A 109,653-nucleotide genomic window follows, 5' to 3' on the forward strand; every position below is an offset into this window, starting at 1 on the left:
GAGCAGCTACTCAGCTTTTTTTTATTTGCCTGCCAGTAACGTTGTGTGAATGATTCTTTTTGTGAGTCACACACATTCAAACTTTATCTGCCTGCCTAAAATTGTTTGAAAAAAAAAATTTTTTAGCAGACAAAAACATTCCCAATCGTTTCAACTGTGCTCAAAGTGGCACAGACAAGACAAAACATGTGTGGGCGCCACACTAACAAGACGTAATAACACAACGGTGTCTGTCAAACACTCATTTGCTGCGGAGAATTAGCGAAGGAAAGCATCACAAGTTGCATTGCGCTAATAGCACAAAAAAAAAAAAAGTTAATTAACTAGGTGAGCCTAGGGGGGCTCTTACAAAAACGCCTCCCCAAGCAACGGCAGAGAGCCAGAATGACCCCCAGGCTACATCAGACCTGCTTACTGATACAGAAAATGTGATTGCTTTTCATATTTCCCTGCAAATTTTCACCTCAGGACACAGTCACTCACAGCACATTAGAATAGGTGGCGCTACAAAAAAAAGGGTAAGTGCATCGGGGGGAAGTTAGCCTGCTAAATGTTAATGAATAGCAGGAGAACATAATGAAACTTGTCAATTAAGGCCGCGTTCACACTCGTAGTTTGCCAAAATGTGCGTGTGTGTACTATGTTGTGTTTTTTTATTCTTCAAATGTTTCTAAAATACGCTTTTGGAAACTTTTTACATGACACACCTCAAATATTCCAAACCGAAAGACTGGGCACATATTTACCAGCTAAAATTTGATAATAATAATAGATTTTATTTGTAAAAAAAAAAAAGCATTTTATATTGAGCAAAGTGCTACAGTGTATTAAAGAAATAAAATAAAATAAATTAAAAGATAATAAAAATGAATAAAAATAAAAACTAGAACAGCCTAATAGATAGAAGTAGTATGTATATATCTAAAAAAAAAAAAGGCTTTTTTAAAAAAGAAGGGGTTTTAAGCCTTTTTTTAAAAGCATCCACAGTCTGTGGTGCCCTCAGGTGGTCAGGGAGGGTGTTCCACTTCTAAGATATACATTTAAAGGGCAGATGTTTTTTCACTTTTTTTGTGGTATGACGCCAGTGGCGGGCCGTGCGTTTCCCACCTAGGCCTTCGGCATACTTGCCAACCTTGAGACCTCCGATTTCGGGAGGTGGGGGGCGTGGCCGGGGGGTGGGGCGGGGCGTGGTTAAGAGGGGAGGAATATATTGACAGCTAGAATTCACCAAGTCAAGTATTTCATACATATATATATATATATATATATATATATATATATATATATATATATATATATATATATATATATATATATCCTGAAAATGTGCAAACAAAACTGTGTTTGGATGATTGATACTTCAAACTTGCATAAATAAATCTTAAGGAATATAACATAACTTGGCTTCTGAGAGCTTCAAAATTTAATGAATAAAATGCTAAAGTTGTTGAAAACAAGCAATTATTCTAATAATTAAATAGGTCATTTTAAATGAATTATTATGATAATTTAAAATGTATTATTTCAAATATGTTTATTTTAATGTATGATTCTATGGCTGGATGTAATAAGGAGTCAGAAAAAATACAAATAAAAATACAATTAATTTTGATGTTTTTAGCAAAATATAGTAAACATTTTTATTTTTTATTTTTTTTTAATTAATAAATATATTTATTTTTAGGTAAGATAAACATAATAATACAATTTATCCCTAGTCTGGATGATTTAGTTCTTGTCACCCTGTTGTTCTCCCGTCGTGAAAAAAGGCTGTCCTCACTCAGGTCCGCAAGGACCTGGAGGGGGCGTGGCCTCCAGCTCCGGCTGAAAATCAGGAGATTTTCGGGAGAATGTTTGTCCCGGGAGGTTTTCGGGTGAGGCGCTGAATTTCGGGAGTCTCCCGGAAAATTCGGGAGGGTTAGCAAGAATGGCCTTCGGTGATGTCCGACTTCAATGATTACCTCTCAAAATACCATAATTGATGTCCCCACATGACCATTGCTGGAGAAATACTGTACAGGAACACATTTACTGGCCCTTGAATCACCTCAACAGTGTACAAAACCGGTTATTTTCTGGCGCATTTAAAAATCTATAAACCCGCATCAGGCCCTGCGATGAGGTGGCGACTTATCCAGGGTGTACCCCGCCTTCCGCCCGATTTTAGCTGAGATAGGTTCCAGCGCCCCCCGTGACCCCAACTGAGAATAAGCGGTAGAAAATGGATGGATGGATGGATAAACCCGCATCAGCAATTAAAACACATCTTATGTGGTACTGTCAAAATTAAAATTGCAAGAAACATTTTAAGCGGGCACAAATAGACTAAAAAACCGTTTTTACCCAAGAGGTAGGGTTGAGGTGGGTGGGGTTAGGGGGCCTGGGGGTTTGGTGGTAGCAGGGGGGTGTATATTGTAGCGTCCCGGAAGAGTTAGTGCTGCAAGGGATTCTGGGTATTTGTTCTGTTGTGTTTATGTTGTGTTACGGTGCGGATGTTCTCCCGAAATGTGTTTGTCATTCTTGTTTGGTGTGGGTTTCACAGTGTGGCGCATATTTGTAACAGTGTTAAAGTTGTTTATACGGCCACCCTCAGTGTGACCTGTATGGCTGTTGATCAAGTATGCCTTGCAGTCACTCATGTGTGTGTAAAAAACGCATATATTATGTGACTGGGTCGGCACGCTGTTTGAATGGAGGAAAAGCGAACGTGACGACAGTTTGTAGAGGACGTTAAAGGCAGTGCCTTTAAGGCACGCCCTCAATATTGTTGTCCGGGTGGAAATCGGGAGAATTGTTGCCCCGGGAGATTTTCGGGAGAGGCACTGAAATTCGGGAGTCTCCCGGGAAAATCGGGAGGATTGGCAAGTATGCCTTCCACACCCCGCTCCGCGGCAGGCCCGCAGACCACGCCCCCCTCCACAAGTAGTATTCACTGTTAAAAGCGGCACTCTGGGGCCAAACATAACTGCGATGTGGCCCTCAGTGAAAACGACTTTGACACCTCTGCTCCAACATACAGTATGTGTCGTGTCTGCGTACTTTTTGCTATTTCCTGTGCCTTTGGTCCAGCTGGCGTTAACATCTTAGCTCAAATGAACCGCACCAGAGTTCACTTGCAAGTAGACTGAGTAGACCCCGTCTCCGAAGAGCTCTTTGTCCGCTTATTTGCTGCACATGTGCGCTGATGATGCTGCCACAACCAAAGGAAGTAGCGGAGCAAACCGGCCAAAGTTCATATTAACGGAACCAAAGATGACAAGTGAACGCACCCTGATTGCCAGTCGGAGTATGGAAGAGACACAATGGTGGGTAATAACACCATCTATATGGAAATACTCCGCACGCCCTTCAGAGGATAGAACGAGCATCTCTGCCCTGAAGCACGCTTGCATTTTGGGGGCAAATCTCCTGAGCTTCCCGTCATTAGAGGACGCACTAATGAGCATATTTGTTTGCCGTAGACGCCATGGAACAGGAAGCCGGTTGGCCCCTCCTCACCTACGTTTGTGTGAGACATGTCTCCTTTTTGTCAGAGATGTATGCCTGTCACCTCCTTGTTAGGGCCACCGCAGAGGATAACTCGGAGAAGACGGATGATGCGCGCCCTCGCTGCCCTGCTGTGTGACCTTTGACCCGCGACTACTCCACTGTCTACACACGCAACTACGTAGCTGACAAAACACACATTTGTGTTGCTTACCGGCCTCATAACACATACAATGCAGTTACTCGATTTGATGTATTTTACATGAAATATATCAGGAATAATGGTAAGCACAGGGATATATATACATATATATATATATATATATATATATATATATATATATATATATATATATATATATATAAGGTGTCGGCACAGACTTCAAAGGCGGACGCGTGCAAATTTTCAAGACTTATGCAGATCCCAAATACAGATCAGCAGGTACCAGAAGGTAAAAAAAGTTGCTTTTGCATAATATTGCAAAACAAAACGCCAGATAATATGTCTTACTTTATACACACACCATAATAATACTCCTATAATTAATGCGCCAACAATCCATCAAGCGGTGTGGCTTTATAGCTTACCAAAAGTCGTACTAAAACATTTTGATAGATTTTTGAGCGCCGTGTGTAATGTTCTATATTTTCAATGGAACATATAAAATGTTAGTGTTGTTTACTTGAGTCATATCGCAGTCTACACGTATCTCTTATGTGTGACTGCCATCTTATCTCATTCTACACGTATCTCTTATGTGTGACTACCATCATATCGCAGTCTACACATATCTCTTATGTATGACTGCCATCTTATCGCAGTCTACACGCATCTCTTATATGTGACTGCCATTATATCGCAGTCTACACTTATCTCTTATGTGTGACTGCCATCATATTGCAGTCTACACGTATCTCTTATGTGTGACTGCCATCATATTGCAGTCTACACGTATCTCTTATGTGTGACTGCCATCATATTGCAGTCTACACGTATCTCTTATGTGTGACTGCCATCATATCGCAGTCTGCACGTATCTCTTATGTGTGACTGCCATCATATCGCAGTCTACACGTATCTCTTATGTGTGACTGCCATCTACTGGCCACACTTGTCATTTCACCATGTGCCAAATAAAATAGCTTCGAGGTCGGTAAACACAACCAAAATTATTCCGTACATTAGGCGCACCGGGTTATGAGGCGCACTGTCGAGTTTTGAGAAAAAGAAAGTGTAGAGGTCGCTTCGTAGCGGTACCACTAACATACACTTCACAGGAGCCAGGCGTGCCAAGATGAACAAAGTTTTAATGTGCATATATTTTATCAAAGACTTTTCAGTCACGTCCGTTTCCACTCCCCTCTCCTGCTCCCAGCCGCTTACTGTTAAAGACAACAGATGATTAGACTAACACATACCACCTGTGAAATCTAATCACCTGCCAGCTGTGTCTCGCCATCAGCACTGCCACGCCCCCGTCTGATGGTGCTCTGTCCTCAGCACCATGGACAGAGGCGGTGACCTTTGCTCCTGCAGGCAGCGCTGGCCACACCTCCCCCCACAGAAAGGTTTTTAAGTGTGCCTTAAAAATATGGTACTGCAGTTGCTCTATGTTGGTCATGACTTGTTGTCTTTTTATGGAACACATATGTTTACCAAAGATGAGCACTTAAATTTTTTTTTACAAATTTGAGTTGGCTATGTTGTTGAGTTTATCCCGGGACTACTTTAATGATGATGCAATAGTCATGACAGTGCATGTATGCTGCAATGCACCCAAAGGCCCCATTTATCCATCCATTTTCTACTGCTTGTCCCTTTTGGGGTTGCGGGGGGTGCTGGAGCCTATCTCAGCTGCATTCGGGTGGAAGGCACCCTGGACAAGTCGCCAACTCATCACAGACTATTGTTATTATCGTTACCATTATTGTTTTCCTACAGGAAAAGGCCCTTACTATATTGCTGGGGAAAAAAACTTTAAAAAAGCAAGAAAAAAGAGCAAAAAGATATCATGCAATGTGAAAACGATGCAATGTTGACACTAATTATTAATGATAATATTTTTAAAAAAAATTTTGGACACCCAAAAAAATCGTTTTGTCAGGGGAGATTTTTGTAAATATATTTTTAATTTAATTCTATTTGGATTATATCATCATATTGAATGTATTTTTATTTATTTCTATACAGATTTTTTTTTTCCGCCATTTTTTTTGGCACTAGCTTGAAGAATTGTTACTTTTTGGGTGAAAAATTCATGACAGGTGTCTCTTTTGGAACACAGATCTTAACTGAAAATGAACCCATATTAAACTACAAATTTGATTGGCTATGTTGTTCAACTTTATTGATGACATGCATGATGCTGCAATGCATCCAAAAGCCCCCCCCCCCCCCAAAAAAAAAAGGTTCTGGCTAGAGATGTCCAATAATGGCTTTTTTGCCGATATCCGATATTCCGATATTGTCCAACTCTTAATTACCGATTCCGATATCAACCGATACCGATATATACAGTCATGGAATTAACACGCCCGAATGCAGCTGAGATAGGCTCCAGCACCCCCTGCGACCCCAAAAAGGGACAAGCTGTAGAAAATGGATTGATGGATATGCCTAATTTTGTTGTGATGCCCTGCTGGATGCATTAAACAATGTAAGATTTTCCAAAATAAATCAACTCAAGATATGGAAAAAAATGGCAACATGGCACTGCCATATTTATTATTGAAGTCACAAAGTGCATTATTTTTTTAACATGCCTCAAAACAGCAGCTTGGAATTTTGGACATGCTCTCCCTGAGAGAGCATGAGGAGGTTGAGGTGGGCGGGGTTGGGGGGGGGGCGGTAGGGGTAGCGGGGTGTGTATATTGTAGTGTCCCGGAAAAGTTAGTGCTGCAAGGGGTTCTGGGTATTTGTTCTGTTGTGTTTATGTTGTGTTACGGTGCGGATGTTCTCCCGAAATGTGTTTGTCATTCTTGTTTAGTGTGGGTTCACAGTGTGGCGCATATTTGTAACAGTGTTAAAGTTTTTTATACGGCCACCCTCAGTGTGACCTGTATGGCTGTTGACCAAGTATGCATTGCATTCACTTGTGTGTGTGAAAAGTATGTGATTGGGCCGGCACGCAAAGGCAGTGCCTTTAAGGTTTATTGGCGCTCTGTACTTCTCCCTACGTCCGTGTACACAGCGGCGTTTTAAAAAGTCATACATTTAACTTTTTGAAACCGATACCGATAATCTCCGATATCACATTTTAAAGCATTTATCTCTAATTAGGACCTAATGATGCTGTTACTTAGTGCACATATCTATATTTACAGCATTTGCATAACACTTTTCTTTGAAAGACAACAATAACTAACAATGAGTGAGGACTGACCTCGTTATGAAAGTCCTGAGAGTGGTCATTAGCAGGTGGTGTGTCATCCACCATGTCGTGGGCTTCCTGACACATGATGGGTGTCCTCTAGGTAGTGTCCTCGCAGAAAAAACATAGAGGGGTGCTAAAAAAAGAAGTGCTCAGTTTGGGGTGGAAGGTGGGGGGTGGGGGGGGGGTAGTGTTTGGCTCTTAATGACCATCTGCTGAAAAGGGCAACATGTTTTAATGAAGACGGATGTAGGCAGGGTCTGACCGGGGGTCTTCAGGCGGGGGTCCAAAGACACACCCATGTCCGTCTATGTGGTTGTGAACCTTCACTACCACACTGCAAAAACTGAAATGTAAGTAAGATGAAATATCTCAAATAAGGGTGATATTTGCTTATTTTCTGTCTGGTAAGATAATTCTTCTCACTAAGCAGATTTGATGTTAGAGTGTTTTACTTGTTTTAAGTGCTTTGGTCCTAAATGATCTCAGTAAGATATTACAGCTTGTTGCTGAGATTTGATGACCTATATTGAGTAAAACATGCTTGAAACTAGAATATCAACTGATGCAAAGCTGTGTCATCAACACTCACAAGTATAAAACTGCTTATTTAAAGTTTCTTACTTCAAGCATGAAAAAAAAAAATCATGATGCCGAGCGCATATCATTATGTCAAGATAATGGCACTAGCATTTACTTCATTTAAGAATATTTTTCAACATATTGAGCAAAAAGGTCTCATTTTTATTTTTCTACCAAGAAAAGTGCGCTTGTTATTAGTGTGAATATACTTATTTTAAGGTATTTTATGGTTCATTGAGGTTAGCTAATTAGTGACCGCAATGTCCCTTTGGGACAGAGGACCCTATTGTATTTCGTGTGTTTTATTATTATTATTCCGCCGCCTCTTTGAGCTGTAATTTGACCCCCTTAACATGCTTCAACACTCACCATATTTGACACACACACATCAGGACTGGCGAAAATTGCCATCTAATAATAAAAATAAAAAAAATAGAAAAAACTCAAAATTGCGCTCTAGCGCCCCCTAGGAAAAAACACAGACAAAACTGCTTGTAACTTCCGGTATGAATGTCGTAGAGACATGAAACAAAAACCTCTATGTAGGTCTGACTTAGACCTAGATTTCATACATTGACATCCTTCAGCAAAAATCAACAAGAAGTTGGCAATTCCCCCTTCAAAATAAAATTTTAATAAAAACAGTCGCTTTTGCCTCTTTGAGCTGTAATTTAACCCTTTAACATGCTTCAAAACTCACCATATTTGACACACACATCAGGACTGGCGAATATTGCCATCTAATAATACAAAAAAAACAAACCCAAAACTCAAAATTGCGCTCTAGCGCCCCCTAGGAAAAAACACAGACAAAGCTGCTTGTAACTTCCGGTATAAATGTCGTAGAGACATGAAACAAAAACCTCTATGTAGGTCTGACTTAGACCTAGACTTCATACATTGACATCCTTCAGCAAAAATCAACAAGAAGTTGGCAATTCCCCCTTCAAAATAAAATTTTAGTAAAAACAGTCACTTTTGCCTCTTTGAGCTGTAATTTGACCCCCTTAACATGCTTCAAAACTCACCATATTTGACACACACATCAGGACTGGCAAAAATTGCCATCTAATAATAAAAAAATAAAAAAAATAAAAACTCAAAATTGCGCTCTAGCGCCCCCTAGGACAAAACACAGACAAAACTGCTTGTAACTTCCGGTATGAATGTCGTAAAGACATGAAACAAAAACCTCTATGTAGGTCTGACTTAGACCTAGACTTCATACATTGACATCCTTCAGCAAAAATCAACAAGAAGTTGGCAATTCCCCCTTCAAAATAAAATTTTAGTAAAAACAGTCACTTTTGCCTCTTTGAGCTGTAATTTGACCCCCTTAACATGCTTCAAAACTCACCATATTTGACACACACATCAGGACTGGCGAAAATTGCCATCTAATAATTAAAAAAAACAACCCCAAAACTCAAAATTGCGCCCTAGCGCCCCCTAGGAAAAAACACAGACAAAACTGCTTGTAACTTCCGGTATGAATGTCGTAGAGACATGAAACAAAAACTTCTATGTAGGTCTGACTTAGACCTAGACTTCATACATTGACATCCTTCAGCAAGAATCAACAAGAAGTTGGCAATTCCCCCTTCAAAATAAAATTTTAGTAAAAACAGTCACCTTTGCCTCTTTGAGCTGTAATTTGACCCTCTTAACATGCTTCAAAACTCACCATATTTGACACACACATCAGGACTGGCGAATATTGCCATCTAATAATACAAAAAAAACAAACCCAAAACTCAAAATTGCGCTCTAGCGCCCCCTAGGAAAAAACACAGACAAAACTGCTTGTAACTTCCGGTATGAATGTCGTAGAGACATGAAACAAAAACCTCTATGTAGGTCTGACTTAGACCTAGACTTCATACATTGACATCCTTCAGCAAAAATCAACAAGAAGTTGGCAATTCCCCCTTCAAAATAAAATTTTAGTAAAAACAGTCACTTTTGCCTATTTGAGCTGTAATTTGACCCCCTTAACATGCTTCAAAACTCACCATATTTGACACACACATCAGGACTGGCGAAAATTGCCATCTAATAATAAATTTAAAAAAAAAAAAAAACTCAAAATTGCGCTCTAGCGCCCCCTAGGAAAAAACACAGACAAAGCTGCTTGTAAATTCCGGTATGAATGTCGTAGAGACATGAAACAAAAACCTCTATGTAGGTCTGACTTATACCTAGACTTCATACATTGACATCCTTCAGCAAAAATCAACAAGAAGTTGGCAATTCCCCCTTCAAAATAAAATTTTAGTAAAAACAGTCACTTTTGCCTCTTTGAGCTGTAATTTGACCCCCTTAACATGCTTCAAAACTCACCATATTTGACACACACATCAGGACTGGCGAAAATTACCATCTAATAATAACAACAACAACAAAAAAAACTCAAAATTGCACTCTTGCGCCCCCTAGCAAAAAACACAGACAAAACTGCTTGTAACTTCCGGTATGAATGTCGTAGAGACATGAAACAAAAACCTCTATGTAGGTCTGACTTAGACCTAGACTTCATACATTGACATCCTTCAGCAAAAAACAACAAGAAGTTGGCAATTCCCCCTTCAAAATAACATTTTAGTAAAAACAGTCACTTTTGCCTCTTTGAGCTGTAATTTGACCCCCTTAACATGCTTCAAAACTCACCATATTTGACACACACATCAGGACTGGCAAAAATTGCCATCTAATAATAAAAAAACAACAACCCAAAACTCACAATTGCGCTCTAGTGCCCCCTAGGAAAAAACACAGACAAAACTGCTTGTAACTTTCGGTATGAATGTCGTAGAGACATGAAACAAAAACCTCTATGTAGGTCTGACTTAGACCTAGACTTCATACATTGACATCCTTCAGCAAAAATCAACAAGAAGTTGGCAATTCCCCCTTCAAAATAAAATTTTAGTAAAAACAGTCACTTTTGCCTCTTTGAGCTGTAATTTGACCCCCTTAACATGATTCAAAACTCACCAAACTGGACACACACATCAGGACTGACAAAAATTGCCATCTAATAATAAAAAAATTACTAAAAAAAACTCAAAATTGCGCTCTAGCGCCCCCTAGGAAAAAACACAGACAAAACTGCTTGTAACTTCCGGTATGAATGTCGTAGAGACATGAAACAAAAACCTCTATGTAGGTCTGACTTAGACCTAGACTTCATACATTGACATCCTTCAGCAAAAATCAACAAGAAGTTGGCAATTCCCCCTTCAAAATAAGATTTTAGTAAAAACAGTCACTTTTGCCTCTTTGAGCTGTAATTTGACCCCCTTAACATGCTTCAAAACTCACCATATTTGACACACACATCAGGACTGGCGAAAATTGCCATCTAATAATAAAAAAATAAAAAATAAAAACTCAAAATTGCGCTCTAGCGCCCCCTAGGAAAAAACACAGACAAACCTGCTTGTAACTTCCGGTATGAATGTCGTAGAGACATGAAACAAAAACCTCTATGTAGGTCTGACTTAGACCTAGACTTCATATATTGACATCCTTCAGCAAAAATCAACAAGAAGTTGGCAATTCCCTCTTCAAAATAACATTTTAGTAAAAACAGTCACTTTTGCCTCTTTGAGCTGTAATTTGACCCCCTTAACATGCTTCAAAACTCACCAAACTGGACACACACATCAGGACTGACAAAAATTGCGATCTAATAAAAAACCCAACACCAAAACTCAAAATTGCGCTCTAGCGCCCCCTAGGAAGAAAACACAGACACAACTGCTCCTAGGAAGAAAACTCAGACAAAACTGCCTGTAACTTCCAGTAGGAACGTCTTACAGTCATGAAACAAAAACCTCTATGTAGGTCTCACTTAGACCTACATTCATAAATTGACAACCCCCAGCAAAAATCAACAGGAAGTTTGCAATTCCCCCTTCAAAACAAATGTTTTGTAAAAACCGGTCACCTTTTTTCAAACATTATCTCCTCTGAGCGCGTTTGTTGTGTCAGCTTCAAACTAGCACAGGAGAGAGATTGAACCCTTCTGATTAAAAGTTGACCAAAGAGTTTTAATTACTGCTCCGGTTTGGATTTTATGTGTCGTCAAAGTCGGTCCCGTCCATCGCTGCTTGCAGCTTTAATTAGGGACCGCAATGTCCCTTTGGGACAGAGGACCCTATTGTATTTCGTGTGTTTTATTATTATTATTCTGGTGCCTCTTTGAGCTGTAATTTGACCCCCTTAACATGCTTCAAAACTCACCATATTTGACACACACATCAGGACTGGCAAAAATTGCCATCTAATAATAAAAAATAAAAATAAAAAACTCAAAATTGCACTCTAGCGCCCCCTAGGAAAAAACACAGACAAAACTGCTTGTAACTTCAGGTATGAATGTCGTAGAGACATGAAACAAAAACCTCTATGTAGGTCTCACTTAGACCTACATTCATAAATTGACAACCCCCAGCAAAAATCAACAGGAAGTTTGCAATTCCCCCTTCAAAACAAAAGTTTTGTAAAAACCGGTCACCTTTTTTCAAACATTATCTCCTCTGAGCGCGTTTGTCGTGTCGGCTTCAAACTAGCACAGGAGAGAGATTGAACCCTTCTGATTAAAAGTTGACCAAAGAGTTTTAATTACTGCTCCGGTTTGGATTTTATGTGCCGTCAAAGTCGGTCCCGTCCATCGCTGCTTGCAGCTTTAATTTTACTTGTTTTGGAAAGTCTTGACAAGCCGAATGTTCTTGTTCTATTGGCAGATAATTTTGCTTAGTTCAAATAAAATACCCTTAATTAAAAAAAAAAAAAAAGTTCTTGTTTTTGAACACTGACTTTTTGCAGTGCACACGAGAGAGAGACAAGCCATTCCAGAAGAATGGTGTTTCCACAACAATTTAGTAGGAATTTGCACAAATTATGATGTTAATCCTTGATTTTCAAAGCATTTCCTTGAAGATTTAACCATCATAAAAAAACAGGAAAAAAAAAGTTTTTGTGTGATTTTCTAATCCTTGTGAGAATGTTTTGGCTTTGAAGTGTTTAGTTCAATAATGTGATGTTTTTGTTACTGTGAATGAATGAAATAAGTTTATTTCGGTCATATAATCCAGTGTTTTTCAACCTTTTTTCGAGCCAAGGCACATTTTTTTGCGTTGAACAAATCCGGAAATAATTGACAGTCGACAGTAAAAAGTTGTTGTCGCAATTGTTGGATATGACTTTAAAGCATAACCACGCATGCATCACTATAGCTCTTGTCTCAAAGTAGGTGTACTGTCACCACCTGTCACATCACGCCGTGACTTATTTGGAGTTTATTTTGCTGTTTTCCTGTGTGTAGTGTTTTAGTTTTTGTCTTGCGCGCCTATTTTGGTGGCATTTTCTCTTTTTTTGGTATTTTCCTGTAGCAGTTTCACGTCTTCCTTTGAGCGATATTTCCTGCAACTATTTTGTTTTAGCAATCAAGAATATTTCAGTTGTTTTTATCCTTCTTTGTGGGGACATTGTTGATTGCCATGTCATGTTCGGATGTACATTGTCTTTGCTCCACAGTAAGTCTTTGCTGTCGTCCAGCATTCTGTTATTGTTTACTTTGTAGCCAGTTCAGTCTTACTTTCGTTCTGCATAGCCTTCCCTAAGCTTCAATGTCTTTTCTTAAGGGCACTTACCTTTTGTTTATTTTTGGTTTAAGCATAAGACACCTTTTTACCTGCATCGACAAAGCAATTACGGTAGCTACCGGCCGCCACCTACTGATATGGAAGAGTATTACACGGTTACTCAGCCGACCTTTAGACACTCAACAACAACACACCATTTGCAGACTATAATTACTGGTTTGCAAAAAATGTTTTCAACCCAAATATGTGAAATTAGATAATCTCCCACGGCACACCAGATAATATCTCACAGCACACTAGTGTGCCACGGCACAGTGGTTGAAAAACACCGGTCTGGCCAATTAAACACAAGTGCCACAGTTTAACCGTCATGTTTTTGCATTAAAGTGGAAGAAACTGTTCCTCACCTATCTATCGCCTCACCACAGCATTTCACAACACCCGAGAAGAAACGCGGGATCTTGCAGCACTCGCACCCCGAGGCTTCACCGCAGTGCTAAAATTAAAAAAAGCAGGCCCTTTGGCCACGGGCTGTTGTGTCAGCAGTACTTCTACAACACATCCTGTGTAAAAACACACAGCCGCTTGGGTTCATTAAAGCAGATTCTGTGCCAAGGTTGTTGGAGAAGTCCGCTGTTGATGGATGGACGGGTGGATGGATGGAAGGGAGACGCTCAGAAGAACATCTCCCTCACACCCGTCATCATCTTAATGCTTGCCAGTGACAGAAGGGCAGCAGAGGAGATGAATGGGAGGTGCAATGCACTATTTATGGCTTCCTACGCTCGAAGAAACATGGAATTAGCTTCAAAACAACAGCAAAATGTTTATCACATACATGATTTATTTTATTATTTATTTTACAATAATCTACTGTAATAAGCAAAGTGTGTCCAAAGTATACACACGTATCTCTTATGTGTGACTGCCATCATATTGCAGTCTACACGTATCTCTTATGTGTGACTGCCATCATGTTGCAGTCTACACGTAGCTCTTATGTGTGACTGCCATCATATTGCAGTCTACACGTATCTCTTATGTGTGACTGCCATCATATTGCAGTCTACACGTATCTCTTATGCGGGACTGCCATCATATTGCAGTCTACACGGATCTCTTAGGTGTGACTGCCGTCATATCACAGTCTATACGTATCTCTTATGTGTGACTGCCATCATATTGCAGTCTACACGTATCCCTTATGTGTGACTGCCATCATATTGCAGTCTGCACGTATTTCTTATGTGTGACTGCCATCATATCGCAGTCTACACGTATCTCTTATGTGTGACTGCCATCATATTGCAGTCTACATGTATCTCTTGTATATGACTGCCATCATATTGCAGTCTACACGTAGCTCTTATGTGTGACTGCCATCATATTGCAGTCTACACATATCTCTTATGCGTGACTGCCATCATATTGCAGTCTACACCTATCTCTTATGTGTGACTGCCATCATATTGCAGTCTACACGTAGCTCTTATGCGTGACTGCCATCATATTGCAGTCTACACGTATCTCTTATGTGTGACTGCCATCATATTGCAGTCTACACATATCTTTTATGTGTGACTGCCATCATATTGCAGTCTACACGTAGCTCTTTTGTGTGACTGCCATCATATTGCGGTCTACACGTATCCCTTATGCGTGACTGCCATCATATTGCAGTCTACACGTATCTCTTGTGTTTGACTGCCATTATATTGCAGTCTACATGTATCTCTTATGTGTGACTGCCATTGTGTTGCAGTCTACACATATCTCTTATGTGTGACTGCCATCATATTGCAGTCTACACGTATCTCTTATGTGTGACTGCCATCATATTGCAGTCTACACGTATCTCTTATGTGTGACTGCCATCATATTGCAGTCTACACGTATCTCTTGTGTTTGACTGCCATTATATTGCAGTCTACACGTATCTCGTATGTGTGACTGCCATCATATTGCAGCGTACACGTAACTCGTATGTGTTACTGCCATCATATCGCAGTCTACACCTATCTCTTATGAGTGACTGCCATCATATCGCAGTCTACACGTATCTCTTATGTGTGACTGCCATCATATTGCAGTCTACACGTAGCTCTTATGTGTGACTGCCATCATATTGCAGTCTACACCTATCCCTTATGTGTGACTGCCATCATATTGCAGTCTACACGTATCTCTTATGTGTGACTGCCATCATATTGCAGTCTACACCTATCTCTTATGTGTGACTGCCATCATATTGCAATGTACACGTATTTCTTATGTGTGACTGCCATCATATTGCAGTCTACACGTAGCTCTTATGTGTGACTGCCATCATATTGCAATCTACACGTAGCTCGTATGTGTGACTGCCATTATATTGCAGTCTGCACGTATCTCTTATGTGTGACTGCCATCATATTGCAGTCTACACATAGCTCTTATGTGTGACTGCCATCATATTGCAGTCTACTCAAAGCTCGTATGTGTGACTGCCATCATATTGCAGTCCACTTATCTCTTATGTGTGACTGCCATCATATTGCAGTCTACACATATCTCTTATGCGGGACTGCCATCATATTGCAGTCTACACGTATCTCTTGTGTGTGACTGCCATCATATTGCAGTCTACACGCATCTCTTATGCGTGACTGCCATCATATTGCAGTCTACACGTATCTCTTATGTGTGACTGCCTTCATATTGCAGTCTACACATATCTCTTATGCGTGACTGCCATCATATTGCAGTGTACACGTAGCTCTTATGTGTGACTGCCATCATATTGCAGTCTACACGTAGCTCTTATGTGTGACTGCCATCATATTGCAGTCTACACGTAGCTCTTATGTGTGACTGCCATCATATTGCAGTCTACACGTAGCTTGTATGTATGACTGCCATCATATTGCAGTCTACACGTATCTCTTATGTGTGACTGCCATCATATTGCAGTCTACACGTATCCCTTATGTGTGACTGCCATCATATTGCAGTCTACACGTATCTCTTAAGTGTGACTGCCATCATATTGCAGTCTACACGTATCTCTTGTGTTTGACTGCCATCATATTGAAGTCTACACGTATCTCTTATGTGTGACTGCCATCATATTGCAGTCTACACGTATCTCTTATGTGTGACTGCCATCATATTGCAGTCTACACGTATCTCTTATGTGTGACTGCCATCATATTGCAGTCTACACGTATCCCTTATGTGTGACTGCCATCATATTGCAGTCTACACGTATCTCTTATGTGGGACTGCCATCATATTGCAGTCTACACGTAGCTTTTATGCGTGACTGCCATCATATTGCAGCCTACACGTATTTCTTATGTGTGACTGCCATCATGTTGCAGTCTACACAGATCTCTTATGTGTGACTGCCATCATATTGCAGTCTACACGTATTTCTTATGTGTGACTGCCATCATATTGCAGTCTACACGTATCTCTTATGTGTGACTGCCATCATATTGCAGTCTACACGTATCTCTTATGTGTGACTGCCATCATATTGCAGTCTACACGTATCCCTTATGTGTGACTCCCATCATATTGCAGTCTACACGTATTTCTTATGTGTGACTGCCATCATATCGCAGTCTACACGTATCTCTTAGGTGTGACTGCCATCATATTGCAGTCTCCACGGATCTCTTATGTGTGACTGCCATCATATTGCAGACTACACCTATCTCTTATGTGTGACTGCCATCATATTGCAGTCTACACGTATCTCTTATGTGTGACTGCCATCATATTGCAGTCTACACCTATTTCTTATGTGTGACTGCCATCATATTGCAAATCTACACGTATCTCCTCTGTGTGACTGCCATCATATTGCAGTCTACACGCATCTCTTGTGTGTGACTGCCATCATATTGCAGTCTACACGTATATCTTATGTGTGACTGCCATCATTTTGCAGTCTACACATTTCTCTTATGTGTGACTGCCATCATATTGCAGTCTACACGTATCTCTTATGTGTGACTGCCATCATATTGCAGCCTACACGTATTTCTTATGTGTGACTGCCATCATATTGCAGTCTACACGTATCTCTTATGTGTGCCCTCCATCATATTGCAGTCTACACGTATCTCTTATGTGTGACTGCCATCTACTGGTCACACTATAAGTGTGCCTTATAGTCCCAAAAATATGGTATATGATTTTTTAACTGTATGGTATTGGTTTTCATATTTTTGAATGTACAGAATGTGTGGAAGTGGCCCCCGGGAGCCGCGCTGATACGAGCTATGGTATTAGTGGAATCTCACGGGGGTTAAGAGGGATGCCGCCGATAAATTGACATCTCCCACACTTAGTAGCCCTCTCTTTAAAAGGATTGACTCAGCTTCCACTAACCTTGGAAGCGTTATTAGCAAATCAAAAGCAGATTAATTAATCACACGGACTCCGCATTACCTTAAGTGACTGCTGCAATATAACTTCCAGAGGGATGGCCTCCCGCTTCCTGACACTGAGGGAGGGAATGGACGCGGCGCCGCCTCCGGGAGTGCCGATACTGTCACCTCAACGGGTCCTGTGAGTGGTGGAGAGTCTATTAGTGCATTCATTCTCCTGCCAGGCTTCCTTACAAACGCTGCGTGCTTATAAATCATCTGCAGATCCCAGACTACATCTTGGCCTTTTTTTTTTTTTTTTTCCCCTTTCAAAATACTGCACTGGAAAAAAAAAAAAGAATAAGTCAAGAAACGGAGTGCATAGCTGCAGGCGTTTGAATGTTGACTAGAAGGAGGGAACATGTGTGCAGCTTCCAAACTATTCCCTCCTGTTACACTCGGATTTACTTGCTTTCCGACTATTCCACAGCAGACAACCGTCTTCACTGTAAAAACCCACAGTGGGCACACTATTAGGGACACCAGCTCACTCCTCCACTATGCTTCAGCACTGACTAAATAGCTAGTAAACATCTTGCTTGATTATGCAGGTGTACTTTCTTCAGGAGGTCATTTTTTTGGTGTTTTGATGTACTAATACTGCCCCCTGCCGGTTGTTCGAATGTACGTCATGCTGGGTCGAGTACATTGGTACACATGATGTACTAATGCTGCCCTCTGCTGGCCATAAATGGGAACATTTCTCATCTCTACAAGTTCTCTTCATGCTTCCCCCTTTTTTTTTTTTTTTTTTGCTGTTACACTGCAAAAAGTCCATCCATCCATCCATTTTCTACCGCTTATTCCCTTTGGGGTCGCGGGGGGCGCTGGAGCCTATCTCAGCTACAATCGGGCGGTGTTCAAAAACAAGGGAAAAAAATACAAAAACTAGGAGTATTTTATTTGAACTAAGCAAAATTGTCTGTCAATAGAACAAGAAAATTTGGCGTGTCAAGACTTTCCAAAACAAGTAAAATGAGCTAACCTCAATGAACCCAAAAATACTTTAAAATAAGTATATTCTCACTGATAAGTGAAAAAGTCAGTGTTCAAAAACAAGAACTTTTTTTTTTTTTTTTTTTTTTTTTTTTTTTTTTTTTAATGTCCTGTCCAGCTTCTCAGGCAAATCATATAGTTGATGTAGATGCCCATGTCGGCTGTTCAGATTTACTTTACAAAAGAGAAGTGTAGGATACTTCTCTTGTTGCCTTATTTGTATTTGACTTTATTAAATGTATTTATATTATCATTTAGTGCAGCCGGGCCGGAGCAGGAGGGGATAGAAAGAGAAAAAAAAGAAGACAGAGGGGGAAATTGTGGGGACAAGAGGGGGATTAGACAGAGAGACAAAAACAACAACAGCAAACAACAACAACAACAACAACAATAGAGCAACATCAGCAAATATGACATGTACAAATATGATGGTAAAAGTAATAGCAAATAAGCAGTTAGCGAAAAATAAAAAATAATACAGAAATGACAATGAGCATTATTACACTACAAATGGATCAATACAAATACCAATAGAAATAGCGCTATTGATAATGAACAATACCAATAATTTACCTTTATTATCAACAATACAGTTGTTTAAATGCAACAATACATATACGTAATGATAACTTGAGATACGAAAGAATGCAGAAAAATGGAGGGGGAGAAAGAGAAGCAACCTACATTAACCTTGTAGATTGTTATAGTCACAATAGGTTAAGCTTTGTCAGTGTGCCATGTGTTACACCCAGTTTACCCTAGGGCAACAACGTTAATATATGTTTGATGAAACGTGATTATGTGCATGAGTGTAAGTATGCATATGTACTTGTATATGTACAGAATGTGTATATGTGTTTGTACAATGAATGTATATGTACAGAATGTGTATATGTGTTTGTACAGTGAATGTATATGTACAGTATGTGTATGTGTATGTTTGTATATTGAATGTGCGTGTGGATGTACGAACATTAGGTAGGTAAATATGTACTGTATTTGTGTATGTATGTGGGAGCGTAGGTACCTATGTACGTATGTGAGCATATGTGAATTTGCATGTACAATACATTCGACTCCCAGAGTGCGTGGGAGCCAGAGCACGGCCCCATCACCCCCGAGAGCCCAACCCACAAACAGGAGGCGTGGTGCCCAGGGAACCAGGGACCACCGCCCCCACGCAGCCAAGCCGGCCAGCGACAGGAACCCCAGAGCCCGACCCACCGTACCGCCCACAAGGGCCAGCAGCAGGCCGCAGACAGACGCACCCGGCGGAGGACAGGGCACGAGAAAAGCAGGGGACAGCCAGACCCCAAGCCAGCGAGAGACCACACCCCACACGGGCAGAAAGGCGAGACGCCCCGCCCGAAGGACCCAGAGACTCCCCGCAACCGGACGGGAAGACCGCCCCCGCCCCACCGGCAACCGGGCCCCCACGAGCCCACCCCCCACCCCCGGAGAGCGCGGCGAGGCCAGCCCCCGGCCACCCCACCCAAACCGGCCGCCGCAGGACCACCCAGGCACAGGGCCACGGGAACCACCCACCCCACCCGCAGGGACCCCAACGATGGAGATGGAACAACCAGCAACCGCCCCGCCGAGCCCCCCCCCTGAGGGAGGGGAAAAATTAAAAAATAATATTAATAAAATATATTTTAAAAATAAATAAATAAATAAATTAATTAATTAATTAATAAAAAATAAAAAAAGAATTAAAAGAAGATCACAGACATGCTGACAAACAAGGTCACTACCCCAGCAACTGGCCGACTCGCAGCACCTCGGAATACCTTGCAGCACCAAGCTACCACAATAGACGCAGGGACTAGGCCCAACAGGCCCCAACCAAGACGGGCACCCGGAAGGGATGGACAGCGGGACCCAGGAGCTCCAGACACGCAGTTCGGATGCAGTAGCCTGAGGCGTCGACCCCCGTCTGACAGGCAGGCCCAGAGCGTACCCCCAGAAATATACATACATACATACATACACACATACACATACACATACACATACACACATACACGTATACATACCCACACATACACATATATACATATACATACACATATGTACACATACACATATATAAACATACATACATACACACACATATACATACATATACACAGTTCGTCAGCCCCGACAGCCATCACGCGCGCGCGCTGCCACCAGTCACAACATCAGCCACACCCCTGCACCAGACCCAGCAGCCACGGGCGCCCACACCACAAACAAACGGCAGCAGAAACAGCAGCCGCAATAACCCCAGACAGCCAGCACCAGCCAATCAAATTAAAGCGATCAAAGAAAAACTGCGACCAGCAACCACACGCCACCAGGGCCACGGAGACCAGCCGGCGCCAGCCCGCCGGTCAGCCCGAACGCCAACACGCAAACAAGAGACACCAACAACCCCCCCAACCAAAAGGCCCCCCACCCCAACCCAAACCCGCACAAACACACCACCGCCCAAACAACCGGGACACAGCATCCAGACCAGACACGGGGGCTGCGCCGCCACCACACCAAGTCACCAACAGAGACCCCACAGCGCAAGGTCGGGCCACACGGGCACGGACCCCATCCAACAGGAAGTGAGACCCGCGCGACGCCACACACAAATAAATAATAAGATTAAAAAAAAATGAAATAAAATAAAAAATAAAAAAATTAAATAAAAAATAAAATTTAAAAAATAAAATAAAATAAAAATGAGTAATAATAAAAATAAAAATAATAAATACATAAAAAATAAAAAATATATATATAACAATAATAAATGAATAAAAGCCTTTTTTTTTTTTTTAATTAAGGGTATTTTATTTGAACTAAGCAAAATTATCTGCCAATAGAAAAAGAACATTAGTGAAACGACGTGGTCGCATCGTGATGCGGATGTGGTTCTCCCAAGGATGCAGACGGCTTCGGACACAGCTTGCAGGTAGAAAAATGATTTATTTTAAATATAAATCATACGATGAATAAACAAAAGACATGCACGTAGCACAAAAGGCAAAACAAAAGGACTAGCGTGGGAGCTAGCAGGAAAAAATAGCATAGCATGAAATCTAAGTAGTCGTTAACAGTTGTATGGGAACAAACTAGGAAGCCAGACCGAGTGAGGCCAGGGCAAAGACTAAATAGCCCTCTGATTAGTGCCCGGGCAACAGGTGCGCGTCCCGAACACTAACCAGAGGCAGGTGAATGTAATCAGTTGACATGGCAACTGAACACAAACAAAATCAAGGTGCTGAAAACATGTGACTCAAACATAAACAAACTATGATCCGGGCAGCGGATCGTAACAATTAGGCTTGTCAAGACTTTCCAAAACAAGTCAAATTAAAGCTGCAAGCAGCGATGGACGGGACCGACTTTGACGGCACATAAAATCCAAACCGGAGCAGTAATTAAAACTCTTTGGTCATCTTTTAATCAGAAGGGTTCAATCTCTCTTCTGTGCTAGTTTGAAGCCGACACGACAAACGCGCTCAGAGGAGATAATGTTTGAAAAAAGGTGACCGGTTTTTACAAAACTTTTGTTTTGAAGGGGGAATTGCAAACTTCCTGTTGCTTTTTGCTGGGGGTTGTCAATTTATGAATGTAGGTCTAAGTGAGACCTACATAGAGGTTTTCGTTTCATGACTGTAAGACATTCCTACTGGAAGTTACAGGCAGTTTTGTCTGAGTTTTCTTCCTAGGAGCAGTTGTGTCTGTGTTTTCTTCCTAGGGGGCGCTAGAGCGCAATTTTGAGTTTTGGGGTTGGGTTTTTTAGTAGATCGCAATTTTTGTCAGTCCTGATGTGTGTGTCCAGCTTGGTGAGTTTTGAAGCATGTTAAAGGGGTGAAATTACAGCTCAAAGAGGCAAAAGTGACTGTTTTTACTAAAATTTTATTTTGAAGGGGGAATTGCCAACTTCTTGTTGATTTTTGCTGAAGGATGTCAATGTATGAAGTCTAGGTCTAAGTCAGACCAACATAGAGGTTTTTGTTTCATGTCTCTACAACATTCATACCGGAAGTTACAAGCAGTTTTGTCTGTGTTTTTTCCTAGGGGGCGCTAGAGCGCAATTTTGAGTTTTTTTTATTTTTTTATTATTATTAGATGGCAATTTTCGCCAGTCTTGATGTGTGTGTCAAATATGGTGAGTTTTGAAGCATGTTAAGGGGGTCAAATTACAGCTCAAAGAGGCGGCGGAATAATAATAATAAAACACGCGAAATACAATAGGGTCCTCTGTCCCAAAGGGACATTGCGGTCCCTAATTAAAGCTGCAAGCAGCGATGGACGGGACCGACTTTGACGGCACATAAAATCCAAACCGGAGCAGTAATTAAAACTCTTTGGTCAACTTTTAATCAGAAGGGTTCAATCTCTCTCCTGTGCTAGTTTGAAGCTGACACGACAAACGCGCTCAGAGGAGATAATGTTTGAAAAAAGGTGACCGGTTTTTACAAAACTTTTGTTTTGAAGGGGGAATTGCAAACTTCCTGTTGATTTTTGCTGGGGGTTGTCAATTTATGAATGTAGGTCTAAGTGAGACCTACATAGAGGTTTTTGTTTCATGACTGTAAGACATTCCTACTGGAAGTTACAGGCAGTTTTGTCTGAGTTTTCTTCCTAGGAGCAGTTGTGTCTGTGTTTTCTTCCTAGGGGGCGCTAGAGCGCAATTTTGAGTTTTGGGGTTGGGTTTTTTTATCAGATCGCAATTTTTGTCAGTCCTGATGTGTGTGTCCAGTTTGGTGAGTTTTGAAGCATGTTAAGGGGGTCAAATTACAGCTCAAAGAGGCGAAAGTGACTGTTTTTACTAAAATTTAATTTTGAAGGGGGAATTGCCAACTTCTTGTTGATTTTTGCTGAAGGATGTCAATGTATGAAGTCTAGGTCTAAGTCAGACCTACATGGAGGTTTTTGTTTCATGTCTCTACGACATTCATACCGGAAGTTACAAGCAGTTTTGTCTGTGTTTCTTCCTAGGGGGCGCTAGAGCGCAATTTTGAGTTGTTGTTTTTTTGTTTGTTTTTTATCATTAGATGGCAATTTTCGCCAGTCCTGATGTGTGTGTCAAATATGGTGAGTTTTAAAGCATGTTAAGGGGGTCAAATTACAGCTCAAAGAGGCGGCGGAATAATAATAATAAAACACACGAAATACAATAGGGTCCTCTGTCCGAAAGGAACATTGCGGTCACTAATTAGCTAACCTCAATGAACCATAAAATAGTTTAAAATAAGTATATTCTCACTAATAACAACTGCACTTTTCTTGGTAGAAAAATAAAAATGAGACCTTTTTGCTCAATATGTTGAAAAATATTCTTAAATGAAGTAAATGCTAGTGCCATTATCTTGACATAATGATGTGCGCTCGGCATTACATTTATTAAAACCAGCAAACTTATACTAAAAACTAGTTTATTGTTCTTAATGGAAAGGCAACCGCTTGTTACTCTCGGGGTCTCATAGCCGCTCAGGCAAATCATATTGTCTAAAAATGCATTTTTCCATGGATAACATGACATCATCGCACCAAGTGCGTGCTCTTTCAGTCAATTAGTGCGCATATATACAGCCTGGCCCCCGGCCAAATTTTTTTTATTGTAATTTTGAAGAATTTATCTGAATGGTGCATGAACTATTTCTGTTCAAAATAGTTAGAAATGTCACATGTTAAATGTTTAAAAAGTCAGTTTACTGTACTGTGCCAACTGTACTACTATATGAGTACGTATGTTCTATTGTTTCATTGAAAATAAAACAGCAAAGTCCATTTGGCTGTCATCTGTTTTAATTATGAGACACAATTGTGTCAAAGTCATGATTTTTTTTTTGCTTATTTTCTGTCTGATAAGATAATTCTTCTCACTAAGCAGATTTGATGTTAGAGTGTTTTACTTGTTTTAAGTGTTTTGGTCCTAAATGATCTCAGTAAGATATTACAGCTTGTTGCTGAGATTTGATGACCTATATTGAGTAAAACATGCTTGAAACTAGAATATCAAGTGTTGCAAAGCTGTGTCATCAACACTCACAAGTATAAAACTACTTTTTTAAAGTAATCATTTCTTATTTCAAGCATGAAGAAAAAAAAATCATGACTTTGACACAATTGTGTCTCATAATTAAAACGGATGACAGCCAAATGGACTTTGCTGTTTTATTTTCAATGAAACAATAGAAAATACGTACTCATATAGTAGTACAGTTGTTATTAGTGAGAATATACTTGTTTTAAGGTATTTTTGGGTTCATTGAGGTTAGCTAATTTTACTTGTTTTGGAAAGTCTTGACAAGCCAAAATGTCTTGTTCTATTGGCAGATAATTTTGCTTAGTTCAAATAAAATACCCCTAATTTTTGTATTTTTGTTTCTTGTTTTTGAACACTGACTTTTCGCAGTGCATATACTGTAATATTGTACATGGAAATTGGGATTTGTAATATACATTTTAAATATATTATATACTGTATATATAATATGTAAATATTACATATATGTTATATTTATATTGCTACTATTGTACATTTTTACTCTACTTTATACCTTTTTGTTTTCACTCTCTTTTTGTGCCCTTGTGTGCATTATCCTTTCCATCCTTTAGCCTCGTAGAGAACTCTTTTTGATTATTATATTTTCTACACTGCAAAAAGTCAGTGTTCAAAAACAAGGGGGAAAAAATACAAAAAATGAGGGGCATTTTATTTGAGCTAAACAAAATTATCTGCCAATAGAACAAGAAAATTCGGCTTGTCAAGACATTCCAAAACAAGTAAAATGAGCGAACCTCAATGAACCCAAAAATACCTTTTAAAATAAGTATATTCTCACTAATAACAAGTGCACTTTTCTTGGTAGAAAAAAAAAATACCTTTTTGCTCAATATGTTGAAAAATATTCTTAAATTAAGTAAATTAGTGCCATTATCTTGACATAATGATATGCGCTCAGCATTAAGATTTTTTTTTTTCATGCTTGATGTAAGAAATGATTACTTTAAAAAAGTAGTTTTATACTTGTGAGTGTTGATGACACAGCTTTGCAACACTTGATATTCTAGTTTCAAGCATGTTTTACTCAATATAGGTCATCAAATCTCAGCAACAAGCTGTAATATCTTACTGAGATCATTTAGGACCAAAACACTTCAAATAAGTAAAACACTCTAACATAAAATCTGCTTAGTGAGAAGAATTATCTTATCAGACAGAAAATAAGCAAATATCACCCTTATTTGAGGTATTTAATCTTACTTACATTTCAGTTTTTGCAGTGTACTACCAGATTGATGAATAACTTATTTTTAAATGGTAGGTCAAGTTGACGAACAGATTTTAATTTATTTTGATAACATCAAAACAATTATGTTGCATGATCAGGTAATAAATATTAAAGTGTATAATATTTTCCATTATGTGCTGTACATTTTTCTGCCTAAATGAAAAGAACACATCGATTTAGCCAGAGAGTGCTTTATTATTTCCAGGCCACTTACAGTACAGGCCAGAAGTTTGGACACACCTTCTCATTTCAATGCGTTTTCTTTATTTTATTTACATTGTAGATTGTCACTGAAGGCATCAAAACTATGACACCTTGAAGCTCATCGAGAGAATGCCAAGAGTGTGCAAAGCAGTAATCAGAGCAAAGGATGGCTATTTTGAAGAAAGAATATAAAACATGTTTTTAGTTATTTCACCTTTTTTTGTTAAGTACATAACTCCACATGTGTTCATTCATAGTTTTGATGCCTTCAGTGACAATCTACAATGTAAATAGTCATATAGAGTAAATATCACTACTGCTAAATTAGACCAAATAATGCTTTTCTGTTTTGCTCAGTGCTTTTTATTAAATTTAATGAACAACTGCACACACCTAATGTGAGTAGGGATGTCCGATATTATCGGCCGATAAATGCTTTAAAATGTAATATCGGAAATTATCGGTATCGGTTTCAGAATTATCGGTATCGGTTTCAAAAAGTAAAATGTATGACTTTTTAAAACGCCGCTGTGTACACAGACGTAGGGAGAAGTACAGAGCGCCAATAAACCTTAAAGGCACTGCCTTTGCGTGCTGGCCCAATCACATAATATCTACAGCTTTTCACACACACAAGTGAATGCATGCATACTTGGTCAATAGCCATACAGGTCACACTGAGGGTGGCCGTATAAACAACTTTAACACTGTTAAAAATATGCGCCACACTGTGAACCCACACCAAACAAGAATGACAAACACATTTCGGGAGAACATCCGCACCGTAACACAACATAAACACAACAGAACAAATACCCAGAACCCCTAGCAGCACTAACTCTTCCGGGACGCTACAATATACACCCCCCGCTACCTCCCAAAACCCCGCCCTCCCCAACCCCGCCCACCTCAACCTCAGGGAGAGCTTGTTCCAAATTCCAAGCTGCTGTTTTGAGGCATGTTAAAATAAATAATGCACTTTGTGACTTCAATAATAAATATGGCAGTGCCATGTTGGCATTTTTTTTCCATAACTTGAGTTGATTTATTTTGGAAAACCTTGTTACATTGTTTAATGCATCCAGCGAGGCATCACAACAAAATTAGGCATAATAATGTGTTAATTTAGTATATATCGGTATCGGTTGATATCGGAATCGGTAATTAATAGTTGGACAATATCGGATATCGGCAAAAAAGCCGATATCGGACATCTCTAAATGTGAGCCAATACAAAAATCCCCAGATACAAAAGTTGCATCAAAAATGTCTGCCTTTTGAACATTTAATCATGCTCAGTTTTGATTCACAGTATCTATTAATACATCAAACTTTTGTGGATATTTTGGTCCAATTACTGAGCAAATTGAGTAATCAAAGTATTAGAAACACCTGCTCTTAGGATGTTCTTTAACCACAATAATAAACACATAACACAAACTTAAAGGGGAACATTATCACCAGACCTATGTAAGCGTCAATATATACCTTGATGTTGCAGAAAAAAGACCATATATTTTTTTAACCGATTTCCGAACTCTAAATGGGTGAATTTTGGCGAATTAAACGCCTTTCTAATAATACGCCATTTTCTCAAACACCGAGTCAAATCAGCTGTTATTTTCCGTTTTTTCGACTGTTTTCCGTACCTTGGAGACATCATGCCTCGTCAGTGTGTTGTCGGAGGGTGTAACAACACCAACAGGGACGGATTCAAGTTGCACCAGTGGCCCAAAGATGCGAAAGTGGCAAGAAATTGGACGTTTGTTCCGCACACTTTACCGACGAAAGCTATGCTACGACAGAGATGGCAAGAATGTGTGGATATCCTGCGACACTCAAAGCAGATGCATTTCCAACGATCAAGTCAAAGAAATCTGCCGCCAGACCCCCATTGAATCTGCCGGAGTGTGTGAGCAATTCAGGGACAAAGGACCCTCGGTAGCACGGCAAGCAATGGTGGCAGTTTGTTCCCGCAGACGAGCAAGCTAAACCCCCTGGATGTCTTGGCTCACACCGACCCTAGCTTCCCTGGCCTGCTGACATCAACTCCAAAACTGGACGGATCAGCTTTCAGGAAAAGAGCGCGGATGAGGGTATGTCTACAGAATATATTAATTGATGAAAATTGGGCTGTCTGCACTCTCAAAGTGCATGTTGTTGCCAAATGTATTTCATATGCTGTAAACCTAGTTCATAGTTGTTAGTTTCCTTTAATGCCAAACAAACACATACCAATCGTTGGTTAGAAGGCGATCGCCGAATTCGTCCTCGCTTTCTCCTGTGTCGTTTTCGTCGGTTTCGCTTGCATACGGTTCAAACCGATATGGCTCAATAGTTTTTTCTTCAATTTCGTTTTCGCTACCTGCCTCCACACTACAACCATCCGTTTCAATACATGCGTAATCTGTTGAATCGCTTAAGCCGCTGAAATCCGAGTCTGAATCCGAGCTAATGTCGCTATAGCTTGCTGTTCTATCCACCATGTTTGTTTGTGTTGGCTTCACTATGTGACGTCACAGGAAAATGGACGGGTGTATATAACGATGGTTAAAATCAGGCACTTTGAAGCTTTTTTTAGGGATATTGCGTGATGGGTAAAATTTTGAAAAAAACTTCGAAAAATATAATAAGCCACTGGGAACTGATTTTTAATGGTTTTAACCCTTCTGAAATTGTGATAATGTTCCCCTTTAAGAAAAACATTGATATAGCTGTCATGTAATTAGCATTCCATATGTGTATCTATCAAACTTGATGTTCCTAGTTATTATATTTCCACACTGTGGAGTAGTTTCAGCGTTTTTTTCCTCCTCCATCCGAGAAACATAGTTGGTTTCCATGGGGACCAAGAGTGCACTCTGCAGTGCAAACACTCAGCAAGGCCCAGGAAAAAAGGAACGACTTAAATGGAGGTTCGAGCAAAAGAGGGAGGAGAGGTTTGAAACGAGAGCAAACAAACTGTGACAGGTGGATAAGATATGGCCAATTAAAAAGTGGCAAGAAGGAGGGTGAAAATTAAAGTTAAAGTACCAATGATAGTCACACACACACTAGGTGTGGTGAAATCTGTCCTCTGCATTTGACCCATCCCCTTGTTTACCCCGGGAGAGGTGAGGGGAGCAGTGAGCAGCAGCAGTGGCCACGCCCGGGAATCATTTTTGGTGATTTAACCCCCAATTCCAACCCTTGATGCTGAGTGCCAAGCAGGGAGGTAATGGCTCCCATTTTTATAGTCTTTGGTATGACTCGGCCAGGGGTTTGAACTCACGACCTACTGATCTCAGGGCGGACACTCTAACCCAGGAGTGTCAAACTCAAATACAGAGTTGGCCAAAATTTAAAACTGAACAAAGCCGCGGGCCAAGGTTGAACAAATTAACCTTTAACGTACTCTACGAGCTATCGTCACGTCCACTTTTCATCCATTCTAACATCGTTCAGACCCAGTCACAAGAAATGTGCGGCTTCTGTACGCACACACGAGCGAATGCAACGCATACTTCATCAACAGCGATACAGGTTACACTGAGGGTGCCAGTATTAAAAACGTTAACACTGTTAGAAATATACGCCACACTGTGAACCCACACCAAACAAGAATGACAACCACATTTCGGGAGAACATCCGCACCGTAACACAACATAAACACAACAGAACAAATACCGAGAATCCTTTGCAGCACTAACTCTTCCGGGACGCTACAAAATACACCCCCGCTACCACCAAACCTCCCCCCCACACACACACACACCTTGTAGCGTCCCGGAAGAGTTATTGCTGCAAAGGGTTCTGGTTTGGTGTGGGTTCACAGTGTGGCGTATATTTCTAACAGTGTTAAAGTTTTTTATTCGGCTACCCTCAGTGTAACCTGTAAAAAAGATTTTCACTTTATTGTCATGAAAACATGATATTTGTGATGGCCAATCAATAAAAATATAAAATATTAATACATGTGTTTTGTAATAATGTGTTACTTTTGACTATGGGGTTTGTTTATTTGTGTAAGCTAACTTTTGTACTGCTTAGCAGTTTCCAAAAACAATTTGAAATGTGGACTCGTCAGACCACAGAACACTTTTCCACTTTGCGTCAGACCATCTTAGGTGAGCTCGGGCCCAGCGAAGCCGGCGGAGTTTCTGGGTGTTGTTGATAAATGGCTTTGGCTTTGCATTTGAGAGTTTTAACTTGCACTTACAGATGTAGCGACGGACTGTAGTTTTCTGTGGTTTTCGGAAGTGTTCCTGAGCCCATGTGGTGATATCCTTTACACACTGATGTCGCTTGTTGATGCAGTACCGCCTGAGGGATCGAAGGTCAGTAAAATAATCGCTTACGTGCAGTGATTTCTCCAGATTCTCTGAACCTTTTGATGATATTGCGGAAAATTGCATCAGACCATCTTAGGTGAGCACGGGCCCCAGCAAGGCCAGCGACGTTTCTGGGTGTTGTTGATAAATGGCTTTGGCTTTGCATAGTCAAGTTTTAACTTGCACTTACAGATGTAGCGACAAACTGCAGTTACTGACAGAAAAGAAGAACAAAATTTGTGTGTCCAAAGTTAAAGGAAACGGCAGGCTGTCTTCTTCTAAATATATTTATTACAATCTTTGGCCAGCTAGGTAATGTTTGCTGTGGTCTGGAACAACATGGCACACAAACTACTATCTGAAATGCAGCCAATATTATATACAGATAATGTGTCATGAGACATGCAAAACTAAATTATATACAAAGAGGATAAAAGTAAAGGAAATTACGAGGCATAACAATGCAATATGTACATACAGCTAGCCTAAATAGCATGTTAGCATTGATTAGTTTGCAGTCCAAATATGCACTGACCAAATATGCCTGATTAGCACTCCAACAAGTCAATAACATCAACAAAGCGCACCTTCGTGCATTCACGCACAGCATAAAACTTTTGGTGGACAAAATGAGACAAAGAAGGAGTGGAAGATTTGACATGCAAACAAACTGTTGCATCACAGTCCACACTATGGTGAGTTCAAGAACCGCCGAATTAGTAGGACAAAACGATGTTCACCAAATACTCTCATCAGTGAAGCGTACCCACAAACATATTAAACAGTGGGCTTTCTAACAATTGGGAAGGTTTGTGTCATGGGAGACAGTTCTAGACTTCAGGCAGGCCAGTCTAGTACCCGCACTCTTTTACTATGAAGCCACGTTGATGTAACACGTGGCTTGGCATTGTCTTGCTGAAATAAGCAGGGGCGTCCATGGTAACGTTGCTTGGATGGCAACATATGTTGCTCCAAAACCTGTATGTACCGTTACTCATGCCTCGGGCACTAATGCACCCCCATACCATCACAGATGCTGGCTTTTCAACTTTGCGCCTATAACAATCCGGATGGTTCTTTTCCTCTTTGTTCCGGAGGACACGACGTCCACAGTTTCCAAAAACAATTTGAAATGTGGACTCGTCAGACCACAGAACACTTTTACACTTTGCATCAGTCCATCTTAGATGAGCTCGGGCCCAGCAAGGCCAGCGAAGTGTCTGGGTGTTGTTGATAAATGGCTTTGGCTTTTGCATAGTAGAGTTTTAACTTGCACATACAGATGTAGCGACAAACTGTAGTTACTGACAGTGGTTTTCTGAAGTGTTCCTGAGCCTATGTGGTGATATCCTTTACACACCGATGTCGCTTTTTGATGCAGTTCCGCCTGAGGGATCGAAAGTCTGTAATATCATCGCTTACGTGCAGTGATTTCTCCAGATTTTCTGAACCTTTTGATGATATTACGGACCGTAGATGGTGAAATCCCTAAATTCCTTGCAATAGCTCGTTGAGAAATGTTGTTCTTAAACTGTTGGACAATTTGCTCAGGCATTTGTTGACAAAGTGGTGACCTTCGCCCCCATCCTTGTTTGTGAACGACTGAGCATTTCATGGAAGCTGCTTTTATACCCAATCATGGCACCCACCTGTTCCCAATTAGCCCTATTCACCTGTGGGATGTTCCAAATAAGTGTTTGATGAGTATTCCTCAACTTTCTCAGTCTTTTTTGCCACTTGTTCCAGCTTTTTTGAAACATGTTGCAGGCATCAAATTCCAAATGAGCTAATATTTGCAAAAAATAACAATGTTTTCCAGTTCGAACATTAAATATCTTGTCTTTGCAGTCTATTCAATTGAATATAAGTTGAAAAGGATTTGCAAATCATTGTATTCTGTTTTTATTTATGATTTACACAACGTGCCAACTTTACTGGTTTTGGGTTTTGTATAATCAAGGTTGTTTCTTGGACAAATATTTTATTTGTTATTTTTTTCCCAAAAAATAAAGTGCCTTGTTATGTTTTGGAAGATTTAGCTCCCTAAAAATGCAAAGGACTCGTCTAGTTACTGTAAAGTTGTATCAAAGGTTAAAAAAAAAAAAAAAAAAAAAAAAAAAACTTCCTGGAGACACAAACGAGTGACGCTGAGATTGCTCAGTTGCTTTTTCACGCCCGTCCCAACCAAGTGAAACGCTAACCTGCCCGCATGAGTGTGCAGAGTGGAGGAGGCTATGGTGACACGTGTCACCGTAGGAAACAACCACAACAACATTAAGTAAGTAGAGCGTATTTCTTCTTTTTGAATCCAGAACTGCTTTGTGAACATCATTTAACCTCATTTCCATGCACGTAAAGTACAGTCGTGGTCAAAAGTTTACATACACGTGTAAAGAACATAATGTCATGGCTGTCTTGAGTTTCCAATACTTTCTACAACTCTTATTTTTTTGTGATAGAGCGATTGGAGCACATACTTGTTGGTCACAAAAAAACATTCATGAAGTTTGGTTCTTTTATGAATTTATTATGGGTCTACTGAAAATGTGCTGGGTCAAAAGTATACATACAGCAATGTTAATATTTGCTTACATGTCCCTTGGTAAGTTTCACTGCAATAAGGCACTTTTGGTAGCCATCCACAAGCTTCTGGTTGAATTTTTGACCACTCAAGAGAAGAAGCAAGGAATCAAACAGAGACAGAATTAAATTTGGCTCAATGAGGAGAGCGCGTACACCTGTACCCTTGTACAGTGTCACCACGCTCTGATGAAAGATAGTACGCCTCTTTTATTTTGACTTTCCCTGATTACATGGCAACAGCTGTTTCTAAGGGAGGGGGGTCGTAAACAGCCATCGCCTTTGATTAAAAACAGTTAAAAGAAAAGGTGCCTGGAGGGGAGTCAGGTTCTGCTTTGTAGATCTCGGGTCAAGACAAAATCTTCCTGTAGATTACAATAGAAGAAAGAAACCGACGCCTTCATGTCGCTTCCCATCGTACACAGTGGAGTTTTACAAGACTTTTGCTTGGCAGGATCAAAGACAGCTTTTTGTCCTCTCGCTCAATGTAACACAAAGTTTTGTGATAACTCAGATACAATTATTCTGACACAGGCCCAGATCATAATACTACCACCACCATGCTTGACGGTAGGTGTGGTGTTTCTGGGATTAAATCCTGGTATTGTGGCCAAACAGCTCAATTGTTGTTTCATCTGACCACAGAACTTTCCTCCAGAAGGTCTTATCTTTGTCCATGTGATGTCGGATAAAACAAAAATTGAGCTGTTTGGCCACAATACCCAGCAATATGTTTGGAGGCGAAAAGGTTAGGCCTTTAATCACAGGAACACCATGCCTACATGTCCCTTGGCAAGTTTCACTGCAGTAAGGCGCTTTTGGTAGCCATCCACAAGCTTCTGGCAAGCTTCTGGTTGAATTTTTGACCACTCAAGACAAGAAGCAAGGAATCAAACAGAGACAGAATTAAATTTGGCTCAATGATGAGAGCGCGTACACCTGTACTCTTGTACAGTGTCTCACCATGCTCTGATGAAAGACTGTACGCCTCCTCTTTTATTTTGTCTTTCCCTGATTACATGGAAACAGCTGTTTCTAAGGGAGGGAGGTCGTAAACAGCCATCGCCTTTGATTAAAAACAGTTAAAAGAAAAGGTGCCTGGAGGGGAGTCAGGTTCTGCTTTGTAGATCTCGGGTCAAGACAAAATCTTCCTGTAGATTACAATAGAAGAAAGAAACCGACGCCTTCATGTCGCTTCCCATCGTACACAGTGGAGTTTTACAAGCCTTTTGCTTGGCAGGATCAAAGACAGCTTTTTGTCCTCTCGCTCAATGTAACACAAAGTTTTGTGATAACTCAGATACAATTATTCTGACACAGGCCCAGATCATAATACTACCACCACCATGCTTGACCTTGACGGTAGGTATGGTGTTTCTGGGATTATATCCTGGTATTGTGGCCAAACAGCTAAATTTTTGTTTCATCTGACCACAGAACTTTCCTCCAGAAGGTCTTATCTTTGTCCATGTGATGTCGGATGAAACAAAAATTGAGCTGTTTGGCCATAATACCCAGCAATATGCTTGGAGGAGAAAAAGTGAGGCCTTTAATGCCAGGAACACCATACCTACCGTCAAGCGCTGTGGTGATTGTCATGATATGTGGTCTAGATCATGTTTTTTGTTATTTTCTGTAAGTTTAAGACTCCATAGTTCCTGTTTTTGTGTACCCTTGTTTGTTTTAGTTTCCATGGCGACCTATGATTTTCACCTGCCTCTTGCGTTCGGGACACACCTGTGTCTAATCAAAAGACCACTATTAAAGTCTGCCTTTGTGGATCACTCGTTCTGGCTTCATTGTTTGCCAAGTAAGGTTTTGTTCCTATGCTAAGTCTAAACTTTACGTTTGTTAGGCACGCTTGCCTTTTTGTTGTTTGCTGTGGACTGCCTGTTTCTTCAATGCTGTGAGCTATTCCCTTGATCCTGACTCCTGTCCCTGTTTGCTGTTTTCTGGTTCGTGTTTTCCTTGCTTTTTTTTTTTAACATTAAAACCATGTTTTCTTGTACACCGCCTGTCATCTCTGCATCTTGGGGTTCGTCACCACCACTTCATGCCAGTGGTAGTATTATGCTCTGGGCCTGTTTTGCTGCCAATGCAACTGGTGCTTTAAATGGGACAATGAAAAAGGAGGATTACCTCCAAATTCTTCAGGACAACCTAAAATCATCAGCCCGGAGGTTGGGTCTTGGGCACAGTTGGGTGTTCCAACAGGACAATGACCCCAAACACACGTCAAAAGTGGTAAAGGAATGGCTAAATCAGGCTAGAATGAAGGTTTTAGAATGGCCTTCCCAAAGTCCTGACTTAAACGTGTGGACCAGTGACGTGCGATGAGGTTGATGGCTGGTGAGGCACTGACTTCATCACAGTCAGATTTACAAACATATGAACCCTAAAGAGTATCTTATTCACCATTTGATTGGCAGCAGTTAACGGGTTATGTTTAAAAGCTCATACCAGCATTCTTCCCTGCTCAGCATCAAGGGTTGGAATTGGGGGTTAAATCACCAAAAATGATTCCCGGGCGCGGCGCCGCTGCTGCCCACTGCTCCCCTCACCTCCTAGGGGGTGATCAAGGGGATGGGTCAAATGCAGAGGACAAATTTCACCACACCCAGTGTGTGTGTGACAATCATTGGTACTTTAACTTAACTTTAACTTTACACATACAAACTGTAGCACACAAAAAAACACATTTAATTTAAAAAAAACCTTATTATGGTCTTACCTTTACTTATAAGTGCGGGAACAGTGGTGTTCGTGTCGGAGGAGTTGAAAATCGTGAAATCCGTGCTGCAGTCTGCAGGTGTACCTAATGTTGTGTCCCTGCAGTCGTTCACGGCTCCTCCGGCGCGAGCATTGTTGTTTTTGCACTTTTTGGCTTCTTGTTAAGTGACTTTTTTTGGGTGGATTCGGTCTTGCACGTAGGGGGGTTTGGGTGTGGGCTTTGGTTAGTGTGGCGCTCCTGTCGGGGGGTGCATTCTGCGGCGGGGGTGCATTAACCGGCACCAGGAGGCGGGATTACTGCGAGCCTCACACAGTGCGTCTTCGCAGCAGTTTTATGATCGCTCAGCACAAGAAATACGTTACACACATACAGTTGTTGACAAAATACACTGTACATTATATACCTCAGCTAACTAAACTATGGAAATGTATAATATAATTCATATAGCAATACGGTCTCACTGCACAGCAGGCCAGCAGTTAGCCGAGTCCGTCCATGTTGAGGCACTGAGGGACGTGCCTCAACTGGCTGCTGATCACCGCACCGTCTCTTCTCAGTATTTGAACGGCAAATGTGAAAATTCAGCGATTTTGAATAAAAATAATCTAAAACTGGTGAAGTTAAATGGAAAATAACTTTATAGTATAATCACTGAATACATGTAACAATTTAATTAATTTGTTTTCTTTTTACATTTTTTTTCTTTCCATGACGGCAGGTGAGGCGGGGCCTCACCTGCCTCCAGTGACCGCACGTCACTGGTGTGGACAATGCTGAAGAAACAAGTCCATGTCAGAGAACCAACACATTTAGCTGAACTGCACCAATTTTGTCAAGAGGAGTGGTCAAAAATTCAACCAGAAGCTTGTGGATGGCTACCAAAAGCGCCTTATTGCAGTGAAACTTGCCAAGGGACATGTAAGCAAATATTAACATTGCTGTTTGTATACTTTTGACCCAGCACATTTGCTCACATTTTCAGTAGACCCATAATAAATTCATAAAAGAACCAAACTTCATGAATGTTTTTTTTGTGACCAACAAGTATGTGCTCCAATCACTCTATCACAAAATAATAAGAGTTGTAGAAATGATTGGAAACTCAAGACAGCCATGACATTATGTTCTTTTACAAGTGGATGTCAACTTTTGACCACGACTGTATATTGTCTTCCTTCTCTGATTAGATGCTTTGCAGGTCCAAGCCAAAAACCTTGCAGTCTGACCCAAAAGGTGGACTTTTTGGCTGCATCATGAGCTTCCTCTGAGCAGTCAGCCTCAGCCATGAGCGAAAAGGGCTGCCAGCTCCTGGTGTCGCCATGCACCGTGTCCCCGTCGGTAGGGAAGATCAGAGGGCACAGGTGCCAATCCATCAAGGCACCCGCAGCTTCCCCCCACTGGGGCGGTACCCGCTTCCCCGGCGCGGACAAATCTACGACGGAGATGCCGAGCGGCGGCCACGTGACCCTGCCGAGCCTGAGCCTCCGCAGGAAGGTGTTGACAAACGGTCAGCATGACGCTAAGCTCTCATCCCTGCACCGGCCTGTGGACACTGGCATGCAGACAGGTAAATGGAGTGAAGACCTCCACCAAGGCCTAACTATCCTATCAGAACAATCTAACAAAAGTGGGGGAAATTGTGTCTTTATTGGTCGTACAAATCCCAAAAATGACGAGAAGTCATTATCATGAAGTCGACCTTAAAAACGTTTTTTATTAGGGATGTGCCGATCGATCGACCACTGATTGGTATCGGATAGTGATGTCCGATAAATGCTTTAAAATGTAATATCGGAAATTATCGGTATCAGTTTCAAAAAGTAAAATTTATGACTTTTTAAAACGCCGCTGTGTACACGGACGTAGGGAGAAGTACAGAGCGCCAATAAACCTTGAAGGCACTGCCTTTGCGTGCCGGCCCAATCACATAGTATCTACGGCTTTTCACACACACACACAAGTGAATTCAAAGCATACTTGGTCAACAGACATACAGGTCACACTGATGGTGGCCGTATAAACAACTTTAACACTGTTACAAATATGCGCCACACTGTGAACCCACACCAAACAAGAATGACAAAGTAACACAACATAAACACAACAGAACAAATACCCAGAGCCCCTTGCAGCACTAACTCTTCCGGGACGCTAAAATATACACCCCCGCTACCCCTGCCACCCCCATCCCCGCCCACCTCAACCTCCTCATGCTCTCTCAGGGAGAGCATGTCCCAAATTCCAAGCTGCTGTTTTGAGGCATGTTAAAAAAAAATAATGCACTTTGTGACTTCAATAATAAATATGGCAGTGCCATGTTGGAATTTTTTTTAGAGATGTCCGATAATATCGGCCTGCCGATAAATGCGTTAAAATGTAATATCGGAAATTATTGGTATCGTTTTTTTATTATCGGTATCGGTATTTTTTTTATTTTTTTATTAAATCAACATAAAAAACACAAGATACACTTACAATTAGTGCACCAACCCAAAAAAACCTTCCTCCCCCATTTACACTCATTCACACTAAAGGGTTGTTTCTTTCTGTTATTAATATTTTGGTTCCTACATTATATATCAATATATATCACTACAGTCTGCAAGGGATACAGTCCGTAAGCACACATGATTGTGCGTGCTGCTGGTCCACTAATAGTACCAACCTTTAACAGTTCATTTTACTCATTTTCATTAATTACTAGTTTTTATGTAACTGTTTTTATATTGTTTTACTTTCTTTTTTATTCAAGAAAATGTTTTTAATTTATTTATCTTATTTTATTTTATTAATTTTTTTGAAAAGTACCTTCACCATACCTGGTTGTCCAAATTAGGCATAATAATGTGTTAATTCCACGACTGTATATATCGGTTGATAACGGTATTGGTAATTAAAGAGTTAGACAATATCGGAATATCAGATATCGGCAAAAAGCCATTATCGGACATCCCTAATTTTTTTTTCCATAACTTGAGTTGATTTATTTTGGAAAATGCATCCAGCGGGGCATCACAACAAAATTAGGCATAATAATGTGTTAATTCCACGACTGTATATATCAGTATCGGTTGATATCGGCATCGGTAATTAAGAGTTGAACAATATCGGAATATCGTCAAAAAAGCCATTATAAGACATCTGTAGTATCGGACGATTTTCGTGAAAAAGCATATGACCAATTAATGCTGATCAAAAACTCCGATCCCCTATGGCTGACACTGTATTTATTTTTAGTACCCCAGCTGACAACCTCACGGCTAATTGTGTGTCTCCATACACAGTGTGGAGCTGCTCCCCTCAGGTAATTATAATCGCCTCCGTTACGGCAAATAAACAGCATTTGTTTGTATCTTAGGTAGAGCGGGGCTGAACACGCTACACACCGAGAGTTAGCCAGGCGCAGGCATGCTAACCGCTAAACTAGCTTTAAACAATACCAAGAAGTAAGAGCTTAGTAAAGTTTAAGAAGATTACAGCAGAAAGTAAGCCGATATTAACAAGGAATTAACAAGACTTTACTTAAATCAATAACGGAGCAGCATCTTCTCATCCGTGGCTCAATAACGCAACATCAACGGCGTGAAAAAACGTCCGACCGGAACCCTCTAATAACTAAAGTTCCTTGGGTGAATAATGTAAACTCACTATACCGGTATGTTTTAGTGTTTTCATGGCGAGTTTACTGACAGATATAAGTAAGAACTTTACGCTACTTTATATAAGAAATGGCAACAGCGGAAGATGAATGCCACATAAGAAGATAGAGAAAAAGAAGAAGCTTATGACTCCGTTGTCGGACAAGCGCACATTTTCAGGACGTATGCAGATCCCAAATACACATCAGCAGGTACCAGAAGGTAAGAAAAGTTGCATTTGCATAATATTGTGAAACAAAACGCCAGATAATATGTGTGCTAATGGATGCCATTTTGCGGTCCTTATACACACACCATAATAACACTCCTATGTTTAATGCGCCGACAATCCATTAAGCGGTGCGGCTTCATAGCTCACCGAAGTCGTACTAAAAACATTTTGACAGATTTTTGAGCGCCGTGTGTAAGGTTCTATATTCTCAATGGGACATTTAAAATTTTGGTGTCGTTTACTGGCGTCATCTTGCAGTTTACACGTATCTCTTATGTGTGACTGCCATCTACTGGTCACACTTACATTACTTCGAAGTCGGCAAGCACAACCAGAATTATGCCGGGTTATAAAGCGCACTGTCCATTTTGGAGAAAATGAAAGGATTTTAAGAGCGCTTTATAGTCCGAAAAATACGGTAGATTAATAAGACCGTAGAGAGAGGACAATATGACAATTGTTGGTGTATCGGTATAATATCCATCCATCCATCCATCCATCTTCTTCCGCTTATCCGATGTCGGGTCGCGGGGGAAGCAGCCTAAGCAGGGAAGCCCAGACTTCCCTCTCCCCAGCCACTTCGTCCAGCTCTTCCCGGGGGATCCCGAGGCCAGCCGGGAGACAATAGTCTTCCCAACGTGTCCTGGGTCTTCCCCGTGGCCTCCTACCGGTCGGACGTGCCCTAAACACCTCCCGAGGGAGGCGATCGGGTGGCATCCTGACCAGATGCCCGAACCGCCTCATCTGGCTCCTCTCAATGTGGAGGAGCAGCGGCTTTACTTTGAGCTCCCCCCGGATGACAGAGCTTCTCACCCTATCTCTAAGGGAGAGCCCTGCCACCCGGCGGAGGAAACTCATTTCGGCCGCTTGTACCCGTGATCTTGTCCTTTCGGTCATAACCCAAAGCTCATGACCGTAGGTGAGGATGGGAACGTAGATCGACCGGTAAATTGAGAGCTTTGCCTTCCGGCTCAGCTCCTTGTTCACCACAACGGATCGATACAGCGTCCGCATTACTGAAGATGCCGCACCGATCCGCCTGTCGATCTCACGATCCACTCTTCCCTCACTCGTGAACAAGACTCCGAGGTACTTGAACTCCTCCACTTGGGGCAGGGTCTCCTCCCCAACCCGAAGATGGCATTCCACCCTATTCCGGGCGAGAACCATGGACTCGGACTTGGAGGTGCTGATTCTCATCCCAGTCGCTTCACACTCGGCTGCGAACCGATCCAGCGAGAGCTGAAGATCCTGGCCAGATGAAGCCATCAGGACCACATCATCTGCAAAAAGCAGAGACCCAATCCTGCAGCCACCAAACCGGATCCCCTCAACGCCTTGACTGCGCCTAGAAATTCTGTCCATAAAAGTTATGAACAGAATCGGTGACAAAGGGCAGCCTTGGCGGAGTCCAACCCTCACTGGAAACGTGTCCGACTTACTGCCGGCAATGCGGACCAAGCTCTGACACTGATCATACAGGGAGCGGACCGCCAAAATCAGACAGTCCGATACCCCATACTCTCTGAGCACTCCCCACAGGACTTCCCGAGGGACACGGTCGAATGCCTTCTCCAAGTCCACAAAGCACATGTAGACTGGTTGGGCAAACTCCCATGCACCCTCAAGGACCCTGCCGAGAGTATAGAGCTGGTCCACAGTTCCACGACCAGGACGAAAACCACACTGTTCCTCCTGAATCCGAGGTTCGACTATCCGGCGTAGCCTCCTCTCCAGTACACCTGAATAGACCTTACCGAGAAGGCTGAGGAGTGTGATCCCACGATAGTTAGAACACACCCTCCGGTTCCCCTTCTTAAAGAGAGGAACCACCACCCCGGTCTGCCAATCCAGAGGTACCGCCCCCGATGTCCACGCGATGCTGCAGAGTAATAATAAATAATAATAATACATTTTATTTGGTATAGCGCTTTTCAGAGTACTCAAAGACGCTTTACAGGATAAAAAATGTAAATATAAAACAGTTCAAAGTAATAATATAAAATACAGGAAATATAAAAGTAGTACATTGTAAAATACATAATAATACAGGACAATATACAGGTATCGTCACAGTCAGTACACAATATGTAAAAGGAGGGCGGATCAATCCATAAATTGGTGGTGTCAATACAAAGGGGAGTATCAGTATATGATCGATACTACAGTAATTAGGTCGATAAATGTATTTTGTCAGAATCTATTTTTTTGTTGTTTTTGTTCATTTTTACAAACTCAGGGAATAATCCCCTGGATGCAGGAGGACTTTGAGGGCAAAAGGATTTAAATGAGTAATAAGTATTTATTGTATTCTATTGACCTTGTATTGTTGAAACCATTGTAAGTAATACAATAGAATACAGTTCAAACATTGTAGATAGATAGATAGATAGATAGATAGATAGATAGATAGATGGATAGGTCTTTATCGTCATTGCACAAGTACAACGAAACGTTGTTTTCAGCACAAACCCGTTCAAGATTAGACAAACAAACAACGTACATCTCGAGATATCTAGCAACAGAGGGAAGGGAGTGCGGGGTCATGGTGGTAGGCCGCAGCTCTCAGGCGCTGACCATCCTTTCATCACCCCTATGGGATTGTGTTGATATTGTTAAACTGTTAATAGCACTCAGCACAAATACATTGAACATTTTACAGTTATTACATGTGATCGGTGTTGGTATCGACTGATCTCATTCATGGATGATTGGTATCGGAATTAGCAGTAAAAACTAGCATATTCCTAGTTTTTAATCTTTATTTGTCTCACAATTCTGCACCTGCACTGAAGTCCTCTGATCCCCAGGATCCCTGTCGTCTAACCATCAAACCTAAACACAATGTGTCCTTATGTGAAGCTGAAGTTAGCAGGTTGAAAAATGTTAAAACAGTTCAGTGAGGTACAGTAGCTCTTTTCTAAGCATGACGTTGGCATTAGCTTAGCATCCATACCGACCATATACGGTCTTCAATGTATAGTTGAAGTTATCTACCAGGTTTTAAAATATGATTATTTTTTCCCCCAAGTTGCTGCGCCTCCACTGAGGTCCTCCGGGCACCACGATCCTTAACTCTCGATTCAACAAACCCAAACACAATTTGTCTTCAATGGAACTGAGGTTTAATTAGCAAGTCTGAAACATTTATTTGGGGGAGTTTTCGGTTACTGCACTTCCCCTGAAGTCATATGCTCTGCCCTTCATCCTTAACCTTCCTCAAACAACCCCAAACACGATGTGCCTTTAGCGCGAAAACAGCGTTATCTTAACAGGTTTAAAATTGTCTGAAGCTGCTGCGCCTCCCAGCATACCGAGCTCATATCCAACAACCTCAGACACAATTTGTCGGCAGTGAAGCCGAAGTTATAGAGGTTTAAAAATGTTTAAATTTTCAAGCTGTCGTGTCTTCACTGAAGATGTCCTAACAAGATGTTTACAAGCAAGTATTTGCTCTTTATTGTTTCAACCGGCTGAAGTCCTCTGGCACAAAAAAACACTACAGAAGAGATTTAGATATGAGCAAAACTCAATCACCTACTTTTCTCACCCATACGGTCATCCAGGCTGACCTCTCTGCTCTCTCATTTATTGATAATTAACCGAGCATAAAACTGCTGCCTGAAGTCAGTTTGTTCAGAGTGGAAGCTGGACTGAACTCATTAGTGATTAACAGAGCAGAAGGTGTCTTTCCCTGCTTGGGTTCGCAAGGGAAATTCCATAGCTTGAAACAGACTTGAATTGTGTTTGGTAGGGGTGGGGTGAAACACGGTCTGTAAACCACCTTTTCTAACTTCCTACTCCTGACACTGTTTATTCATGTTGAGACCTTGTGTCCATCAGGTCGTGCCGTGTCAAGGCCTGTCATTGAAGTTCTTGGACATCCGGCTAGTACAAACCTAACGGTGACCAGTATTCCGTTGTCAATCCATTCATACGATGTCACATCAAGACCGCCCCATCAGCTTCCCCTTGACGCCAGGTGGGAAACATCGACATCTGCGAGCTCGCATATGTACGAGTGCTAAAATATACGATGTATGTGTTTCAGGTCCTTGCTATCCAGAGAATCCCTGGCGTCCACCACCCTCAGTCTCTTCGAAACTCAGTCTGTGTTTAGCGGCAGGCACGACTGGCCGTCTGGTTGCCGCGTGCTTCCCCCGCTGGGAGAGACGCCATGCTCCACCCAAGCCAACGAGGGCGGTGAGCAGCTCGGCCTCCCACCTGGCACGGCCATGTCCGGCACGACGGCGTCGACCGCATCAGCCTCCTTGCCCTCGTACCTTTTCACTGGGGATTCCGGTAGCCCCAGACAGCAAAAGAAGAGAGCTCTTTCCACGTCACCTCTGTCCGATGTCATGGGGATTGATTTCAACTCCATCATACGCACCTCTCCTACTTCACTTGTGGCTTACATTAATGGCTCCCGAAGCTCGCCGGCCTCCCACCCAGCGCTCTCTCCTGTCCACTCCGAAGGCTATGGCCACTTCCTGGGTGTGAAGGGGTCCTGCATCTCCCAGCTGCATCCCTACTCTGTCCCAAACGTTTCACATATTCTGGCCCCACTGGACGAGTCCGCTCACGTGAAGGTTCTCAAAGAGCGTCTGGAAGAACAGGCTAATATAGTATTGGAGAACCAGTGCTTTTCAGTTCCACAGGAAGTGGACAGGACTTCAGAGACTACTAGACAAGAACATAGCAACATTCTGCCACCTCTGCTGCTACAACCAACACAATTGACTTCTCAAGAAGCGACCATTCCTCAGGGACCACCGCCACCCTACCACTCCCACCAGCACATCCACAACTTTCCCAGAATTCGCCACAAGCTAAAGACTCAAGATCGTCTCAACCAGGGTCTTCCCCGGCATGGGCTCAGCTTTTTACCCCAGGTCCCAATGCTGGAGGAAGAAGAAGGCGAACTGGAAGACTACGGGGCCCGCTGCTGCATGTGGATGGACTGCAGCGCCGTCTACGACCAAAAGGACGAGCTCGTGAGGCATATAGAAAAGATACACGTGGACCAGAGGAAGGCTGAGGACTTCACGTGCTACTGGGCAGGCTGTTCTCGCGACCTTAAACCCTTCAATGCCCGTTACAAGCTTCTGATCCACATGAGGATCCATTCGGGAGAGAAGCCCAACAAGTGCACGGTATGCCTTTGCTACCCTTTATTTCCTGTAGTCCCATTTGGATTAAGAAACAGTTTTTTGCCACACACCTTCATACACCAGTGTGAGTGGCACTGGGTCAAGTGGTGGGTTAGGTGTCCTGCCCAAGGACACAACAGTAGTGACTAGGATGGGAGAAGCTGTATGCGTACCAGGAACCCTCAAGTTTCTGGACGACCGCTCTACCATCTGAGCCACACTGCTCAAATTTGGACGGCCGAGTGGTTTAGTTTGGCCCACAAAAGAGTGGCTTCTAAAATTCATACGGATCCCTTCCGTGCTCACATAATCATCGATTGTGTGATGAGTGTTGAAATTCTTGAAATTAGTTTTGTGGCAATTCCAAGTTTCGCCATATTGCTATGTAGAGTTGCGCTTTCCATCATTTCCAGTAGACAGGATTGGGGCCTAATACATTCCTACAATACTGTGACTAGTTGCCATCTGTCGATTGTGACAGTTAAGAATTATCTTTATATATAGCGGTATGGCTCGAAACTCCTCACTCATCAATCAATCAATCAATGTTTATTTATATAGCCCTAAATCACAAGTGTCTCAAAGGGCTGCACAAGCCACAACGACATCCTCGGTACAGAGCCCACATAAGGGCAAGGAAAAACTCACAACCCAGTGGGATGTCAATGTGAATGACTATGAGGAACCTTAGAGAGGACCGCAGATGTGGGTGACCCACCCCCTCTAGGGGAGACCGGATGCAATGGACGTCGAGTGGGTCTAGTATAATATGTCTAGTATAATCCCAATTGTGAAAGTCCAGTCCATAGTGGATCTAACATAATAGTGAGAGTCCAGTTCATAGTGGATCTAACATAATAGTGAGAGTCCAGTCCATAGTGTATCTAACATAATAGTGAGAGTCCAGTTCATAGTGGATCTAACATAATAGTGAGAGTCCAGTCCATAGTAGATCTAACATAATATTGTGAAAGTCCAGTCCATAGTGGATCTAACATAATAGTGAGAGTCCAGTCCATAGTGGATCTGACATAATATTGTGAGAGTCCAGTCCATAGTGGATCTAACATAATAGTGAGAGTCCAGTCCATAGTGGATCTAACATAATATTGTGAGAGTCCAGTCCATAGTGGATCTAACATAATATTGTGAGAGTCCAGTCCATAGTGGATCTAACATAATAGTGAGAGTCCAGTCCATAGTGGATCTAACATAATAGTGTGAGAGTCCAGTCCATTGTGGATCTAACATAATAGTGAGAGTCCAGTCCATAGTGGATCTAACATAATAGTGAGAGTCCAGTCCATTGTGGATCTAACATAATAGTGAGAGTCCAGTCCATAGTGGATCTAACATAATATTGTGAGAGTCCAGTCCATAGTGGATCTAACATAATAGTGAGAGTACAGTCCATAGTGGATCTAACATAATATTGTGAGAGTCCAGTCCATAGTGGATCTAACATAATAGTGAGAGTCCAGTTCATAGTGGATCTAACATAATAGTGAGAGTTCAGTCCATAGTGGATCTAACATAATAGTGAGAGTCCAGTCCATAGTGGATCTAACGTAATAGTGAGAGTCCAGTCCATAGTGGATCTAACATAATAGTGAGAGTCCAGTCCATAGTGGATCTAACATAATAGTGAGAGTCCAGTCCATAGTGGATCTAACAAAATATTGTGAGAGTCCAGTCCATAGTGGATCTAACATAATAATGAGAGTCCAGTCCATAGTGGATCTAACATAATATTGAGAGTCCAGTCCATAGTGGGGCCAGCAGGAGACCATCACTCATGGTGCTGCTGTACGCTTAAAATTGCTGTGTTTGGCCCTTGGGGCACATTGGCACATTTTTACTTTGGCCCTTGGAGCCAGAAGGTTTGGGGACCCCAGATTTAGACCCTAGGCACACAATGATTCTTCAAAGAAGTCAGAGCAGGAACATAATACTTTTTCAGGCCAAGTACCTACTTTTCAGCACGATTTGGTTGTGGTACAGTCTCCGAGGTCCAAAATGTATCTTTAATGCCGGAATTTAGACAGTTCAAAAATGTTCTTAGTAAGTTTTTCTGGAAGATGACATTTTGTTTAGCTGTAGTTTTAATATGTCCACATATGTTTCCAGCAGTGCATGTCTCTAAGAAATGCTACTGTGCACTTTATCCACTCTTTGCACATCCACTCTATGTATGCATTTGTCTAATTTTTTAGCATGTTTCACATACAACAATGTCACATTTAGCAACACTAGCATAGCCATGTTAGCTACAGTGCTAACATTACGCTCGCATTTTAACCCATACTTGCCAACCCTCCCGGATTTTCCGGGAGACTCCCGAAATTCAGCGCCTCTCCCGAAAACCTCCCGGGACAAATTTTCTCCCGAAAATCTCCCGAAATTCAGGCGGAGCTGGAGGCCACGCCCCCTCCAGGTTTATTGTTAGGCAGTTTCATTAACGTCCTCCCAGCACGGCAACAACACACAACAACAGCAGTCAAGTTTTCGTCTACCGTAAAGCAGTTTGTCTGCCGTAAACAGCAATGTTGTGACACTCTTAAACAGGACCATACTGCCATCTAGTGTACATGCATATGTGACATTAACATCTAGGGCTTTTAGAGAGTGCAGTGCACAACTGCGCACACAACAAGGAGACGAAGCAGAATGTATCATCAGAGAAGGTGTTCAGCATGGTTAGAAAAATAGTGACAGAGAATAGAACAAGGATGGACAATTCAACCCTTAACTCAACAATGAGTAGATGAGTGTTATGTGTGTGTATATGTGTAAATGAATGAACACTGAAATTCAAGTATTTCTTTTATATATATATATATAATAAAATAAATATATATATATAGATGTATATATATCTATATGTATATATATCGCTAGAATTCACTGAAAGTCAAGTAGTCAATTATTTCTTATATATATATATATATATATATATATATATATATATATATATATATATATATATATATATATATATATATATATATATATATGAAATACTTGATTTGGGGAATTCTAGCTGTAAATATACTCCTCCCCTCTTAACCATGCCCCCCGCCCCACCCCCACCCCCCACCTCCCGAAATCGGAGGTCTCAAGGTTGGCAAGTATGTTCTAACCGCAACATCATGCTGTGTTAGTGAAGTGAAGTGAATTATATTTATATAGCGCTTTTCTCTAGTGACTCAAAGCACTTTACATGGTGAAACCCATTATCTAAGTTACATTTAAACCAGTGTGGGTGGCACAGGGAGCAGGTGGGTAAAGTGTCTTGCCCAAAGACACAACGGCAATGAGTAAGATGGCGGAAGCGGGGAATCGAACATGGAACCCTCAAGTTGTTGGCACGGCCACTCTACCAACCGACCTGTACCGGTTAGCTTAATCCTTGAAATGATCAAACTTATAACTCTGAAGAAGTAGGGTTGTACTGTATACCGGTACTAGTATAGTACCGCGATACTAATGAATCATATTCGGTACTATACCGCCTCTAAAAAGTACCGGTACCCCCATTTCCCACATTTTGTTATGTTACAGCCTTATTCGAAAATGTGATTAATTCATTTTTGTTCTCAAAATTCTACACACATTACCTCATAATGACAATGTGAACAGTTTTGTTTTTGTTTTTTACACATTTATTAAAACTAAAAAGTGTACATAAGTATTCACAGACGTTGCTCAATACTTTGTTGATGCATTGGCAACAATTACAGCTTTAAGTCTTTTTGAATACGATGCCACCATCTTGGCACACCTATCTTTGGGTAGTTTTGCCCATTCCTCTTTGCAGCAAACTCCATCAGGTTGGGTGGGAAGTTTTGTTTTTTTATCCAGGATGTCTCTGTACATTGTTGCATTCATCTTAGTCTAGTCAGGGAGGTGACCAAGAACCTGATGGTCACTCTGATGGTCAGAACTACAGCATTCCTCTGTGGAGAGAGGAGAACCTTTCAGAAGGACATCCATCTCTGCAGCAAACCACCAATATGGCCTGTGTGGTAGAGTTGCCAGACGGAAGCCATTTTTTGTAGTAAAAAGTTTGCCTAAATGCACCTGAAAGACTCTCAGACCATGAGAAACAAAATTCTCTGGTCTGATGAGACAAAGATTGAACTCTTTGGCGTGAATGCTGTCAGAATAATTTTATATAATAATAACTTTGTGCTGCCATGAGTTCCCGGCGAGCAGACAAAAGATGTCTTTGATCCTACCAAGCAAAATACTTGTAAAACTCCACTGTGTAGGATAGGAAGCGACATGAAGGTGTGGGTTTCTTTGATGTATTGTAATCCACAGGAAGATTTTGTCTTGACCCGAGATCTACAGAGCGGAGAGGAAGCAGAGCCTGACTCCCCTCCAGGCACCTTTTCTTTGAACTGTTTTGTGACCAAAGGCAGCGACTGTTTACGACCCCCTTCCTTTAGAAACAGCTTGCCATGTAATCAGGGAAAGTCCAAATAAAAGAGGAGGCGTACAATCTTTGGTCAGAACGTGGTGACACTGTGCAAGGGTACAGGTGTACGCGTTTCTCCTCCATCCATCCATCCATCTTCTTCCGCTTATCCGAGGTCGGGTCGCGGGGGCAGCAGCCTAAGCAGGGAAGCCCAGACTGCCCTCTTTCCAGCCACTTTGTCCAGCTCTTCCCGGGGGATCCCGAGGCGTTCCCAGGCCAGCCAGGAGACATAGTCTTCCCAACATGTCCTGGGTCTTCCCCGTGGCCTCCTACCGGTCGGACGTGCCCTAAACACCTCCCTAGGGAGACGTTCGGGTGGCATCCTGACCAGGTGCCCAGGTGCGTTTCTCCTCACTGAGCCAAATTTAATTCTGTCTCTGTTTGATTCCTTGCTTCTTGTCTTGTTTAATAGATGTCATCAGTGTTTGAACCTGACAGATAGAGATGTAAATACTGTTGTTATATTGTGATAAAGCATGTTGATGACACATTCTAGCTGTGTCCCCCAAATTTGACAGCGGCAAGCGAACAAAGGCGTCCTCAACGCCTTGTAGGGTTCTAGTTAGTGGCTAACGTCCCTCCACAGTACAAAGCCACTCCTGAGTCAGCAAATGGGAATTAGTGAAGTTAAGTGAATTATATTTATATAGCGCTTTTTGTCAGGTTCAAACACTGACGACATCTATTAAACAAGACAAGAAGCAAGGAATTAAACAGATACATAATTAAATGTGGCTCAATTGAGGATAAACGCGTACACCTGTACCCTTGTACAGTGTCGCCACGCTCTGACGAAAGATTGTACGCCTCCTCTTTTATTTGGACTTTCCCTGATGACATGGCAACAGCTGTTTCTAAGGGAGTGGGGTTGTAAACAGCCATCGCCTTTGATTACAAAACAGTTCAAAGAAAAGGTCGGTTCAAAGAAAAAGGTCGTAAACAGCCGTTGCCCTCGGTCACAGAACAGTTCAAAGAAAAGGTGCAATCTTTCGTCAGAGCCTGGTGGGACACTGTGCAAGGGTTACAGGTCGACGCGTTTCTCCTCATTGAGCCAAATTTAATTCTGTCTCTGTTTGATTCCTTGCTTCTTTGTCTGTTTAATAGATGTAATCAGTGTTTAAACCTGACAAATGCCAGGCATCATGTTTGGAGGTAACCAAGCACCGCTCATCCCCAGACTTATACCATCCCAACAGTGAAGCATGGTGGTGGCAGCATCATGCTGTCGGGTTGGTTTTCAACGGCAGGAACCAGGAGACTATTTAGGATAGAGGGAAAGATGAATGTTGAGTGTGAATGTTGTCTTGTCTATCTGTGTTGGCCCTGCGATGAGGTGGCGACTTGTCCAGGGTGTACCCCGCCTACCGCCCGAATGCAGCTGAGATAGGCTCCAGCAACCCCACCGCGACACCGAAAGGGAGAAGCGGTACAAAATGGATGGATGGAAAGATAAATAAATGATGGATAAAAACCAACGCTTCCCATCCAACCTGATGGAGCTTGAGAGGTGTTGCAAAGAGGAATGGGCGAAACTGCCCAAAGATACTGTAGGTGTGCCAAGCTTGTGGCATCGTATTCAAAAAGACTTAGGTAGGTAGGTAGGTAGGTAGGTCTTTATTGTCATTGCACAAGTACAACACAACTTTGTTTTCAGCACAAACCCGTTCAAGATTAGACAAACAAACAAACAGTGTACAGGGTTACAGAACAGAAACGCTGATGGGTCCTAAGGGAGCCCAGTCTGGAGTGTGAAAAAACCTCCACTATACATATTACAACATACATCTCGAGACTTACAACAGAAGGGGAAGGAGTGGGGGCTACGGTGGCAGGCTGCAGCTCTTCAGGCGCTGCCCAGCCGTCTATCACCCCTAAGGGATTCGCGTAAAGGGCGTTGGATGGGGGGTGGGGTATGTGTGTGTGGCGTATATTCTTTGTGGATGCATGTGTGTGTGTAAGCCTGCCGCGTGTCTCTGTTCCGCGGCCTTGATGTTCTTGCCAGTCAGTCCAAAGTCAACAACAACAGGTGTGTGTCCGTGAGAGACAAGAAGGAAGTTTGTTGTGCCTTCACAGCCCTGTCCATCGGGAGAATCTCAAAGCCAGGGAAACAATCCAAGTTAGAATGTTTTGTATGCGAGTGAAAATAAAATTGTCTGTGACTGGTCCTCAAATTCATCCTGCGGGGCAGACAGTCCGATGTTATCCAAATCACAAGTAGGTCCATAGTTCTTCCCGCATCCTCTAATCATCATTACTTGAGGCTGTAATTGCTGCCAAGGGTGCATCAACAAAGTATTGAGCAAAGGCTGTGAATACTAGAGATGCGCGGATAGGCAATTATTTCATTCGCAACCGCATCACAAAAGTCATCAACCATCCGCATCCACCCGAACTAACATTTAATCAAAACCGCACCAGCCCGTTGTTATACAGTATACTGTATCTAATATAGACGATGCAAGGCATTAGTGAGGTTATAAAGCTTTTGCCTGTTAAAGAAAGGAGACTGATCCAATGGAGCAGAGACATTCAATGCGTGCCACGCTGTCACGGCCCAGACGCACACCAGTGCGCAATCATCTGGGAGCCGCGCTGAGCGCACCTCCAAGCGCGTGGAGGTGCGATGTCCCTCGCACCCGCGGCGGCTTCAGCGCGCACCGCGGCGGCCATCCTACTCGTCGCGGCCTAGCCCTCGCGGCTCTCGCTGCCGGCAACGGCCGGGTATGGGCCCGACGCTCCAGCGCCATCCATTTTCAGGGCTAGTTGATTCGGCAGGTGGGTTGTTGCACACTCCTTAGCGGGTTCCGACTTCCATGGCCACCGTCCTGCTGTCTATATCAACCAACACCTTTTCTGGGGTCTGATGAGCGTCGGCATCGGGCGCCTTAACCCGGCGTTCGGTTCATCCCGCAGCGCCAGTTCTGCTTACCAAAAGTGGCCCACTCGGCTCACCAGGGTGAGCCCCACCCCTTTTGTGAGCGCACTGCGCGCGGAGTGACCCCTGTTACACGCCCCCGGCAACGGGGGTGGCGGGCAGGTAAGCTGCGCGGGCGGAGCGCGCGGAGTGACCCCTGTTACGAGCCCCCGGCAACGGGGGTGGCGGGCAGGTAAGCTGCTTACCTGCTGCGCGTGACGCCGGCCGCGGCGAAGGCGGACGAGGCGGGGTGTCGGTGCGGTGGGCGCGGTGGTGACCCTGGATGTGCGTCGGGCCCTTCTCGCGGATCACCTCAGCTACGGCTCCTGGTGGGGCCCTCTCGGGGGAAGGGGGCCTCGGTCCCGGACCCCGGCGAGGCGTCCCTTCTCCGCTCCGTAAAAGTGTCCATCTCTTTTTTTCTTCTTCTTCTGTTGTGGCATATGCTGCAGGTGCCTGCTCGTTTTTCGTATGTGGGTAACAACATTTAACTATGTATATATATTTCCGAATTGGTTTAACTGCCACCCGCCTGAATCTATTTAAAATCAATTTTTTTTTTATTTCAACCGCCCGACCCGACCCGCGGATAAAATCAAAAAATTTTTTATTTCAACCGCCCGACCCGTGGATAATCCGCGGACTCCGCGGTTGTGTCCGCAAACCGCGCATCTCTAGTGAATACTCATGTACATGTGGATTTATTATTTTTATTTTTTATTTTTTTTATAAATTTGCCAAAGAAAAACAAACAACTTTTCACACTGTCATTATGGGTTATTGTCTGTAGAATTTTGAGGAAAAAAATGAATTAATTCTATTTAGGAGGCAACATAACAAAATGTGGAAAAAGTGAAGCGCTGTGAATACTTTCCGGATGCACTTGCATTTTTTTTTTTTTTTTTTTTTTTACACGTGTCATGAAAAATTCCACATTGTCGTGACTCCCACTTTTCTTTGCATTCCATTTCTTTTTTACTTTTCGCTGGGAAATTACTTGCAGAGATGGATGAGTAATGCACCAAAATCTGGCCAGACACGCTTCATGTGTCCGCCATCAACCAGTCAATTATTAACAGCGTGGCATAGCGGCGGGCCGACCTTTCGTGAGAAAAATCTTCACTTATTAGCCGGAGCCTTTGTTGCCATGGGGCCGCCAGCACTGGGGTCGTCAATCACGAGGCAGTTCCATATCTATCACTATTATTGTCTTGGCCGTGACGCGTTTTTAGTGGTCATATCGCAAGCGAATTTTCTCGACATCCAATTATATATATATATATATATATATATATATATATATATATATATATATATATATATATATATATATATATATATATATATGTTACATATAGTCTTTTTTTTCATGACTGCGTGCACACCTGCTGAGATGGGAAATTGGCACTTTACAGCAGCAAGCATTTGCATTAAAACCCAGCACTTTGTTTGATTGGCAGGTAATGAAAATCAGTGCATGGTAAAGAAAGTACAAGCGGAGGGAACAATGAGGCGGCTCTTGTTACACGGCGAACATAAAGAACAAGCCCGGGCTTGTACCTGCCATGGCGGCATTGAGTGTTTGATGCCGTAAACAGACTGTTTGGTCTATGTGTCACTGTGCAATGTCATTTGTTTTTCGTCTGTTTCTTCTGTCGGAATAAAACAATAAGGATGACAGAAATAGCCCCGTCGTGCAAAATGCAAATGTTCACCGCGGGGGACGCTTGTTCCCAAGAGGACATATGAGGTTTGAACCACTGATCGCAAGTGTTAATTAGGGGTATTTTGTTGCCATAATCTAATTGCTCTATTCGTCAAAATATTGGTGATTGTAAATAATGTTAATGAGATTAATCCACGATAAAATTCCCTTCAAGAAAAAAGTAACGTTTTAATAAAAAAAAAGCCTTTTACACAAAAATGCATTTATTGTTGAAAAACAACCAAAACAATGGTGCATAATTTCGAAAACCCAGATATTGAGTTAAAATAATACTCATACAACCCAAAAAATGGATTGCTATTCATAAAAATAACTCCAAAATTTCCAACCCAACTTTTGCATTGAATTATTTAACCAAAAAGTTGAGTTATGATAACTTAAATGTTGGGTTATTCCCAGAGGTGGGTAGTAACGCGCTACATTTACTCCGTTACATCTACTTGAGTAACTTTTGGGATAAATTGTACTTCTAAGAGTAGTTTTAATGCAACATACTTTTACTTTTACTTGAGTATATTTATAGAGAAGAAACGCTACTTTTACTCCGTTACTTTTATCTACATTCAGCTCGCTACTCGCTACTATTTTTTATCGATCTGTTAATGCACGCTTTGTTTGTTTTGGTCTGTCAGACAGACCTTCATAGTGCCTGCGTTTCAACAAATGCAGTCACTGGTGACTTTCACTCCGTTCCACCAATCAGATGCAGTCACTGGTGACGTTGGACCAATCAAACAGAGCCAGGCGGTCACATGACCTGACTTAAACAAGTTGAAAAACTTATTGGGGTGTTACCATTTAGTGGTCAATTGTACGGAATATATACTGTACTGTGCAATCTACTAATAAAAGTTTCAATCAATCAATCAAAAGTGTGTAGGAAAAAATACCCTTTTATTTCAACCGTACATCCCGTCAAAAGCCTAAAGACTGACTGCACAGTTCCTGTCTTCACAATAGTTCCTGCGCTTTCAAAACAAGAGTCTCCGAAAGCCAGCGCAAACAAGCTAGCAAGCTACGGAGTTTGCCGCCAATGTATTTCTTGTAAAGTGTATAAAAACGAATATGGAAGCTGGACAAATAAGATGCCAAAAATCAACCACTTTCATGTGGTATTAGACAAAAAGGAGGAACTTTTTAACGTGGACGCTATCAGCACTACTGTCTGATTCCAATCAATGCAAGTCATCAGAATCAGGTAATACACCAACTTATAATATATATATATATATATATATATATATATATATATATATATATATATATATGTCTTAATAAGGTTATCCAAAAAATAGTGCTCGATACCGTAGTAGAGCGCAATATATGTATGTGTGGGGAAAAAAATCACAAGACTATTTCATCTCTGAGATGAAATAGTCTTGTGATTTTTTTTCCCACACATACATATATATATATATATATATATATATATATATATATATATATATATATATACATATATATATATATATATATATATATGATATGTGTGTGTATGTTACTCATCAGTTACTCAGTACTTAAGTAGTTTTTTCACAACATACTTTTTACTTTTACTCAAGTAAATATTTGGGTGACTACTCCTTACTTTTACTTGAGTAATAAATCTCTAAAGTAACAGTACTCTTACTTGAGTACAATTTCTGGCTACTCTACCCACCTCTGGTTATTCCCAACCAAACTATCGGGTTGAATTATTTAACCCAAAAAGTTGAGTTATGACATACTTGCCAACCTTGAGACCTCCGATTTCGGGAGGTGGGGGGTGGGGGGCGTGGTCGGGGATGGGACGGGGGCGTGGTTGAGGGCGGGGGCGTGGTTAAGAGGGGAGGAGTATATTGACAGCTAGAATTCACCAAGTCAAGTATTTCATACATATATATATACATACATATACATACATATACATACATACATACATACATACATACATATATATATATATATATATATATATATATATATATATATATATATATATATACATCCAGAAAGTATGCAAACAAAACTGTGTTTAGATAATTGATACTTCAAACTTGCATAAATAAATCTTAAGGAATATAACATTACTTGGCTTCTGAGAGCTTCAAAATGTAATGAATAAAATGCTAAAGTTGTTGATAAACAAGTAATTATTTTAATAAGTAAATATGGTCTTTTTAAATGAATTATTATAATCATTTAAAACTAATGATTTCAAATATGTTTATTTTAATGTATAATTCTATGGCTGGATGTAATAAGGAGTCAGACAAAATAAATAAAAACACAATTAATTTTGATGTTTTTAGCAAAATATAGTAAAAATGTATTTTTTTTTTTTTTTTAATTAATAAATATATTTTTTTTTAGGTAAGATAAACATAATAATACAATGTATCTCTAGTCTGGATGATTTAGTTCTTGTCACCCCTGTTGTCATAAAGAAAAGGCTGTCCTCACTCAGGTCCGCATGGAGCTGGAGGGGGCGTGGCCTCCAGCTCCGGCTGAAAATCGGGAGATTTTCGGGAGAATATTTGTCCCGGGAGGTTTTCGGGAGAGGCGCTGAATTTCGGGAGTCTCCCGGAAAATTCGGGAGGGTTGGCAAGTATGAGTTATGATAACTTAATGTTGGGTTATTCCCAACCAAACTATTGGGTTGAATTATTTAACCCAAAAAGTTGAGTTATGCTAACTCAATGTTGGGTGATTGTAAATAATGTTAATGAGATTAATCCATGATAAAATTCCCTTCAAGATAAAAGTAACTTTTTAATAAATAAAACAAAACCTTTTACCCAAAAATACATTTATCGTTGAAAAACAACCCAAAAATGATGCATACATTCCAGATATTTAGTTAAAATAATACCCTTATAACCCAAAAAATTGATTGCTATTCATAAAAATAACTCCAAAATTTAACCCAACACTGGCAACTCATAAATTGGGTTGTCAAAATAACCCAGATTTAGGGGTATTTTGTTGCCATAATCTAATTGCTCTATGCCTCAAAATACATTTGCAGTGAAAATAAAACTTCGAGTTGAAAAGTTTAAGTTTGAAAGGGTTGTATCAATCCAAGCCACACTTACAAGTGTGCACACTAAAAAATGTTGAGTTAAAAAATAAGCCAATTTTAACCCAACTGCTGGGTCAGAAAAGGACGAACCCTTATTTGAGTTATTTTAACTCAACATTTTGGGTTAATTTTTTCCAACCAAACTATTGGGTTGAATTATTTAACCCAAAAAGTTGAGTTATGCTAACTCAATGTTGGGCGATTATAAATAATGTTAATGATAAAATTCCCTTCAAGATAAAAGTAACTTTTTAGTTAAAAAAAAAAGCCTTTTACCCAAAAATGCATTTATCGTTGAAAAACAACCCAAAAATGGTTCATCATTTCGAAAACCCAGAAATTGAGTTCAAATACTACCTTTATAACCCAAAATATGGATTGCTATTCATAAAAATAACTCCAAAATTTAAACCAACACTAGCAACTCATAAATTGGGTTATCAAAATAACCCAGATTTATGAAAATAAAACATCAAGTTTGAAAAGTTTAAGTTTGAAAGGGTTTTATCAAACCAAGCCAAACGTACAAGGGTAATAACCCAATTTTAACCCAACTGCTGGTTCATAAAAGGACAAACGCCTCATTTGAGTTATTTTAATTCAACATTTTGGGTACATTTTTTCCAACCCAACTTTTGCGTTGAATTATTTAACCAAAAAGTTGAGTTATGATAACTTAATGTTGGGTTATTCCCAACCAAACTATCGGGTTGAATTATTTAACCCAAAAATTGAGTTATGCTAACTCAATGTTGGGTGATTGTAAATAATGTTAATGAGATTAATCCACGATAAAATTCCCTTCAAGATAAAAGTAACTTTTTAATAAATAAATAAAAAACTTTTACCCAAAAATACATTTATCGTTGAAAAACAACCCAAAAATGGTGCATAATTTCGAAAACTCAGATATTTAGTTAAAATAATACCCTTATAACCCAAAAAATTGATTGCTATTCATAAAAATAACTCCAAAATTTAACCCAACACTGGCAACTCATAAATTGGGTTATCAAAATAACCCAGATTTAGGGGTATTTTGTTGCCATAATCTAATTGCTCTATGCCTCAAAATACATTTGCAGTGAAAATAAAACTTCGAGTTTGAAAAGTTTAAGTTTGAAAGGGTTGTATCAATCCAAGCCACACTTACAAGTGTGCACACTAAAAAATGCTGGGTTAAAAAATAACCCAATTTTAACCCAACTGCTGGGTCAGAAAAGGACGAACCCCTTATTTGAGTTATTTTAACTCAACATTTTGGGTTAATTTTTTCCAATAAAAAACTATTGGGTTGAATTATTTAACCCAAAAAGTTGAGTTATGCTAACTGGGCGATTATAAATAATGTTAATGATAAAATTCCCTTCAAGATAAAAGTAACTTTTTAGTTTAAAAAAAAAAAGCCTTTTACCCAAAAATGCATTTATCGTTGAAAAACAACCCAAAAATGGTTCATCATTTCGAAAACCTTGAAATTGAGTTCAAATACTACCTTTATAATTCAAAATATGGATTTCTATTCATAAAAATAACTCCAAAATTTAAACCAACACTAGCAACTCATAAATTGGGTTATCAAAATAACCCAGATTTATGAAAATAAAACTTCAAGTTTGAAAAGTTTAAGTTTGAAAGAGTTTTATCAAACCAAGACAAACATACAAGGGTAATAACCCAATTTTAACCCAACTGCTGGTTCATAAAAGGACAAACCCCTCATTTGAGTTATTTTAATTCAACATTTTGGGTAAATTTTTTCCAACCCAAGTTTTGCGTTGAATTATTTAACCAAAAAGTTGAGTTATGATAACTTAATGTTGGGTTATTCCCAACCAAACTATTTGGTTGAATTATTTAACCCCAAAATTTGAGTTATGCTAACTCAATGTTGGGTGATTGTAAATAATGTTAATGAGATTAATCCACGATAAAATTCCCTTCAAGAAAAAAGTAACTTTTTAATAAAAAAAAGCCTTTTACCCAAAAATGCATTTATCGTTGAAAAACAACCCAAAAATGGTTCATAATTTCGAGAACCCAGAAATTTAGTTAAAATTATACAATTATAACCCAAAAAATGGATTGCTATTCATAAAAATAACTCCAAAATTTAACCCAACACTGGCAACTCATAAATTGGGTTATCAAAATAACCCAGATTTAGGGGTATTTTGTTGCCATAATCTAATTGCTCTATGCCTCAAAATACATTTGCAGTGAAAATAAAACTTCGAGTTTGAAAAGTTTAAGTTTGAAAGGGTTGTATCAATCCAAGCCACACTTACAAGTGTGCACACTAAAAAATGTTGGGTTAAAAAATAACCCAATTCTAACCCAACTGCTGGGTCAGAAAAGGACGAACCCCTTATTTGAGTTATTTTAACTCAACATTTTGGGTTCATTTTTTCCAATAAAAAACTATTGGGTTGAATTATTTAACCCAAAAAGTTGAGTTATGCTAACTGGGTGATTATAAATAATGTTAATAATAAAATTCCCTTCAAGATAAAAGTAACTTTTTAGTTAAAAAAAAAAGCCTTTTACCCAAAAATGCATTTATCGTTGAAAAACAACCCAAAAATGGTTCATCATTTCGAAAACCCAGAAATTGAGTTCAAATACTACCTTTATAATTCAAAATATGGATTGCTATTCATAAAAATAACTCCAAAATTTAAACCAACACTAGCAACTCATAAATTGGGTTATCAAAATAACCCAGATTTATGAAAATAAAACTTCAAGTTTGAAAAATTTAAGTTTGAAAGGGTTTTATCAAACCAAGCCAAACGTACAAGGGTAATAACCCAATTTTAACCCAACTGCTGGTTCATAAAAGGACAAACCCCTTATTTGAGTTATTTCAATTCAACATTTTGGGTACATTTTTTCCAACCCAACTTTTGCGTTGAATTATTTAACCAAAAAGTTGAGTTATGATAACTTAATGTTGGGTTATTCCCAACCAAACTATCAGGTTGAATTATTTAACCCAAAAGTTGAGTTATGCTAACTCAATGTTGGGTGATTGTAAATAATGTTAATGAGATTAATCCACGATAAAATTCCCTTCAAGATAAAAGTAACTTTTTAATAAATAAATAAAAAACTTTTACCCAAAAATACATTTATCGTTGAAAAACAACCCAAAAATGGTGCATAATTTCGAAAACACAGATATTTAGTTAAAATAATACCCTTATAACCCAAAAAATTGATTGCTATTCATAAAAATAACTCCAAAATATAACCCAACACTGGCAACTCATAAATTGGGTTATCAAAATAACCCAGATTTAGGGGTATTTTGTTGCCATAATCTAATTGCTCTATGCCTCAAAATACATTTGCAGTGAAAATAAAACTTTGAGTTTGAAAAGTTTAAGTTTGAAAGGGTTGTATCAATCCAAGCCACACTTACAAGTGTGCACACTAAAAAATGTTGGGTTAAAAAATAACCCAATTTTGACCCAACTGCTGGGTCAGAAAAGGACGAACCCCTTATTTGAATTATTTTAACTCAACATTTTGGGTTAATTTTTTCCAACCAAACTATTGGGTTGAATTATTTAACCCCAAAAGTTGAGTTATGCTAACTCAATGTTGGGTGATTGTAAATAATGTTTATGAGATTAATCCCCGATAAAATTCCCTTCAAGATTAAAGTAACTTTTTAATAAATAAAAAAAGCCTTTTACCCAAAAATGCGTTTATCGTTGAAAAACAACCCAAAAATGGTTCATAATATTGAAAACCCAGAAATTGAGTTCAAATAATACCCGTATAACCCAAAAAATTGATTGCTATTCATAAAAAAAACTCAAAAATGTAACCCAACCCTAGCAACTCATAAATTGGGTTATCAAAATAACCCAGATTCATGAAAATAAAACTTCAAGTTCGAAAAGTTTAAGTTTGAAAGGGTTGTATCAATCCAAGCCGCACTTGCAGGGGTGCACACTAAAAAAAGTTGGGTTAAAAAATAACCCAATTTCAACCCAACTGCTGGGTCAGAAAAGGACAAACCCCTTGTTTGAGTTATTTTAACTCAACATTTTAGGTTATTTTTTTCCAACCAAACTATTGGGTTGAATTATTTAACCCAATAAATTGAGTTATGCTAACTCAATGTTGGGTGATTATAAATAATGTTAATGAGATTAATCCACGATAAAATTCCCTTTAAAAAAAAAAGTAACTTTTTAATTAAAAAAAGCCTTTTACCCAAAAATGCGTTTATCGTTGAAAAACAACCCAAAAATGGTTCATAATTTTGAAAACCAGAAATTGAGTTCAAATAATACCCGTATAACCCAAAAAATGGATTGCTATTCATGAAAATAACTGCAAAATGTAACCCAACACTAGCAACTCATAAATTGGGTTATCAAAACAACCCAGCATTTTTTTGGTGCAAGTTCTTTTTTTATTCTGGCAACTAAGCTGCCAGTTTTTCTACCGCAAAAACAAATGTACCGTCTTTCCATTTACAGTAATACACCGTTAAAACAACAACCGTAGATTTTAAAATCAAAAACTGGCAGCTCAGTCAACAGGATTTTAACAGGGGGGAAATTGCGGGGACAAGAGGGGGATGAAACAAAGAGACAACAACAACAACAACAACATCAGCGAAAAGGATATGTACAAATATGATAATAAAAGTGATAGCAAAGAAGCAGTTTGTGAAATAAATAATAATACAGAAATGACAATGAACATTATTACACTACAAATGAAGCAATACAAATACCAATAGCACTATTGATAATGATTAATAACAATAATTTACCTCTATTATCAACAATACAATTGTTCAAATGCAACAATACATATACAGTATGTACAAACCCCGTTTCCATATGAGTTGGGAAATTGTGTTAGATGTAAATATAAACGGAATACAATGATTTGCAAATCATTTTCAACCCATATTCAGTTGCTACAAAGACAACATATTTGATGTTCAAACTGATAAACATTTTTTTTTGTGCAAATAATCATTAACTTTAGAATTTGATGCCAGCAACACGTGACAAAGAAGTTGGGAAAGGTGGCAATAAATACTGATAAAGTTGAGGAATGCTCATCAAACACTTATTTGGAACATCCCACAGGTGAACAGGCAAATTGGGAACAGGTGGGTGCCATGATTGGGTATAAAAGTAGATTCCATGAAATGCTCAGTCATTCACAAACAAGGACGGGGCAAGGGTCACCACTTTGTCAACAAATGTGTGAGCAAATTGTTGAACAGTTTAAGAAAAACCTTTCTCAACCAGCTATTGCAAGGAATTTAGGGATTTCACCATTTACGCTCCGTAATATCATCAAAGGGTTCAGAGAATCTGGAGAAATCACTCCACGTAAGCAGCTAAGCCCGTGACCTTCAATCCCTCAGGCTGTACTGCATCAACAAGCGACACCAGTGTGTAAAGGATATCACCACATGGGCTCAGGAACACTTCAAAAACCCACTGTCAGTAACTACAGTTGGTCGCTATATCTGTAAGTGCAAGTTAAAACTCTCCTATGCAAGGCGAGAACCGTTTATCAACAACACCCAGAAACGCCGTCAGCTTTGCTGGGCCTGAGCTCATCTAAGATGGACTGATACAAAGTGGAAAAGTGTTCTGTGGTCTGACGAAGTCCACATTTCAAATTGTTTTTGGAAACTGTGGACGTCGTGATCTCCGGACCAAAGAGGAAAAGAACCATCCGGATTGTTATAGGCGCAAAGTTGAAAAGCCAGCATCTGTGATGGTATGGGGGTGTGTTAGTGCCCAAGACATGGGTAACTTACACATCTGTGAAGGCACCATTAATGCTGAAAGGTACATACAGGTTTTGGAGCAACATATGTTGCCTTCCAAGCAACGTTACCATGGACGCCCCTGCTTATTTCAGTAAGACAATGCCAAGCCACGTGTTACATCAACGTGGCTTCATAGTAAAAGAGTGCGGGTACTAGACTGGCCTGCCTGTAGTCCAGACCTGTCTCCCATTGAAAATGTGTGGCGCATTATGAAGCCTAAAATAGCACAACGGAGACCCCCGGACTGTTGAACAACTTAAGCTGTACATCAAGCAAGAATGGGAAAGAATTCCACCTGAGAAGCTTCAAAAATGTGTCTCCTCATTTCCCAAACGTTTACTGAGTGTTGTTAAAAGAAAAGGTGATGTAACACAGTGGTGAACATGCCCTTTCCCAACTACTTTGGCACGTGTTGCAGCCATGAAATTCTAAGTTAATTATTATTTGCAAAAAAAAATAAAGTTCATGAGTTTGAACATCCAATATGTTGTCTTTGTAGTGCATTCCATTGAATATGGGTTGAAAAGGATTTGCAAATCATTGTATTCCGTTTATATTTACATCTAACACAATTTCCCAACTCATATGGAAACGGGGTTTGTAATGAGGCTAAAAGGAGTTTAACACCCCTTATTAGATTATTTTCAGCCCAATAGTTGCTTGGCACTATGATATGATACAGTAGCAAACGTCAAACGTTTCGCAACATATTCTGATTAAAAAGCATTGGGAATGCGTGTCCAAAATGTAGAAAAAAAAGAACGTCCATCCATCCATCCATTTTCTACCGCATGTCCCGTTCAGAAATGATGCCATTATGTCATACTTGCCAACCCTCCCGGATTTTCCGGGAGACTCCCGAAATTCAGCGCCTCTCCCGAAAACCTCCCGGGACAAATTTTCTCCCGAAAATCTCCCGAAATTCAGGCGGAGCTGGAGGCCACGCCCCCTCCAGCTCCATGCGGACCTGAGTGACGTGTTGACAGCCTGTTCTCACGTCCGCTTTCTCACAATATAAACAGCTAATGATGGAGGGCGAGTTCTTGGTTTCTTATGTGTGTTTATTGCTAGGCAGTTTCATTAACGTCCTCCCAGCGCGGTAACAACACACAACAACAGCAGTCAAGTTTTCGTCTACCTAAAGCAGTTCGCTGCCGTAAACAGCAATGTTGTGACACTTTTAAACAGGACAATACTGCCATCTACTGTACATGCATATGTGACCCACCCATAATGTGTCACATTTTTGTGTTGATTTATTTATTTTATTTTGTGGTTTGAATTCGTTTTTGGAGCTGTCATTACACATTTATCAGTATTCACATTGGTCAGTAGGGGGCAGTAGGGCGTTTCTTCCCAATTGAATGCTATCACCTGCAGACCGGAAGTGTCTTGTCATTCTGATGAGCGCGACCAGTCTGTGAACAATTGAAACGTCCTGTGTGCTTTTTCCTCCTGTATAACAGGTTAGTTTTGGTGAATCAACTCACTGAATAATATCCATGTGATCTTTATAAGTTTAAGTACACATTCTGATGGTGGAGCCTAACTCTAAAGTGTTCGTGAGTTGTAGTTTGTATTTGTGAATGAATCCAGTGCACAGCTGCAGTAATCAATACAAAAAGGCGACGTGAGTGCGCAATGTTTATATAGGAACTTCTGATCCTAATTCAGACTCCCAAATCAGAGCTCCCGTTTTCTTATTGATTTTATAATGTATATTTGTATAATGTGTGTGTTCTGAAATAGTGACAGAGAATAGAACAAGGATGGACAATTCAACCCTTAACTCAACAATGAGTAGATGAGTGTTATGTGTGTGTATATGTGTAAATAAATGATCACTGAAATTCAAGTATTTCTTTTATTTATTTATATATATATATATATATATGTAATAAAATAAATATATATAGCTAGAATTCACTGAAAGTCAAGTATTTCTTATATATATATATATATATATATATATATATATATATATATATATATATATATATATATCTTAACCACGCCCCCAACCACGCCCCCACCCCCCACCTCAAGGTTGGCAAGTATGCATTATGTACAACAATGTGTCATTGATGTTTATTATGGTGTTTTTTGGGGTAACCTTTATTGCGGTGCTTTAAGCATGAGGCATCTTCCCCAATATAAAAAACATATTGGTGAATAAAAACCTTGACAGCCTCTTCATCTCTTGTTAAGCGTGTAAAAAAATATTACTTTTCTTATTCGGTGCAACCATTTCAATTTATTTCACACGCCGTCTGTAAACACATCTGTTAACTTCATTATATCGGGGGCGGGGGGGTGGGGGGGGGGGGGGGGGTAAGATTGCTGGACTAAAATTAATTATCCCGGAAAAACATGCGGTGAGCTAAGGAGTACCTTGACTGAACAATAAATGACCAAAAGGTATGAGAATGTTAGGAATGCCAGTCTCGGAGCAAGAACAACAAAATAGGACACGCGCTGTGTATTTTCTTCATAAGGGGAGGACATTCCAGCTGCCCCCTGCAAACAGGAAGTAAACTCTTGCATATTTTAGCCATGGAGTCATCGGTTTTGCATGATGTTGCAAAAATGTGACATTTATTGCTTTGAAGGGCATCAATCCATGTCCTATTTGATGGTGCAGGTGTACCCAATGTTGGAGCCAGTTGGCGAGTAAACGTTGACTCTATTCAAGGTTGATGCGATTCGCAGAGGTGTGGACTGCGACACACAACATATATTTCAAAGACAATGTCGATATATGTTTGAATATCTTGCCCACGTTACAAGTTTGCATCGCAGTACAGTAACCAGGTCAAGTCCGAGCATCCGCCAAGTAATATGAAAAGTATGCGAGTACTTGTTGTCGTCATTGTGCATTCTCTCTTGTCCAGAGGTTTTTAGCAGGTGGTCTGTCACCCCCGTGGGAATTTTTTTAATTGATTTAACTTTATATACATATCCATGCATATATTCACATTAGGGTTGTACGCAGTGACGTGCGGTGAGGTTGATGGCTGGTGAGGCACTGACTTCATCACAGTCAGATTTACAAACATATGAACCCTAAAGAGTATCTTATTCACCATTTGATTGGCAGCAGTTAAAGGGTTATGTTTAAAAGCTCATACCAGCATTCTTCCCTGCTTGGCACTCAGCATCAAGGGTTGGAATTGGGGGTTAAATCACCAACAATTATTCCCGGGCGCGGCGCCGCTGCTGCCCACTGCTCCCCTCACCTCCCAGGGAGTGATCAAGGAATGGGTCAAACGCAGAGGATAAATTTCACCACACCTAGTGTGTGTGTGACAATCATTGGTACTTTAACTTAACTTTAACTTTACACATACAAACTGTAGCACACAAAAAAGCACATTTAATAAAAAAAAACGTTATTATGGTCTTACCTTTACTTATAAGTGTGGGAACAGTGGTGTTCATGTTGGAGGAGTTGTGAATGAATGAAATATGAAATCCGTGCTGCAGTCTGCAGGTGTACCTAATGTTGTGTCCCTGCAGTCGTTCACGGCTCCTCCGGCGCGAGCAATGCTGTTTTTGCACTTTTTGGCTTCTTGTTAAGTGACTTTTTTTGGGTGGATTCGGTCTTGCACGTGGAGGGTTTGGGTGTGGGCTTTGGTTGGTGTGGCGCTCCCATCGGGGGGTGCATTCTGCGGCAGGGATGCATTAACCGGCACCAGGAGGCGGGATTACTGCGAGCCTCACACAGTGCGTCTTCGCAGCAGTTTTATGATTGCTCAGCACAAGAAATACTTTACACACATACAGTTGTTGACAAAATACACTGTACATTATATACCTCAGCTAACTAAACTATGGAAATGTATAATATAATTCATATAGCAATACGGTCTCACTGCACAGCAGGCCAGCAGTTAGCCGAGTCCGCAATCCATGTTGAGGCACAACTGAGTGACGTGCCTCAACTGGCTGCTGATCACCGCACCGTCTCTTCTCGGTATTTGAACGGCAAATGTGAAAATTCAGCGATTTTGAATAAAAATAATCTAAAACTGGTGAAGTTAAATGGAAAATAACTTTATAGTATAATCACTAAATACATATAACAATTTAATTAATTCTTTTTCTTTTTACACTTTTTTTCTTTCCATGATGGCAGGTGAGGCCCCGCCTCACCTGCCTCCAGTGACCGCACGTCACTGGTTGTACGGTATACCGGTACTAGTATAGTATTGTGTAGAGATGTCCGATAATGGCTTTTTTGCCGATATCCGATATTGTCCAACTCTTAATTACCGATTCCGATATCAACCAATACCAATATATACAGTCGTGGAATTAACACATTATTATGCCTAATTTTGTTGTGATGCCCCGCTGGATGCATTAAACAATGTAACAAGGTTTTCCAAAATAAATCAACTCAAGTTATGGAAAAAAATGCCAACATGGCACTGCCATATTTATTATTGAAGTCACAAAGTGCATTATTTTTTTTAACATGCCTCAAAACAGCAGCTTGGAATTTGGGACATGCTCTCCCTTGAGAGAGCATGAGGAGGTTGAGGTGGGGGGTCAGCGGGGGGTGTATATTGTAGCGTCCCGGAAGAGTTAGCGCTGCAAGGGGTTCTGGGTATTTGTTCTGTTGTGTTTATGTTGTGTTACGGTGCGGATGTTCTCCCGAAATGTGTTTGTCAATCTTGTTTGGTGTGGGTTCACAGTGTGGCGCATATTTGTAACAGTGTTAAAGTTGTTTATACGGCCACCCTCAGTGTGACCTGTATGGCTGTTGACCAAGTATGCATTGCATTCACTTGTGTTTGTGAAAAACGTAGATATTAGTTTTTTTTTAAGGTTTATGGCGCTCTGTACTTCTCCCTACGTCCGTGTACACAGCGGTGTTTTATAAAGTCATAAATTTTACTTTTCGAAACCAATACCGATAATTTCCGATATTACATTTTAAAGCATTTATCGGCCGTTAATATCGGCAGTCCGATATATCGGACATCTCTACTATTGTGGTACTAATGAATCAAAAACGGTGATATACTCTGTTTGAAAAGTACAGGTTCGCCATTTTTCGCCATCGTCGCATCATGACATTGCTGGTTTTACAAGCAGAGGAGCATATTCGGGAGCGCACAATCACGGAGTACTTACAAGCAGACACGGTGTGTAGACAGAAAAGGGAGAACGGACGCATTTTGGCTTAAAAACCTAAAGATAAAGGTGAAGCTATTAACTCCCTCAGGAAGAGGTGCTTCAAGACATGCACACTTTTTGCACACTCTTGGCATTCTCTCGATGAGCTTCAAGAGGTGGTCACCTAAATAATGGTTTTCACTTCACAGGTGTGCTTGAAGCTCATCGAGAGAGTGCCAAGAGTGTGCAAAGCAGTATTCAGAGCAAAAAGTGGCTATTTTGAAGAAACTAGAATATAAAACATGTTTTCAGTTATTTCACCTTTTTTTGTTAAGTACATAACTCCACATGTGTTCATTCATAGTTTTGATGCCTTCAGTCACAATCCACCCATCCAACCATTGTTTACCGCTTGTCCCTTTTTGGGGTCGCGGGGGCCACTATGCCTTCAGTGACAATCTACAATGTAAATAGTCATGAAAATAAAGAAAACACATTGAATGAGAAGGTGTGTCCAAACGTTTGGCCTGTACTGTACATAAGTACTGTTTTTTTTTGTTTTTTTTTAAATGACAGTACTCTACTTAAGTTCTTTTTTGCAATAAAATGATTTTTACCTTTTTTTTGTTATGTACTTATGTACTGAAATAACTAAAAAAACATGTTTTATATTCTGCGATGAGTTGGCGACTTGTCCAGGGTGTACCCCGCCTTCCGCCCGAATGTAGCTGAGATAGGCCAGCACCCCCCCGACCCCAAAAAAGGGACAAGCGGTAGAAAACGGATGGATGGATGTTTTATATTCTAGTTTCTTCAAAATAGCCACCCTTTGCTCTGATTACTGCTTTGCACACTCTTGGCATCCTCTCAATGAGCTAACTCCTTCAAGACTGTTGGAAAACCATTTCAGGTGACTACCTCTTGAAGCTCATCGAGAGAATGCCAAGAGTGTGCAAAGCAGTAATCAGACCAAAGAGTGGCAATCTACAATAGTAAATAGTCAGGAAAATAAAGAAAATGCTTTGAATGAGGAGAAGGTGTGTCCAAACGTTTGGCCTGTACTGTACATAACTTAAGTTCTTTTTTGCAGTAAAATGCTTTTTACCTTTTTTTGTTATGTACTTATGTACTGAAATAACTAAAAAACACGTTTTATATTCTAGTTTCTTCAAAAATGCCACCTTTTGCCCTGATTACTGCTTTGCACACTCTTGGCATCCTCTCAATGAGCTAACTCCTTCAAGACTGTTGGAAAACCATTTCAGGTGACTACCTCTTGAAGCTCATCGAGAGAATGCCAAGAGTGTGCAAAGCAGTAATCAGAGCAAAAGGTGACAATCTACAATGTAAATAGTCATGAAAATAAAGAAAACGCATTGAATGAGGAGAAGGTGTGTCCAGACTTTTGGCCTGTACTGTACATAACTACTGCTTTTTTTTTAGATGACAGTACACTACTTAAGTTCTTTTTTGCAGTAAAATACGTTTTACCTTTTTTTGTTATGTACTTATGTACTGAAATAACTAAAAAACATTTTTTATATTCTGCGATGAGGGGGCGACTTGTCCAGGGTGTACCCCGCCTTCCGCCCAAATGCAGCTGAGATAGGCCAGCACCCCCCGCGACCCCAAAAAAGGGACAAGCGGATGGATGGATGTTTTATATTCTACTTTCTTCAAAATAGCCACCCTTTGCTCTGATTACTGCTTTGCACACTCTTGGCATTCTCTCAATGAGCTAACTCCTTCAAGACTGTTGGAAAACCATGTCACCTCTTGCAGCTCATCGAGAGAATGCCAAGAGTGGCAATTTACAATGTAAATAGTCATGAAAATAAAGAAAACACATTGAATGAGGAGAAGGTGTGTCCAAACTTTTGGCCTGTACTGTACATAACTACTGTTTTTTTTTTTAATGACAGTACTCTACTTAAGTTCTTTTCGCAGTAAAATGCTTTTTACCTCTTTTTGTTATGTACTGAAATAACTAAAAAACATGTTTTATATTCTAGTTTCTTCAAAATAGCCACCCTTTGCTCTCATTACTGCTTTGCACACTCTTGGCATCCTTTCAATGAGCTAACTCCTTCAAGACTGTTGGAAAACAATTTCAGGTGATCTACCTCTTGAAGCTCATCAAGAGAATGCCAAGAGTGTGCAAAGCAGTAATCAGAGCAAAGAGTGACAATCTACAATGTAAATAGTCATGAAAATATAGAAAATGCTTTGAATAAGGGGAAGGTGTGTCCAAACTTTTGGCCTGTACTGTACATAACTACTGTTTTTTTTTTTTAAATGACAGTACACTACTTAAGTTCTTTTTTTGCAGTAAAATGGTTTTTACTTTTTTTTGTTATGTACTGAAATAACTAAAACACATGTTTTATATTCTAGTTCCTTCAAAATAGCCACCCTTTTCACTGATTACTGCTTTGCACACTCTTGGCATCCTCTCAATGAGCTAACTCCTTCAAGACTGTTGGAAAACCATTTCAGGTGACTACCTCTTGAAGCTCATCGAGAGAATGCCAAGAGTGTGCAAAGCAGTAATCAAAGCAAAGAGTGACAATCTACAATGTAAATAGTCATGAAAATAAAGAAAACGCATTGAATGAGGAGAAGGTGTGTCCAAACGTTTGGCCTGTACTGTACATAACTACTGTTTTTTTTTTAGATGACAGTACACTACTTAAGTTATTTTCGCAGTAAAATGCTTTTTACCTTTTTTTATTATGTACTGAAATAACTAAAAACCGTGTTTTATATTCTAGTTTCTTCAAAATAGTCACCCTTTGCTCTGATTACGGCTTTGCACACTCTTGGCATCCTCTCAATGAGCTAATTCCTTCAAGACTGTTGGAAAACCATTTCAGGTGACTACCTCTTGAAGCTCATTGAGAGAATGCCAAGAGTGTGCAGAGCAGTAATCAGAGCAAAGAGTGACAATCTACAATGTAAATAGTCATAAAAATAAAGAAAACGCATTGAATGAGGAGAAGGTGTGTCCAAACGTTTGGCCTGTACTGTACATAACTACTGTTTTTTTGTTTTTTTAAATGACAGTACTTACTTACAATACTTTTTACCTTTTTTTGTTATGTACTTATGTACTGGAATCACTAAAAACATGTTTTATATTTTAGTTTCTTCAAAATAGCCACCCTTTGCTCTGATTACTGCTTTGCACACTCTTGGCATCCTCTCAATTAGCTAACTCCTTCAAGACTGTTAAAAAACAATTTCAGGTCACTACCTCTTGAAGTTCATCGAGAGAATGCCAAGAGTAATCAGAGCAAAGGGTGACAATCTACATTGTAAATAGTCATGAAAATAAAGAAAACGCATTGAATGAGGAGAAAGTGTGTCCAAACTTTTGGTCTGTACTATATATATATATATATATATATATATATATATATATATATATGTGTATGTGTGGGGAAAAAAATCACAAGACTACTTCATCTCTACAGGCCTGTTTCATGAGGGGGTTCCCTCAATCATCAGGAAATCTCCTGATGATTGAGGGAACCCCCTCATGAAACAGGCCTGTAGAGATGAAGTAGTCTTGTGATTTTTTTTCCCACACATACATATATTGCGCTCTACTACGGTATCGAGCACTATTTTTTGGATAACCTTATTAAGACATATATATATATATATATATATATATGTTTAAAACAGTAGATTGGATCATGGTTAAGATAAGTGTCATAATATTGTAGCTCCAGTAATGACTTCACAGTGTCAATGACTTGGAAGGACTCAAAAATAACTCCAGACTTGACTTAACCGGTCTTGTCTCGAGAATTGACTCGGATTTGGGATCCAAGACCTGAGACCTGCGATACATTGACTTACTCCTACTTTTGTCAGCCTGTCTGACAACAGAAAAATGACAAGGCACTGATACAGGATTTGTATGAACGCTGACCCCTGCTGGCTGCTAGATGTATTAGTCTTAATAATAGTTCAGCATATTTAAGATGGCAACTGAATTTTCTTGACATTAGCAACATCTGACCGCCTCGTGCAATGAAACATTAAGTTTGTCGGTATTAAATGATGTTAAATAGCGTCATTATGCACAGGTCGCCGCATCCCTGCAGCAATATGGTGGTTCTGCGTCGTTATCCAAACATTGACCAGGAAAAAAGGGCATATTAAAAATAAGCTTTCTATACATGGAAGAAAAAGCAATGAGGACTGGTTATTAGGCGTCCGTGCTGGTAGGAGACTAAATGAATGTTTGTGGGGTTCTTTTGCATTTGCATTTCCACCCACACAACAAGGCCGAGCAGCCTGCGTGAGTAAAATCCAGAAAGCTCTCAGAGGAAGACAAAAAAAGAGGCTAAGGTCTTATCAAATCTATGCAAATGAAAAAACCGCACCATGTGATGTGGACCTACCGCGTTTCTTTTTCCGCAGTTCAAGGGCTGCAAGAAGGCCTTCTCCCGCCTGGAAAATCTCAAGATCCACCTGCGCAGCCACACGGGGGAGAAGCCGTACCAGTGCCAGCACCCGGGATGCTTCAAGGCTTTCAGCAACTCCAGCGACCGAGCCAAGCACCAGCGCACCCACCTGGACGGGGTGAGCGGCATAAACCCTAGTCAACAAAACACACATAAAGGGTTACTTCCAGGGGTCGTGACACGTTTTTCCCAATGCTCTCTTGTCTGGGGTGTGCAGAAGCCGTACGCGTGCCAAGTGGCGGGTTGTGCCAAGCGCTACACCGATCCCAGCTCCCTGAGGAAGCACGTCAAGTCCCATTCCAATGCGGAGAGACAGTTACGGAAGAAGGTACAGTAGGAAGCTCAATCAATCAGTGTTTACTTATATGGACATTCCCAAATCATTTTTTTAGATCTTTAAAGGGGAACATTATCACAATTTCAGAATGGTTAAAACCATTAAAAATCAGTTCCCAGTGGCTTATTATATTTTTCGAAAGTTTAAAAAATGTTTTTACCCATCACGCAATAACCCTAAAAAAAGCTTCAAAGTGCCTGATTTTAACCATCGTTATAAACACCCGTCCATTTTCCTGTGACGTCACATAGTGAAGCCAACACAAACAAACATGGCGGAAAGAACAGCAAGCTATAGCGACATTAGCTCGGATTCAGACTCGGATTTCAGCGGCTTAAGCGATTCAACAGATTACGAATGTATTGAAACGGATGGTTGTAGTGTGGAGGCAGGTAGCGAAAACGAAATTGAAGAAGAAACTGAAGCTATTGAGCCATATCGGTTTGAACCGTATGCAAGCGAAACTGACGAAAACGACACGACAGCCAGCGACACGGGAGAAAGCGAGGACGAATTCGGCGATCGCCTTCTAACCAACGATTGGTATGTGTTTGTTTGGCATTAAAGGAAACTAACAACTATGAACTAGGTTTACAGCATATGAAATACATTTGGCAACAACATGCACTTTGAGAGTGCAGACAGCCCAATTTTCGTCAATTAATATATTCTGTAGACATACCCTCATCCGCTCTCTTTTCCTGAAAGCTGATCTGTCCAGTTTTGGAGTTGATGTCAGCAGGCCAGGGAAGCTAGGGTCGATAGGGGGTTTAGCTCGCTCGTCTGCGGGAACCAACTGCCGCCATTGCTTGCCGTGCTACCGAGGTCCTTTGTCCCTGAATTGCTCACACACTCCGGCAGATTCAATGGGGGTCTGGCGGCAGATTTCTTTGACTTTATCGTTGGAAATGCATCTGCTTTGAGTGTCGCAGGATATCCACACATTCTTGCCATCTCTGTCGTAGCATAGCTTTCGTCGGTAAAGTGTGCGGAACAAACGTCCAATTTCTTGCCACTTTCGCATCTTTGGGCCACTGGTCCAACTTGAATCCGTCCCTGTTCGTGTTGTTACACCCTCCGACAACACACCGACGAGGCATGATGTCTCCAAAGTATGGAAAACAGTCGAAAAAAACGGAGAATAACAGAGCTGATTTGACTCGGTGTTTGAGAAAATGGCGGATTGCTTCCCGATGTGACGCCAAGTTGTGACGTCATCGCTCCGAGAGCGAATATTAGAAAGGCGTTTAATTCGCCAAAATTCACCCATTTAGAGTTCGGAAATCGGTTAAAAAAATATATGGTCTTTTTTCTGCAACATCAAGGTATATATTGATGCTTACATAGGTCTGGTGATAATGTTCCCCTTTAAGATGGACATTGTAGCTGCCATTATGATGTGCAGTGATGTTTTCTAACGACCGTAAGTCTTGAACTATACAAAGTATTTCAATGGTTGGAATCTGCGCTTTTGCATGATATACTGGTTACTATAGTAATGTAATTAGTTACTATGGTAATCTAGTTAGTTACTATGGTAATCTAAGTCACAGCAGCTCAGACGAGGCACCAAGCAGTGTGGGCGGGGAGCGTTTCCACAGAGTGTTTCCAGAGCGGCCAGCCTGAAATGCGGGTGTCAGGGACAGACGCGGAAGGAGATTTTTACAACAAAGTTCTAAAGCTTAGTGATATATCAGATGTATCAGATTGTAGGTGGGTTTTTTTTTAACCTTTCGTGTTGATAATTTGCTGTTTGTTGCATTTTTTATGCGTTTTGCGTGACTGTAAAATATGTGGATGGAGAGGGGGTGTGACGTTCATATGTTGTCAATATTCAGTGTTTTATTGTTCATAGTTAATATTGTAAATCCCACATTCTTTATTTTCATGTACATTCTGGGTGTCTCATTCAGTAGAAATTTTTTTAAATTCCATTCCATTTTTTAAGGCGGTCTGTCATAACGTTTTTAGCATTCAATCAGACATTATTGTGAGGTTTTGTATTAGAGTTCTTAAAAATAGGACCCAAGCACACATACTGTACAGCAGATTTTTACAGCTTACACACATATATATACACATATACATATATGTATATATATATATATATATATATATATATATATATATATATATATATATATATATATATATATATATATATATATATAAACACACATATATGTATATATATATATATATATATAAACACACATATATGTATATGTATGTGTATATATATATATATATACATATATGTATGTATATATATATATATATATATATATATATATATATATATATATATATACATATATATATATATGCATATATACATATATATACATATATACATACATATATATATATATATATATACATATACACATATATATATATGTATATATATATATATATATATATATATATATACATGTACATATACATATACATATACATACATACATACATACATACATCCTTTGATTGGGAGTTTTATATATATACATACATACATACATACATATATATATACATACATACATACATACATACATACATACATACATATATATATATACATATACAAATACATATACATATACATATACATATACATATACATATACATATACATAGGGGCAGCACGATGGGGTTAGTCATGTGCCTCACAAACTCCGGCTTCCTCCCACCTCCAAAGACATGCACCTGGGGATAGGTTGATTGGCAACACTAAATTGGCCCTAGTGTGTGAATGTTGTCTGTCTATCTGTGTTGGCCCTGCAATGAGGTGGTGACTTGTCCAGGGTGTACCCCCCCGCGCGACCCCGAAAGGGACAAGCGGTAGAAAATGGATGGATGGATGGATGGATGGATGTATACAGAGACAGACAGATATACCAGCACTCAGACACATTTTTTCCTCTAAATTTGGCCCCCCAAGTCAAAATAATTGCCCAGGCCTGAACTCGGGGGTATTCCAGGTAGGAGGTTCAACAAACTCTGACATCTGAGTTGGTTTAACAGGAAAGTCAGAATTTAAGTTTCAGAACAATTATCTGAATTAGCTCAATCAATCCTGAGTACTCAGTGTGTTGACTCTGAGCAAAGACCAAGAATAAAAAAGCTATGTTTAACATAGCAGTTTAACATCTACCTACTGAATATTAGCAATAAGAGGGGTGATAAATTGGTGCATATCTTTTTCTATCACCATAGATACCGACTCGACATTTCATAAAGCTCCCCACAAACAAAAAGTCTTTACTTTGTAACTTTTATAAGTGATGCGATAATTAGATCCACTTAACAAACACTTAATTCTGATTATTTGAACTAAAAAAAGATGAAGGTGCCAGAGTCATTCAAACTCTGGTAAATAATTGAATCTAAATACAATATTCATGTTCTAAAACAGGCTCTTCAACTAGAGGGGCCAAATCCGGCCCAGCAAAGACACTATAGAGTTCAGTTGAAAACTTTGGATTTTTTGCAGCAAATTTCTAAAAACAAACACCAGCCTGCTCTTGTAATAGAATAGAATAGAATAGAATATATCTTTATTGTCATTGTACATTGTACAACGAAATTGCAAGCAAACTAATTTGGCAATGGCAGATCCTTGCATTGACAGTTCAACCTTGCTGGCAAACAAAGAACACTGGGGGCCAAACTTGTGATGTACATAACTGAGGTGTTCCTCAAGGCACCCCTTTAAGTCCTCTCTCTTTTGGCAGCCAGGCTTTTTTCATAATGTGATTTATGTAACTAAGGTGTTTACTTCCGATGCAGTTGGTAGTCATTTGTTTAACTTCTTTAGTTACAGTAAACTAGTGGCGTTCCTCAAGGTTCCATTTTAGGTCCTCTCTTTTTTCATCATTAAAACAACAACAACTTGTGAGAGCCTCACGTTTTGCAGAAGGTCCTTAAAAACAACAGAACGCACCTGCAACTCTTGACAAAATAAGTAGACCAATCAGATGTCCACTGTAGAGGACGCTGGTTCTTTGGATTCTAAAAAAATAAGACGAATAGTGAACAGGGAACTCTCAAAACAATTGAGTTGAATATCCCTGTGCTAGAACCAAACCAGTCATCTTTTCTGCTCATCAATAAACATATTTTTCTTCACATAAGTTTCACTCTCTGACCTGCACATGCACATTATTCAAATGAGGTCCAATACATAAGCTGTGTCAAACCTAATGCCTTTGTGATTATATTGAAGCACAGTCTGAGAGCAGATAATTTGGCATTAGAACCGTTTAGCTCCATGACAGAGGCAAAATATTAGTGACACAAATGCAAACAACAGTCATTCCTATTTTTCGGACTGTAAGGCGCACTTAAAATCCTTTCATTTTCTAAAAACTCGACAGTGCGCCTTATAACCCGGTGCGCCTAATGTACGGAATAATTTTGGTTGTGCTTACCGACCTTGAAGCTATTTTATTTGGTACATGGTGAAATGATAAGTGTGACCAGTAGATGGCAGTCACACATAAGAGATACGTGTAGACTGCAATATGACTCAAGTAAACAACACCAATATGTTATATGTTCCATTAAAAATATAGAACATTACACACGGCGCTCAAAACTCTATCAAAATGTTTTAATACAACTTTGGTAAGCTATGAAGCCACACCGCTTGGTGGATTGTACTGTGCTTCACTGGCTCCCTGTGCGTTATCGAATCAATTTTAAACTCCTTTTATTTGTTTTTAAATGTCTAAACAACCTCGCGCCAACCTATCTCTCCGACCTCCTTCAGCCTTACTGCCCCACCCGATCCCTAAGATCAGCCGATCAGCTGCTGTTGACGGTCCCTGACACAAGGCTGAAGCTTAGAGGTGACAGAGCTTTCGCCGCTGCTGCTCCCAAGCTCTGGAACGACCTACCTCTGAGTATTAGACAAGCCTCCTCTCTTCCTGTTTTTAAATCTCTCTTAAAAACATACTTTTATTCCATGGCTTTTAACACTGAGTGATATCCATCCTGCAATGGCGCCCCATTATACACCTGCTGTGAACCTGTTTTTATGTTTTTATGTTTTTATTTATTCTATTTTATTTATTTATTTTTTATCGTGTTCTGTTTGTGTTGTGTTGTGTTTGCTCGGTACTCGTATTATCTTTTAACCTGCCCATTGTACAGCACTTTGGCTACCCCTGTGGTAAATCTTAAATGTGCTTTATAAATAAAGTTGATTTGATTTGATTTGATACGAAATACGTACCATATTTTTCGGAGTATAAGTCGCACCAGTCGAAAATGCATAATAAAGAAGGAAAAAAACATATAAGTCGCACTCGAGTATAAGTCGCATTTTTGGGGGAAATTTTTCGCCAGTCCCTTACAAGTTTCTCGCTTACTCCAAACTTTCTTTCTGCTGCATATTTCACTACTTCCAGCTTGTAACCTGCAGTATATGATTTCCTTTTCAGTGCCATTTTTGTTCAGCCCTTCTCAGTTTTTAGAAGTTACCGCCAATGTTGAAATGATCAATTTTCATAGGTACGGAAGTAGTAGCAGTTAGCAGCTTTTTTTTCACAATGCACTTCTGCCATGACCCGCCCCCACCAAATTTCTATTGGTTGACGTGTGTGTGTGACGATTGCTGATATACGCCTAGTCTCTTACGTGTATGAGCTAAATAATATTATTTGATATTTTACGGTAACGTGTTAATAATTTCACACATAAGCCGCTCCAGAGTATAAATCGCACAAACTATGAAAAAAACTGCGACTTATAATCCGAAAAATACGGTACTCATATAGTAGTACAGTTGGCACAGTATAGTAAACGGACAGTTAATATTTAAACATTTAACATTTAACCTATTTCTGTTCAAACTAGTTTGAACAGAAATAGTTCATGCACATTCAGATGAATTCTTCAAAATTACAATAAAGAAAAATTTGGCTGGGGCCCGGGCTGTATATATATATATATATATATATATATATATATATATATATATATATATATATATATATATATATATATATATATATATATATGTATGTATGTATGTATGTATGTATGTATGTATGTATGTATATATATATATATGTATGTATGTATGTATGTATATATATATATAAATATATATATATATATATATATATATATATATATATATATATATATATATATATATACATATATATATATATACATACATACATACATACATATATATATATATATATATACATACATACATACATACATACATACATACATACATACATACATACATACATACATACATACATACATACATATATATATATATATATATATATATATATATATATATATATATATATATATATATATATATATATATTCCTCGCGCACTAATTGACTGAAAGAGCACGCACTTGGCATGATGATGTCATGTTGTCGATGGAAAAATGCATTTTTAGACAATATGAGCTGCTAGGAGACCCCGAGAGTAACAAGCGGTTGCCTTGTTGCCTTCCATTAAGAAAAATAAACTAGTTTTTAGTGTAAGTTTGCTGGTTTCAAGAAATGTAATGCCGGGCGCATATCATTACGTCAAGATAATGGCACTAGCATTTACTTCATTTAAGAATATTTTTCAACATATTGAGAAAAAAGGTCTCTTTTTTTTTTTCTACCAAGAAAAGTGCACTTGTTATTAGTGAGAATATACTTATTTTAAGGTATTTTTGGGTTCTTTGAGGCTAGCTAATTTTACTTGTTTTGGAAAGTCTTTTCTTGTTCTATTGGCAGATCATTTTCCTTAGTTCAAGTAAAATACCCCTCATTTTTGTATTTTATTTTTCTTGTTTTTGAACACTGACTTTTTGCAGTGTATGGTCCGAAAAATACGGTAATAATAAAAATAATGTTAAATGAATAGTTCATCTATGCAAAGCGGAAATTGTCAGGGCTTGTATTGTACACATTGGTGTTAATGTGCAGCGTTAATGCCTCTGGTCCATGTGTTATTTCCTTTAGATGAAATCCACACTCGATGTGACCCAGGACCCACTGACAGACTGTTTAACCGTCCACCATCTGCACCCGAGCCTCTCTCCGCCAAACAACTTGATAGCATCCTCCAGAGCCTCTCGTGAGCCATACCCATGTATGAAGAAGCTACATTCTTAAATAGATGTGTCACATATTATATTAAGCATGCATTTACACCTAATAGCATGTGTGCATTAGACTTACAACGCGCTGGTCTGTCAACCCTTTTCTCCTCAGCCCCTACGCAGCGACACGAGCCATCCCACCATCCCAGCTTGGCTCTGATGCGCACCCTGCAAGACAATCACAGGTAATGGACCTCAGGAGCCATTAGGATTTTTATAGCATTTCATCATGGTTTTTTTTCATGAAATGCACATAATAGAATCCAATACAGCACACGAGCATATACTGTACTTACTAGCCCAGGGGCGCCAAACTCTTCTCATTAAGGGCCACCTTTGTGCACCACTAGTAACAGCAAATATGACATAATCGTCTCATGATTATTATTATATTGCCCATGTATTTTATTCATGTAATTTTTTTAGGGCTGTCAAAATCAGCACATTAATCATGCACACACAATTTATTTTGACGGTACAAGCTTTTTCACCTTAACCGCAATACCATCATTGATCGGATCAATGCGTACGTGAGTACAAAAATGAGTGAGGAGACTCAAACTGGTGTGTTCACTGGCAAATTTCACTCCAAAATACAGCCTGAAAGAACTTGAGAAAAAAACTGCTACAAAGTTTTGTGCAAATACATAACAAGCATTGAAGTAAAATGTTTGAATACGTTCCTGCACGGATGATATTCTAGTACAAATAGTTTTTTTTAGGTTAAATTTAAATTATTCAAGCGAGTAATCAACTCTGATTAATCATAATTAATACACATTTCAAATGTGATTCATTTGATTATAACAATAATAATAATTTTACAGCCCTAAATTTTTTACATACAACAATAGAGGAATAATTTGCTTTGAAATCATACGTCAGGGTGACAAGCACATATTTAAGTATTTATTTTCATTTTAACCAAAACATTTTTGGAATAAATTTTAACATAAAGTTTGTTGCACCATCCGACATGCAGTTGTTCTATCAAATTGGAAGAGCACATACAAAACTCAAAACCAGTGAAGTTGGCACGTTGTGTAAATGGTAAATAAAAACAGAATACAATGATTTGCAAATCTTTTTAACTTATATTCAATTGAATAGACTGCAAAGACAAGATACTTAACGTTCAAACTAGGAAACGTTATTTTTAGCAAATATTAGCTCATTTGGAATTTGATGCCTGCAACGTGTTTAAAAAAAGCTGGCACAAGTGGCAAAAAAAGACTGAGAAAGCTGAGGAATGCTCATCAAACACTTATTTGGAACATCCCACAGGTGAACAGGTTGATTGGGAACAGGTGGGTGCCATGATTGGATATAAAAGCAGCTTCCATGAAATGCTCAGTCATTCACAAACAAGGATGGGGTGAGGGTCACCACTTTTTTGAACAAATGTGTGAGCAAATTGTTTAAGAACATTTCTCAACCAGCTATTGCAAGGAATTTGAGGATTTCACCATCTACGATCCGTAATATCATCAAAAGGTTCAGAGAATCTGGAGAAATCACTGCACGTAAGCAGCAAGGCTGTAAACCAACATTGAATGCCCGTGATTTTCGATCCCTCAGGCGGAACTGCATCAAAAAGCGACATCAGTGTGTAAAGGATATCACCACATGGGCTCAGGAACACTTCAGAAAATCACTGTCAGTAACTACAGTTGGTTGCTACATCTGTAAGTGCAAGTTAAAAAAAAAAGCGAAAGCCATTTATCGACAACACCCAGAAACGTCGCCTGAAAGCTTCAAAAATTGGTCTCCTCAGTTCCCAAACGTTTACTGAGTGCTGTTAAAAGGAAAGGCCATGTAACACAGTGGTAAAATTGCCCCTGTGCCAACTTTTTTGCAATGTGTTGCTGCCATCAAATTCTAAGTCAATGATTATTTGAAAAAAAAAACTAAGTTTCTCAATTGGAACATTAAATATTTTGTCTCTGCAGTTTATTCAATTGAATAGAAGTTGAAAAGGATTTGCAAATCATTGTATTCTGTTTTTATTCACGAATTACACAATGTGCCAACTTCACTGGTTTTGGGTTTTGTACATTTAGTGAGAAAGATGAGGTGCTTTATTGAGGGTTAGGGTTAGGGTTAGGGATAGGGTTAGGGGTTGGGGTTAGGGGTTAGGGTTAGGGTTAGGGTTAGGGTTAGGGTTATTTCCAAGGTGTCGCAGGCCACATGTGACAATGTGGCGGACCAGATCAAACCCCCGGGCCGTAAGTTTGACACATGTGCTCTGGCCTATTGTAAATTAAAATTATTCAAAACGATTTCTAATCAAAATAAATACATGTGAATTAACATAAAATATATAAAATACACAAACAATTTATCAATACAGTTGTCCCTCGTTTATCGCTGGTAATTGGTTCCGGACATGGATAGATGAATTCCTGCACTGTACGAATCATTAATTACTAATCAAACATTTTCGTGGCTAGAGCATAAAAAACCTATTTACGGCCTGCTGAATGTGTTTTTCAACATTACTGTATGAGAGCCATCTAGACATGAAAGAACACAATTTAGTCACGTTTACACTCTTTTATTCCAGTTTAGTCATACTGCCTGAGGCCGAGCCAATCAGTGAACAGTGCACTCTGATTGATTTGGTCTTATCTAGTGGCCAATAGTACAGTAGTATTGATATTTATGGTTAATCTAGCAATGTTTACGCTTGCAAATGCTTAGTTTAGGACCAAAAAAATGGTCAAATATTCCGAAAACATCCGTGATGCTGCAATATTTCATGTGTGATGTGGCGGGGGACCACTGTACAGGAAAATAAGTCCATTGTAATCGTTTGCCTTCCCAAACACAATAGAATACTGTTCATAGTAACACAAATATTGATAATAATATTGTTACATTATTATTTAATTTCATTACTTCTGGAGAGGCATAATGTTTCTTTTAAAATAAAATAGTCCTAATTAAAGGGGGGTTTTGCATCATTTACGCAGATGCCTAGGGGGCGCTGACTTTCCAATGTGTTGTTAACCTGTTTGACCTTGGGGCCCAACTTTTCCACTACAAAAGACGCCCGGGGCCCACTCAAATCTTAACACTGAATTAATAATCGTACTCTTGATTTTAATCGTATTCAATAATTATATCTAACCTACTTACAGTTTAACAGGATGAACCTTGTCAAATAATATGAAAGCATGTGTTAGTCACAAGGCTTAGGTCAGGCAGATTACAAAAATGAATACTAATCAAATATATTGCAAAAGAAAGGACTCATAAAAAGTAATAAAAAATTAAGGTTCATACAATCATACAGTGCTAAAATAAAACAATTCTAACTAATTAATGATAAATGATAAACTATAATAACATATGTGTTCCCTACATAAACTGTCAAAATAATTTAAGTGCAAACAAAAATACAGCTTTGCCACGTTAGTCATAATTTCTGCGCTGAAGAAAATTCTCTACGACTTTAAGTCTAGATTTCTTCTGTTTGTTTGACACAATAAAATACTGTTCATAGTAACAAAAAGTTTGATAAAAATATTGTTACATTATTATTTTTATTAATTTTGTTTTACTTCTGGAGAGGCATAATGTTTCTTTTAAAATGAAATAGTCCTAATTAAAGGTTTTTTTTGCAACATTTACGCAGATGCCTAGAGGGTGCTGACTTTCCAATTTGTTGTTATCCTGTTTGACCTTGGGGCCTAACTTTTCCACTACAGAGGCGCCCGGGGCCCGCTCAAATCTTAACACTGAATTAATAATCGTACTCTTGATTTTAATTGTATTCAATAATTATATCTAACCTACTTACAGTTTAACAGGATAAACCTTGTCAAATAGTATGAAAGCATGTGTTAATCACAAGTCTTAGGTCAGGCAGATTACAAAAATGAATACTAATCAAATATATTGCAAAAGAAAGGACTCATAAAAAGTAATGAAAAATGAAAGTTCAGACAATCATACAGCGCTAAAATAAAACAATTCTAACTAATCAATGATAAATGATTATAATAATAATATATATGTTTATATATGTTATATATATATATATGTTAGAGGTGGGGTGGGGATTTTATTGCTAATTCGATACTCGATTCAACACAATTCTCGATTCAAACTGATTTTTGCAATGTATTCTTTGGCATAATAATAATAACACCTTAACAAAACAGCTTACAGGTTACAAAACCTATTTTTGGTTGCTGATGTATGACATACACGCGCACCTAGTAAGTAAAAAAATGTTTTTTAATAATTTGTCAAAAAAATGTAATACAATTAGATTTTTTTTAATTGTTCATCAATTTACAATCGAGATGAATGAGAATCGCAATCCATTTGTGATTAAAAAAAAAAAGATTTAGCACCCCTAATTATTATATACCGTATTATAGTTTGTAAAAAATAAAAATGAATATTTAAATATCTGCTTGTCACCTTGACTTACGATTTCAAAGCAAGTTATCCATCAATTTGTACGTACAAAAATCAAATAACCAAATGCATAGGCAATTGTGCAATAATATAATGAGACTACAGATGTCCGATAATATTGGCAGTCCGATATTATCGGCCGATAAATGCTTTAAAATGTAATATCGTAAATTATTGGTATCGGTTTCAAAAAGTCAAATTCATGACTTTTTAAAACGCCGCTGGTACACGGACGTAGGGAGAAGTACAGAGCGTCAATAAACCTTAAAGGCACTGCCTTCGCGTGCCGGCCCAATCACATAATATATACGGCTTTTCACACACACAAGTGAATGCAAGGCATACTTGGTCAACAGCCATACAGGTCACACTGATGGTGGCCGTATAAACAACTTTAACACTGTTACAAATATGCACCACACTGTGAACCCACACCAAACAAGAATGACGAACACATTTCGGGAGAACATCCCCACTGTAACACAACATAAACACAACAGAACAAATACCCAGAACCCCTTGCAGCACTAACTCTTCCGGGACGCTACAATATACACCCCCCGCTACCCCCTACCCCCACCCCCACCCCCGCCCCCACCTAAACCCCGCCCCCCCCCCCCCCAACCCCACCCACCTCAACCTCCTCATGCTCTCTCAGGGAGAGCATGTCCCAATTTCCAAGCTGCTGTTTTGAGGCATGTTAAAAAAAATAATGCACTTTGTGACTTCAATAATAAATATGGCAGTGCCATGTTGGCATTTTTTTTTCCATAACTTGAGTTGATTTATTTTGGAAAATCTTGTTACATTGTTTAATGCATCCAGCGGGGCATCACAACAAATTTAGGCATAATAATGTGTCAATTCCACGACTGTGTATATCGGTATCGGTTGATATCGGAATCGGTAATTAAGAGTTGGACAATATCGGAATATCGGATATCGACAAAAAAGCCATTATTTATTATTAGCCTTTATTTAACCAGGTAAAATCCCATTGAGATCTTTGATCTCAATGGGAAAATTATTTCCAACTCACAACACCCACTCTTTCCTGAATATGGAACCCTGCCATCAGGGAGAAGACTCCGGGTCCCACTATGCAAATCTAACCGCCTTAAATTATCATTTGTTCCAGCCTCCATTAAGCTGACCAACAATGTGCAATAGAATTTTAATACATAGGTTAGCACTTTTTTAGCACATAGCACTTTAGCACATAGCACTTTAGAACTAAGCACTTTAGCACACAGCACTTTATCCATGAGCTCTAGTGCAATGCACACTGGTACTTTATCTTTATCTCCATACTGTAGATTTTATGCCTACATCAAAGTGCCACCTATGTCTATCAAGCTCCATGTTCTGATGTTTAAATGTTAGTTGTATGGTTGTGGTTGTGTCTGTGCTTGTGTTTTTGTTCTGTTGTTTTTGGGTATGTTAAGAAAGCAATGATGCACTGTGCCCAAGACAAATTTCCCCGCGGGGACAATAAAGTTGAACCTTGACCTTGACCTTGATCTCTTTTCCAAGGGACACCTGGCCAAGAGGGCAGCAGCAAGGTTACATTAAAAACAGTAAACAAATACATAAAACATCACATTTACAACATTAAAACTTGCTCACATGACACATGTGCATACAGACAAGGTAGACTGCAGTCCTTTCACAGAAGCTTTAAACTCATTCAACGTAACTAGGGTTTGAAGTTTAATGTTCGATTGTAGGTTATTCCAAGCCATCGGTGCATTATCGGACATCTCTAAATGAGAGGATTATATTTTTATATTCTTACATGCATTGTTACAAACGGCCCTCTAAGGGCAGCCACGACTGCGATGTGGCCCTCCATGAAAACAAGTTTGACACTTCTGGTCTAGCCTACTTGCTTTTTCTTAGGATTTTTTTATTATTTTAAACAATTGTGGCACTAGTAGTCTACTTACAGTGCACTTTAATTGTATTTATATGTATTTTTTTACTGTGTATTTTATTTTAATTATTTATTCATGCTATTAGTGTAGTCATTGTATTAGTTATTATTGCACTGGTAGTGTGGTGGTTACATGGTGATGTCATTTCTGTAGTCGGTACGGGTTCGATTTCCGGTCTGTTCCCCACCAGCCAGCCATTAAAGCTCTGTAATGCCAGCCCTAAGCCTGGATAAAAAATGCCGGTGGCATGATGAAGGGCAAACAAATAAAAAACTAAGCTAAATAAAACCAGCATTGGGCTATCTAGAATATGCAGGAACCAAATGTTCCATCTTTCTTGAGAGGCTCCACTCAAGGATTTCTGCAGCCAGAAGCTTCACGGCTCCTCACTGGCAGCAATTGTTCTCCTATCAGCAGTCGGCCGTGAACACGCACCGCGGGATTCTGGTTAGACAATCAGGGGCTGTGAAAGCAGTCCTCGCTTTGCCTCATTGGTCTCGATCCAGCGCCGTTAATGGATGCTATAGCCACCGACGGGAGCGGATGAGGAATTCAATAAGCAAATTATAAAATCTAAAACAGCATTCAAACTCTAGTGGGGGAGCGAGATCTGTAATGACTTCATAGAAGTGAAATCAATTGTAAAATCCTCGTTGGCATTTTGCTTTACTCTTCTCGGGCTCACTTTTTTTTGTGTTCTAATCCAGTTTTTGTGCGCATTGTCGGCAAAAACGTTGCCTCCGTTTATATTTGTTGCCAAGCGGACATGCGAGTTTGCTACAGAGCAGGCCAACAATTACTGGTTTAAAGCTCTTTAGAGCACAATCTGGTTCAGTCCCTTGAAGGTTTTATTTAACATGGTCAATGTTTCCAAACTCTGGTTGGGACAAAATACTGCATATTACATTGTGCACAATAAATAAAAGGTTGTGTAATAAAGGCTAACTACTATGTTGATTAATGCATCACTGTATATCTGTCATGTCTGTGTAATCATGTTTTGTCTTAGTCGTGTTTTGTTTAGTTATTGGACTCTTTAGTTTCTGGCTTTTCACTCCCTTGTCTTGTTTCCATGATTACCTATTAGTTTCACCTGTTCCACGTTTGAACTCATTGTGCACTCTTGTTTGTCACCATAGCAACCCATTAGTTTTCACCTGTCACGTCACGCACCTGTTTCACGTTTTGAGTCACGCACCTGTTTTCGTTAATCATGTCTGTAGTATTTAAGTTCATTGTTTTTCAGTTTGTCTTGCTGGTGACATCCTCACATTTATGCTCTGTGCATTTCTGACACTTGTTTTCATGTCCATCCTTCATGCTGCTTCTTTTGTCCAAGCCAAGTAAGTTTTTGTTTATCAATGCTATAGTCTTTTGGTTTCATAGTTTGTTCTCCGCCACTGTGCATGCTTTTTGTTTGTACTTTTTTTTGCTATAGTCTTTTGGTTTCATAGTTTGTTCTACGCCACTGTGCGCGCTTTTCGGGTTTTTTTTATATATTAAATAAATCATGTACTCAAATTCCCGTCTCGCCCGAGCCAACTTTCCATTGCATTCCGGAAAAGCAAACACCCAGGACCAAGTCATGACAATATCATAACAATCATGCAAATATGCCCCATAGAGCAGTGGTTCTCAACCTTTTTTTCAGTGATGTACCCCCTTTGAACATTTTTTTAATTCAAGTACCCCCTAATCAGAGCAAAGCATTTTTGGTTGAAAAAAATTGATAAAGAAGTAAAATACAGCACTATGTCATCAGTTTCTGATTCATTAAATTGTATAACAGTGCAAAATATTGCTAATTTGTAGTGGTCTTTCTTGAACTATTTGGAAAAAAAGATATAAAAATAACTAAAAACTTGTTGAAAAATAGACAAGTAATTCAATTATAAATAAAGATTTCTACACATAGAACATACTTGCCAACCCTCCCGAATTTTCCGGGAGACTCCCGAAATTCAGCGCCTCTCCCGAAAACCTCCCGGGACAAATATTCTCCCGAAAATCTCCCGATTTTCAGCCGGAGCTGGAAGCCACGCCCCCTCCAGCTCCATGCAGACCTGAGTGAGGACAGCCTTTTTTCATGACGGGAGGACAACAGGGTGACAAGAAGTAAATCATTCAGACTAGAGATAAATTGTATTATTATGTTTATTTTACCTAAAAATAAATATATTTATTAATTAAAAAAAAAAAAAAAAACTAAATACATTTTTACTATATTTTGCTAAAAACATCAAAATTAATTGTATTTTTATTTGTATTTTTTTGTGACTCCTTTTACATCCAGCCATAGAATTATACATTAAAATAAACATATTTGAATTAATTGATTTTAAATTATCATAATAATTCATTTAAAATGACCATATTTAATTATTAAAATAATTGCTTGTTTATCAACAACTTTAGCATTTTATTCATTACATTTTGAAACTCTCAGAAGCCAAGTTATGTTCATCCATGCATCCATCCATCTTCTTCCGCTTATCCGAGGTCGGGTCGCGGGGGCAGCAGCCTAAGCAGGGAAACCCAGACTTCCCTCTCCCCAGCCACTTCGTCCAGCTCCTCCCGGGGGATCCCGAGGCGTTCCCAGGCCAGCCGGGAAACATAGTCTTCCCAACGTGTCCTGGGTCTTCCCCGTGGCCTCCTACCGGTCGGACGTGCCCTAAACACCTCCCGAGGGAAGTGATCGGGTGGCATCCTGACCAGATGCCCGAACCACCTCATCTGGCTCCTCTCGATGTGGAGGAGCAGCGGCTTTACTTTGAGCTCCCCCCGGATGACAGAGCTTCTCACCCTATCTCTAAGGGAGAGCCCTGCCACCCGGCGGAGGAAACTCATTTCGGCCGCTTGTACCCGTGATCTTGTCCTTTCGGTCATAACCCAAAGCTCATGACCATAGGTGAGGATGGGAACGTAGATCGACCGGAGTTATGTTATATTCCTTAATATTTATTTATGCAAGTTTGAAGTATCAATTATCTAAACACAGTTTTGTTTGCATATTTTCAGGATATATATATATATATATATATATATATATGAAATACTTGACTTGGTGAATTCTAGCTGTCAATATACTCCTCCCCTCTTAACCACGCCCCCAACCGCGCCCCGCCCCACCCCCGACCACGCCCCCACCCCCACCTCCCGAAATCGGAGGTCTCAAGGTTGGCAAGTATGACATAGAAGTAATCGTCAACTTAAGGTGCCCTCTTTGGGGATTGTAATAGAGATCCATCTGGATTCATGAACTTAATTCTAAACATTTCTTCACAAAAAAAGTTAATCTTTAACATCAATATTTATGGAACATGTCCACAAAAAATCTAGCTGTCAACACTGAATATTGCATTGTTGCATTCTAATGAATGGAATAGCCTACTTGATTTGATGTTCAGTTTATGAACTTACATTCATATTTTGTTGAAGTATTATTCAATAAATATATTTATAAAGGATTTTTGAATTGTTGCTATTTTCAGAATATTTAAAAAAAAATCTCACGTACCCCTTGGCATACCTTCAAGTACCCCCAGGGGTACGCGTACCCCCATTTGAGAACCACTGCCATAGAGGATGTATTCGGTATAAGGAAATAGGAGGATCATTGCCTGTTTTCCTATCATGCGGTCTAAGACATCTTTGTGTTGCATTTTTTGTGTACTGTACTAGACTTTTGGGAAAATATACTTCCTGGACAATCTATTAGGTACACCTGACTTTAGAATGACAGTGTATATACCAGGGGTGTCAAACTCATTTTAGATCGGGGGCCACATGGAGAAAAATCTACTCCCAAGTGGGCCGGACTGGTAAAATCACAGCACAATAACTTAATAATAAAGACAACTTCAGATTGTGTTCTTTGTTTAAAAATAGAACAAGCACATTCTGAAAATGTACAAATCATAATGTTGTTGGGGTTCTTTTACACTTACATGTTGCGGTTGATAGTATTCTATCTTTATTTGTCGTTATTGAAATGAAATTAAATGCAATAAATGTAAGTTTATTTCGGTCATATAATCAACCATCAATCATTTTGTGTGACCAGTTTAACAGTACAGATTATACATATTTCACAATCATACACATACACACACAAAAATAAAAGGAAAAGAATGACCGAAAAAGGAGTAGGCTGAAGCCAAATCTTATATTTTCCTATCTTATACATTCACTGAAAATTAAATTGCCTGGAACATCAACGTTAATACAATCAATGGGATGAAAGTAATTGTTACTATGTTTTATAATTTTCAATTATTTTACCTTTCAAGGTTTTCTTAAACCTTAACAAAGAACTGCATGTCTTTAACTCATCACTGAGCTTGTTCCACCATTTAACTCCTAAAACTGAAATACATTTGTATTTTATATTCGTTCTTACTTTACCTATTTCAAAAATCAATATCCCCCGTAAATGATAGTTTTCTCCTCTTAATTTAAATAACCTAAGAATACAAACTGGAATGCTTTTGTTCTTTACTCGAAACACAATTTCCATTGTTTTTAAAAACACAATATCTGAAAATGTTAACACATTAGAACTTATGAATAATGGATTGGTAGGTTCATAGTAGCACGCTTTGTGTATTATTCTAATGACCCTTTTTTGAAGTTTAATTATTGGGTCTATGTTTGTTTTATAAACATTTCCCCAAACTTCAACACAATATGTTAAATATGGAAAAATAAAAGAATAATATAACATGCAGACATGTCTTATTCAGCATGTGTCTTACTTTATAAAGAATAACAATGGATTTGGATATTTATACTTTCTGAATAAATTATGTGACTCATTGGTGTTAATTTTCAATCTATCAAGATAAAAAAATAATATCAAAATCAAATTACAGGATGTTATTTATGTAGTTTGCTCATTTTCCTCAGCTGGTGCACTAACATCATGTGGTTTATTTTTTTATTTTTTTTACATATGGAGCATAATCTACAAAGATACAAATAATTGCTAGTGTGACATCTAGTGGACACATTTAGAAAAGCAGTTTCTTTCATTCAAAAATTTTGGGTCATTTTTATACTTAGCAAACTCATCCCGCGGGCCGGATAAAACTGGTCCGCGGGCCGGCCGTACGTTTGACACCCCTGGTATATAGTACAGGCCAAAAGTTTGGACACACCTTCTCATTCAACGTGTTTTCTTTATTTTCATGACTATTTACATTGTAGATTGTCACTGAAGGCATCAAAACTATGAATGAACACATGTGGAGTTATGTACTTAACAAAAAAAAGGTGAAATAACTCAAAACATGTTTTATATTCTATTTTCTTCAAAATAGCCACCTTTTGCTCTGATTACTGCTTTGCACACTCTTGGCATTCTCCCGATGAGCTTCAAGAGATAGTCACCTAAAATGGTTTTCCAACAGTCTTGAAGGTGTTAGCTCATCGAGAGAATGCCAAGAGTGTGCAAAGCAGTAATCAGAGCAAAGGGAGGCTATTTTGAAGAAACTAGAACATAAAACATGTTTTCAGCTATTTCACCATTTTTTGTTAAGTACATAACTCCACATGTGTTCATTCATAGTTTTGATGCCTTCAGTGACAGTCTAGAATGTAAATAGTCATGAAAATAAAGAAAACACATTGAATGAGGAGAAGGTGTGTCCAAACTTTTGGCCTGTACTGTATACCCTCTGACATCTTTGTTAGAATTTGAATTTCCCTTCCTTTCAGAAGGGGGTACAGGGCATTAAGGTTCTTTGTAAATGTGGTAATTCTATTATTTATTTCTGCTTCTATGAAATAATGTTAGGATAGTGAGCTGCCCAAGTGAGTGAAGGTATTTGTATGTTTGAGTACATGCCCGTTTATTGTGATTAGTGTTGTCCCAATACCAATATGTTGGTACCGGTACCGAAATGTATTTCCATACATTTTGGTACTTTTCATAATAAAGGGGACCAAAAAATTGCATTATTGGCTTTGTTTTAACAAAAAATCTTATAGCACATTAAACATATGTTTATTATTGCAAGTTTGTCTTTAAATAAAATAGAGAACATACAAGACAACTTGTCTTTTCGTAGTAAGTAAGCAAACAAAGACTCCTAATAAGTCTGCTGACATATGCAGTAACATATTGTGTCATTTTCCATTAGATTATTTTGTCAAAATTATTAAGGACAAGTGGTAGAAAATTAATTATTAATGTACTTGTTCATTTACTCTTAATATATGCTTGATTTCTGTTTTAACATGTTCTGTCTACACTTCTGTTAAAATGTAATAATCACTTATTCTTCTGTTGTTTGATACTTTACATTAGTTTTGGATGATAGCACCAATTTGGGTATCCGATACTAAGTAGTTACAGGATCATACATTGGTCATATTCAAAGTCCTCATGTGTCCAGGGACATATTTCCTGAGTTTATAAACATAATATAAATTTCTAAGAAACAAAAGAAGATTTCGTGATGCTAACAAAATATTGATGTAATCATAGTAGTATTGACTAGATACGCTCCTGTACTTGGTATCATTACAGTGGATGTTAGGTGTAGATCCACTAATGGTGTTTGTTTACCTTTTGGGGGACCAGTACTTTTTAGAATATGAATATGATTCATTGGTATCGTGGTCCTATACTAATACCGGTATACCGTACAACCATAATTGTGATATCACCATCCTCTAGCTGTCAACCCACTTTCATGCATTTTGTTTTTCATGCAGCATCATTTGAGGACTGCTGCAGTAACTTCCCTGTCCCAATGGTCCATGATGGCTTGGAGTTTTATAAGACTCTCCTGTTTGTGCTCTATCATCTGCATATCCAAATCGCTCTGTTTATGGTCTTCTCTATCTACTTTGAGTATGACTTGGTTCAGGTAAAAGATGAACCGAAGGGGTGAGAGGGTCGCACCCTGTCAGCAGACACCAGTATTGATGGTGAAGGGCCTATGGTCGGTGGAAGTGCTCATGATGACATTGATCAATGCTTTACTGATCACATATTCCTCAATCAGCCTCCACAATGTCTCTCCAGGGACCTGGTTGAATGTTTTTTTGAGGTCAAGAAAGCAAATATGCTGGTTGATGTCATGTTCCCAGCTGTTCTCAAGAAATAGTCTCAAGGCCGCAATCCGACCCACTTTTCCTCTCCTTGGTCTGAAACCACACTAGATCTCTGACAAAGGGCTTTCTGCTCAAGCTCTTGGTCTTCTTTCGAGTACTCGTTCATACAACTTTCCAATGTGTTTCATGACGGACGTCTAGTGGGTCACCCGTATTTTTGAAGATTTGGCAGATTATGGACCAGTTCCAGTCTTCCGGTACTGTCCCTGATTTCCATGCATGGTTGAACAGTTCGAGCAGGATATTGATTGCATGATATTGATTTAATTGCAGTCTCTAATTCCTCCCTATTGGAGAATCTGCAACTTAAGGAGAAGAGCTAATTGTCAGCAAAGTGACTTTGTGTGGATTGTGCACCGTACCTCCTTCTTGAGCTACATTCAATAATTCCTGAAGGTGTTCTGTCCAATGATCTGGTATCGTATCTTGTCCAATAACTATTTCCCCAGTGCTGCTTTTCAAAATGGTGTTTTTTGGGGCTTTTCGCTGAATCTGCTTTTGTAGGAGTTGGTACAGGAGTTTCTTTGTTCTTTGTGAGTCTTCCTGTAGAGCCCTGTCTATTCTCTCCCACAATTCTTTTTGTGATTTTCTTTTGACATGGATCACATGAATTCATTGTTGAGTGTATGCAGCTCTGGTTTCCGGCGTCCTCTCCTTCAGCCAAAGTTTAAAGCATGTATCTTTCTTTTCTACTTCTTTCTTCACCTCCTCTGTCCACCAGCCAGTTATTTTCCTTTTGGCCTTCCCCACAACTGTCAACCCAACTGAGTTTTTAGCACATGATTCTATGTATTAAATATATTTACTTTCTCTTCTGCCAGTTTCTCTTGGATTGTCCTTGTTCTTTCCATGTTTTCTGTTTTTTGTATTTTCCTGACAAATGTATTTTCTTTCTGGTAAAACAATTTTCCATCCATCCATCCATCCATCTTCTTCCGCTTATCCGAGGTTTTCACCTTGCCTTTAAGTAGTCTGTGATCTGAGTCCAATGAGGCGGATTGGATAGCTTGTACATCATTTATGATAGACTTCTTGTTGGAAAGTATGAAATCAATCCGTGATATAAGGTCATATCCTGTTGTTGTTTCCGTACCAGGTGTACTGATGTTTTTTTTTTGGTGGGTAAAGTATGTAGTAATCACTGAGAAGTTCTAAGACATAAGTTGATGAGCATTTCTCTTTCCTCTCCTATCTCCAACCCCAAACGTGACTATGATGTCTTCAACAGTTTCACAGCCTATATGGTCATACTTGCCAACCCTCCCGATTTTCCCGGGACACTCCCGAATTTCAGTGCCCCTCCCGAAAATCTCCCGGGGCAACCATTCTCCCGAATTTCTCCCGATTTCCACCCGGACAACAATATTGGGGGCGTGCCTTAAAGCCACTGCCTTTAGCGTCCTCCCTCACCTGAAAAGGAGACTATTATGTATGTATCTGTTATCCATAGGTTTATCTATAACTCATAAAGTAAGCAGGCACGGAACTATTTCTCAGCGTGTGTTTATTCCAGCCGGCACGTTAATACACTGACACACAACATCCGGATTCGCATCATGCATTGCTTCAAAACTACGGCAAGTAGTAATGTCCAAAAATATAACAGAGACAAAGCAGAAGAACGAAGAAGAGACATGGCGATGACGAGTAAGAAGAAGTACGCTTGCAAGTTCCAAAATGATTGGAAAAAATAATTTCAGTTCATCCAGGACAGCTCGAAGGGGAAGGGGTATGCTTGCCTGCACATTTTGTAGATCAGATTTTATGTGTGTGCATATGTGTAAAGAAATGAACACTGAAATTCAAGTATTACTTTATTTATATACTGTATTATACTGTATATATACATACATATATATATATATATATATATATATATATATATATATATATATATATATATATATATATATATATATATATATATATATGGCTTCACGGTGGCAGAGGGGTTAGTGCATCTGCCTCACAATACGAAGGTCCTGAGTAGTCTTGGGTTCAATCCCGGGCTCGGGATCTTTCTGTGTGGAGTTTGCATGTTCTCCCCGTGACTGCGTGGGTTCCCTCCGGGTACTCCGGCTTCCTCCCACCTCCAAAGACATGCACCTGGGGATAAGTTGATTGGCAACACTAAATTGGCCCTAGTGTGTGGATGTGAGTGTGAATGTTGTCTGTCTATCTGTGTTGGCCCTGCGATGAGGTGGCGACTTGTCCAGGGTGTACCCCGCCTTCCGCCCGATTGTAGCTGAGATAGGCTCCAGCGCCCCCCGCGACCCCAAAGGGAATAAGCGGTAGAAAATGGATGGATGGATGGATATATATATATATATATATATATATATATATATATATATATATATATATATATATATAATTAAAAATATATATATCTATATATAGCTAGAATTCACTGAAAGTCAGTGACGTGCGGTGAGGTTGATGGCTGGTGAGGCACTGACTTCATCTCAGTCAGATTTACAAACATATGAACCCTAAAGAGTATCTTATTCACTATTTGATTGGCAGCAGTTAACGGGTTATGTTTAAAAGCTCATACCAGCATTCTTCCCTGCTTGGCACTCAGCATCAAGGGTTGGAATTGGGGGTTATTAAATCATCAAAAATTATTCCCGGGCGCGGCGCCGCTGCTGCCCACTGCGCCCCTCACCTCCCAGGGGGTGATCAAGGGGATGGGTCAAATGCAGAGGACAAATTTCATTACACCTAGTGTGTGTGTGACAATCATTGGTACTTTAACTTAACTTTAACTTTACACATACAAACTGTAGCACACAAAAAAGCACATTTAATTAAAAAAAAACGTTATTATGGTCTTACCTTTACTTATAAAATAAGGCCATTAATGCACCCCCTGACAGGAGTGTTATATCAACTAAAGCCCTCACTTAAACTTTCCACGTGCAAGATTGAATCTATTTAAAAAAGTGTAACCGAGGGTTTATAAATGTCGCCTATACTGTATGAAACTACAAAATAACAAACACGGAGGCTCCAGTTTACACGAGGACCACTTTATTTACCTTCTTTCAAAAACTTCCGCTCCACTCCAACGTGTCGTCACTTCCGCTCTTAGCGCCTTCAAAATAAGAGCTCAAGGCATATACTGTATAACAGTGCATAACAGGAACTTAACATCACAAAGAGGAAAGCTCATAAAAATAGGTTACAAAAGTTATTTAATAAGAAGCCAAAAAGTGCAAAAACAATAATGTTCGTGTTGGATGAGTTGTGAATTAGGTACACCTGCAGTCTGCAGGTGTACCTAATGTTGTGTCCCTGCAGTCATTCACAACTCCTCCAAAACCAACATTATTGTTTTTGCACTTTTTGGCTTCTTATGAAATAATTTTTTAAAATAGATTCAATCTTGCACGTGGAAAGTTTAAGTGTGGGCTTTAGTTGATATAACAATTCTACGGCGGGGGTGCAGGAGGCGAGCCTCAGCCAGTGCGTCTTTTGCAGCCGTTTTATGATCGCTCAGCACAAGAAATACTTTACACACATACAGTTGTTGACAAAATACACTGTACATTATATACCTCAGCTAACTAAACTATGGAAATTATTAATATAGTTCATATAGCAATACAGTCTCACTGCACAGCAGGCCAGCAGTTAGCCGAGTCATTGCGCAATCCATGTTGCGGCACTGAGTGACGTGCCTCAACTGGCTGCTGTTCACCGCACCGTCTCTTCTCAGTATTTGAACGGCAAATGTGAAAATTCAGCGATTTTGAATAAAAATAATCTAAAACTGGTGAAGTTAAATGGAAAATAACTTTATAGTATAATCAGTGGATACATATAACAATTTCATTTTTTTCTTTTTCTTTCCATGATGGCAGGTGAGGCGGGGCCTCACCTGCCTCTAGTGACTGCACGTCACTGCTGAAAGTCAAGTATTTATTTTATTTATTTATATATATATATATATATATATATATATATATATATATATATATGTATATATATATATATATATATATATATATATACATACATATATATATATATATATATATATATATATATATATATATATATATAAGAAATACTTGAATTAATGATGAATTAACTCCCCCCCCCCACCCCAATCTCCTGAATTCGGAGGTCTCAAGGTTGGCAAGTATGTATATGGCAGTTCAAGTCACACATCATGATGATGTTAATTTCCCTTGTTATGTTATCCAATGTGTCTTCCAACTGTTTAAAGAAGGATTATTTTTCTTCATGTGGTTTGCTTTGCTTAGAGGCGTAGGCTTGGATGAATGTCACTTTGTAACTTTGTATGTTTAATGTAACCTCCAATAACCCAGTGCTCACATTCTCACTCCTCCCTTTTGCACAAAATTGGAAAATCCAGGGTCCAGGAAGATTCCTCCTCCATGTCTTGTATCTTTATCACTTCCAGAGTAGACCAGTTCATAGTCATCATGCATTATGTTCCTTCCGTTTCCTTTGAGTCTTGTTTTAACAACCCCTAGGATTTTGATTTTGAGGTCTTCTTATGAGTTTGGCTAATTTTTTTTTTTAAACATTTCCCTGTATTGTCCCAGCATTAATTGTTTCAAAAAAGTCTTGCTCCAAGTCTGTTCGGTCAAATTCCTGATGGTACGTCCGTTGCTGGACCTGTCCCCATTACCCAGGGTGCACCACCAGGAGGAAACAGTCCGACTTTTGAATAAAAGCCAAAATACAACAGTTGTAATTAGAGATGTCCGATATTATCAGCCGAAAAATGCTTTAAAATGTAATATCGGAAATGATCAATATCGGTTTCAAAAAGTAAAATGTATGACTTTTTAAAACGGGAGAAGTACAGAGCACCAATAAACCTTAAAGACACTGCCTTTGCGTGCTGGCCCAGTCACATAATATCTACGGCTTTTCCCACACACACTAGTGAATGCACGCATACTTGGTCAACAGCCATACAGGTCACACTGAGGGTGGCCGTATAAACAACTTTAACACTGTTACAAATATGCGCCACACTATGAACCCACACCAAACAAGAATGACAAACACATTTCGGGAGAACATCCGCACCGTAACACAACATAAACACAACAGAACAAATACCCAGAACCCCTTGCAGCACTAACTCTTCCGGGACACTACAATATACACCCCCCGCTACCCCCTACCCCCCCAACACAACCCCGCCCACCTCAACCTCCTCATGCTCTCTCAGGGAGAGCATGTCCCAATTTCCAAGCTGATGTTTTGAGGCATGTTAAAACAAAATAATGCACTTTGTGACTTCAATAATAAATATGGCAGTGCCATGTTGGCATTTTTTTCCATAACTTGAGTTGATTTATTTTGGAAAACCTTGTTTAATGCATCCAGGGGGGAATCACAACAAAATTAGGCATAATAATGTGTTAACTCCACGATTGTATATATCGGTATCAGTTGATATCGGAATCGGTAATTAAGAGTTGGACAATATCGGAATATCGGATATCGGCAAAAAAGCCATTATCGGACATCTCTAGTTGTAATATTGAACGACATCAAAGAGGCAAAATATTATTCAGTTCGGTACGTTAGTAAACTACAATCACGAGCTGCAGCTATCAATTTTTTCAGTAATCAATCAATCTATCGATTACTTGAGTAATAGGATAGAACAAATTGTATAGCCTCCATGCGTTTATTTTAGGGAAAATAGTTGAAATAAACAAATGTAATATCAAAATCAAATTACAGGATGTTATTTATGTAGTTTGCTCATTTTCCTCGGCTGGTGCACTAACATCATGTGTTTTTTTTACATGTGTTGCATAATCTACAAAGATACAAATAATTGTTATTGCGACATCTAGTGGACACATTTAGAACAACATTTTCTTTCATTCCAAAATTTTGGCTCATTTTTATACGTAGCAAACTCATCCCGCGAGCCGGATAAAACCTGTTTGACACCCCTGATTTATACACACTTTGGCCCCCCACACACATTTTTTTCTCTCAATGTGGCCCCCCGAGTCAAAATATTTGCCTAGCTCATACTTGCCAACCTTGAGACCTCCGGGGGGGGGGGGGGGGGGGGGGGAGTATATTTACAGCTAGAATTCACCAAGTCAAGTATTTCATATATATGTATATATATATTTATATATATAAGAAATACTTGACTTTCAGTGAATTCTAGCTATATATATATATATATATATATATATATATATATATATATATATATATATATATATATATATATATATATATATATATAATATATATATATGTAAATATATTTATTTTATTATATATATATAAATAAGAAAAATACTTGAATTTCAGTGTTCATTTACTTACACATATACACACACATAACACTCATCTACTCATTGTTGAGTTAAGGGTTGAATTGTCCATCCTTGTTCTATTCTCTGTCACTATTTTTCTAACCATGCTGAACACCCTCTCTGATGATGCATTCTGCTTCGTCTCCTTGTTGTGTGCGCAGTTGTGCACTGCACTCTCTAAAAGCTGTAGATGTTATTGTCATATATGCATGCACAGTAAATGGCAGTATTGTCCTGTTTAAGAGTGTCACAACATTGCTGTTTACGGCAGACGAACTGCTTTACGGTAGACGAAAATGTGACTGCTGTTGTTGTGTGTTGTTACCGCGCTGGGAGGACGTTAATGAAACTGCCTAACAATAAACCCACATAAGAAACCAAGAACTCGCCCTCGATCATTCTACAGTTATAACGTTATTGAGCAGGCACGCTGTTTATATTGTGGGAAAGCGGACGTGAAAACAGGCTGTCGACACGTCACTCAGGTCCGCCTGAATTCCGGGAGATTTTCGGGAGAAAATTTGTCCCGGGAGGTTTTCGGGAGAGGCGCTGAATTTCGGGAGTCTCCCGGAAAATCCGGGAGGGTTGGCAAGTATGGCCTAGCTCTGCTCAAGTATCGTTTACAATTACTGTAAGTGGAAAATACACCTTGCTCAATAATTGTGCACACGGAGTAGACACATGCTGTATTTACTTACTGGTTAGTTTTCTTCAGGTTTGGCGATCACCAGCTCTTCTGCGGGGACCCCGGCCCCCCACTCTCTTGCCTACCGCATCCTACTCAAGGCATGAAGCATCCCGGCCGGGCCCCCGACCCTGCAGCAGACCACAGTCCAGGTAGTTAATGTTTTCTCCTTGAATTATACACAACAAAGCAATGTAAGTAAATGTTTTTGCCCAAAAAAAACAAAAAAAAGGGATTTTTGCAAGTTTAACATGTGGCAAGTCAATTAGCGTATGTGTAGGCGGATGTTTTGAACAGCTTGTCTTCATGGTGATATGTCGCAGGTGGAGCGTCTCAGAATTAACGCCACTCGCTGTACCTCAGAATAGATAACACCTCCACCTGTACCACCGCCACCGGCGTGAAAAACAATTTGAGCCGCTGCGATAATAACAGGCTTTGTTGCAGAGCTTTTGTCGCACAATGTGTAATTAAAGCAGATATAAAAAATAAAAAAAAACACATAATTGTGTGTGATGATAGACTCTTAACTTGGGTGCATGCAGAGCTCTCAGGGCCAATGGAGGCGCTGTATTGTTACGACGGGGTGGACGCTTCCAGTCATTCCATGCGAGTGGACGCCTACAGTGGTGGCAGTAATCCCAGCAGGCAAACAGCACTTTCCTGCAACACAGGTAATGAAAATAAAAGTCTGAGGATGAGCTCTTTATTACCGCTGGATTTCAAGTCGTCTCCATGTGCGCCCGAACCTGCAGGCTTTGACGTCCAAGCGTCGGGAGGCCATTTCTTCAATGTGATGGATGCCTCCCGTAACCACACGGGAGAGTGAAATCAGCCCACTTGTGACATTCTTTGCACTGGCTTTTGCTTCCATTCAAGTCGGAAGACAATGGACGTCATGCAGATGGCACGTCACCTGAAAAAAAAAGAAGTGGTTTCTGGTTAGGTCTGGAAGTATTTGTGACAATGACAGTGGTGGGGTTTTACCTTTGTCAGCCAACAATATAGGTTTGACTGTGGTTGAAGTTAAGCTTCATTTAAGAGGGGACAAACAGAGACAGAGGGTAAAAATTACAAACAAAAAGCAACATCGTTACCTGTGCTCGGTGTATCTTGGTTGAAGAGGGGACGGACAAAGATAAAGCAGAAAAAAAACACAATAAGCAAATAATACATCTGCAACAACACATGTCAGTGCTTAATTCAGCTTAATTTAAGAGGGGACAAACAGAGACAAAAAGCAACATCATTACCTGTTGGTGCTCGGTGTATATTGATTGAAGAGGGGACGGACAAAGATAAAGCAGGGAAAAAAAACAATAAGCAAATAATACATCAACAACATCACATGTCAGTGCTTAATTCAGCTTAATTTAAGAGGGGACAAACAGAGACAAAAAAACAATTTCATTACCTGTTAGTGGTCGGTGTATCTTGATTGAAGAGGGGACGGACAAAGATAAAGCAGAAGAAAAAACAATAAGCAAATAATACATCAACATCACGGGTTAGTGCTTAAATAAGCTTAATTTAAGAGGGGACAAACAGAGACAAATAGCAATATCGTTACCTGTTAGTACTCGGTGTACCTTGATTGAAGAGGGGACGGACAAAGATAAAGCAGAAACAAAACACAATAAGCAAATAATACATCAACAACATCACATGTCAGTGCTTAATTCAGCTTAATTTAAGAGGGGACAAACAGAGACAAAAAAACTATATCATTACCTGTTAGTGCTCGGTGTATCTTGATTGAAGAGAGGACGGACAAAGATAAAGCAGAAGAAAGAACAATAAGCAAATAATACATCAACATCACGGGTTAGTGCTTAAATCTGCTTAATTTAAGAGGGGACAAACCGAGACAAATAGCAATATCGTTACCTGTTGGTGCTCGGTGTATCTTGATTGAAGAGGGGACGGACAAAGATAAAGCAGGGGAAAAAAACAATAAGCAAATAATACATCAGCAACAACACATGTCAGTGCTTAATTCAGCTTAATTTAAGAGGGGGCCAACAGAGACAAAAAAAACAATATCATTACCTGTTGGTGCTCAGTGTATCTTGATTGAAGATGGGACGGACAAAGATAAAGCAGAAGAAAAAACAATAAGCAAATAATACATCAACATCCCGGGTTAGTGCTTAAATCAGCTTAATTTAAGAGGGGACAAACAGAGACAAATAGCAATATCGTTACCTGTTAGTGCTCGGTGTATCTTGATTGAAGAGGGGACGGACAAAGATAAAGCAGAAACAAAACACAATAAGCAAATAATACATCAGCAACAACACATGTCAGTGCTTAATTCAGCTTAATTTAAGAGGGGACAAACAGAGACAAAAAAACAATATCATTACCTGTTAGTGCTCGGTGTATCTTGATTGAAGAGGAGACGGACAAAGATAAAACAGAAGAAAAAACAATAAGCAAATAATACATCAACATCACGGGTTAGTGCTTAAATCAGCTTAATTTAAGAGGGGACAAACAGAGACAAATAGCAATATCGTTACCTGTTGGTGCTCGGTGTATCTTGATTGAAGAGGGGACGGACAAAGATAAAGCAGAAAAAAAAACAATAAGCAAATAATACATCAACAACATTACATGTTAGTGCTTAATTCAGCTTAATTTAAGAGGGGACAAACAGAGACAAAAAAACAATATCATTACCTGTTAGGGCTCAGTGTATCTTGATTGAAGAGGGGATGGACAAAGATAAAGCAGAAGAAAAAACAATAAGCAAATAATACATCAACATCACGGGTTAGTGCTTAAATCAGCTTAATCTAAGAGGGGACAAACAGAGACAAATAGCAATATCATTACCTGTTAGTGCTCGGTGTATCTTGATTGAAGAGGTGACGGACAAAGATAAAGCAGAAGAAAAAACAATAAGCAAATAATACATCAACATCACGGGTTAGTGCTTGAATCAGCTTAATTCAAGAGGGGACAAACAGAGACAAATAGCAATATCGTTACCTGTTGGTGCTCGGTGTATCTTGATTGAAGAGGGGACGGACAAAGATAAAGCAGAAACAAAACACAATAAGCAAATAATACATCAGCAACAACACATGTCAGTGCTTAATTCAGCTTAATTTAAGAGGGGGCAAACAGAGACAAAAAAACAATATCATTACCTGTTAGTGCTCGGTGCATCTTGATTGAAGAGGGGACGGACAAAGATAAAACAGAAGAAAAAACAATAAGCAAATAATACATCAACATCACGAGTTAGTGCTTAAATCAGCTTAATTTAAGAGGGGACAAACAGAGACAAATAGCAATATCGTTACCTGTTAGTACTCAGTGTATCTTGATTGAAGAGGGGACGGACAAAGATAAAGCAGAAACAAAACACAATAAGCAAATAATACATCAGCAACAACACATGTCAGTGCTTAATTCAGCATAATTTAAGAGGGGACAAACAGAGACAAAAAGCAACATCATTACCTGTTGGTGCTCGGTGTATCTTGATTGAAGAGGGGACGGACAAAGATAAAGCAGAAGAAAGAACAATAAGCAAATAATACATCAATAACATCACATGTTAGTGCTTAATTCAGCTTAATTTAAGAGGGGACAAACAGAGGGTAAAAAGTATTGACAAAAACCAATATCGTTACCTGTTAGGTCTCGGTGTATCTTGATTGAAGAGGGGACGGACAAAGATACAGCATAGAGAGAAAAAACAATAAGCAAATAATACATCAACAACAACACATGTTAGAGCTTAATTCAGCTTAATTTAAGAGGGGACAAACAGAGACAAATAGCAATATCATTACAAACAAAGACAGAGGGTAAAAAGTATGAACAAAAAGCAATATCATTACCTGTTAGGGCTCGGTGTATCTTGATTGAAGAGGGGACGGACAAGATAAAACAAGAGAAAAAACAATAAGCAAATAATACATCAACAACATCACATGTTAGTGCTTAATTTAAAAGGGGACAAACAGAGACAGAGGGTAAAAATTATTAGCAGGACAGTCACTTAGTGACCTGTTAGTGCTTAGTTTATCTTGATTGAAGAGGGGACGGACAAAAAAAACAACAGGACAAAAAGCAATGAGAAAACAATTCATCAACAACATCCATGTTAGTGCTTAGTTTAGCTAATTCAAGAGGGGACGAACGGAAATAAAATAGAGAACAACAAGCAATGACAAGGCAACATTGCGAGCTCTGCTAGAGCTTGGTTTATCTTGATTTAAGAGGGGTAGAAACAAACATCAGGATAAAAAAGCAAATAAGGCCCCCTCTTAGTGTTGGGTTCAGTCTAATTTAAGAGGGGACGGAGTGACAGAGAAACTACACGATAGAGGGAAAAAATAGAAAACAGTAGGCAGTACCAGAAAGCAGCAGACACAACATCGCCTGATTGTCGAGTAAGTTAAGTTAAATTTAAGTGGGGACCAAAAAAACAAAACAAAAGACAGCAACAAGAACAATGTCCGCTTAATTTAAGCGAGGATAGATAGACAATATAGGACAAAAATAATAAAGCAGCAGCAACAACCCCGTCTGCTTGTGTGAGTACTTTAGTTTAGTTTAAGCGGGGACATACAGAGACAAAGATAAAGAACAAAAATAAATTACAGAAGACCACAACCTGTGCTGGATTTATCTTGATTTAAGAAGGGATAGAAAAAAACGACAGGATAACGTCATCTCTCAGTGCTTGGTTCAGCTCAATATAAGAGAGGACAGATAGATCAATTACTTTGATAGAGAGAAAACAGAAAGCGGTAGGCGATAACGTGGGGATAATTAAGTTGAATTTAAGTGGGGACAAAGAGCCATAACACGACTGCAAAAACAAAAGCAACATCCACCTGCTACCTAATTTCAGAGGGAAGAGAGAGACAATAGAGGACAAATGCAATTAAGCAACAACAACATTGTGTACATTTGCCAGGAGTTGGGTTCTGTTTAGTTTAAATTAAGAGGGGACATGCAGACAATAGAACAAAAAAATAAATAACAGAACAACAGCAGCAGCTAGTGCTTGGTTTAGCTTGATGTAAGATAGGACATAAAGCAATAAGACTGACAATAGCATCTCTTAGTGCGTGGTTCATCCTAATTTAAGAGGGGACAAGCAGAGAAACTACATGATCGAGAGAAAATAAACAACATCGCCTGCTAGCGCCGGTAGTTTAACTTACTTTTAAAAAAAAGCACAAAACAGGACAAAAACTCGAGCAACATTTACCTGCTAGGGCTTGCTTTAAACCAGTTTAAGAAGGGACAGAGAGAAATACAGAAGAAAAAGCAATAAAACAGAACCTGCTAGTTTTGGATTTGGCTTAATTTGAGTGTTGACTAAAGCAATACATTGCCTGCGAGCACTAAGTTTAGTTTACTTTCAGAGGGGACATACTGAGAGAAAATAAAGAGCGTAAGAAAGCAATAAGGGAAGACCGTAACAAGAGCAACGTGCTCTTATGGGGGGGACAGAGGTATAAAAAAAGCAATAACTGAAAACAGCAGCAATGGCAAAAAAAACAGCTTAGTACTTATTTTAAAATAGGACAGAAAAGGAAGAGTGATTAAAAAACAAACAGCAGGAGGCAAACACAACAGTGAAGTTCAACAAGCAAACAAAAAAAAGGGCATGACTGATGGGATTTAGGAACTGTTACAATTAGGGATGTCCGATAATATCGGACTGTCGATATTATCGGCCGATAAATGCTTTAAAGTGTAATATCGGAAATTATCGGTATCGGTTTCAAAAAGTAAATGTATGACTTTTTAAAACGCCGCTGTGTACACGGACGTAGGGAGAAGTACAGGGCGCCAATAAACCTTAAAGGCACTGCCTTTGCGTGCCGGCCCAGTCACATAATATCTACGGCTTTTCACACACACACAAGTGAATGCAAGGCATACTTGGTCAACAGCCATACAGGTCACACTGAGGGTGGCCGTATAAACAACTTTAACACTGTTACAAATATGCGCCACACTGTGAACCCACACCAAACAAGAATGACAAACACATTTCGGGAGAACATCCGCACCGTAACACAACATAAACACAACAGAACAAATACCCAGAACCCCTTGCAGCACTAACTCTTCCGGGACGCTACAATATACACCCCCTGCTATCCCCTAAAAACCCCGCCCACCTCAACCTCCTCATGCTCTCTCAGGGAGAGCATGTCCCAAATTCCAAGCTGCTGTTTTGAGGCATGTTAAAAAAAATAATGCACTTTGTGACTTCAATAATAAATATGGCAGTGCCATGTTGGCTCTTTTTTCCATAACTTGAGTTGATTTATTTTGGAAAACCTTGTTACATTGTTTAATGCATCCAGCGGGGCATCACAACAAAATTAGGCATAATAATGTGTTAATTCCACGACTGTATATATCGGTATCGGTTGATATCGAAATCGGTAATTAAGAGTTGGACAATATCGGAATATCGGATATCGGCAAAAAAGCCATTATCGGACATCTCAATTAATCAATCAATGTTTATTTATATAGCCCTAAATCACAAGTGTCTCAAAGGGCTGCACAAGCCACAACGACATCCTCGGTACAAAGCCCACATAAGGGCAAGGAAAAACTCACCCCAGTGGGACGTTGATGTGAATGACTATGAGAAACCTTGGAGAGGACCGCATATGTGTGAAGTTTGGTTCTTTTATGACTTTATTATGGGTCTACTGAAAATGTGCTGGGTCAAAAGTATACATACAGCAATGTTAATATTTGCTTACATGTCCCTTGGCAAGTTTCACTGCAATAAGGCGCTTTTGGTAGCCATCCACAAGCTTCTGCTTGAATTTTTGACCACTCCTCTTGACGAAATTGGTGCAGTTCAGCTAAATTTGTTGGTTTTCTGACATGGACTTGTTTCTTCAGCATTGTCAACACGTTTAAGTCAGGACTTTGGGAAGGCCATTCTAAAACCTTAATTCTCGCCTGATTTAGCCATTAATTTTCCACTTTTGACGTGTGTTTGGGGTCATTGTCCTGTTGGAACACCCAACTGCGCCCAAGACCCAACCTCCGGGCTGATGATTTTAGGTTGTCCTGAAGAATTTGGAGGTAATCCTCTTTTTTCATTGTCCCATTTACTCTCTGTAAAGCACCAGTTCCATTGGCAGCAAAACAGGCCCAGAGCATAATACTACCACCACCATGTTTGACGGTAGGAATGGTGTTCCTGGGATTAAAGGCCTCACTTTTTCTTCTCCAAACATATTAATCAATTAGTGCTGCAACTAACAACTAATTTGATAATCGATTAATGTGTCGATTATTACTTCGATTAATCGATTAATAATCGGATAAAAGAGACAAACTACATTTCTATCCTTTCCAGTATTTTATTGAAGAAAAAAAACAGCATACTGGCACCATACTTATTTTGATTATTGTTTCTCAGCTATTTGTAAATGTTGCAGTTTATAAATAAAGGTTTATAAAAATAAAAAAATAAAAAGTAGCCTCTGCGCATGCGCATAGCATAGATCCATCAAATCGATGACTAAATTAATCGCCAACTATTATAATCGATTTTAATCGATTAGTTGTTGCAGCCCCCCCCCCTCTAGGGGAGACCGGATGCAATGGACGTCGAGTGGGTCTGACATAATATTGTGAAAGTCCAATCCATAGTGGATCCAACATAATAGTGAGAGTCCAGTCCATAGCGGAGCCAGCCGGAGATCATCCCGAGTGGAGACAGATCAGCAGCGCAGAGATGTCCCCAACCGATGCACAGGCGAGCGGTCCACCCCGGGTCCCGACTCTGGACATATTGCTGGATATTGTGGCCAAAAAGCTAAATTTTTGTTTCATCTGACCTCAGAACTTTCCTCCAGAAGGTCTTATCTTTGTCCATGTGATGTCAGATGAAACACAAATTGAGCTGGTTGGCCACAATACCCAGCAATATGTTTGGAGGAGAAAAGGCGAGGCCTTTAATCCCAGGAACATCATGCCTACCGTCAAGCATGGAGGTGGTAGTATTATGCTCTGGGCCTGTTTTGCTGCCAATGGAACTGGTGCTTTAAATGGGACAATGAAAAAGGAGGATTACCTCTAAATTCTTCAGGACAACCTAAAATCATCAGGCCAGAGGTTGGGGAATGGGTGCAGTTGGGTGTTCCAACAGGACAATGACCCCAAACACACGTCAAAAGTGGTAAAGGAATGGCTAAATCAAGCTAGAATGAAGGTTTTAGAATGGCTTTCCCAAAGTCCTGACTTAAAAGTGTGGACAATGCTGAAGAAACAAGTCCATGTCAGAAAACCAACACATTTAGCTGAACTGCACCAATTTTGTCAAGAGGAGTGGTCAAAAATTCTGGCTACCAAAAGCGCCTTATTGCAGTGAAACTTGCCAAGGGACATGTAAGCAAATATTAACAGACCCATAATAAATTCATAAAAGAACCAAACTTCATGAATGTTTTTTGTGACCAACAATAAGTGCTCCAATCACTCTATCACAAAAAAATGAAGAGTTGTAGAAAGTATTAGAAACTCAAGACAGCCATGACATTATGTTCTTTACAAGTGGATGTCAACTTTTGATCGCGACTGTATTACATTTAGTACTAAAAGTAAGACATCATGAAGTCGACTTGTTTTCCCCTCAGTGCCAGGACTTACTTACAATTGTAACTATAGTAACAAGATAGACTTTTCACTGCAGCCTTTATAGAGCTACTGTATAATCTTTGCTTTGAAGAAGAAGAAAAAAAGTTCCCAAAAGGGTTTTTGAAGCAGCAGAATGTGTTGCATGAAAAAGCAAAGGTATGATTCATGCAAGTCACCCCTTTTTGTCAAAGTTCTGCATTGCCGTGATAAATGTTCTTAACACGCCTGCCTTATTTATTTTTGTCTACAAGTATTAGAGTGCTAAATGTGGAGGTTAATTTGTCTCTTTATTACCAAAGCTTCTTCTTTTTTTTTTTTGACACTGAATTCATGGAACGGAATATTTTGCGTGTGCATTTTGTGAACTGAATTTTTTACATCAAATTATGCCATACTTGCCAACCCTCCCGAATTTTCCGGGAGACTCCCGAAATTCAGCGCCTCTCCCGAAAATCTCCCGGGACAAATATTCTCCCGAAAATCTCCCGATTTTCAGACGGAGCTGGAAGCCACGCCCCCTCCAGCTCCATGCGGACCTGAGTGAGGACAGCCTTTTTTCATGACGGGAGGACAACAGGGTGACAAGAACTAAATCATCCAGACTAGAGATCAATTGTATTATTATGTTTATCTTACCTAAAAATAAATATATTTATTAATTAAAAAAAAAAAAAAAACTAAATACATTTTTACTATATTTTGCTAAAAATATCAAAATTAATTGTATTTTTATTTGTATTTTTTCGTGACTCCTTATTACATCCAGCCATAGAATTATACATTAAAATAAACATATTTGAAATAATTTATTTTAAATTATCATAATAATTCATTTAAAATGACCATATTTAAT

The 109,653-nt window shown here is 39.5% G+C and overlaps 1 protein-coding gene across 1 annotated transcript; it reads left to right on the forward strand.

Annotated features, from left to right (window-relative positions):
- Window positions 1–37,121: 37,121 nt before the first annotated feature.
- Window positions 37,122–101,362, forward strand: glis3 (GLIS family zinc finger 3). The gene is made up of 10 exons (XM_072912067.1): window positions 37,122–37,132; window positions 43,279–43,417; window positions 43,487–44,588; window positions 72,134–72,295; window positions 72,395–72,505; window positions 79,511–79,640; window positions 79,763–79,835; window positions 100,182–100,303; window positions 100,697–100,825; window positions 100,907–101,362. Exons 1-10 carry the CDS (start codon window positions 37,123–37,125, stop codon window positions 100,978–100,980), a joined length of 2,052 nt encoding a protein of 683 aa, XP_072768168.1. The 5' UTR covers window position 37,122; the 3' UTR covers window positions 100,981–101,362.
- Window positions 101,363–109,653: the final 8,291 nt, after the last annotated feature.

Source organism: Nerophis lumbriciformis, linkage group LG32 (assembly GCF_033978685.3).
Source record: "Nerophis lumbriciformis linkage group LG32, RoL_Nlum_v2.1, whole genome shotgun sequence".
Taxonomy (NCBI): Eukaryota; Metazoa; Chordata; class Actinopteri; order Syngnathiformes; family Syngnathidae; genus Nerophis; species Nerophis lumbriciformis.

Excerpts from the sequence above, each read along its gene's own strand:
- glis3 (XM_072912067.1), top strand. Across the intron at positions 44,589-72,133 it reads AGAAGCCCAACAAGTGCACG|TTCAAGGGCTGCAAGAAGGC; the intron begins GTATGCCTTTGC and ends CTTTTTCCGCAG. Across the intron at positions 100,826-100,906 it reads AGCACTTTCCTGCAACACAG|GCTTTGACGTCCAAGCGTCG; the intron begins GTAATGAAAATA and ends CCGAACCTGCAG.